Source organism: Eubalaena glacialis, chromosome 9 (genome assembly GCF_028564815.1).
Source record: "Eubalaena glacialis isolate mEubGla1 chromosome 9, mEubGla1.1.hap2.+ XY, whole genome shotgun sequence".
Taxonomy (NCBI): domain Eukaryota; kingdom Metazoa; phylum Chordata; class Mammalia; order Artiodactyla; family Balaenidae; genus Eubalaena; species Eubalaena glacialis.
The window spans coordinates 90,020,675-90,164,853 of NC_083724.1; the positions used below are offsets into that span (position 1 = coordinate 90,020,675).

Genomic DNA, 144,179 nt, shown 5'->3' on the forward strand with positions numbered 1-144,179 from the left:
ATGACAATGATAAAATGTGGTTAAGTTTTGATTAGCAAGAAAAAAGGATTAAAGTTATCAGGAAGTGCAATTTTGTGAAACAAGTTATAAAACTTTAATCTGTTGACACTTCAGAAGCTTTAATAAGTAGTATTTTCCTAGATGAAAATAATAAAATTAAAGTTCCAATCAGAATGCTAAAAAAGTTTTTTGTGTGTGTTTTTCTCTTTGACATTTGTATTTTTTTTTTGTTAAACCTAAAGGAAAAATTGTGACTTTCATCACAATAAAAATATTTAGTAATGATTAGAAAAGAATTGAAAATGCATAACAATGTGTCCATATTAACATGTATGCTACTGCTAAAATATTTAACAACTGATCCTTGTGCAATAAAAGTTCAGGTCCAGGAAGAAAAGAAAGTGAGGACGTATTGTGTATCAGAGCTGGTTTCAATAGTGGAAAAAGGACATTCAGTAACCTCGTTAGAACAATGAGGTAGGTGCCAGAACAAAGTAAGTCCATATCCATGGCATTCATATTACAATAAATAACTTTCATAGGGATTCAAGCTATAAGCACTTAAAAGACAATTTTAAAGTTGTTGGTTTTTTTAAAATTAGTTATTTATTTATTTTTTATTTGGCTGCGCCAGGTATTATTTGTGGCACGCGGGATCTACTTCCCTAACCAGGAATCAAACCCGGACCCCCTGCATTGGGAGCGTGGAGTCTTAACCACTGGACCACCAGGGAAGTCCCAATTTTGAAGTTTTAAAATTTAAATTCTAAATTTCTTAAATTCTTAAGGAATACAAACATTTAAAAAATATAAGGCCTTTCAGCTTCTTTCCTTGGAAACCCTTGCCCTTCACTCCTATCCCATGCCTAGGGCACTGCGCCAGGCTTGGGAACACAGCCTTTGTGTCCTGAGAGGGGCCACAGACACGCTCCATGCTCCACCTCTTCCAAGTCCGGTGCTACCAGTGTAGATGCGGTACCACTACAGTTACTAATAAATATTTGCAGAAGAATATTTTGAGGCTGTAAAACATTCTGTGTCTCCTTATAGTATCATCCACCAATTTAGCATTCATCCGTGGATCTTGCCTGCATCAGTGATTACTCTGGTGTTCTAATGGTGGTTTTCAATTTCTGTCTTCCTTTGAGAAAGTATAAAGCAGCCTCTGACATTAGGGAACTGGCCTGACACTTAGAGCCTGGCTGTCCATTAAAGCTGTCTTGGTGCTCAGAGCTAAACAGAGCTGTTTGCCTGTTGGACATAAACAATCTCACTGAACACCAAGTGGACAAGGTCATTTTGTGACTATGATGATGTAAGACAAGCAAGACCAGTTTATAATTTTGCATAAGTAGGGACAAAAACAAGGTTGTTCTGCTACTCTCAAAATTAGAAATATCCCTCTCTCAGCTGATATGAGTGACTGCTGCCTTTTTTTTTTAACAACACCCAATCCAGACTAAATTCAGCTGCCTTTGAACCTCTGCAAAATGAACTAACCAAAGCTCAAATCCAATAATTCCTTCCTAATACCCTTTTACTAAAACAGTTTATGGTTCCCATATGGTGTGCACTCTGCCTCATTGCAACGACTATTAAAGTCCAAATTGTTCAACTACAAGTGTGTTGCTGGTGATATTTGGCTGAAGTACATTAACGTCTTCTACTGTTATTAATTGGACTTCTGTAAGGAGGATTTGTCCCTTCTCCCAATTTATTTATTCAACCATTTGTTTTTATCTGTATAGACAGGTGAAGATTTATGTCATTCGTTGGGCTATAATCCGTTACTGTATTTTTTGCTAAATATGTTCTAGCTCTTGCCATTGGGAGATCCTTCAGCTTGCTCTGTGTCCTTTTTCCTCTTTTTTTAATAGGCTTTATTTTTTAAATTATTATTTTTTTAATTTATTTATTTTATTTATTTATTTTTGGCTGCGTTGGGTCTTCGTTGCTGCGTGCGGGCTTTCTCTAGTTGCGGCGAGTGGGGGCTACTCTTCGTTGCGGTGCGCGGGCTTCTCATTGCGGTGGCTTCTCTTGTTGCGGAGCACGGGCTCTAGGCGCACAGGCTTCAGTAATTGTGGCACACGGGCTTAGTTGCTCCGCGGCATGTGGGATCTTCCCGGACCAGGGCTTGAACCCGTGTCCCCTGCATTGGCAGGCGGATTCTTAACCACTGTGCCACCAGGGAAGCCCTAGGCTTTATTTTTTAGAGCAGTTTTAGGTTCACAGCAAAAATGAGAGGAAAGTACAGAGAGTTCCTATATACTTCCTGCCCCTTCAGACATACAGCCTTCTGCACTATGAACATCCTGCACCAGAGCCATGCATTTGTTACACTCAATGAACCTGCATTGATATATCATTATTACCCAAATCCATAGTTTGTATTAGAGTATGCTCTTGGTGTTATACATTCTGTGGGTTTTAACAATGTAGCCACCATTATAGTATCATACAGAATAGTTTCACTGCCTTAAAAATCCTTTGTGCTTCGCCTGTTCATCCGTCCCTCCCCTCTAACCTCTGGTAACCATTGATTTTTTACTGTTCCCATAGTTTTGACTTTCTCATAATGTCATTATAATTTGCATCATACAGTATGTAGCTTTTTCAGAGTGGCATTTTTGATTTAGTAATATGCATTTACTAATTCATGTCTTTTAATGGCTTGATAGCTCATTTCTTTTTGGTACTGAATAATATTCTATTGTCTGGCTGTACCCCAGTTTATTTACCCATTCACCTACTGAAGGTCATCTTGGTTATTTCCAAGCTTTGGAAATTATAAATAAAGCTGCTATAAACATCCATGTGCAAGTTTTTGTGTGGACATATGTTTTCAACTCCTTTGAGTGTTTACCAAGGAGCATGATTGCCGGATCATATGTATGAGTATGTATAGTTGTGTATGAAATTGCCAACCTAACTTCCAAGTGGCTGAACCATTTTGCATTCTTACCATCAGTGAATGAGAATTCTCTTCAGCATTTGGTGTTGTCAGTGTCTTTGATTTCGGCCATTTTAATGGGTGTATGGTTGTATCTCATTGTTTTTGTTTGCAATTCCCTAGTGACATATGATGTTGAGCATCTTTTCATATGCTTCTCTTTGGTGAGGTGTCTATTCAGATTTGCCCATTGTTTAATTGGGTTGTTTGTGTTCTTATTGTTTAGTTTTAACAGTCCTTTATCAGATATGTCTCTTGCAAATATTTTTTCCTAGGCTATGTCTTGTCTCATACTCTTGTGAATGCCTTTTGTAGAGCAGAAACTTTTAATTTTAATGAAGTGCAGCTTATCAATTATTTCTTGCATGGATCATGTCTTTGGTTTTATATCTAAAAGTCATTACCAAACCCAGGATCATCTTGATTTTTTCCTATGTTATCTTCTAGGAGTTTTATAGTTTTGCACTTTACATTTAGGTTTATGATTCATTTAAATTTAATATTTGTAAAGGATGTAATGTCCAGATAAATTTTTTTTGCATGTGGACATCCCATTATTTCAGCATCATTTATTGAAAAATCTGTCATTTCTCCATTGTGTTACTTTTGCTCCTTTGTCAAAGATTAGTTGACTGTATTTGTGTTGGTCATTGCTGGGCTCTATATCCTGGTGAATTGTCTGTTCTTTCACCAGTACCACATTGTCTTGATTACTATAGCTTTATAGTAAGTCTTGAAGTTGTGTAACATCAGCCCTCTGACCTGATTCTTCTCTTCCAATATTGTGTTGGCTAGTCTGGGCCTTTTGCCTCTCTGTAAACTTTAGAATCAGTTTGTTTATATCCACAAAATAACTTGTTGGGATTTTTTATTGGGATTGCATTGAATCTATAGATCAAATTGGGAAGAACTGACATCTTGGCAATATCTAGTCTTCCTATCCATAAACATGGAATACCTTTCCATCTATTTAGTTATTCTTTCATTTCTTTCAGTTTTGTAGTTTTCCTTATATAAATCTTGTACATATTTTGTTAGATTTGTTGCCAAAAGTTCAATTAACAATCAATTTAAGAAGAAAAAAGGGAATTTTATTTGAGCCAAACAGAATTATAACCTGGGAGACAGAATCTTGGAAAGCTCTGAGTACTTCCTGCCTGTTAGAAGTTGAAGGCACAGTCATATACATTTTTGAGACAAAGGATCATACATGACAATGACATACTGATATTTTATATACAGTTCACCAAAGATACATAGTCTAGGTAAGTACATACAAAGCAAGAAGCAAGTCACCATGACCCCTTACAGAGTTGGGAACAAAGGCTATTTTTTTCTTTTTTTCTGGCCATGCCATGTGGCTTGTGGGATCTCAGTTCCCTGACCAGGGATTGAACCCAGGCCATGGCAGTGAAAGCCCAGAATTCTAACCACTAGGCCACCAGGGAATTCCCCAAAGGCTATTTTTTTTTTTAAAAGTTCCATTGTTAGTGTCAGAAGAAAGAAAAAAAAGTTGATCTTTATGGTTGAGCAAGCTCTCCCATCTTTGAGGAGGTTTGGTTAATGTGTAATGCAGATGCACACTACACATTAGGGAGGGAGGGAGGAGGTCCAAACAGACACAGAGAATTTTATGTTTAATTTTTTCTTGTCTGGTCTTAAAATACAAACTTTATTTCACCATTTCCCCCCTTCTGATCATTAATCATTCAATAGAAAACATTAGGTGATTAAATATTTGGTCCTCCAATGCCAGGGTGGTTGCTTACCTGCCCTGAATCCATTATGTCCCCCAATGCCAGGTTTTAATAGTCTGGTTCTTTCTTTCCTTTTAAGGGGTTAGGCTAGTAGAATGCTTAGCAAGGACTGATAGTCAATTACAGGTTGTCCAATAGGATTTATGCCAATTTTACCCTGTATGTGCATTGTGCATGTCCATTATTTTATCTAGAACTATAGATATGATCAATAGTTTCAAGTCATTTAGACACCATTATTTTAGTTGGAGTTTTGAATATACATTGAGAGGCACAAGAGATTACTCTATAAATTATGCAGAACACAGTCAATATAGCCAACAGCCATAACAAAGTCATAAGCAGAGTATTTAAGCCATAAATCCCCAGAGATGAACCATCTACCCAAGATTTCACCTAGACTAGGAAGGGGATCCTTTAATACAGGAATTTTATTTTATATGTGAGTCATTAGATGAGTTATATTGGAAGATTCATTCAGTATGAAAGCACAACAGTCTGTCTGGATTATAGCACAAGTTTCTCTTTGCAAAGCAGTTTAAAAAACCAAGAGCCATTCCGTTTTGCAAATCACTTTCCTATCATAGAAACTTCAGAATTGAGTAAATTAATCTAAGGTAGTAAAATAACATGGAGGTATACGCTGATGGGGAAACATTTTATAGATTATAGGAACATCTGAAAAATGTCAATGACAGGAGTTATGAGGGACCTATATTGGCCTTGTATTGACTGAGGAATTTGATGGCAGATCCAACAATCAGTCAAATTGCCTCCAGTAGCTATATTTTGTGACAACTTTACTAAAGAATTTTTCTTCCATCTTAAACACTGAGGCAAAAGTATAGCTTGAAGTAAAACAATAAGTTTCAATTTTGGCAGAGAGACATTTGGTAATCAGTACAATTGAACTAGTAGGATAGGTCTTAAAGTTCTGGTTCAGACTCTTGGGTTAGCTCTCTGCTATTGTTGTCATCTTCTGGTCCTAGCTTGGTGATGCTTGTCTTAGTTAGTTGAAGGCAGGTGTTACAAACAGAGGCCAAAGTCCATTCAGGTCAAGGGGACTTTTTAAAATGAGAGATGTGAATCCAAGAATTTATGTCTTTCAGTTTGGCTGCACATGGATTACTTAATAATACCTGATAAGGTTATTTCCATCATGGCTGCAAAGAATCTTTTATTTGTTGTCCTTTCCAATAAACAAAATCTTTAGTTTGCAATTTATAATCCTTAAAGTTTTCATCTCTTGGGAACTTGCTGTAAATGGAGTTAGTTACCAACTTTTTATGTTCAGTGCCTCAATAAGACCCTGACAATAATATAATATATTCCTCTTGAACACCATGGGTGAAAGTTTCCAAAAATATTGTTTTCCCCATAAAACCATTTTTTCAGGTAAGAAAATGTGTTAAAGAATACACATGCTGGAGTAATGGCCACAGTGCTCCAAGAGACACTATCAGTTTCATTTTGTTTTTTAAATCAGGTCTAAACCATGTTTATGTGAAAGGTTAAAAATTCCCCCTTTTTGCTGCTGTATTTGTTTCTCTACTTTGGTGGCAATTTCTTGAGCCTGAAGAAGGAAATCTTTTACTGGGTTAGCAGAGTTAATGGAGAGCAGTGGACGTTCTTGAGGCTGGCTGCAGCATCAGCAAGCTGATTTCCTGTAGCTTCCATAATATCAGATTTGGAATGCCCTGCTGTTTTAATATTTGCTAACTGTTTAGGCAGTTGTATAACAATTAATAACTCTGTAACCTGTTTTCCATTTTTAAAATAGGTTGCCTGGAAGAGCTCATAAACCTCATTATTTTCATAGCATTCCAAAGTTGTGTGCCACTCCAAAAGCATAGTGACTGTTAGTATAAATATTTGTTACCTGGTCTTTAGCTAGCTGACAAGCTCAGGTTAAGACACTTAATTTGGCTTGTTGTCATGACTTTTTTTCTGGTAAATGAGAGCTTTCAATTATGTCTACTGTGGGAGTTATTGCAAATCCAGCTCAGTAAATCCTTACTCATCCTTTAAGGAAGACCCATCTGTAAATTAAATTAGATCAGCATTATCAATAGAAGTTTCTTATAAATCATTCCTGGGAGCAAGAACCTAATCAGGGGGAGGAGAAGATGGCAGAAGAGTAAGACACGGAGATCACCTTCCTCCCCACAGATACATCAGAAATACTTCTACACGTGGAACTGCTCCTATAGAACACCTACTGAATGCTGGCAGAAGACGTCAGACCTCCCAAAAGGCAAGAAACTCCCCCACGTACCTGGGTAGGGCAAAAGAAACAAGAAAAAACAGAGACAAAAGAATAGGGACGGGACCTGCACCAGTGGAAGGGAGCCATGAAGCAGGAAAGCTTTCTACACACTAGGAAGCCCCTTCGCGGGCGGAGACTGCGGGTGGCGGAGGGGGGAGCTTTGGAGCCACGGAGGAGAGTGCAGCAACAGGGGTGTGGAGGGCAAAGCGGAGAGATTCCCGCACCGAGGATCAGTGCCGACCTGCACTCACCAGCCCGAGAGTCTTGTCTGCTCACCTGCGGGGGCGGGCGGGGGCTGGAACCTGAGGCTTGGGCTTCGGTCAGATCCCAGGGAGAGGACTGGGGTTGGTGGCGCGAACAGAGCCTGAAGGGGGCTAGTGCACCACGGGTAGCCGGGAGGGAGTCCGGGAAAAAGTCTGGACCTGCCGAAGAGGCAAGACACTTTTTCTTCCCTCTTTGTTTCCTGGTGCGCGAGGAGAGGGGATTAAGAGCTCTGCTTAAAGGAGCTCCAGAGACGGGCACGAGCCGCGGCTATCAGCGCGGACCCCAAAGACGGGCATGAGACACTAAGGCTGCTGCTGCAGGAACGAAGAAGCCTGTGTGCAAGCACAGGTCACTATCCACACCGCCCCTCCTGGGAGCCTGTGCAGCCCGCCACTGCCAGGGTCCCGTGATCCAGGGACAACTTCCCCGGGAGAATGCACGGCGCGCATCAGGCTGCTGCAACGTCATTCCGGCCTCTGTCGCAGCAGGCTCGCCCCACATCCATACCCCTCCCTCCCCCTGGCCTGAGCAAACTAGAGCCCCTGAAGCAGCTGCTCCTTTAACCCCGTCCTGTCTGGGTGAAGAACAGACGCCCTCAGGCGACCTACATGCAGAGGTGGGGCCAAATCCAAAGCTGAACCCCAGGAGCTGTGCGAACAAAGAAGAGAAAGGGAAGTTTCTCCCAGCAGCCTCAGAAGCAGCGGATTAAAGCTCCACAATCAACTTGATGTACCCTACATCTGTGGAATACCTGAATAGACAATGAATCATCCCAAATTGAGGAGGTGGACTTTGGGAGCAAGATATATTATTTTTTCCCCTTTTCCTCTTTTTGTGAGTGTGTATGTGTATGCTTCTGTGTGAGAGTTTGTCTGTATAGCTTTGCTTTCACCATTTGTCCTAGGATTCTGTCTGTCCAATCTTGTTTTCTTTTTTTTTTTTAATTTTTAAATTTTTTTCATAATAATTATTCTTTATTTTTTATTTTAATAACTTTATTTTATTTTATCTTACTTTATTTGATTTTATTTTATGTTATCCTTTTTCATTCTTTCTTTCTATTTTTTCTCCCTTTTATTCTGAGCCGTGTAGATGAAAAGCTCTTGGTGCTCCAGCCAGGAGTCAGTACTGTGCCTCTGAGGTGGGAGAGCCAACTTCAGGACACTGGTCCACAAGAAACCTCCCAGCTCCATGTAATATCAAATGGTGAAAATCTCCCAGAGATCTCCATCTCAGCACAAAGACCCAGCTTCACTCAACGACCAGCAAGCTACAGTGTTGGATACCCTATGTCAAACAACTAGCAAGAAAGGAACACAGCCCCATCCATTAACAGAGAGGCTGCCTAAAATCATAATAAGGCCACAGACACCCCAAAACACACCACCAGACGTGGACGTGCCCACCAGAAAGACAAGATCCAGCCTCATCCACCAGAACACAGGCACTAGTCCCCTCCACCAGGAAGCCTACACAACCCACTGAACCAACCTAAGCCACTGGGGACAGACACCAAAAACAACGGGAACTACGAACCTGCAGCCTGTGAAAAGGAGACCCCAAACACAGTAAGATAAGCAAAATGAGAAGACAGAAAAACACACAGCAGATGAAGGAGCAAGGTAAAAACCCACCAGACCTAACAAATGAAGAGGAAATAGGCAGTCTAACTGAAAAAGAATTCAGAATAAGGATAGTAAAGATGATCCAAAATCTTGGAAATAGAATAGACAAAATGCAAGAAACATTTAACAAGGACCTAGAAGAACTAAAGAGGAACCAAGCAATGATGAACAACACAATAAATGAAATTAAAAATACTCTAGAAGGGGTCAATAGCAGAATAACTGAGGCAGAAGAACGGATAAGTGACCTGGAAGATAAATTAGTGGAAATAACTACCGTAGAGCAGAATAAAGAAAAAAGAATGAAAAGAACTGAGAACAGTCTCAGAGACCTCTGGGACAACATTAAATGCACGAACATTCGAATTACAGGGGTCCCAGAAGAAGAAGAGAAAAAGAAAGGGACTGAGAAAATATTTGAAGAGATTATAGTTGAAAACTTCCCTAATATGGGAAAGGAAATAGTTAATCAAGTCCAGGAAGAACAGAGAGTACCATACAGGATAAATCCAAGGAGAAACACGCCAAGACACATATTAATCAAACTATCAAAAATTAAATACAAAAAAACCCATATTAAAAGCAGCAAGGGAAAAACAACAAATAACACAAGGGAATCCCCATCAGGTTAACAGCTGATCTTTCAGCAGAAACTCTGCAAGCCAGAAGGGAGTGGCAGGACATATTTAAAGTGATGAAGGAGAAAAAACCACAACCAAGATTACTCTACCCAGCAAGGATCTCATTCAGATTTGATGGAGAAATTAAAACCTTTACAGACAAGCAAAAGCTGAGAGAGTTCAGCACCACCAAACCAGCTTTACAACAAACGATAAAGGAACTTCTCTAGGCAAGAAACACAAGAGAAGGAAAACACCTACAATAACAAACCCAAAACATTTAAGAAAATGGGAATAGGAACATACATATCGATAATTACCTTAAATGTAAATGGATTAAATGCTCCCACCAAAAGACACAGACTGGCTGAATGGATACAAAAACAAGACCCATATATATGCTGTCTACAGGAGACCCACTTCAGACCTAGGGACACATACAGACTGAAAGTGAGGGGATGGAAAAAGATATTCCAAGCAATGGAAATCAAAAGAAAGCTGGAGTAGCAATTCTCATATCAGACAAAATAGACTTTAAAACAAAGACTATTACAAGAGACAAAGAATGACACTACATAATGATCAAGGGATCAATCCAAGAAGAAGATATAACATTTGTAAATATTTATACACCCAACATAGGAGCACCTCAATACATAAGGCAAATACTAACAGCCATAAAAGGGGAAATTGACAGTAACACAATCATAGTAGGGGATTTTAACATCCCACTTTCACCAATGGACAGATCATCCAAAATGAAAATAAATAAGGAAACACAAGCTTTACATGATACATTAAACAAGATGGACTTAATTGATATTTATAGGACATTCCATCCAAAAACAACAGATTACGCATTTTTCTCAAGTGCTCATGGAACATTCTCCAGGATAAATAATATCTTGGGTCACAAATCAAGCCTTGGTAAATTTAAGTAAATTGAAATCATATCAAGTATCTTTTCTGACCACAATGCTATGAGACTAGATATGAATTACAGGAAAAGATCTGTAAAAAATACAAACACATGGAGGCTAAACAATACAGTACTTAATAACGAAGTGATCACTGAAGAAATCAAAGGGGAAATCAAAAAATACCTAGAAACAAATGACAATGGAGACACGACGACCCAAAACCTATGGGATGCAGCAAAAGCAGTTCTAAGAGGGAAGTTTATAGCAATACAATCCTACCTTAAGAAACAGGAAACATCTCAAATAACCTAACCTTGCACCTAAAGCAATTAGAGAAAGAAGAACAAAAAAACCCCAAAGTTAGCAGAAGGAAAGAAATCATAAAAATCAGATCAGAAATAAATGAAAAAGAAATGAAGGAAATGATAGCAAAGATCAATAAAACTAAAAGCTGGTTCTTTGAGAAGATAAACAAAATTGATAAACCATTAGCCAGACTCATCAAGAAAAAAAAGAGAGAAGACTCAAATCAATAGAATTAGAAATGAAAAAGGAGAAGTAACAACTGACACTGCAGAAATACAAAGGATCATGAGAGATTGATTACTACAAGCAACTCCATGCTAATAAAATGGACAACCTGGAAGAAATGGACAAATTCTTAGAAATGCACAACCTGCCGAGACTGAACCAGGAAGAAATAGAAAATATGAACAGACCAATCACAAACACTGAAATTGAAACTGTGATTAAAAATCTTCCAACAAACAAAAGCCCAGGACCAGATGGATTCCCAGGCAAATTCTATCAAACATTTAGAGAAGAGCTAACACCTATCCTTCTCAAACTCTTCCAAAATATAGCAGAGGAAGGAACACTCCCCAACTCATTCTACGAGGCCACCATCACCCTGATACCAAAACCAGACAAAGATGTCACAAAGAAAGAAAACTACAGGCCAATATCACTGATGAACATAGATGCAAAAATCCTCAACAAAATACTAGCAAGCAGAATCCAACAGCACATTAAAAGGATCATACACCATGATCAAGTGGGGTTCATCCCAGGAATGCAAGGATTCTTCAATATATGCAAATCAATCAACGTGATACACCATATTAACAAATTGAAGGAGAAAAACCATATGATCATCTCAATAGATGCAGAGAAAGCTTTTGACAAAATTCAACACCAATTTATGGTAAAAACCCTGTAGAAAGTAGGCATAGAGGGAACTTTCCTCAACATAATAGAGGCCATATATGACAAACCCACAGCCAACATCGTCCTCAATGGTGAAAAACTGAAACCATTTCCACTAAGATCAGGAACAAGACAAGGTTGCCCACTCTCACCACTATTATTCAACATAGTTTTGGAAGTTTTAGCCACAGCAATCAGAGAAGAAAGAGAAATAAAAGGAATCCAAATCGGAAAAGAAGAAGTAAAGCTGTCACTGTTTGCAGATGACATGATACTATACATACAGAATCCTGAAGATGCTACCAGAAAACTACTAGAGCTAATCAATGAATTTGATCAAGTAGCAGGATACAAAATTAATGCACAGAAATCTCTTGCATTCCTATATACTAATGATGAAAAATCTGAAAGTGAAATTAAGAAAATACTCCCATTTACCATTGCAACAAAAAGAATAAAATATCTAGGAATAAACCTACCTAAGGAGACAAAAGACCTGTATGCAGAAAATTATAAGACACTGATGAAAGAAATTAAAGGTGATAGAAATAGATGTTGAGATATACCATGTTCTTGGATTGGAAGAATCAACATTGTGAAAATGACTCTACTACCAAAGCAATCTACAGATTCAATGCAATCCCTATCCAACTACCACTGGCATTTTTCACAGAACTAGGACAAAAAATTTCACAATTTGTATGGAAACACAAAAGACCCCGAATAGCCAAAGCAATCTTGAGAAGGTCCTAATTTTAGTCAGTCTTGACCATGCATAAAACTCTTGACCATGCATAAAACTCTTTCTCTTTTAAAAATTAATTTCTAGAAATATATACCATTTCCATAGTACAATCTTTCAATAAAACACAAAATATGTTAATAGTGTCAAACATATTTAGTCTCTCTGTAATAAGAAGTCAAAAGTAGGTAAACATAGACTTCTTTAGTGATTAATGTTTCAGTACTTTATCTTATTAAAATTATCCAGACATTCAATGAATTTCCATCATTTAACTTAATTTAGCAGAACTCTAACGTTTCAAGTTACTCAAAATCTGGAGAAACTGTTTTTAGTTTCTCCATAAATGAAACATAAATTATGTTTTATGTCTGCCATAAAGGAGAGTTATTTTTAAAGTGTTCACCCAAAACATTTTATCCATTTCTCTCTATTTCATTGCTTATGAAAATATCAACATACCAAGTTAATTTTCTTGTTGACGACTTTTATAACAGAAATAACATGAGTGTATTGACTTTCAGGAAACCTAGGTATGATAAAAGTGTTATACCTAGAGTTTAGACTCTGAAGACATGTATATATTAATTAAGTGAATTTAACCTTGTTTTTATTCATTAAAGATTAATCCTAGATCACGTGATACTTTACAAATTTGGGCTAATTTAAGTTACATTTAGAGATATTTTATTTGTAAGCACTTACTTTTAAGTCAATTAAATAAAGCTCTTTTGAAATTAATTTTGATAGTATCATCCAGAGGTAGAGACATATATTTATAACATACACACAGACATACATAGCTCCAGATAGACACAGATCTCATAGTTTTCCTTCTTGAGTTTAAAAAGGCTTCCACCTCCCTCTTTTTTTTCCTTTCAAGTTTTAGATTCTTCTAATTGAGCCAATGCTGTAGTCACAGGTGACATGGGGTGTGTTTACATTTCAAGAACAAAATACAAGTTATAACTTCAGATTTTCTCCTAGAAATATTTTTGTTCTCTCAGGGTCAGAATTTTGAAAAGATGTTTTATCAAGCTGGCTTTCTCTACAGTTTGGAATGTCAGAAGATCTCCATCCTGGCCATTTAAGAGTTAAGGTCAGTACTTGCAAACATTGCCTTCTTTCCAATTGTACATGAAACCAGCTGGGGTTCCAGTGAGTAGCTGTCCATCAGGGAGCTATTTGGCCTTTGAGGTATGGTTTCCCATTATTAATTTGGTAGCCTAATTCAGATATGATCTGAGCAACTTTCTGAGGGTAGTATGATGGATTGAATGTGTGCTGCTTCTAAGTCTAGCTCCTCAAGGAATTAATCTTGGGTTGATTTGACTTTCTTATATGTCTCAATTTCTCCCTCTGACATTGTAAAACTGCCTTGGGTGCTTGGAACACTAGGTGGTCAGCCTTGTTGTCCCCTGGTGAGCAGAATTTACTTAATGGTTGTAGTGGGATCCCCTGTGGGAGCACTGCATATCATGAGAATTGATCCTCAGATACTTACACTAGGTTCTAAGTTGCCTGAGAATTCCTGTGGCCAGAAGGAGCAAATGTCCCTTTTCTTTGGAGCTGAGCAGGCTCAGTCTCTCATTTCACTAGCAAACAGTTTGTTCAGACTGTACATCAACTTGTTTTCCAATTTAAGCCAAAATTTTAGAAAAGCCCAACCAACTCCAAAGTTCCCCCTATGTCCCTGCCTAGGAAATGCACCAATACCCCCTTAGGGTTCCAAGTCCTAAGAAAAACAGCTTGACTAAAATTCAGGATGCCATTTATAGCAATTATGTCTGGATATCAGGAGAACTCACATAGCACCTGAGTAATACTGAGAAGTGGGTGGGGCTCAAAGGGCCCATGCTGGTACCAACTGCCAGTTTAGGGTAGACTCCAGGTGTCCTCTGGTGGGTGTCTCTGATATACTGCCAGTTATACCAAGGAAATGTCAACAAAAGTTCAATTAAAAATCAAGTTAAGAAAAAAAAGGGAATTTTATTTGAGCCAAACTGAGGATTATAACCTAGGAGATAGACTCTTGGAAAGCTCTGAGAACTGTTCTACCTGCTAGAAGTTGAAGGTACAGTCATATACATTTTGGAGGCAAAGGATTGTACATCAAAATGACATTCCAATATATTATATGAAGTCACCATGACCCCCTACAGAGCAGGGAAAGAATGCTATTCTTTTTTACTTTTTTACATTTATTTTTAGATCAGTTTTATTTTATTTATTTATTTTTAAATTTTTATTGGAGTATAGTTGATTTATAATGTTGTGTTAGTTTCAGGTGTACAGTAAAGTGAATCACGTACACACTCTTTTTTAGTTTCTTTTCCCATATAGGTTATTACAGAGTATTGAGTAGAGTTCCCTGTGCTATACAATAGGTCCTTATTTGTTATCTATTTTATATACAGTAGTGTATATATGTCAATCATAGTCTCTCAATTTATCCCTCCCCTCCTTCCCCCCAATAACCATAAGTTTGTTTTCCACATCTGTGACTCTGTGTTGTAAATAAGTTCATTTGTACCATTTTTTAAGATTCCATATGTAAGAGATATCATATGATATTTGTCTTTCTCTGTCTGACTTACTTCACTCAGTATGACAATCTCTAGGTGCATCAATGTTGCTGTTAATGACATTAATTCGTTCTTTTTTATGGCTGAGTAGTATTTGTTTTTTTCTTTCTGACTTCCTTCACTCTGCATGACAGTCTCTAGATCCATCCACCTCACTACAAATAACTCAGTTTCATTCCTTTTTATGGCTGAGTAATATTCCATTGTATATATGTGTCACATCTTCTTTATCCATTCATCTGTTGATGGACACTTAGGTTGCTTCCATGTCCTGGCTATTGTAAATAGAGCTGCAATGAACATTTTGGTTTGGTACACGACTCTTTTTGAATTATGGTTTTCTCAGGGCATATGCCCAGTAGTGGGATTTCTGGGTCGTATGGTAGTTCTATTTTTAGTTTTTTAAGGAACCTCCATACTGTTCTCCATAGTGGCTGTATCAACTTACATTCCCACCAACAGTGCAAGAGGGTTCGTTTTTCTCCACACCCTCTCCAGCATTTGTTTGTAGATTTTTTGATAATGGCCACTCTGACCAGTGTGAGATGATATCTCATTGTAGTTTTGATTTGCATTTCTCTAATGATTAATGATGTTGAGCATTCTTTCATGTGTTTGTTGGCAATCTGTATATCTTCTTTGGAGAAATGTTTATTTAGGTCTTCTGCCCATTTTTGGATTGGGTTGATTGTTTTTTTGATATTGAGCTGCATGAGCTGCTTGTAAATTTTGGAGATTGATCCTTTGTCAGTTGCTTCATTTGCAAATATTTTCTCCCATTTTGAGGGTTGTCTTTTGGTCTTGTTTATGGTTTCCTTTGCTGTGCAAAAGCTCTTAAGTTTCATTAGGTCCCATTTGTTTATTTGTGTTTTTATTTCCATTTCTCTAGGAGCTGGGTCAAAAAGGATCTTGCTGTGATTTATGTCATAGAGTGTTCTGCCTCTGTTTTCCTCTAAGAGTTTGATAGTGTCTGGCCTTACATTTAGGTCTTTAATCCACTTCGAGTTTATTTTTGTGTATGGTGTTAAGGAGTGTTCGAATTTCATACTTTTACATGTACCTGTCCAGTTTTCCCAGCACCACTTATTGAAGAGGCTGTCTTTTCTCCACTGTATATGCTTGCCTCCTTTATCAAAGATAAGGTGACCATATGTGTGTGGGTTTATCTCTGGGCTTTCTATCCTGTTCCATTGATCTATGTTTCTGTTTTTGTGCCAGTACCATACTGTCTTGATTACTGTACCTTAGTAGTATAGTCTGAAGTCAGGTAGCCTGATTCCTCCAGCTCCATTTTTTGTTCTCAAGATTGCTTTGGCTATTCGGGGTCTTTTGTGTTGCCATACAAATTGTGAAATTTTTTGTTCTAGTTCTGTGAAAAATACCAGTGGTAGTTGGATAGGGATTGCATTGAATCTGTAAATTGCTTTGGGAAGTAGAGTCATTTTCACAATGTTGATTCTTCCAATCCAAGAACATGGTATATCTCTCCAACTACTGGTATCATCTTTAATTTCTTTCATCAGTGTCTTATAGTTTTCTGCATACAGGTCTTTTGTCTCCTTAGGTAGGTTTATTCCTAGATATTTTATTCTTTTTGTTGCAATGGTAAATGGGAGTGTTTTCTTAATTTCACTTTCAGATTTTTCATCATTAGTGTATAGGAATGTCAGAGATTTCTGTGCATTAATTTTGTATCCTGCTACTTTACCAGGTTCATTGATTAGCTCTAGTAGTTTTCTGGTAGCATCATTAGGATTCTCTAAGTTTAATATCATGTCATCTGCAAACAGTGACAGCTTTACTTCTTTTTTTCCGATTTGGATTCTTTTTATTTCTTTTTCTTCTCTGATTGCTGTGGCTAAAACTTCCAAAACTATGTTGAGTAATAGTGGTGAGAGTGGGCAACCTGGTCTTGTTCCTGATCTTAGTGGAAGTGGTTTCAGTTTTTCACCATTGAGGACGATGTTGGCTGTGGGTTTGTCATATATGGCCTTTATTATGTTGAGGAAAGTTCCCTCTATGCCTACTGTCTGCAGGGCTTTTATCATAACTGGGTGTTGAATTTTGTCAAAAGCTTTCTCTGCATGTATTGAGATGATCATATGGTTTTTCTCCTTCAATTTGTTAAAATGGTGTATCACGTTGATTGATTTGCGTATATTGAAGAATCCTTGCATTCCTGGAATAAACCCCACTTGATCATGGTGTATGATCCTTTTAATGTGCTGTTGGATTCTGTTTGCTTGTATTTTGTTGAGGATTTTTGCATCTATGTTCATCAGTGATATTGGCCTGTAGTTTTCTTTCTTGGTGGCATCTTTGTCTGGTTTTGGTATCAGGGTGATGGTGGCCTCGTAGAATGAGTTGGAGAGCGTTCCTCCCTCTGCAATATTTTGGAAGAGTTTGAGAAGGATAGGTGTTAGCTCTTCTCTAAATGTTTGATAGAATTCGCCTGTGAAGCCATCTGGTCCTGGGCTTTTGTGTGTTGGAAGATTTTTAATCAGTTTCAATTTCAGTGCTTGTGAATGGTCTGTTCATATTTTCCATTTCTTCCTGGTTCAGTCTCGGCAGGTTGTGCATTTCTAAGAATCTGTCCATTTCTTCCAGGTTGTCCATTTTATTGGCATGGTTGCTTGCAGTAATCTCTCATGATCCTTTGTATTTCTGCGGTGTCAGTTGTTACTTCTAGTTTTTCATTTCTAATTCTATTGATTTAAGTCTTCTCCATTTTTTTCTTGATGAGTCTGCTAATGGTTTATCAATTTTCTTTATCTTCTCAAAGAACCAGCTTTAATTTTATTGATCTTTGCTATTGTTTCCTTCATTTCTTTTTCATTTATTTCTGATCTGATCTTTATGATTTATTTCCTTCTGCTAACTTTGGGGTTTTTTTTGTTCTTCTTTCTCTAATTGCTTTAGGTGCAAGGTTAGGTTTTTTATTTGAGATGTTTCCTGTTTCTTGAGGTAGGCTTGTATTGCTATAAACTTCCCTCTTAGAACTGCTTTTGCTGCATCCCATAGGTTTTGGGTCGTCGTGTCTCCATTGTCATTTGTTTCTAGGTATTTTTTGATTTCCCCTTTGATTTCCTCAGTGATCACTTCGTTATTAAGTAGTGTATTGTTTAGCCTCCATGTGTTTGTATTTTTTACAGATCTTTTCCTGTAATTGATATCTAGTCTCATAGCGTTGTGGTCAGAAAAGATATTTGATACGATTTCAATTTACTTAAATTTACCAAGGCTTGATTTGTGACCCAAGATATTATTTATCCTGGAGAATGTTCCATGAGCACTTGAGAAAAATGTGTATTCTGTTGTTTTGGGTGGAATGTCCTATAAATATCAATTAAATCCATCTTGTTTAATGTACCATTTAAAGCTTGCATTTCCTTATTTATTTTCATTTTGGATGATCTGTCCATTGGTGAAAGTGGGGTGTTAAAGTCCCCTACTATGATTGTGTTACTGTCGATTTCCCCTTTTATGGCTGGTAGTATTTGCCTTATGTATTGAGGTGCTCCTATGTTAGGTGCGTAAATATTTACAATTGTTATATCTTCTTCTTGGATTGATCCCTTGATCATTATGTAGTGTCCTTGTTTGTCTCTTGTAATCATCTTTATTTTAAAGTCTATTTTGTCTGATATGAGAATTGCTACTCCAGCTTTCTTTTGATTTCCATTTGCTTGGAATATCTTTTTCCATCCCCTCACTTTCAGTCTGTATGTGTCCCTAGGTCTGAAGTGGGTCTCTTGTAGACAGCATATATACGGGTCTTGATTTTGTATCCATTCAGCCAGTCTGTGTCTTTTGGTGGGAGCATTTAATCCATTTACATTTAAGGTAATTATCGATATGTATGTTCCTATTCCCATTTTCTTAAATGTTTTGGGTTTGTTATTGTAGGTGTTTTCCTTCTCTTGTGTTTCTTGCCTAGAGAAGTTCCTTTATCATTTGTTGTAAAGCTGGTTTGGTGGTGCTGAACTCTCTCAGCTTTTGCTTGTCTGTAAAGGTTTTAATTTCTCCATCAAATCTGAATGAGATCCTTGCTGGGTAGAGTAATCTTGGTTGTAGGTTTTTCTCCTTTGTCACTTTAAATATATCCTGCCACTCCCTTCTGGCTTGCAGAGTTTCTGCTGAAAGATCAGCTGTTAACCTGATGGGGATTCCCTTGTGTGTTATTTGTTGTTTTTCCCTTGCTGCTTTTAATATGTTTTCTTTATATTTAATTTTGGATAGTTTGATTAATATGTGTCTTGGCGTGTTTCTCCTTGGATTTATCCTGTATGGGACTCTCTGTGCTTCCAGGACTTGATTAACTATTTCCTTTCCCATATTAGGGAAGTTTTCAACTATAATCTCTTCAAATATTTTCTCAGTCCCTTTCTTTTTCTCTTCTTCTTCTGGGACCCCTATAATTCGAATGTTGGTGCGTTTAATGTTGTCCCAGAGGTCTCTGAGACTGTTCTCAGTTCTTTTCATTCTTTTCTCTTTATTCTGTTCTGCAGTAGTTATTTCCACTAATTTATCTTCCAGGTCACTTATCCGTTCTTCTGCCTCAGTTATTCTGCTATTGATCCCTTCTAGAGTGTTTTTAATTTCATTTATTGTGTTGTTCATCATTGCTTGGTTCCTCTTTAGTTCTTCTATGTCCTTGTTAAATGTTTCTTGCATTTTGTCTATTCTATTTCCAAGATTTTGGATCATCTTTACTATCCTTATTCTGAATTCTTTTTCAGTTAGACTGCCTATTTCCTCTTCATTTGTTAGGTCTGGTGGGTTTTTACCTTGCTCCTTCATCTGCTGTGTGTTTTTCTGTCTTCTCATTTTGCTTATCTTACTGTGTTTGGGGTCTCCTTTTCACAGGCTGCAGGTTCGTAGTTCCCGTTGTTTTTGGTGTCTGTCCCCAGTGGCTTAGGTTGGTTCAGTGGGTTGTGTAGGCTTCCTGGTGGAGGGGACTAGTGCCTGTGTTCTGGTGGATGAGGCTGGATCTTGTCTTTCTGGTGGGCACGTCCACGTCTGGTGGTGTGTTTTGGGGTGTCTGTGGCCTTATTATGATTTTAGGCAGCCTCTCTGCTAATGGATGGGGCTGTGTTCCTGTCTTGCTAGTTGTTTGGCATAGGTAGTCCAGCACTGTAGCTTGCTGGTTGTTGAGTGAAGCTGGGTCTTGGTGTTGAGATGGAGATCTCTGGGAGATTTTCACTGTTTGGTATTACGTGGAGCTGGGAGGTCTCTTGTGGACCAGTGTCCTGAAGTTGGCTCTCCCACCTCAGAGGCACATCCCTGATGCCTGGCTGGAGCACCAAGAGCCTTTCATCCACACGGCTCAGAATAAAAGGGAGAAAAAATAGAAAGAAAGAAAGAAAGAAAGAGGATAAAATCAAATAAAATCAAATAAAGTAAGATAAAATAAAGTTATTAAAATAAAAACTAAAAAATAATTATGAAGAAAAAAAATTTTTAAGTAAAAAAAAAAAAAAGCAAGAACAAAAAAAACGGATGGACAGAACCCTAGGACAAATGGTGAAAGCAAAGCTATACAGACAAAATCTCTCACAGAAGCATACACATACACACTCACAAAAACAGGAAAAGGGGAAAAAATAATATCTCTTGCTCCCAAAGTCCACCTCTTCAATTTGGGATGATTCGTTGTCTATTCAGGTATTCCACAGATGCAGGTACATCAAGTTGTTTGTGTAGCTTTAATCCGCTGCTTCTGAGGCTGCTGGGAGAAATTTCCCTTTCTCTTCTTTGTTCGCACAGCTCCTGGGGTACAGCTATAGATTTGGCCCCGCCTCTGCCCTCGCCTGAGGGCGTCTGTTCTTTGCTCACACAGGCCTGGGTTAAAGGAGCAGCTGCTTCGGGGGCTCTGGCTCACTCAGGCCTGGGGGAGGGAGGGTTACAGAAGCGGTGCGAGCCTACGGCGGCAGAGACCAGCATGACGTTGCAGCAGCCTGAGGTGCACTGTGCATTCTCCAGGGGAAGTTGTCCCTGGATCACGGGACCCTGGCAGTGGCGGGCTGCACAGGCTCCCGGGAGGGGCGGTGTGGATAGTGACCTGTGCTTGCACACAGGCTTCTTGGTGGTGGCAGCAGCAGCCTTAGCATCTCATGCCTGTCTCTGGGGTCTGCGCTGATAGCCGCGGCTCATGCCCGTCTTTGGTGCTCGTTTAGGCGGCGCTCTGCATCCCCTCTCCTCGCGCACCAGGAAACAAAGAGGGAAGAAAAAGTCTCTTGCCTGTTCGGCAGCTTCAGACCTTTTCCCAGACTCCCTCCTGGCTAGCTGTGGTGCACTAACCCCTTCAGGCTGTGTTCATGCCGCCAACCCCAGTCTTCTCCCGGGGATCTTACCAAAGCCCGAGCCTCAGCTCTCAGCAGCCGCCTGCCCCGGAGGGTGAGCAGACAAGCCTCTTGGGCTGCTGAGTGCTCGTCGGCACCGATCCTCTGTGCGGGAATCTCTCTGCTTTGTCCTCTGCACCCTTGTTGCCGCGCTCTCCTCCATGGCTCCAAAGCTTCCCCCCTCCGCCACCCACAGTCTCCGCCCTCGAAAGGGCTTCCTAGTGTGTGGAAACCTTTCCTCCTTCACAGCTCCCTCCCACTGGTGCAGGTTCCCTCCCTATTCTTTTGTCTCTGTTATTTCTTTTTTCTTTTGCCCTACCCAGGTACCTGGGGAGTTTCTTGCCTTTTGGGAGGTCTGACGTCTTCTGCCAGCATTCAGTGGGTGTTCTATAGGAGCAGTTCCACGTGTAAATGTATTTCTGATGTATTTGTGGGGAAGAAGGTGATCTCCACCCCTTACTCTTCTGCCATCTTCTCCTCTCTCCCCTGTATTTAATTTCAAATTCCACTTGTTCATTGGTAGTGTATAGGAAAACAATTGGTATTTATATATTAACCTTGTATACTGCAACCTTGCTATAATTGTTTGTTAGGTCCAGGAGACTTTTTTGTCAGTTCTTTCAGATTTTCTACATAGACAATCATGTCATCTATCTGTGAACAAAGATAGTTTTATTTCTTACTTCCAAATCTGTATCTTTTATTTCCTTTTCTTGTGTTATTGTATTAGTACGGCTTCCAGTATGATGTTGAAAAGATGTGGTGAGACGGGACATCCTTGCCTTGTTCCTGATCTTAAGTAGGATCTTGCTATTAGGTATGATATTATCTATAAGTTTTTTGTGGATGGTCTTTATCAAGTTGAGGAAATTCCCCTCTATTTCTAGTTTGCTGAGAGTTTTTATCATAACAGGTATTGGATTTTGTCAAATGCTTTTTCTGCATCTGTTGATATGATCATGTGACTTTTTTCTTCCTCAGCCTGCTGCTGTGATAGATTGTGTTACATTGCATTGATTTTTCAAATGTGGAATCAGCCTTGCATACTTGGGATAAACCTCACTTGGTTGTGGTGTATAATTCTTTTGATATGTTATATGATTCAATTTGCTAATATTTTGTTGAGAATTTTGGCATTTGTGTCAATGAGAGAGATTGGTCTGAAATTTTCTTGTAACGTCTTTGGTTTGGGTGTTAGGGTCATAGAACAAATTAGCAAGTATTCCCTCTGCTTCTATCTTCTGGAAGAGATTGTAGAGGATTGGTATAATCTCTTCCTTAAATGTTTGATGGAATTCATCTATGAACTCATCTGGGCCTGGTGGTTTATGTTTTGGAAGGTTAGTAATTATTATTTTTAATAAATTTATTATTTATTTATTTTTATTTTTGGCTGCATTGGGTCTTCGTTGCTATGCGCAGGCTTTCTCTTTGTTGCAGTGCGCGGGCTTCTTGTTGCCATGGCTTCTGTTGTTGCGGAGCACGGGCTCTAGGTGCATGGGCTTCAGTAGTTGGGGTTTGTGGGCTCTAGAGCACAGGCTCAGTAGTTGTGGCACGTGGGCTTAGTTGCTCTGCAGCAAGTGGGATCTTCCCGGACCAGGGGGAAACCATGTCCCCTGCATTGACAGGCGGATTCTTAACCACTGCACCACCAGGGAAGTCCCGTTTAGTAATTATTGATTTAATTTCTTTAATAGACTTAGGCCTAGTCATATTGTCTATTTCTTCTTGTGTGAGTTTTGGGCAGATTGTGTCTTTCAAGGAACTGGTCCATTTCATCTAGGTTATCACATTTGTGGGCATAGAGTTGTTCATAGTATTCCTTTATTATCCTTTTAATGTACTAGGGATCTGAAGTGATGTATCAACTTTTATTTCTGGTATTAGTAATTTGTGTCTTTTTTTTCCTTAGACTGGCTAGTGGTTAATCAATTTTATTTATCTTTTTAAGGAATCAGTTTTTGGTTTCATTGTTTTTCTCTTTTGACTTCCTATTTTTAATCTCATAGATTTCTATTTCTTTTCTTCTGCTTATTTTGTTGTTTTTTTTAATTAAAAAAATTTTATTTTGGCCGCATGGCTTGCAAGATCTTCCCCGACTAGGGATCAAACCCTGGCCCCCACAGTGAAAACACCAAATCCTAACCACTGGACTGCCAGGGAATTTGTTCTTCTGCTTACTTTGGATTTAATTTTTTCTTCTTTTTCTTGTTTCCTAAGGTGGAATCTTAGATGATTAGACTTTTTTTCCTTTCTAATGTATGCATACAAGGCTATAAATTTTCCTCTGAGCACCATTTCCACTGCATTCCATGCAGTGGAAGTTGTATTTTCAATTAGTTCAAAATATTTTAAAATTTCTCTTGAGATTTCTTCTTTAACTCAGGCATTATTTAGAAATGTATTGCTTAATCTCCAAGTATTTTCCAGCTATCTTTCTGTATTGATTTCTACTTTAATTTCATTGTGCTCTTAGAGCATACATTGTTTGATTTCTATTCTTTTAAATTTGTTAAGGTTTTTTTTATGACATAGACTATGGTCTATTTTTTCAATGTTCCATGTGAGCTTCAACGAATGTGTATTCTACTGTTGCTAGATGAAAGAGTCTATAGATGTCAATTACATCCAGCCAATTCATGGTGCCGTTGAGTTTAACTATGTCTTTACTGATTTTCTGCCTGCTAGATATGTTCATTTCTGATAGAGGGCTGTTGAAACCCGCAACTATAATAGTGGATTTATCTATTTCTCCTGGCAGCTCTATCAGTTGTTGCCTCATGAATTTTAATGCTCCATTGTTAGGCACACGCACATTAAGAATTGTTATGACTTCTTGGAGAATACACCTTTATTGTTATGTAAATCCCCATTTCATTCCTTATAATTTTCCTTGCTCTGAAGTCTGCTCTGTCTGAATTAATACAGCTACTTCAGTATACTCTTGATTAATGTTAGCATGGTATATCTTTCTCCATCTCTTTACTTTTAATCTATATGTATCTTTATATTTTATTTATTTATTTATGGCTTCTTTGGGTCTTTGTTGCTGCGTGAGGGCTCTCTAGTTGCGGTGAGTGAGGGCTACTCTTCATTGTGGTGCATAGGCTTCTCATTGTGGTGGCTTCTCTTGTTGGAAAGCACAGGCTCTAGGCATGCGGGCTTCAGTAGTTGTGGCTCACTGGCTCTAGAGCGCAGGCTTGGTAGTTGTGGTGCACGGGCTTAGTTGCTCTGCGGCATGTGGGATCTTCCAGGACCAGGGCTCAAAACCATGCCCCCTGCATTGGCAGGCAGATTCTTAACCACTGTACCACCAGGGAAGTCCGTATGTATCTTTATATTTAAATTGTTGTGAACAACATATAGTTGGATCTTATTTTTTGATGTATTCTGACAATCTCTGTCTTTAAAATGGTATATAGGCCATTGACTTTTAAATTGGTTATCAATATAGTTAGATTAATATCTACTATATTTGTTACTGTTTTCTATTTATTGCCCTTGTTCTTATTTTTGTCTTCCATTCTTTTTCTGCCTTTTGTGGTTTTAATTGAGCCTTTTATAATTCTCTCCTTGTTAACATATCAATTATACTTCCTTTATAACTTTTCTAAATGGTTGCCCTAGAGTTTGCAACTAATTGACATTTACAGCTAATTTTACTACTACATTTTACAACTAACTCACGTCCACTTTCAAGTAGTGTTGTGTAACATCATGGGTAGTTCAAGTACGTTATAATAACAAAATGTTCCCAATTTCTCCCTCCTGGCCCTTGTAACATTGCTGTCATTCTTTTCACTTATATATAAGTTATAATCATTGAGCATATTGCTGCATTATTATTTTGAACAAACTGCTGTCTGTTAGATCAAATAAGAATAAGAAAAAGAAAGGTTTTTATTTTAACATTACTTATTCCTTTTCTAATGTCCTTCCTTTCTTTATGTAGAAATGAGTTTCTAACACATATAATTTTCCTTGTCTTTGAAGAAATTTAGCATTTCTTGCAAGACAGGTTTTCTGGCAACAAATTTCCTCAATTTTTGTTTGTTTGAAAACATCTTTATTTCTCCTTCACTTTCGAAGGATAATTTTGCATGATACAGAATTCTAGGTTTCTGGGTTTTTTCTCTCAACACTTTAAATATTTCATTTCACTCTTTTCTTGCTTGCATGGTTTCTGAGAAAGCAGATGTAATTCTTATCTTTGCTCCTTTATGGGTAAGGTATTTTTCTCTCTGAATTCTCTCAAGAATTTTTATTTATCTTTTATTTTCAGCAGTTTTAGTATGGTATGCCCAGGTGTAGGTTTTTGGAATTTATCTTGCTTTGCATTCTCTGAGATTTCTGGATCTGTGGTTCGGTGTCTGACATTAATTTGAGGAAAGTTTCACTCATTATTACTTCAAATACTTCTTTTGCCCCTTTTTCTCTTTCTCCTCCTTCTGGTATTCCAATTGTTGATATATTACACCTTTTGTAATAGTCCTACACTTCTTGATATTCTATTTCATTTTTTCAGTTTTTTTTTTTATCTTGGCTGTTTAGTTCTGGACTTTTCTATTGATATGTCCTCAAGCTCAGAGATTATATCCTGAGCCATGTGTAGTCTACTAATGAGTCCATCAAAGGCATTCTTCATTTCTATTACAGTGTTTTTGACCTCTTGCATTTCTTTTTTAATTCTTTCTTAGAATTTCCACCTCTCTGCTTACATTATTCATATGAGCTTTTATGTTGCACACTTTTCCCATAAGAGCCCTTAGTATATTTATTATAGTTAAATTGCTGGTCTAATAGAAAACAAAATTATGGTTACCAAAGGCGAAAGATTGGAGGGAGGGATAAATTAGGAGTTTGGAGTGAACATGTACAGACTACTATATATAAAATAGGTAATCAACAGGACCTACTATATAGCACAAGGAATTCTACTCAATATTCTGTAATAAACTATATGGGGAAAGATTCTGAAAAAGAATGGATATGTATAATTAAATCACTTTGCTGTACACCTGAAACTAAGACAATATTGTAAATCAACTATACTCCAATATAAAATAAGAATTTTAAAAATTGCTGGTCTGATAATTCCAATAGTCCTCCTGTATGTGACTCTACTTCTGATGCTTTCTTTTTCTCTTCAAGCTGTGTTTTTTTGTTTTTTGTTTTTTTCCATTTAGTATGCCTTGTAAATTTTTGTTGAAAGCGAGACATGATGAACTGCATATAAAGAACTCTGGTACATAGGCCTTTAGTTGTGTCGTAGTGAAGTGTAGGGGAAGGGGAAGTGTTCTAAAGTCCCATGATTAGGTCACCGTCTTTCTGTGAGCCTGTACCCCTGAGCTGAGTGTTTCACAAGTTTTTATTCATTCCTTTCTCCACCTTAGGAGGGTCAGAATGACTAGAGGAGGCTGGAGTTGGGTATTTCTCTCCCCTCAAGGCACTTAGATTCTAATAGAACCTCAACAGGTGAGGCTCTGGCAAAATAGTTTCCCTTGAGGGCAGACCTTGTTAAGAAGGACAGAGTGTTCTGGCTTATTTCAAAATGGCTACTTTCTCCCTTTCACCTCCTGAAAGATGAGAGGATTTTTCTCCAATCTTCACTGTGAGGTAAAACTTACAAAAGTTTGGGCACAGTCCCCTAAAACTGAACCCCCTGACCCTGGAAGTTTTTAAACTTGCAGACTTGTCTATACTTAGCCTCTAGCAATTTATCATTTACAGTTCAGATTTTTCTACCCCAGTGTTGGTTCCCACAGAAGTTTCTGCTCATGGGTCTCTGTTCTAGTAAGTTGTGATTCTCTGTATCCATCTGTCTGTCTCGTCAATTTAGGGGGCAGTGGCTTGTTCTGTGACTTCAATTCTTTGATGTATTCAAGGAGGGTTGTTGTCTTTCAGCTTCTTCATCTTCTTACTTGTTGTTAAGATGGAGTAATAGCTTCCAAGCTCCTTACATGCCGGACTTAGACATATCTCCGTATTTTTTTCTTTCTTTTTTCTTCCTTCCTTCTTTCCTTCCTTCCTCCCTCCCACCTGCTCTCTTTCTTCCTTTCTTATTCAATTGCTCTCTGGCACTACAAGATGTTCCAGGCTAATCTTATATTTTCCCTATATTTCTAACTCTAATCTAGCACCACATGGTCCATTCTACCACTTCCCTTCTTGCCAATTTGTAACTTGTTTCTCTGACAGAGAGAAACCTCTTATAACCTACAATATATTACTTATTTGTTAAACTTTCTTATACATATAGCTTCCGAATTACTAACCTGTACTCCTGTTAAAAACAAATTTGCCAGCTAAAGTACATTGATGGAATATGGTTCATTTTGTCTTTCACCTTATCTAGACAAAACATTGTTTTCTAGAGTTATATAGATCAGCTCCTTCCTTCCATATCATGTCCATTGTGGTTATGTCATTTGTCATAGTCTACATTCTGTCCTAAGTTCCCTTGACTCCAGGTTCATTTTTAAAATTTGCAAATAGTAAAAAGTCACTCTTAACTTGTGTACAGTTTTTTTTAAATTAATTAATTTATTATTTATTTATTTATTTATTTTTGGCTGTGTTGGGTCTTCGTTTTCTATGCGAGGGCTTCCTCTAGTTGCGGTGAGCGGGGGCCACTCTTCATAGCGTGGGCCTCTCACTGTCGTGGCCTCTCTTGTGGTGGAGCACAAGCTCCAGATGCGCAGGCTCAGTAGCTGTGGCTCACGGGCCTAGTTGCTCCGCGGCATGTGGGATCCTCCCAGACCAGGGCTCGAACCCGTGTCCCCTGCATTAGCAGGCAGACTCTCAACCACTGCGCCACCAGGGTAGCCCTTGTGTACAGTTTTGTGAGTTTTCAGAGATGCATAGAGTCATGTATCACCTACCACAGTACCGTGAAGAAACGTGCCATCACACTAAAAATTCCCTTGTGTGGCACTTCTCTTGTCAATGACTCTCCATACTGCCAATCCCTGGCAACCACTAATCTATTCTTTATTTCTCTAGTTTGTTCTTTTACAGAATGTCATGTAAATGAAATCATAGAATATATAGACTGTGGTGTCTGGCTTCAATCATTCAGCAAAATTCATTTAAAATTCTCCCATGTTGATAAATCAACTATACTCCAATAAAAATTAAAAAATAAAAAATAAAATAAAATTCTTCCATGTTGGGAATTCCCTGGTAGTCCAGTGGTTAGGACTATGTGCTTTCATTGCTGAGGGCCCAGGTTCAATCCCTGGTTGGGGAACTAAGGTCCTGCAGGCTGCGCAGCCAAAAAAAAAAATCTCCCATGTTGTATCTATCTGTAACTCATTTTTATTGATGAATAGTATTTCATGGTGTAGATATACCAAAGTTCGTTTGGCTGAAGGACATTTGGTGGTTTCCAACTTTTGACAATTATGAATAAAAACACTGTACTGTAACAGTCACATACAGGTTTTTGTGTGATAATAAGTTTTCAATTCACTTATTAAAATATTTTCTTTTAGTTGCCTTATATGTCTATTCTTTTGCAGATATACTGTTTGGACTACTCTAACTTGTAGTCTTGTAGTGTGAATCTCTCAATTTTGTTCTTCTTTTGCAGAATTGTTTTGCTATTCTAGTTACTTTGCTTTTTCGTGTAAATTTTAGAATCAGCATGTTACAAAATTGATGAGATTTGGGAGAACTGGCATCTTAACATTTTAATCCATGGAAATGGTATATCTCATTTAGATCTTTGATTTCTTTCATCTGTGTTTCATAGTTTTCAACATACAGATCCTGCACATATTTAGATAGTTTTGCACATAAATATTTTCTTCCTTTCTTTCTTTTTTAATGTTATTGCAGGTAGATTTAACAAACATCAAATTCCTGTTGTTCATTGCTGGTATATAGGAATAGGATTGACTTTTGTATATTAGCCTATTATTCTGCAAACTTGCTTATGAGTTAGAGCTTTCTTTCCTTCTTTCTTTTATTTTATTATTTATTTACTTATTTTTGGATATGTTGGGTCTCTGTTGCTCGCAGGCTTTCTCTAGTTGCAGCGAGCAGGGGCTACTCTTCTTTGTGGTGCATGGGCTTCTCATTGCGGTGGCATCTCTTGTTGCGGAGCATGAGCTCTAGGCACACGGACTTCAGTAGTTGTGGCTCGTGGGCTCTAGAGTGCAGGCTCAGTAGTTGTGGTGCATGGGCTTAGTTGCTCTGTGACATGTGGGATCTTCCCAGACCAGGGATCGAACCCATGTCCCCTGCATTGGCAGGTGAATTCTTAACCACTGCGCCACCAGGGAAGTCCCTCCTTCTTTCTTTCTTGGTAGATTATTTGGCATTTTCTACTGACATTTTCTACATACACAATCATTCCATCTGCAGATAAAGACTTTGTCTCTTCCTTTCCAAACGATATTACTTTTATTTCTTTCTCTTGTCTTCATGGCTAGGACTTGGAAGATAATGTTGAATAAGGGTACTGAGAGATCATTGCCTAATCTCTGATTTTAGAAAATTTTTAATCTCTCACCATTGAGTGTGATGTAAGCTATAGGTTTCTGTAAATACCCCACATTAGAAGTTCCCTTCTATTCTTAGTTTGCTAACAGTTTTTAATCATGAACAATGTTGAATTTTATTAAATACCTGTCCTGCATCTATTGATATAATCATATAGCCATTTTTATTTAGTCTATTCATATTATGAATTACATTCATTGATTTAAAATATATTTTGTTGTGGTGGTGAGGTATACAAAACATATAACATAATTCTAATTACTCAGCCATAAAAAAGAATGAAATAATGCCATTTGCAGCAACATGGATGGACCTACAGATTATCATACTAAGTGGAGTACATCAGACAAAGACAAATATCATATGATATCACTTATATGTGGAATCTAAAATATGATACAAATGAACTTATTTCCAAAACAGAAACAGACTCACAGACATAGTAAACAAACTTATGGTTACCAAAGGGGAAGGGGTCGGGGGAGGGATAAATTAGAAGTTTGGGATTAGCAGTTACAAACTACAATATATAAAATAAACAACAAAGTCCTACTGTATAGCACAGGGAACTATATTCAATATCTTGTAGTAAACTATAATGGAAAAGAATCTATCTATCTATCTATCTATCTATCTATCTATCTATCTATCTATCTATCTATCTATCTATCTATCTATATCTGTATCTGAATCACTTTGCTGTACACCAGAAGCTAACACATTGTAAATCAACTGTACTTCAATTTAAAAAACTTGCAATTCTAACCATTTTTAAGTGTACAGTTTAGTACCAATAAATATATTTACACTGTTGTGCAACCATCAGCACTATCCATCTCCAGAACCTTTCATCACCCCAAACTGAAACTCTGTACCCATTAAACAATAACTTCCCATTCCTCTCTTTGCCTAGATTTTTGTAACCACTATTCTACTTTCTGTCAGTGTAAATTTGACCATTCTAGGACCTCATATGAGTTGAATCATACAATATTTGTCTTCTTATGTCTGGCTTACTTCACTTAGCAGAATGTCCTCCCTTTTTAAGACAGAATAATATTCCATTGTATGTATATGCCACATTTTGTTTATCCATTCATCCATCGATGTATGTTTGGGTTGTTTCCAACTTTTGGCTATTGTTAATAATGCTACTATGAACATGGGTGAACAAAAATCTGTTTGAGTCCCTTTCAATTATTTCAGGTATATATCTTGAAGTGGCATTGCTGAATCATAGAATAATTCTATGTTTAATTTTTTGAGGAACTGCCATACTGCTTTCCACAGTGGCTGCACCATTTTACATTCCTACCAGCAATGTACAAGAGTTTCAGTTTCTCCACATCCTTGCCAGTCCTTGTTATTTTTTCTTTCTTTCTTCCTCCCTCCTTCCCTCCCTTCCTTCCTCTCTCTCTTTCTTTCTTTCTTTCTTTCTTTTCTTTCTTTCCTTCTTTCTTATCTTTTCTCTTTCTTTCTTTCTTTCATCTTCTTTCTTTCTCATATCCATCCTGATGAGTGAAAAATGGTATCCCATTGTGGTTTTGATTTGTATTTCCTTAATGATTAGTGATGTTTAAAATATAGTGTATTAAGAGAAAATTTGAAGTATAGTAAGACCAACATATCACAAAACAATTGTCCTTGAAAAGATAGTTTATTACTCAAAGTTCCCAAGAGGAAGGGGCAGGTCATGCCATGGAAGGGGACACGTGGGGAAGCACCAGCGTCAGTCAGAAGGCAGAGGGAAAGGAGTGAAAGTGGGCAAGAGCATTTATTGTGGTTTCCACAGGAAGGAATGAGAAGACAAGGTAAGCAGGTTTAGGACTGGCTAGTTTGAATAATTTCAGAAAGCTTTGGGGCATAGGGGCTGCCCCTAGTTGTCTGATACCTGGCCCTGGGGTGATTAATATAGGTAGATAGTGGCTCAGAGTGTGAGAGCCTGTTTAAGGAAGTGGTTGGAGATTGGTTTTTGTTTGCAAAGTGTGCTCCTGAGCAAGTTGTTTACTATCTCAAGGAAACGGCTAACCCTGGAGGGTTAGTCCCTCCAGGGCCAGCAAAGTCCCGGATGCCAAAACATAAAAATACAGAAAATAAAAGACGTGGTTATTATAGATGTTGAGCATCTTTTCATGTGCTTATTAACTATTTGTATATCTTCTTTGGATTAATGTCTATTCATGCCCTTTGTCCATTTTTAAATTAGATTGTTTTCTATTTTGTTGTTGAGTTATAGGAGTTCTCTGTATATTTTGGATATCAATTCCTTATGTTATATATAATTTGCAAATATTTCTTTCAATTTGTGTATTGTCTTTTTACACTCTTGGTAGTGTTTGATGCACAAACATGTTTAGGTTTTATTGAAATTCAGTTTATCTATTTTTCCTTCTTTTGTCTGTGCTTTTTGCATCATATTCAGGAAATCATTGCCAAATCCAATGTCATGAAGTTTTTTTTTTTTTTATGAGAAGTTTTGAACATCCTCCTCTGAGACCTTAAGATTTTTATTTAAATAAGTTTTTTTTTTTTTTTTTTTTGGCTTCGCTACGCAGCTTGCTGGATCTTACTTCCCCTACCAGGGATTGAACCCAGGGCCCCTTCAGTGGAAGTGTGGAGTCCTAACCACTGGACCACCAGGGAATTCCCATGGAGGTTTCTCCCTATATTTTCTTCTAAGAGTTTTATAGTTTTAGCTTTATGTTTATATCTTCAATTCACTTTAATATTTGTATGTTATGTAAGGTAAGGGTCCAATTTCATTCTTTTGTATGTGGATATCCAATTTTCCCAGCAACATTGTTGAACATTAATTTTTTTAGTGTTGAACTAGATTGCATTCCTGGGATGAACTCTATGTCATCGTGAAGTATTCAGTTTGCTAATATATTGAGGATTTTGCTCATGAGAGATATTGGTCTATAGTTTCCTTTAAATGTCTTTTACCAATTTTGTTACAGGGTAATGTTGGACTCACAGAATGAATGAGAAGTATTTTCCCTCTTCTGTCTTCTGAAATAGATTGTGTAGGACTGCTTTATTTCTTCATTAAATGTCTATCAGAATTCTCCAATCTAGTCTAAAACTATTTGGGTTACCCATTTCTCCTTCAGTGATTTTTGGCAGTTTCTGTCTTCCAAGGAATTCATTCATTTTATCTAAGTTGTTGAATTTATGGGCATGGAGTTCATGGCATTCTCTTATTATCCTTTTAATGTCTGTGAGGTTAGTCATGATCCCCCTCTTTCATTTTTGATATTGTTAATTTGTGCCATTTCTCTTTAGGTTGTTTCCATGTCTTGGCTATTGTGAATAGTGCTGCTATAAACATAGGGGTGCATATATCTTTTTGAATTATAGTTTTGTCTGGATATAGTGTGCATCCAGTTTTCACTATTATAATGTGCACCAAATATATTTGTTATATGAATTTGCTCACAGAATTAGTTCTGTGTTGCAAATTCCAAAATTAGAGAATTGCTTGATTAACATGAGTACATTTAAAAATATGACAGATGTTGCCAAATGGCCTTTGAGAAAACCTGTACCAATGTATGGTCCTACTAACTTTATAGGACTTTCCAGTTTCCTCTCCCCCATTCTAACAGTCATGTTGAGGAAGGAAGATGAGCTAAAAGACTAAAAGAATTAGTCTTTCTGGAAAATATAATTTGACAGTTTTATGCTCCCAAATTGTTTTAGGAAACATCTATTTACAATTGGAAAAGCAAGACTAAATCAGCAAGGAAAATTTTTAAGAAAATTATTTTTACCATTCTAACACAATGTTTTCATGTACTTGGCTTTTCTTTAATTCTTCATTCATAAAGCTAGTTGTCAAACTGTATAATTGCTTCTATATAACTTTAAGTTAAAAAATTTTCACATTACTCTTTGGCTTACTTTGTGTAATATTTTCTGCATGTAAAATAAATTTGGATATTTATTTTTCCATCTTGCCGTATTTAAAGCCTTACACTGAATTGAAGTACAAAATTCACCCAATTGTCAGGAGTAGTTAACAAGCAAAGAAACCTGTGAAAAGTATTTCCGTTCATTACATTGTGATTTTATTTTCATAAGAGAAAAACATGCCATTATTATGAGGAAATATGAGTGATGACATATTTTGTTTTTAAAGAATGGCAAGCAGTAAGTCAGTAAGCAGTTTTCTGCTTTACGTCCTTTTCTTTTTCCTTTTTCCTACTGTGAGGCTGGTCAGATATTCCTGACCAAATCTGAATATAACAACTAAGTTTTAAAAAGAAATATATATGTGAATTTTGAGCCTAAATTTCCAATAAGATGCCCTCTTTCCATAATTGGATGTTGCTTCTCATACTTGTTTATGTAGATATTTTCCACCTCAAATATTTGAAAAACTTCAGATGTAGCTGTGGAATCTATGGTAGTGGAATAAAAGGGTAAAAACACAAAAGCTCTTGTTATCAACCAGCATAACCATTCAGTAGAACATTCTAGAAGGAGGTTTTGGCTTTTATAGACTGGGATGTCAAACAAAGTAGGAATAAAGTAGGAACACTTAAAAAAATGCTTCTCATTTTCTGAGAGTGGCCTGAGGTGACCTCTAAAAATGGTTCGCTATTCACTTGACTCAGAAAACCCCACAAAATCATGCAAGTCAAGAGGTTCAAATCTTCGTGTTCACTTTAAGAACACTCATGAAACTGCCCAGACCATTAAGGGTATACGTATCCAAAAGGCCAACAAGTATCTGAAGTATGTCACTTTATTTATTTATTTATTTATTTTTAACATCATTATTGGAGTATAATTGCTTTGCAATGGTGTGTTAGTTTCTGCTTTATAACAAAGTGAATCAGCTATACATATACATATATCCCCATATCTCATCTCTCTTGGGTCTCCTCCCACCCTTCTTATCCAACCCCTCTAGGTGGTCACAAAGCACCGAGCTGTTCTCCCTGTGCTAACGGCTGCTTCCCACTAGCTATCTATTTTACATTTGGTAGTGTATATATGTCCATGGCACTCTCTCACTTAGTCCCAGCTTACCCTTCCCCCTCCCCGTGTCCTCAAGTCCATTCTCTACAACTGCATCTTTATTCCTGTCCTGCCTCTAGGTTCATCAGAACCTTTTTTTTTTTTTTTGGTTTTTTTTTTTTAGATTCCATATATATGTGTTAGCATACGGTATTTGTTTTTTCTCTTTCTGACTTACTTCACTCTGTATGACAGACTCTAGGTCCATCCACCTCACTACAAATAACTCAATTTCGTTTCTTTTTATGGCTGAGTAATATTCCATCATATATATGTGCCACATCTTCTTTATCCATTCATCTGTCGATGGACACTTAGGTTGCTTCCATGTACTGGCTATTGGAAATACAGCTGCAATGAACATTGTGGTACATGACTCTTTTTGAATTATGGTTTTCTCAGGGTATATGCCCAGTAGTGGTATTGCTGTGTTGTATGGTAGTTCTATTTTTAGTTCTTTAAGGAACCTCCATACTGTTCTGCATAGTGGCTGTATCAATTTACATTCCCACCAACAGTGCAAGAGAGGTCCCTTTTCTCCACACCCTCTCCAGCATTTATTGTATGCACACTTTTTGATGACGGCCATCCTGACCGGTGTGAGGTGATACCTCATTGTAGTTTTGACTTGCGTTTCTCTAATGATTAGTGATGTTGAACATTCTTTCATGTGTTTGTTGGCAATCTGTATATCATCTTTGAAATGTCTATTTAGGTCTTCTGCCCATTTTTGGATTGGGTTGTTGGCTTTTTTGATATTGAGCTGCATGAGCTGCTTGTGTATTTTGGAGATTAATCCTTTGTCTGCTGTTTCATTTGCAAACATTTTCTTCCATTCGGAGGCTTGTCTTTTCATCTTGTTTATGGTTTCCTTTGCTGTGCAAAAGATTTTAAGTTTCATTAGGTCCCATTTATTTATTTTTGTTTTTATTTCAATTTCACTAGGAGGTGGGTCAAAAAGGATCTTGCTGTGATTTATGTCATAGAGTGTTCTGCCTATGATTTCCTCTAAGAGTTTGACAGTATCTGGCCTTACATTTAGGTCTTTAATCCATTTTGAGTTTATTTTTGTGTATGGTGTTAGGGAGTGTTCTAATTTCATTCTTTTACATGTAGCTGTCCAGTTTCCCCAGCACCACTTATTGAAGAGGCTGTTTGTTCTCCATTGTATATTCTAGCCTCCTTTATCAAAAGTAAGTTGACCATATGTGCGTGGGTTTATCTCTAGGATTTCAATCCTGTTCCATTGATCTATATTTCTGATTTTGTGCCAGTACCATACTGTCTTGATTACTGTAGATTTCTAGTGTAGTCTGAAGTCAGGGAACCTGATTCCTCCAGCTCTTTCTTTCACAAGATTGCTTTGGCTATGTGGGGTCTTTTGTGTTTCCATACAGATTGTGAAATTTTTTGTTCTAGTTCTGTGAAAAATGCCAGTGGTAGTTTGATAGGGATTGCATTGAATCTGTAGATTGCTTTGGGTAGTATAGTCATTTTCATAATGTTGATTCTTCCAATCCAAGAACATGGTATATCTCTCCATCTGTTTAAATCATCTTTAATTTCTTTCATCAGTGTCTTATAGTTTTCTGCATACAGGTCTTTTGTCTCCTTAGGTAGGTTTATTCCTAGGTGTTTCATTCTTTTTGTTGCAATGGTAAATGGGAGTGTTTCCTTAATTTCTCTTTCAGATTTTTCATCATTAGTGTATAGGAATGCAAGAGATTTCTGTGCATTAATTTTGTATCCTGCTACTTTACCAAATTCATTGATTAGCTCTAGTAGTGTTCTGGTAGCATCTTTAGGATTCTCTGTATAGTATCATGTTCATCTGTAAACAGTGACAGCTTTACTTCTTCTTTTCTGATTTGGATTCCTTTTATTTCGTTTTCTGCTCTGATTGCTTTGGCTAAAACTTCCAAAACTATGTTGAATAATAGTGGTGAGAGTGGACAACCTTGTCTTGTTCCTGATCTTAGAGGAGATTTTTCATCATTGAGAACTATGTTGGCTGTGGGTTTGTCATATATGGCCTTTATTATGTTGAGGTAAGTTCCCTCTATGCCACTTTCTGGAGGGCTTTTATCATAAATGGTGTTGAATTTTGTCGAAAGCTTTTTTTGCATCTATTGAGATGATCATATGGTTTTTATCCTTCAATTTGTTAATATGGTTTATCACAGTGATTGACTTGCATATATTGAAGAATCCTTGCATTGCTGGGATAAACCCCACTTTATCACGGTGTATGATCATTTTAATGTGCTGTTGGATTCTGCTTGCTAGTATTTTGTTGAGGATTTTTGCATCTATGTTCATCAGTGATATTGGCCTGTAGTTTTCTTTCTTTGTGACATCTTTGTCTGGTTTTGGTATCAGGGTGATGGTGGCCTTGTAGAATGAGTTTGGGAGTATTCCTCCCTCTGCTATATTTTGGAAGAGTTTGAGAAGGATAGGTGTTAAGTCTTCTCTAAATGTTTGATAGAATTCACCTGTGAAGCCATCTGGTCCTGGGCTTTTCTTTGTTGGAAGATTTTTAATCACAGTCTCAATTTTAGTGCTTGTGATTGGTCTGTTTATATTTTCTTTTTCTTCCTAGTTCAGCCTCGGAAGCGTTGTGCTTTTCTAAGAACTTGTCCTTTTCTTCCAGGTTGTCCATTTTATTGGCATATAGTTGCTTGTAATAATCTCTCATGATCGTTTGTATTTCTGCAGTGTCAGGTGTTACTTCTCCTTTTTCATTTCTAATTCTACTGATTTGAGGCTTCTCCCTTTTTTTCTTGATGAGTCTCGCTAATGGTTTATCAATTTTTTTTGTCTTCTCAAAGAACCAGCTATTAGTTTTATTGATGTTTGCTATTGTTTCCTTCATTCCTTTTTCATTTATTTCCGATCTTATCTTTATGATTTCTTCTCTTGTGCTAACTTTGGGGTTTTTTTTTTGTTCTTCTTTCTCTAACTGCTTTAGGTGTAAAGTTAGGTTGTTTATTTGAGATGTTTCTTGTTTTTTGAGGTAGGATTGTATTGCTATAAACTTCCCTCTTAGAACTGTTTTGCTGCATCCCATAGGTTTTTGGTCATAGTGTTTTCACTGTCATTTGTTTCTAGGTATTTTTTGATTTCCTCAGTGATCTCTTGGTTATTTAGTAGTGTATTGTTTAGCCTCTATGTGTTTGTATTTTTTACAGATTTTTTTTCCTGGAATTGATATCTAGTCTCATAGCATTGTGGTCGGAAATGATACTTGATAAGATTTCAATTTTCTTATTTACCAAGGCTTGATTTGTGACCCAAGATATGATCTACCTTGGAGAGTGTTCCATAAGTACTTGAGAAGAAAGTGTATTCTGTTGTTTTTGGATGGAATGTCCTATAAATATAACTTAAGAACATCTTCTTTAATGTGTCATTTAAAGCTTGTGTTTCCTTATTTATTTTCATTTTGGATGATCTCTCCATTGGTGAAAGTGGGGTGTTAAAGTCCCCTACTATTATTGTGCTACTGTCAATTTCCCCTTTTATGGCTGTTAGCATTTGCCTTATATATTTAGGTGCTCCTATGTTGGGTGCATAAATATTTACAGTTGTTACATCTTCTTCTTGGATCGATCCCTTGATCATTATGTAGTGTCCTTGTTTGTCTCTTGTAATCATCTTTATTTTAAAGTCTATTTTGTCTGATATGAGAATTGCTACTCCAGCTTTCTTTTGATTTCCATTTGCATGAAATATCTTTTTCCAACCCCTCACTTTCAATCTGTATGTGTCCCTAGGTCTGAAGTGGGTCTCTTGTAGACAGCATATATATGGGTCTTGTTTTTGTATCCATGCAGCCAGTCTATGTCTTTTGGTTGGAGCATTTAATTCATTTACATTTAATGGAATTATCGATATGTATGTTCCTATTCCCATTTTCTTAATTGTTTTGGGTTTGTTATTGTAGGTCTTTTCCTTCTCTTGTGTTTCCTGCCTAGAGACGTTCCTTTAACATTGATGTAAAGCTGGTTTGGTGGTGCTGAATTCTCTTAGCTTTTGCTTGTCTGTAAAGGTTTTAATTTCTCCATCAAATCTGAATGAGATCCTTCCTGGAGAGAGTAATCTTGGTTGTAGGTTTTTTGCTTTCATCACTTTAAATATGTCCTTCCACTCTCTTCTGGCTTGCAGTTTCTGCTGAAAGATCAGCTGTTAACCTTATGGGGATTCCCTTGTATGTTATTTGTTGCTTTTCCCTTGCTGCTTTTAATATTTTTCTTTGTATTTAATTTTTGATAGTTTGATTAATATGTGTCTTGGCATGCTTCTCCTTGGATTTATCCTGTATGGGACTCTCTGTGCTTCCTGGACTTGATTGACTATTTCCTTTCCCATATTAGGGAAGTTTTCAACTATAATCTCTTCAAATATTTTCTCAGTCTCTTTCTTTTTCTCTTCTTCTTCTGGGACCCCTATAATTCGAATGTTGGTGCATTTAATGTTGTCCCAGAGGTCTCTGAGACTGTCCTCAATTCTTTTCATTCTTTTTTCTTTATTCTGCTCTGCAGTAGTTATATCCACTATTTTATCTTCCAGGTCACTTATCCGTTCTTCTGCCTCAGTTATTCTGCTATGGATTTCTTGTAGAGAATTTTTAATTTAATTTATTGTGTTGTCCATTGTTGTTTGTTTGCAGTTTAGTTCTTCTAGTTCCTTGTTACATTTCTTGTATTTTCTCCATTCTATTTCCAATTTTTGGATCTTCTTTCCTATCATTACTCTGAATTCTTTTTCAGGTAGACTGCCTATGTCCTCATCCTTTGTTTATTCTGGTGGGTTTTTACCTTGCTCCTTCATCTGTCGTGTGTTTTTCTGTCTTCTCATTTTGCTTAACTTACTGTGTTTGGGGTCTCCTTTTTGCAGGCTGCAGGTTCATACTTCCCATTGTTTTTGGTGTCTGCACCCAGTGGCTAAGGTTGGTTCAGTGGGTTGTGTAGGCTTCTTAGTGGAGGGGACTGGTGCCTGTGTTCTGGTGGATGAAGCTGGACCTTGTCTGTTTGGTGGGCAGGACCACGTCCGGTGGTGTTTTGGGGTGTGACCTTATTATGATTTTAGGCAGCCTCTCTGCTAATGGGTGGGGTTGTGTTCCTGTCTTGCTAGTTGTTTGGCATAGGGTGTCCAGCACTGTAGCTTGCTGCTCATTGAGTGGAGCTGGGTTTTAACGTTGAGATGGAGATTTATGGGAGAGCTTTCAGCTTTTGATATTACGTGGAACTGGAAGGTCTCTGGTGGACCAGTGTCCTGAAGTTGGCTCTCCCACCTCTGACGCTCAGGCCTGACACCTGGCCAGAGCACCAAGAAGACCCTGTCAGCCACACTGCTCAGAAGAAACGTGAGGAAAAAAAACAGAAGGAAAAAATAATAAAATAAAATAATTAAAATAAAAAGTTATTAAAAATAAAAAATTAAAAGTAATGAAAAAAAGAAAGAAAGAAGAGAGCAACCAAACCAAAAAACAGGTCCACCAGTGATAACAAGCACTAAAAACTATGCAAAATGAAAGAAAAAACAGACAGACACAACCCTAGGACAAATGGTAAAAGCAAAATTATGCAGACAAAATCACACACGTACACCTACACACTCACAAAAAAAGAGGAAAAAAATAAATATATCTATATATTAAAAAAAAAGGAAAAGAGCAACCAAATCAATAAACAAATCTACCAATGATAATAAACTCTAAATACTAAACTAAGATAAACATAAAACCAGAAACAAATTAGATGCAGAAAGCAAACCCCAACTCTACAGTTGCTCCCAAAGTCCACCACCTTAATTTTGGGATGATTCTCTGTCAGATCAGGTATTCGAGAGATGCAGGGTACTTCAAGTTAATTGTGGAGATTTAATCTGCTGCTCCTGAGGCTGCTGGGAGAAATTTCCCTTTCTCTTCTTTGTTCACTCAGCTCCTGGGGTTCAGCTTTGGATTAGGCCTCACCTCTGCGTGTAGGTCGCCTGAGGGCATCTGTTCTTCACTCAGACAGGACGGGGTTAAAGTAGCAGCTGATTAGGGGGCTCTGGCTCACTTAGTCTGGGGGGGAGGGTGGGGTACGGCATGCAGGGCGAGCCTGTGGCAGCAAAGGCTGGCGTGACATTGCACCAGCCTGAGGCACGCCATGTGTTCTCCTGGGGAAGTTGTCCCTGGATCATGGGACCCTGGTCATGGTGGGCTGCACAGGTTCCCAGGAAGGGAGGTGTGGATGGTGCCCTGTGCTTGCACACAGGCTTCTTGGTGGCTGCAGCAGCAGCATTAGCATTTCTTGCCCATCTCTGGTGTCCACACTGATAGCCGTGGCTTGCGCCCGGCTCTGGAGCTCGTTTAGGTGATGCTCTGAATCCCCTCTCCTTGCGCTCTCTGAAACAATGGTCTCTTGCCTCTTAGGCAGGTCCAGACTTTTTCCTGGACTCCCTCTTAGCTAGGTATGTTGCACTAGCCACCTTCAGGCTGTGTTCACACAGCCAACCCCAGTTCTCTCCCTGGGATCTGACCTCTGAAGCCGGAGCCTCAACTCCCAGCCCCCACGCCCCCAGTGGCTGAGCAGACAAGCCTCTCAGGCTGGTGAGTGCTGGTCGGCACCAATCCTCTGTGCGGGAATCTCTCCGCTTTGCCCTCTACACCCGTATTGCTGTGCTGTCCTCCGTGGCTCCAAAGCTTCCCCCTGCCACCCCCCATCTCTGCCAGTGAAGGGGCTTCCTAGTTTGTGGAAAGTTTTCCTCCTTCACAGCTCCCTCCCAGAGGTGCAGGTCCTGTCCGTGTTCTTTTGTCTCTGTTTTTTTCTTTTTTCTTTTGCCCTACCCAGCTACGTGGGGAGTTTTTTGCCTTTTGGGAAGTCTGAGGTCTTCTGTCAGCATTCAGTAGGTGTTCTGTAGGAGTATTTCCACATGTAGATGTATTTCTAATGTATTTGTGGGGAGGAAAGTGATCTCCACGTCTTACTCCGCCATCTTGCAGGTCTCCTCTGATGTCACTTTAAGGAAACAATGTGTGCCAGTCCGTTGTTACCGTGGTTGAGTTGGTAGGTGTGCCCAGGCCAAACAGTGGGGCTGGATGCAGGGTCAGTGGCCCAAAAAAGGAGTGCTGAATTTCTACTGCACATGCTCAAAAATGCAGAGAGTAATGCTGAACTTAAGGGCTTAGATGTAGAGTCTCTGATCATTGAGCACATCCAGGTGAACAAAGCCCCCAAGATGTGGTGCAGGTCTTACAGAGCTCATGGTCAGATCAACCCATACATGAGCTCTCCCTGCCACATTGAGGTGATCCTTACTGAAAAAGAACAGATTGTTCCTAAACCATAAGAGGAGGTTGAACAGAAGAAAAAGATATCCCAGGAGAAACTGAAGAAACAAAAACTTAATGGCTCGGGAATAAATGCTCAAAAAATAAATGCAAATAAAAGTAAAAAAAAAATTATCATATAAGATTATTGTCTGATAAAATGATAAAAAGAATGCACACATATAACAAAAATATTTGAAAATATGGAAAGATCTTAATTCAAACACCTAGAAGTAATTACTGATAAGATCTAGGTGTATTTCTCCCTAGATCATGGTCTATGTATAGGGTACACACTAACATTTAAAAATGATAATAAATTTATATTTCATTATAATTTTAATAGCTATATAGTTTTCTATTGATATACATGCAACCCAAATTCTGATGGTATGAAATCTGGTATATTTAACTGTTTGCCTGCTTTGCAATTTTTTAGCTGTTTAAAACTGCAAATCCTTTTTGTTTACTGCTTGGCATTTATTTTAATTATACAACTAATTTATACATACAAAATCTATAAATTTCTCTTTGTATTAACATTTAAATCAGTTTTAAGTGATGGATCTTTAGGTATAGGTGACATGAGGAGTGTGTCCCACCTTTTCCCAACCATGAGAACTATCCGCTCAGGGTCAACATTAAAGAGGTTTGGAAAGCTTGGAGTTAGAAAAAACCCTTTATTCTGAGGACAGGACTTGATGTATGTATATGGAGATTGGCCCAGCATAGGGAGTCAGGGGCTCAGAAGAGGTGTTCTTCTGTCCCTAAGTCCTAGAACACTCATGAACAGCTAAGAGGAAGTGCGTGTGGTTAGAACAGGGACCTCATGCCCATTCCTGGGTGGAGAATAATGTGCAGAGTCAAAAATGGTCCCAATCCAAGGATGGGGTGATGTAGAGGAGGCAGTAGGAAGTCCCTTCTATGACTGTTGGCACTGCCCCATGGATGTATGACCTTACATCAGTCTTTCTACTTTTTTTTTAATTATTATAATTAGCACAATCCAGAGACTGAGTGGACAGGTAACTTCATCTCATCAAAATGCCTAGGAGTGAAAAATAGGGCTCCTAATCATGGAAAAGGAAATCAACCTTTTCTGGGCAAATGCAGAGGAACTCTCAGTACAGATTCCAGAGATGTGAGTATGAATAGATGTGGTGAGATGGAGCCAGAGGCTGGATCCCCCTTCTTGTTCAGACCCCTTGGGGAAGAGTGAAGGGAGAGAAGGGTCTTCCAAGCCTTTGGAAAGTTCCAAGGTTTGTTCTTGGGATGCCTGAATGAGGAGTTGAGTGAAATTTTCACATGTCTATTTTCCATTCCACTCTCAGTCCGTGACATGACCATGAATTGGGTTAGAGAGAGGGCAGTGACTTTTCCCAGGGGCCATCAGGGCTGTGGGGTGAAAAAGCAGTTGTTGGCTCTTCATCTGCCCCCACCACCAGTACCAGGGTTACGTTCAAGCACAAGGTTCCTCAGAAGGTGCTCTCAGCCTGCACCTGGGGCTTGGGCACTCCATCTTACCCTTGCTCTCAGCCCAGTCTTCCTTCTGAGGGTGTGCAGAATACCTGCCCACGGAGGAAAGAGAGGCCTCTAACCCCACTACAGGGACATTTCAGGGACTCCTGTGAAGAAACAGAATTCTGAAACTGGTTCCTGTAACTTCCATTCCTTCCAGCAAACCTCTAAGCAGATACCTCAGGAAAGCACCTAAGGGGTTCTTGCTATTGAACAAAAATAGGTAGCCAACATTATCTTTTATTGACACTCATTCGTTAGTGATGAATTGATTCTCTCCCAAGGCACTGTCTCAGATGTTGAGGGAGAAACAGAATACACAGGCTTTGGCTTCTTTGAAGTTCCTCTAGGCCGAAAATGGTGATTAGTTTTGTAGTTTCAAATAAGGTGAGGAAAACACAAGATAAAAAGATTGATTTATTTGAATATATACAAATTTACATATTATATATCCAAAGCATAAATTCTAATTTTTAAAAAAATGATGACCTTGGAAAAAGTTTCAAAACATTTGTCTGAAAACAGTTTAATATATTTGATATATGAAGACCTCACACAAATTTGATTTTCTGGTTTTACTGGTAGTCTGTTGAATTTGACCTGATGACAATCCCCTCAGTTAGAAAAATTCCTTTCTTGACATCTGTGATACTAACTTTCCTAGTTTTCCATAGATATTTCTGGGAGTTCTGCCAACAAATGTCTCCTGCGTGCCTACTCTGTATCAAATACTGTTCTAGGTCCTGAGGAGATAGCAGTGAGCATAGCTAAGTCTGTTTTTGTGGACAGCACAGTTCAGCAGGAAATAGTTCTTATTGGACTTTCTTGTATACCCTTCTCTGCATCTCCCTTTATTCTTAGATTTGTGACTTTCTGACCTTGACTATTTTTCACCTACTCTCTTTGGGCAAGCGCAGCCACTCTAAATGTGTTATCCAGTGTCTGTATGAAGCTCACTGCAAAACTTGTCTCCAGCCTCAACCATTCTGGAACTAAAGACACAGCTTCAATGTTTTGTTCAGTTGATGTCCAAAGAAAGTGAAGGCCAATTAATTGGTGTCAAATGGGATAAAAGAAATGGAGTTCTGCAGCTTACAGCAGCTAAGAACTTTGGGGAATCACTACTTGGGATGTGGCGGTGAGATATTGGGTGATCTGAGGAACTGTGTAATTGCGTGCAAGGGACCGACAATGATCATAGTCTCTGCTGAATATTGATCAGTGGCCTGTAGGTATAGTGCTGGGACAAATGGGTATTGGAGAGTGCCACAAGGTTCAGTGATATGTGAACAATATGGTCCATTATAGAGGGATATAATGTTGTTTGATGACTCAGACAAATAAAATCTGTGATGGTTAGAGATTCAAGTGAGTGGTCAGAAATTAGTATTTGAAGATCAGGGATATGCGGGTTATGGGAGGCATTATTCAGGGGCTCCCTATGTCAGTGACTGAAATAGTAGGGGAATCTGAGAATTGATAATTGTAGCCTGTGATCAAGAGTACCTAATTGGCTTTAAAATTCAGTGATAGTACAGTGAGGGGAAGGTCAGTTACTGTCAAGAGACAGTTAGGAGCCATTAAGATAAATGACTAAGTGCCTGAAGAACAATGATTGAAAAATAGAATACGTTGCTTCCAGTTAGTTGGAAATACGGCCAAATAAATTATCACATTAAATGTTACTTGATTACGTTTGGATTGTAAAGACATAGGCATCCATTTGCCCAGGTAAACCTGACCAAACTTAATGGTTGAGCATAAATCTAGTGCTGCCCACATGTCCACAGGTTGGATGGAGATCATGGCTTATCATGTTTATAAATGTCCAAAAGAAGTAGAATGCCACAAAACAGAGGGTTTATAGCACATCATCATAAAATGAATTAATAGAATAAAATGAACATAGTTAAAGAAGTTTCCATTTGTTATTTATATAGCTTTGTTTTTCAACATTTTCTTGACAAACAACATCAAAAGATTAGTAAATAATTATACACTCTTACTTGTCTGTATCACCAAAATAAATGAACAAAAACAACAACAAAAGACTTTGGCAAAATAAAGAAGGCATCATTAATGTTTGTTTGTGAAAAGTTTACCAATGCAAAGATGTGCTTGATTGATGTGGTGATACTTAGCTATCTCTTCCACCTGACAAGGGCAGGGGAGAGAAAGTGCATAAATAAACTGAAAGGATAAGTCTTTCATTTCCATTTACACTGAACACACAATGGGTTATTTATTAGGTTTATATATGGGGCAAATTAACTTAATACATCTTTGTAGGGTGAAGGTTCTGAATAAGAAAAGCACAGAAGGTGTCAGTATGGTATGGTTTAATACCACTGTGGTCAGAAAAGATACTTGATATGATTTCTATCTTCCTTAATTTGTTGAGACTTGTTTTGTTGCCTTAACATATGATCTATCCTGGAGAATGTTCCATGTGCACTTTAGAAGAATGTATTCTGCCGTTGTTGGATGGAATGTTCTGTTAGGTCCATTTGGTTTATAGTGTTGTTCAATGAACCCGAGTTCACAAGTGTTGTTGAATGATCTATCCATTGTTGCAGGTGGGGGTATTAAGGCCCCTAATATTATTGTAGTGCTGTTTATCTCTCCTTTTAGTTCTGTTAGTACGAGCTTTACATATTTCGTTGCTCCAATGTAAGGTACATAAATATTAAACAATTGTTATATCTTCTTGAATTGATTCCTTTATCATTATATAATGACCTTCTTTGTCTCTTGTGACCAGTTTCAGCTTAAAGTTTATTTTGTCTGACATAAATATAACTACCCCTGCTCTCTTTTGATTACCATTTGCTTGGAATATCTTTTTTTCTATTTCTCCATTTTCAGCCTGTGTTTTTAAATTTCAAGTGAGTCTAATGTAGGCAGAATATTGTGGGATTTTTTGTTTTTCTAATCCATTCAACCATTCTGTATTTTCATGGAAGACTTTAACCCATTTATGTTTAAAGTAATTATTAATAGGTAAGGACTTACTATTGCCATTTTGTTAATTGTTTTCTGCCTGTTTTGTTGTACCTTTGTTCGTTTCTCCCTCTCTTCCTGTCTACCTTTGTGATTTGGTGACTTTTTATGGTTGTATGCTTTGATTCCTTTAATCTTAATCTTCTGTGTATTTACTATAGAATTTTCCTTTGTGGTTACCATGAATCTTACATAAATTATCTTATAGTTATAAGATGTCCTATTTTAAAATCCTACCTTAAGTTGATAATTTTGGTAACATACAGAAACTGTACTTTTAATTCTCCCTTCTCCCTCACATTTTATTATTTTTTAATTTATTTTTTGGCCACACCTTGCAGCATATGGTATCTTAGTTCCCCAACCAGGGATTGAACCTGTGCCCCCTGCATTGGAAGTGCAGAGTCTAAACCACTGCACTGCCAGGGAAGTCCCTTCCCTCACGTTTTAGGTTATTGATGTTTCACGACTTACATCTTTTAAAATATTGTGTATCCAATAAGAAATTATTATAGTCATGGTTATATTTATTATGTTTCTTTTCACTCTAAATCTGGAGTTGAAAGTGATTTATGCACCACCACTATTAAAGTACTAGAGAATCCGACTTTGACTATATATTTACTTTTATTGATGAGTTTTACACATTCATATGCTTTTACATTGTTAATTAGCATTCTTTCATTTTAGCTTGAAGAACTCCCTGTAGCTTTTTTTTTTTTAATTTTTAATTTTTATTTTTTTTTTAATGCTATTCTTGTCTGCTTACATTCTTTTTATGTATGTTTGTATGTATGGCTGTGTTGGGTCTTTGTTTCTGTGCGAGGGCTTTCTCTAGTTGTGGCAAGCGGGGGCCACTCTTCATCGCGGTGCGCGGGCCTCTCACTATCGCGGCCTCTCGTTGCCGAGCACAGGCTCCAGACGCGCAGGCTCAGTAATTGTGGCTCACGGGCCGAGTTGCTCTGCGGCATGTGGGATCTTCCCAGACCAGGGCTCGAACCCGCGTACCCTGCATTGGCAGGCAGATTCTCAACCACTGCGCCACCAGGGAAGCCCCCTGTAGCATTTTTTGTAAGGCAGATCTGATGGTGGTTTAGCCTTTGTTAAAGCTAAAGTCTTTATCTCATTTCTCAAGGACAGCTTTGCTGGGTATAGCATTCTTGGTTGACAGCCTTTCTTTTTCCCCAGCATTTTGAATATATCATCCCACTCTCTCCTGGCCTGAGTGGTTTTTGCTTTGAAACCCATTGATAATTTTAGAGGGGTTCCCTTGTATGTTGCTTTAAAATTTTTTTGTCTTTGACTTTTGACAATAATTATAGTGTTTCTTGGTGTAGCTCTTTTGGGTCTTGAATATGGATGACCAGTTCTCTCCCCAAGTTTGGAAAGTTTTCAGCCATTATTTCTTTAAATAGACTTTTTTTTCCTCTCTGTCTTCTCTTTCTTGGATTCCTATTATGCATATATTATTTCTTTTGATGGTGTCCTACAAGTTCTGTAGGTTTTCTTCATTCTTTTTAATTCCTTTTCCTCTTTCTTCTATGATTGGATAATTTCAAATTATCTGCATTTGAGTTCACTGATTATTTTTTCTGCTTGGTCAAGTCTGCTGTTGAAACTCTCTGTTGAGTTCTTCAGTCACTGTATTCTGAAGCCCTGGGATTTTACTGTGTGTGTGTGTGTGTGTGTGTGTGTGTGTTGGTTTCTATTTCTTTGTTGAACTTTTCATTTTGTTCATGTATTGTTTTTCTAATTCTATTTAGTTATTTATCCGTGTGTTCTTATAGTTTGATGAACTTCTTTAAGAGGTTTATTCTGAATTCTTTGTCAGAACGTTCATAGATCTTTAGGGTCTGTTCTTGGAGCTTTAGTAGTTTCCTTCGGTGATGTCATGTTTACATGATTCTTTGTGATCCTTGTATCTTGGTTTGGTTTCTATGCAATCGAGGAAGTGGTTTCCTTTTCCAGATTTTACAGGTTTGTTTTGGCAGGGAAAGAACTTCAGTTATCTCAGCTTTGGGTTCTGGCCAGGTCATCTGGTAACACCTGTGGGAAAGTGGGGTTTGTTCTCTAGTTTAAAGTTCCTGCCCATACTCTGAAGCTGGGGGGAGGTGCTGGCTGGACACCCTGGTTACGTGGGGTTGTTAGCTGTGCTCTATGGTCAGGCAGTGCCAGTAGCTGGGCTCCATATTCACCTCTGGTTGGGCAGGGTCAGTCTGTGTTCCCTTGTAGAACATTGCTGCTTATTGGACTCTGTGACTGGACAGGGCTGCAGGTACTTTGCAATGCCCCTTAGTCATGTGGGGCTTCAGACTGTGCTCCCCTTCTGCATAGTGCCACTGGCTGAATTCTGTATTCAGGCAGCTGCAGGATGGGACTTCAGGCTGTGCTCTGTAATCAGGTAGGGCTGCAGGCTGTGCCCTTAAATTGGTCAGGGCCACAGGCTGGTTCTGTGATTGGATGCTGCAGGCTGTGTGCCACTGTTGAAAAAATTTTCTGGCTGGGCTCCTTCACCTGGTGGGGCATTCAACTGTACCCTACAGTTGAGTGGGGTGGAGGCTGTGCTCCACAGTTGGGCAGGGTTGCTCTCTGGGCTTCCTGGTCAGGACAGGGCCACAGGCTATGCTCAGGCTATGCTCTGTGATTGGGTGGGGTAACTGGCTGGATGAGGTCGCAGGCTGTGCTCTGCAGCCAGGCAGTTTTGTATGTTGGGCTTCAAGGCTGCCTGGGGTCACTGTTTGGGTTCTGTGTTTATGTGGGGCTGGAGGCTATGCTCTTGAGTTGAGAGGGGCTGCTGGCTTGCCTTCCTACCCCAGTGAGGCTATAGGATGGACTCCATAGTTTCCCATGTTTTCTGTCTAGGCTTCCCAGCTGGCTGGGACTAGAGGTTATGCCCAGGAATTGGAGGGACTGCTGTCTTACTTCTCTGAGTGGCCCCACGAATGGGCTTTATAGCCAGTGTAGATGGTTGGCTGGGGACCCAAACCTGACATAACTGACAACTGAGCTCCCTGGACAGATGAAGCCAATGGCTTGGCTCTGCAAATGGGCAGAGGCACTGGCTGAGATCTCTGCTCAGGTACAACCAGCAGCAGGAATGTGGTTTGCCAAGATATTTGTGCTGGTTTCTGTAAACTCTGCCACCTTCTCCATCTCTGTCTAATCCCTAGTGGTCCAGTTCCACCAATTTCTGTGAGATAAGACCCAAGTGGGCCTCCTGAGAAGCATCTGCAGTGCTAAGGAACCTGCATGCCCACCTTGGGCTATTTCCCACTAGAGAAACTATAGGCCCAGAGATGTCTCTTGATGCAGTGCTGTGTCAGCCTTGGGGAGGGGTGATGTGATCAAAGTGAAACTGCTCCTCTTACCCTTCTAATGTGATCCTTCTTTTTCTCTTTGGTCCAAGGAGAATGCTTCAGGGGTTCTGGGTTCTGGAATTTTCACAAGGTATCTCGTCTCTGGATAGTTGCTAGTCAGTCTTCCTGTAAGGAGGACTGAGGTCAGGGACCACCTACTCTGCCATCTTGCTGATGTCACTCAAAATTATGTTGTGTTTTTTTTTTTGGCTGTACCGTGTGGCCTGAGGGATCTCAGTTCCCCACCAAGGATTGAACCCAGGCCACGGCAGTGAAAACCTGGAATCCCAACCACTAGGCCACCAGGGAACTCCCAAAAGTACATCTTTAATGTAACTAGCCCCTTACTGAAACTTATCTATTCCTTCAATTATGAATGTGGGCAACAAACAGCGGTAGTGCCAGAGTATCCATGATTGTCACCAATAGAAATCCGAATATTCTCATGTATCACATACCAGTTGTTGTAAGGATTTAGAAATAGTGCTTGGCTCATCTCTACTTTGAAATTATGACAGTTTATATATTGACACTAGATTTGGATATTTGATGCATTAATAAAGTATCACATTTATTTATATACCACAAATTATTTTTTAAAATGTTTGATTATTTTCTTTTAGTACATTTGGTTTTCATTGTAATCCTATTATACATTATGCATTAAAAAACGTCATCAAGAAGGATCATGGTCTTTGCCAAACTGCCAGAGTTATCCACTGCACCAAACACATTCAGAAGCTAAGACACAAAGACTTGAATGCTATTGCAATAAGCATATTAAATTTGAATGACATTACTTAATAATATGCTCTTCACATTTCCCTACTTTTTTAGTTTAAAATACAACATGCTTATTTAATGCAGTGGGTTAATTTTGATGGCCACATGCCAATAAAAAACCTGAAGGAACCAACCAATGCTAATTAGCTGTGGCGGTTTTCGAAAAAATAAAAGGTACTAACTTTTCATGATGAATTTGTCTGCCCAATGATCAACAGGCATTCAGGGGGCCTTTGGTTTACTAGCACTATACAGTCCTTCCACAGAAATAAAGGCCACCTGAAAGCCATGTCCGATTAGGGAAATAAAAGATGCCAGGTCTTCCATAATTAAGTTTCACAAATAGTCTTAATGAGACTCACCAGATGGAGTGAAATTAATGTTAATTGACAGCAAGACTGCCAGATAATTGGGTAGGGAGGTTTAACTCTCAGAAAACTAACCCCCAAATTAAAAATCTTTCCCATGGGCTTAAAGAATAATCCTGTAGATAAAATAAAACATAAATCATACATCAAACACCTGACCAAACCATTTAGCTTCCTAGAAACAATATACTTGGCTTTCCAGTGATTGAGGATAGAGACTTTAGCTCTGAGAACTTCCAAGCCACAAACTGGAGAACATTCAGAAGTAAGCAATAGAACTTAATATGGCTAAAAATGCTGTTATAGATATAAAACAAAACACTGTCCCTTAAGTAAATAATTAACCATTGTAAATTTAAATAATATGAAAAGGAGGTGGAGTTAGAGGGAAGATGGTGGGATTAGGAAGGACCAGGAATCTCTCTCCCTACCCAGACAATAATTATGCTGGCAGAATCTGTCTGATGTAACTGTTTGGGAACTCTGGAGTTATTGAAGATTTGCAATTCCCGGAGAAGGGCTGGTCCTATAAATTGAACTTAATTTTTATCAATTTCAGCTTTTAGCACCATAGCAGTTACTCATCTCACACACCTTTAACCCCGTTGCAGACAACCATGGATGTGTTCTGGAGCAGTTTTCATGCAGCTTGTGGATCCAGGGTGAGCAATAAGGACTCTGATCCCCCAAATACTGGGGATCTGTTTTTACTGCTGACTGCTGCTTCTGAACACACAGGTGCAGACACAGAGGCAGGCAGCCGTTCTTGCAAACCTCTCCTTATCTGGCTGAAGCAACTTCTAGAGGACGTATAGGTCCAGCACCTTTTTTCTCCCTTAATTTTTCTTTTTTTTTTTCATTTTTAGGAGCCAGACATTTAAGGAGTAGGACATTCAAAAGCACTCACATATGTAAGGGAATTTAGAAAGTCATCATAAATATCCAGGGAGATAAGCAGACTCCAAAAACAGAATTGAAGAGAAACAAACATTTATACAGTAATAGGGAGACTTTAGTACCTCACTATAAATAATGCATAGTACAACCAGACAGAAGATAAATAAGGAAATAGAGAACTTGACCCACGCAATAAACCTCTTAGATCTGACATATACAGAACACTGTATCCAACTCACAACGGGACATTTTCCAGAGAGACCATGAGTTAGGCCACAGATTAAGTCTCAGCAGATTTAAAGAGATAGATATCATACAAAATCTCTTCAATGACCACAACAGGATGAATTTATACCAAAATCATGGGATGCAATGAAAACAGTGCTAAGGGGGGGAATTTACAGCTAAATAATATGAAAAGATTGAAACATTCACCAAAGAGGCTAAGCCAGACTTATTTTAAAAAATTGTATTCATTCTTTTTTCCAAGAAAAAAGTATTATAATATGAAAACAAATTACCAGTGTGTTGGTTAGAAATATCATTCATGCACTCCTTCCTTTGGTAAACTTTTATTAAGTAGGTGTGATGTGCCAAGAAGTCCACACTTAGGGACTTCCCTGGTGGCGCAGTGGATAAGACTCCATGCTCCCAATGCAGGGGGCCTGGGTTCGATCCCTGGTCAGGGAACTAGATCCCACATGCATGCCACAACTAAGAGTTTGCATGCCACAACTAAGGAGCTGGCAAGCCACAACTAAAGAGCCTGCAAGTCGCAACTAAGGAGCTCACCTGCTGCAACTAAGGAGCCCACCTGCCGCAACTAAAACCCAGTGCAACCAAATAAATTAAAAAAATAGTTTTACCTGGAAAAGTCTGGTATCATATAGAGTATTACTGTCTTTAAAAAAAAAAGTCCACACTCAGGTATGGTTCAGAGCTAAAGTATTGCTATGTGTCAGCAGCTGCCTTGCACTCTTTCAGGCACATAGGCTACTCTTGCTCTTGAAGACTGCGCAGAAAAGGCAGATGGATGGGAAACGTTGCTTGACAGCCTCAAGTGGTGTACCAAGAAGACCAGCAAAAACACCTGTAATGATCCCCAGGATCCTGAAAGCCCCTGGCACCACAGTGGCAAGACAGTAACCCCCATCAGCATCACATTGTTACTACAATGGATTGTTGCTCTCTGTGAAATCAGGCAGAATCAGAAATCTCAGGGGCTTCTGATCCTCAATAGCCATTACAGATACTGCTCTGGGAAGTTGCTCAAAGCTTGCAGCCTGCCTGTGTTTCCAGTGTGGGACTAGCAGGGCTTTACAGGAGGCCCTGAGGTCTACCAGGTTCACCTGTTTGGAGATATCAACCTCTGTGCTATCTGTGCCAGGAGGGTCACCTTCCTGTCCAGGACCTGCCAGCTGCAAAGGGGCTTCCATGGGACAGACACTTGGCTTGTGGGCTCAGGATAAGACATTGCTCATCCTCTTATGGAGATCAGACATTGGATTTTGCTTTTTCCAAGGATAAAAGTCACCAAAACATGTGAAGCAAATTGAAAAATAAAGACCTGAAACCCTCAGTTCCATGTTAAATATGTGGATATAAAGCATTAATGCAGGGAATAAAGTTTCACAATTAAAATCGATGGCAACTTAATGGTTTCTGTTGCATACTTATGTACAATGTATTGCATACTTTCACTATAATCTTCTATACCTATTTTCCTATATCTTGTGACTATTGTCTGCTTCTGCACTGTTCCAATACTTTTGATATGAAAATAAGTTATACTACCAAATAAAAGACTGCTTTTGTCTCATCACTCCATTTGATTTCATCTCACCTACTGCTGAAGCATTTACAGGTATAGTCATGCCCACACCACTGATGACCGGAAGTTTCCCTTAGGAATATGGAGGGGCCTCTGAGAATTGAGCTCAATCTTATCTCAAGGTCCTTGTCAAAATTCTCCACTGACCCAGAAGATGGGTTCTCAAACTCTGGCCCAAGTCATGCCCCCACAAACCCTGTACACTGGCAGGAGACCGCCTACTACTTGACATGGTGTCTTTTTAATGTCCTGACGCACCTGTGGTGAAGAATGCAGAATTTCATGCCTTTTGCCCATGATTAGGGCCAAATCATCTGCTGATCTCTAAGTCCTCTTTTCTCATAGAGGTCACCAAATGAAGTGATTCCATTACACGAGAATTCAGGATGCAGTTCCTGTGTTAAAAGGCATTAATGAAATCACCTCAAGTATAGCAGGGAAACAGAACTCAGGGCAGCAGTGGCCATGAAAGGATGTACGTGTGTGTGCGTGTGCGCATGCGCGAATGCATGTGTGTTGTTAGTACTATCTTATAGTGTGACTTCTCTCTAGAATATTTATACATCTGGTATGTAACTCCTACCCTGGATGGAAGAATCTGTAACAGAGAGCTCCAGTTTAGTTCAGACTTCCATCAGAGAGAAGCTGTGGGGGGAGGGAGGAGAGATAGAGTCACAGGGGGTGCTTTTCCTGCCTTTGTGGAAAAGCAATTTCCAGGGGACTGGACACTCAGAAAATGCTTGGGGCTGAGGCATGTAAGCAGTACACAGGCCTGAGGCTTCCAAAATTTCAGGAAGGGTGTCATCAGATAAAAAGTAATGCCTTGAGAGTGTAAGGAACTCCCACCTACCCATCACATCAAGGCTGAATCTCCTTTCAGCCTAATTTATTATTTTGCTTTATTATCAGCTATAATCTTGCTTTAAGCTTTTTCAAGGAACACAGACTTTTATTTTGATTTTTAATAGTAGTAAAATAGATAATGGTTGGTTATTACTTATTGCTCATTTACTCTGTGCCAGGCGTTGTTTTAAGTGTCTGACTTATTGATAGATTAACTCAGAAAATGCCTTCAACAAGGATTGTAGGTAATTACCATCATTATGCACTCCTCACAAATGAGGAAACTGAGAGACATAAAGGAGAACTGACTTGCCCAAGGTCGTACAGCCATACGGGAGGGACAAGGGAATAAATACACAAGTATTGATAGTAAAGCCAATGAGCCATGTGGCAAATTCAGAATCTGGGTCTCATAATATGCTGGGGATCCAAAATTCACTTTTATAATTTAAAAAATCAACTATATTGATGTGTAATTTATATAAGTATATGCATTTTTGATACCTTTTGATGAGTTTTGAAAATTTATACACCTTTGTAAACACCACCACAATCTATATAGAACTTTCCATCATACTAAAACATTCCCTTGTCCCCCTACCCAATTAATTTTCACCCCCACCCTCTAGATTAGATGTCTTTCCTAGAATTTTGTATAAATAGAATCATACAGCTCTACTTTCTTGTGCCTGGCTTCTTTTGCCCAGCCTAATTTTATTATTAATGTTGTTATATGCGTTAGTAGTTCCTTCCTTTTCATTGCTGAGTGATATTCCATTGTCAGGCAACATCACTGTTTATACATTTATCTGCTGAAGGACATTTTGGTTCTTTCTAATTTGGGGCGATTATGAATAAAGATTCTATGAACATTTTTATACAATTCTTTTTTAAAAATTTATTTTTTGATTTTGTTTTTGTATAATTATTTAAGTTTTCCTGGGGGTAAATACCTAGAATTGAAATTGTTGGTTTTAGGTAAGGTGTCATTACCTTTACAAGGAACTATCAAATGGATTTTTAATGCTATCACATTATAGTTTTAATTTGCACTTCCCTGATGACTAAAGCTTTGTATATCTTTTCTAGTACTTACTGGCTATCTATATATCTTCTACTGTGAAATGCTCGTTTTAATCTTATCCTTTTTTTTCCCATTTAAACTGAGTTGTTTGTATTATTATTGCATTATGAACATTCTTTATATATTGTGGATTCAAGTCCTTTGACAGACATATCTATTAGAGACATTTTCTCCCAATGTGTGATTTTTTTTGTTTTCATAATAAAATCTTGAAAAGCAGACACTTTAAATTTTAATAAACTCCAATTTATCTTTTTTGCTTTTATGTCTCACACAATTCTTTGCATTACATATTAAAAATCTGTGTGCTTCAAATTAGTTTCCATGTTTCCCAACAGAAATTTTGTACTATTAGCTGTTTTGTTTAGGTTTATAATTTATTTTGAATAAATCTTTAATTATGGTATAAACATCAAGGTGCATTTAAAATATATAATTATCCAATTATTTTATCACCATTTTTGAAAAAAGTCACCTTTTTCACATCAAATAACCCTGGAACATATGTCAAAAATCAACTAACAACTTTCAGTTACATTTCAGATCATTAGAGAGCAGGAAAAAGCACTGCTCCTATTCTTAAACAAGAAGACAGCTGGGAAGAGTTTAAATTAACAACTTTTCTTGAATACATCAGATATCTGAGATTGCAGGGCAAAAAACAAGCCCAAAGTCTGGAGAGCTAGGTGGCTGCAGAGAGAAACAAGAACCCAAGCAGTTGCTTAACTGAGACAGAGAATGCCAAACACCATATAAAATGATTGTAAAGAAGCTAAACAACATGCAAGATCAGATAGGTTATTTCAGCAGAGAGATATAAACTATAGTAAAATTTGAATGCTGGAAATAAAAAACACATACAATATATGAAGAATGCCTTCAAAGGGCTTATCAGTATACTTGATACCACTGAGGAAGGACTCAGTGACATTGAAGAGAGAGATAGAATATATACATACTTTTATATATATTTGTAGAATATATACACATACTTTTATATATATTTGTATGTGTGTATGCTTCAATACAGTATTTGTATTAGTGAACCAGAGATGATACAAAAGTACACAGAAAACATGGTTTGGCTTTGTTGAAAAAAGACAGCTTAGTAACAATGGCCTTTCCTATATGCGCATGTCAGGAGGTAGCAGGAGAAAAGGAATGAGGTATAGGATTCTGAATTTTCAGATACTTCCTGTAAAAGGTTTACTTGTTATTAATATACGTGTGGCAAATCATAGCTGATATCAGAATAGTTACTAAGTAAGGGGTACATAATTCTATTACAGTGCAGTTGACTTCCAATATACATACAAAACAAACATCTAAGTGGCATGCACACTCACATAGACACACAATAGAGAACTCAAAAAATATTCACATACATTCAACACTGTGCAGCTTATGCAATTTATTTTAAAAAAATCTTCTTATTCTAGTGAATGCCTATGAACTAATATTGTTATATTTCATTAACTGTCTTAATATTACATATGAAATAGTTTTTATATAACATAAAGGCTATTATTTACCTTTCTCAAATTGATAAATTTTTCCCTTATAACAAACTCTGAGAGATACTAAACTTTGATGACTCACTGAAAGCATTCACACATTCACAGCTCGATTATCAGATATTTAATGAGATATCATTTTTTGGGTAAAGGATTACCTATATATATTGTAATGTTAGATATCTTCCCCTGATATCTACCTGACTGAGGAGGAAGAATTGTGGGTAAAAACTATGGTCATTCAGGATGTTGTCAGGGGTTTTTCCTGTGTGATATTTCTGATACACTACACTGAGTTCACATGTCCACAGAAATCACATTCATAGGCTTTGTTAACTGAGGGTTGGTGAGTAAATATCAGTATTAAGCATACCCAAACTGTAGAAGCCCAGCAGAGAACAAGTTTATTTCATCACAGCAAAATGTCTGTGTACATGCAGAAGAAAATTTCATTCAACAGTCACTCTTTGGCCCTGTTTCTTTCTACTTTGTACTCTTTCATCTTCCATGCACGAGCCCCTTTGGTTTTGCTGGGGGTAATCTCCACTCCATTCTGACAAGGGACAGGAGAAAACATTAAGAATTTGAGAGGTGTATTTAGTAAGACTTGTCATTGACCTCTAAATTTCACTATCCAGAGGTTAAAAATATGATCTCATTTGGATGACAGAGTAGTTGAGAAATTTAGATGAGGTGTGGCATGAGAAAAAAGGAAATGGTTATTGGTGAACAATTAATAGTCATTACATGTCATATAGTTATTACCTTGTGTTAGTCAAATTGAGGTTTGACTTATAGTAGAAGGATTCCCCACATCCATTACCCTGATTTCTTGTCTGTTCTGATATACTGTGAGGTCTCTATGTATTTTCTGCTTTACTGAGAAAGCTGGCTTTTGGCTAAAGGTTATCTCACATTTATTACATTCTCAATTTTCTGTTTGATTTCTCTGATGATGAATGAATTTTGATTGCTGGGACAAAGTTTTGACATTTTCATTACATTCCCAGGGTTCTTCTGCAGTGTGAGTTTTCCGAGGATTGAATGCACAGGGTATTTCTTATATTCATTATGTTTACAGAGTTTCTTTGCTGGATTGAATTCTCTGATCTACAATGAGGACTGCACTCAAGATGAGACTGCCCGTGTAAAATATATTCCAAGAATTTCTCTCTTGTGTAAGTTCTCTGATGTTTAGTGAAAGCTGGTATCTTGCAGAGAAACTTCCAAGTGTTCATTATATTCATAGGGGTTCTCTCCTATATGTTTTATTTTGTATTGCGAGACTTGATTTCCAGCTCAGAGCTTTTCCATATTCATTACATTTATATGTTTAGTTCCCTGTGTGGGCTTTCTGATGTTCTCTAAGGCTTGATTTCTGGCTGAAAGTTTTCCCACATTTATCACATTTATAGGGTTTCTCCCCCGTGTGAGTTCTCTGATGTACTCTGAGGTTTGATTTCTGGCTGAAAGCTTCTCCACAGTGATTACAATTATAGGGTTTCTCTCCTGTGTGAGTTCTCTGATGTTTTCTTAGGACTGACTTCTCACTGAAAGCTTTGGCACATTCACTACATTCATAGGGTTTCTCCCCTGTGTGAGTTCTCTGATGTCCTCTGAGATTTGATTTCTGCCTGAAAGTTTTTCCACACTCATCACATTTATAGGGTTTCTCCCCCGTGTGAGTTCTGTGATGTACTCTGAGGTTTGATTTCTGGCTAAAGGCTTCCCCACAATGATTACATGTATAGGGTTTCTCCCCTGTGTGAATTCTATGATGTCCTCTGAGTTGTGATTTCTGACCGAATGCTCTCCCACATTGATTACATTTATAGGGCTTCTCCCCTGTATGAGTTCTATGATGTTTTCTTAGACCTGACTTCAGTTTGAAAGCTTTCCCACATTCATCACATTTATATGGTCTTTCTCCTGTGTGAGTTCTCCGATGATTCCTTAGGCCTGACATATGGCTGAAAGATTTTCCACATTCATTACATTCAAAGGGTTTCTCACCCGTGTGAGTTCTCTGATGTACTATGAGGATTGATTTATAGTTGAAAGATTTCCCACATTCATTACATTCAAAAGGTTTCTCTCCTGTGTGAATTCTCTGATGTATTCTTAGGCCTGACTTTGCACTGAAAGCTTTCTCACATCCATCACATTTATAGGGTTTCTCTCCTGTGTGAGTTCTCTGATGTTTTCTTAGGCGTGACTTCTCACTGAAAGCTTTCCCACATTCATGACATTCATAGGGTTTCTCCTCTGTGTGACTTTTCTGAGGCTGAATCAGGCATGAAGTCATAGTGCAGGATTTTCCACATTCATTACACTCATAGGGTTTCACTGTTATTTGAGTTCTCTTACGTACATTGAAAGTTGACTGGTAAGCCAATGATTCTGTACATGTGCCATAGTCAGAGGACTGGTCTATTGTGTGAATTCTCTGATGCACTGGGAGGGTTGAATTATGGCTGAAATTCTTTCCATATTCAAAGGGTTTCACCCCTATATGAATTTTTTGCTGTTCTCTAATGTGTAATTTTTGGCTAAAAGATTTCCCTTCTGTGTCAGTTCTTTGAGTGATCCTACTGAAATTATTTCTGTTTTTATCAATAGTATATTCATATTTATTAAACTCGTAGTGACTCTTCTCCTCTGGATGATTGCTCTGAGAGATTATCAAGGTTGATTTATCATATTGGTTTTCCCCAAATTTATTGAATTTATAAGATTTCACTTTTGGGTGGGTATTCTTAGATGTAACAAGGGCAGTCTTTTCAAGAAAATCTTTTCCACATTTATTATATTCAAAAGTTTGCTGTAAAGTCTGAATTGTCTGATGCTGAATAACTTTGTCTTTATGTCCAAAGGCTTTCACACTTTTACTATAGACAAAAGATTTCTCTCCAGTATTAGTTCTGCGATCCTTAATACTGAGGAGCCAGTTCTCACATACATTAAGCTCATAAGCCTTCTTTCTTGAATATTGACAGTGTGGGGTCAATGAGCTAAGAAGCAAGTAAGTAGACCCTGTAGTGTCAAATTTACAAGGCATTGTTTCTGCAGGGAAAATGTTTATGTCCAGAGTACATAGTTTTCTTGAAATTTCTTGCTCTGTAGTCAATGATTTGTTGACGAATAAAACTTGCCTCAAATGTTTGCCTTGGTTTTCCAGGCTCTCCTGTAAGAGTTCATCAGGTTGGGATTCTTCTAAAAGTGAGAAAATTAAAAATATTTAATGATATTTAACACACTTATTGTGGAGTGAAATTTATATACATATCCCCCATTATGTATTTGACTCCTTGGTGTCTGGCTCAGTTTCCCAAAAATAAAGTAATTTCAAGTGTATATTCTCTCTTATTTTGTTGTTAAAAAAACTTTTTCTAGTGGAAAGATAGAGAGGAATCTAGAAATGAAATTACATCTATATTTGATATCTTAAAGTATAATTTTCAAAACCAGGTAGAGAAGAGGATATAAAGGAAAGGAACAATTAAAAAAGAAGAATATATTTGAGAGAGTTGAATCCTGGGAACAGATAAAACAAAGACTGAAATGAATTCAACAAGGATTTTGCACTAAGTAGATAACAAAAAGTATCAATGGAGAATTGCTTTCAGTGGCTTTATTGAGATAGAGTTTGCATTAGGGAAGAACACCAGAGACTACATTCACAAACACAGATTACATTGATAACCATCGGTCTATATGATTCCAACTGGAGCTTCATTTTTCCATTCTACACATCAACACTAAAATAAACTTATCATGGGGAATTCCCTGGCAGTCCAGTGGTTAGGACTCAGCAATTTCACTGCCATGGGCCCAGGTTCAATCCCTGGTCGGGGAACTAAGATCCCACAAGCCACGTAGTGTGGCAAAAAAAAAAAATTATCATGGCACCAACTTTCTCATGTTGAAAGAAATAATCAGAAACAGAAACATAAATGTATTGGTGGAAGTGAAAAAACTGATGAGAGTTAAAGTAATTTTTCCACCTATATTGGAGTCACCTCTCTTTCCTGGTTCTGGTGCCTTGGTATTATATCAGGGTTGTTCAATAGTGAGTTCCTCTTAATCATCAAATCTTAACTTTCCTCTTTTCAATTTGTTTACTCATTTCCCCCAAACCAGTCGTGCCCTGTCCAATCCTTAATACTATTTTCCATTTATTTTTCCACATATCTAGTTTTTATTCACTGTAAGAATCTTAAGGATCATGTTTCAAACTGGCCCTAGAAACCCTACAAGTATCCTTTATATTTATTTACCATAAATTTCCTGTGCATATTTGACTGCTATTGTTCTCCTGCTACCCACGCTCCATGCAAAAATGTCTGTGACTCACAATTTTTAAAGTAAATAACCATCACCGAAATCAGGAGGCATCATAAAATTGACGGCAAATCCATAGTTAAATGAGCAGCATCTTCTCTCTTGGTTGTACCTAAAATAATGGCTCACCATTTAATCAATAGCACCTTACATAATATAAAATATGTTTATGCAGCTTTGCTCACCTTTCCAAAATAAAACCCTCACTGTGATATTCTTTGCATCCCTCTGTAATATAAATTTAGTGGTCCATAAAAAGCTCCGTGCATAGGAATTACCTAGAGAGTTCTTTTACTAATATAAGGGTTCAGATCCAGCAATACCTACATTGGATGATTCAAAAGTCCCAGAAATTTGACTTGGGCATTTACATTTGTGGATTGTGTTTTCTGAGTGAGTCAGTATGAAATGCCTCTCTCCACCTGACTTCAGAATCAGCCTACAATGTTATTAAAAAATATGTATCATGTGACAAATACCCAGAAAGGAAGAGTGAAACAGAGACCATTCTTTTTGGGAGATTATAATCCAGGTGAGGAAAGGAGCTCATTCAGTAACCATATGCTATCTGGCACAGAATCTCATTTTCTTTTGACACATCCATCAAATGGGCTAAGAGTTTACAAAAGTAAGAGAAAAAGCATAGGCTAAAGTATTCCAAGATTATATTATAGAAGTAGGAATCTAAGCCCAAACTTAAAATGAGTAATAGTGCTTTCTTCTCTTTTTCTAGCTGAGGTTAGCTATTTTATTTGCTTTTATTCCAAGAACCACCTTTGGCTTTATAATTATAATGTTTTATAACTATAATGTTTTATCTTTATTACATTTCTTGCTTTGCTTAGTTTTCTTTTAAAACTTTATTGCTTTTAGAAATAAGTATATGAGGGTAAAATAGTTTCCTCTAAGCACTGTTTCATCTATAGTGCAAAGAGTCTAATAAACATGTTTTTCATTAAAAAATAATTTCTGGATATTGTACAGTTTTAACTTACTCTTTTATAAAATAGGTTTTTAAAGATATATATTCATTATTAATTTTAAGATACAGGGATTTAAAATTTTCTCATATTGTTTGTAATTTATAGTGTTATTTAACAATAATATCTTTACTTCGTAGAATTTGCCTAAAATACTTTTACATTTTGTCAATGTTCCAAGATCATTTAAAAGGAGGTTTATTCTTTGTTTTCAGAATAGTTATGTAGTGTGTTTGCATAGCTTTGTTTTCAGAACATAATAGATTCATTTTATAAAATATGCTATTTATAATGTCTAGACCAGAGGTTGGTAAACTTCTTCTGTAAGAGGCCAGAGAGTAAATGTTTTAGGCTTTGCTGGTTATTCACTCTCTATTGCAACAATTCAACTCTGCCTTGTAGCTTGAATATGTAAACAAATGGATATTGCTGTGTTCCAATAAATGTTTCTTTACCAAAACAAGCAGTAGGCAGGATTTGACCTGAGGGCCATAGTTTGCCAAGCACTATTCTAGAGTCCACAGGCTACGGAATGAAATCAGAGAGGCATATTAAGGTTGACTATATCTAATGTGTTCCTATTTCTCCTTATAACTCTTGCAGTTTTTTGTTTTATGAATCCTGATGATAATTTATTTGGTGTACTAATATTTTAAACTTTTATGTATCCTTTAAAAATTATCTTCTTTAGCATTATCAAAATGTCCTTTTTCTCACCTGTTTTTGACCTGAATTGAACTTTGAGATAAATAAACATTGAGTTGTTTTTATGTTTATAGTCTTAACAATTCATGACTGTATTTTCAAACTTTCTAAATTATTTTCTAGGTATATCTCTGATATAATATGATAGCATTTTCTCTTAATAGGTGTATTAAGATTCATTTACATTGGTAGTTGATATGTCAGATATGTTTGTCTTACTTTATGTGTGTTTGCATAGCTTTTGTGCAGAAAATGTTTAACACAGCAGGCCTGAGACTGCTACCCTTAGAAAGGCCTGTTTACAAGATTAGCCCTTAGCTGGCGTCTGGGAACTTAGATTTTGAGATGGTTCGCAAGATTCCCAGAACTGCTAAGAGGGACTCAATGAGCCTAAACTGTTTGTACAAACAATATATTTATGCTGAACACCTAGTTTCCATCTGAAAGCCTACAATTTTGATACATGCTAGACAGAGGGTGCTTACGTGAGCAGCCCCCAGTGAAAACTCTGGGCACCTCATCTCAAATGAACTTTCCAGGTACATATTTCACATGTGTTGTCACACCTGGTTTTCTCTCGACTTTGCCCCATGCACCTTTTCTCTTTGTTGATTTTAATTTGTATGATTTCACTGTATAAATCTTAGTTATGAGTATGCCTATATGCTGAGTCCTCCAAGGTGAGTTAATGAACCTGATGATGATCCTGGGGACCCTTGATACAGCTTTATAAGAAACTTTTCTAGTAACAGATCTGTTTTCTTTGCTCTGTCAAATGTAAACAATAAGGACAGTTGCCGTTTGCTCTAGTTTTTATGCTTTCTAATTATACTATGTAATCATCTATTTCGATTGTATATAGTAATTTATTATTATATAATGATAAAATTTATTGTTTATTTCTCTCTTCTGATCTGTTTACTCCCAATTTTAGTTGTTTTCTTAACTTTTCTTTGTTTTTATCTTTTTACTGTTACATATACAATCATTACTTAATTTTTCAGCTTCAAAGGGTACACTTAGCTCCCATTTTTTTAAAGATGAGAATACCAACATGCTTACATTCCATTCCTTTCTTTAGTTGTCCCCCTTCTACTTTTTATTAGATTATTTCTAATGTTTCAAATGTGAAGGCCTCTAATAGGAGAGTGCTGAAAAACATTTCAAACTGCTCACTTCTAGCTGATCACTTTGGATCTAATTTTCTTGGATGCCTTCTGCCAGTATTCAATAACTCACCTGGGGAACTTCTGTTTACAAATTCTTTCTCTAATAACCACAGATCTTCTCCTTGTTCCAACATGAAGATCAGTTCTGGTTTTGTAAAGCAGTACCCTGTAAAAGGGAAATACTTTAGCACTTGAGTTAGCTGCATAGGTTTCACTGTTTCTGAATGTGAAGAAAGGTATAGCTTCAGAAGTGGTACATTGAGGGTGCTTGCTAGAATTTTTTTGGGGGAGCAGAAATGACAGCAAAAAACATTTTCTTACACTCATAACGGATCACTCTTCTTAAACCCTTAAGTCACAAGCCTAAATAACATTAAGTTCTAAAATAGTCAATGTCTGTGCTTCAAATGAGATTTCATAAGGACCAATTTCATATCTGGCCATAATGGAGTAAAAGGAACTGATTTACCCTTCATATCAGACATCTAAAAAAAAAACATACAAACTATATGAAATGGGTTTTAGACTTTAGAAAACAGGCAGTACAGACAGGGATACTTGAGAATAGAGAAACAAATGAGGTGAGTCCTGTGATTATCACAGCTTATTGCTTGGAGAGTTTTCAACCCATAATGCAAAAAGAGACCACCAAAACAGAGCCTAGCTGATTCAGTAAGTTAAGGCAAGAGAACTGGATTTTAAGGAAGTCATGAAAACTAGGATTTGTAAAATAAAATACAAGAGAAGAAAGATACAGCATCTTTCTCTATCTGATATGCAGAAGGATCTCCTGAGTACTAATTTTTGAAAGTGTAAGGAAAACACTTGAGGTTGGGGGGAAGACCAGTGAAAAAAGAGTAGCCTGAAGTATCACCAAAGCACACAGAGAGGTAGGAACTTCTGTTTCTGTTAGTCAGGGTAGAAAAACTTCCTAATCCATGGCCAACTGGGTAGAATAACCAGAAGGGTATTTATTGACTTGGTAGAGGAGCCAAATTAGTCCAAGAGTAAAGTGAGCTCTGAATCCAATATAACAAAGCTTAAAGCAAACCTTGAAGGGATCAAATTAATTCCAAGTAATTTAACTACATCCCAGAAAAGGCCCCAAAAGATTTAAAATAATACAACAAAACTAGCACCTAACAATATAAAATCCACAACATTTAGCCCTCAATAAGAAATTACTAGGTATGAATAAAAGGGATATATGACTGTACTCAAGGAGAAAAATCAATCAGTAAGCCACAGAATAAGAAATGACACATATAAAATTAATAATCAAGGCCATTAAAACAGTAAATATACTCCATGATGAGAATAGAAAGGGAATTCATAAAAAAAAAAGAAGTTCCTAACTGAAATTCTAAATATGAAAAATATCTGAAATGAGAAAACAAACCAACCAAACAACAAACAAAAAAACACTGGATAGGATTAATAATAGTATATATACCACATAAGGAAGGCTAAATGACATAAGGTAGATAGATTACTTTAAGGTATAGAAATAAAAACTATGAAAGAAGAAACCCACAGTGAATAAAGACTGGAAAATAATAAAGAGTTATCTCTGTGACCTGTGGGATAAAGTTATGTAACACATGTAATTAGCATTTCAGAAGGAAAAAAGGAGGATGGAAAAAATAAGGGGCAAAGGTTCAATTTTTGGTTGAAGAAGTGTATAAACCACGGATCCAAGATGCTAAATGAATGCCAAGGAGAAGAAACATGAAGAAAACAACACCAAGACACATTAAAATTAAATTGCTAAAACCAGTGATAAAGAGAAAGTGTTCAATAGATAGTGAAAGACATAATATGTACAGAGAAAAAAAAAGAATGTCTACTTCTTGTCAGAAATTATACAAGCCAGAAGACTACGAAGTGACAATTTTAAAGTACTGAAAGCAAAAAAGTCAACCTAGAATTTTATGCTTGGCAAATATGTCATTTTCAAACAAACAAAAATTGAAAGAATTTATCACCAACTGACATGTGTTACAGGAAAGTTAATTCTCTAAAAGAAATTCTTCAGACAGAAGAAAAATGCTATCGGGTGGAAATTTGGATTAATACATAGAAAAAAGAGCACCATAATCTGGAAACAAGAGGATAAAAATAAAATAAACTTATCTCATTTCAGAACTCTCTTAAAAAATAATAAATTGGTTTTTTTTTTTTTGGTTTTTTGTTTTTAAATTGTTGAAGCCTTCCATGTCATGATGACTTTTTACTTTTTAAAAAAAATTTATTTATTTATTTTTGACTGTGTTGGGTCTTCGTTTCTGTGCGAGGGCTTTCTCTAGTTGCGGCAAGCGGGGGCCACTCTTCATCGCAGTGCGTGGGCCTTTCCCTATCGCGGCCTCTTTTGTTGCGGAGCACAGGCTCCAGACGCACAGGCTCAGTAGTTGTGGCTCACGGGCCTAGTTGCTCCGCGGCATGTGGGATCTTCCCAGACCAGGGCTCGAACCCGTGTCCCCTGCATTAGCAGGCAGATTCTCAACCACTGTGCCACCAGGGAAGCCCATAAATTGTGTTTTAAAACAGTAATGTACTGTAGGAAATGGGAACTAGCGAGAGCTGGGAATGTTAGGGATTTTAAAACTTATGTAGATAAGGCATGCAGAGCTGCTGAGGAATTTGTCAATATTTACCATGAGACAATGGACAAAAGAAGATGGGCACTAACCAGGCTGCATCTGGACAAGGCTACTTTAATATGTAATGGAAATGTTGTTACAGGACTGGAAGCCCTAATTTTTTTGAGATATTGCCTTCTAGAGAGTTCCAGGTCAATATGTTAGATTGCCAGCCAGTTCATGAGCAAGCTACTCAGGCCCAGACTACAGTTCTTGTTGTGACCAGTGGAACTGTGAAGTTTGATGGAAACAAACACTACTTCAACCAGAACTTCCTGCTGACTGCTTAGTCTACTCCTAACAATACCGTGTGGAAGACTGCAAGTGACTGCTTCCATTTTCAAGATTGGGCTAGTAGTGAAAGGGGGCAAAAGTCCATTGACTTGTGGTCCATTAGTTCCAGCAATAGAAATTTATGTGAATTAATTCATTTCATTGTAGAAGCACTAAAAACTAGTATTGCTGAAACTAAATTTCTTTAATATTTTTTTATTCCTAGCAGCACCTTTTCTAGCAGCTGCCAGTTTGAATTGTTGCCCTTAAGAGCTTTAATGCTAGTTTTCTACATTCCTTATATGTTTCACTAATGACATTCTTACAGTAACATTAAAGCTATGATCTCTGTACTAACATACTCACTGTGAGCCCAGCATATCGCAAAAATGAAATCCTTTTATTGTACTGTCTATGGGATATCAGCACAATGTAACCTCTCTGGGAGGAAGTGGAGGTTTTTTTTGTTATTTAGTTAATTTTGTAGTACAACATGTACCTATTTTTGGTAAACAGTGGTGATGCAGTTTTAGTATAAGGCTTTTTCAATCAGTTCAATGAACACTTTACTAATTTAGGTTTACATAACTACTCTGACATATTAGAATCTCACGTAGAGATGTTCAATAGTCTTTTTATGTTAAGAAATGTGGGTTTTTTAAATGTCGGCTTGTCTTCCTATGAAGTGAATTGATCTACTAGAGAGGTGTAAAATGTTCTGGATTGACACCTGAGTGCTGAATACACTCAGTGGCTTAAAAGCAAACTTCTTAAAAACATTTTTCTTGGCAGCTCCAGGTCTGTAACTTTAGGTAGTGAATGGTAGGTAGTAGGACTAATAGCTCTAACGGGAGAATGTGGAGTGAGAACTGTAGAGATCCGAGGTTGGCCAAAAGTAAGACAGGGTATCAAATGGTATACTTTTGGTACTTGTTTTCTACCTCCTAAAAATGTAGCCTAATTTTAGGATTTAAGTCATTAAGGTAATAAGTATCCTTACCAAATGGCCTTGAATGTCACTTTTGTTCTAAGAATTATTTTTAAAGGCTTTTCCAATTCACCTCATACTTATCACCAATAAATGTCTCAATTTATTCAAGAACTTATGGGGGTAAAATGTCAGCAATAAGCCTGACCCTGCAGCAGGGTCTGACAGGAAAGTTGGAAACAAAGCCATCGCTCTCTCTTTGGGGCCCTTCTAAGTCTTCCACATGAACTTCAGGCCAAAAGTCTCCTATGTACTACCCACCCCCAAAGTGAGTGATTTGTTACCTGTGTTTACACTGTCAACTGCACAATCTTTTTACTAAAGTTAAAATTATCTAATCTCATGATTTCTTCTTCCATATGGCATTGAGCAAGTAAATCTGTTATAAAACATGTTCCTGTTATGTGGCTAACACTTTGTCTTTTTAGAGAAAATAAAGAACAGCAGATCTTCATAAGCCCACATACTTCAAAAGAACCAACTGATTGATTTTACGTCTCAACATCTAAAGAAAAATAAATCTAGCTTTGTTTTTGGTTAAACTTTAAGTGTCTTTCCATTTTTGAATTTACTGTTTTCACGTTTTTACACTAGATGTGCCAGCTTTGTTTCTACACTGCAACTCAAAGTTAATGTTTCTTGTCACTTAATTTGAAAATCAGTGATTCATTTACTCTTGTCCCAAACTACACATTACATTTCTGATGTATTAACAAAATAGAATTAAGTAGGAGAAGGGGATGGAACTGATTTTAGACCACACCTTCTTGTAGTACTGACTAAAACTTACACGTTATATTCTACACAAAGTGAGTTTATTCTAATTTTAGATTGGCTTTTTAAAACCACAGCTTTAGCAGCAACAATCAGATTGCCCAAACACTGCCCCTTCCCTTAAGGAGAACAGTCTCAGGTAAAAGCTGCATATAACTAGCAATAACGGAATTGAGTGGTTGTATACTGTTCATGAATTGAATGTTTTAAGACTTGTATATGAACTGCTTTTTCCAAATCTGGAAAAATTTCAGCCATAATTTTTTTGAAAAATTTTTTAGCCTTTCCTTCTGTGACTCCAAAGACACAAATGTTAAGAGATTTTGTTGTAGACCCATAGTTCCCTGATGTTCTGTTCATCTGTATTGTATTTTGTTTTTCCTCTGTAATGATTGAGCCATTTCTATTGTTCCGTTATAAAGTTCAGGGATGTTTTCCCCCTCTTTCCTCTCCATTCTGCTGTGCACATGCACTGAGGTGTTTTTTTTTTTTTTAAATAAATGTTTTATTTTAGATAAGCTTTAAATTCACAGAAAAGTTGCAAAGAGAGAAACGAGAATTCCTGCATAACCTGCACCCAATTTACCCTACTGTTAACATCTTACATTACTAGCAGATTTGTCATACTTATTAATATAATATTGATACATTATTAAATAGAATCTATACTTTATTCAGATTTCCTCGGGTTTTTTTAACCTAATCATTTTTTTTTCCTGTTCCACAATTCCATCCAGGATACCACATTACATTTAGTTATCATGCCTCTTTAGCCTCCTCTAGACTGTAAGTGAAAATCTTTTTTGGTAATCTTGACAGTTTAGAAGACACTGTAAAAAGGTCCTTCAGTTTGGGTTTGTCTGATGTTTTTCTCACAGTTAAAAATGGGGCTGTATTTTTGGGAGAAAGACCACAGAGGTAAAATGACTGTCATTCTTACCCCACCTTATCAAGGGTACATGCTATCAATATGACTTATCATTGATGAGAACCTGGTTGAGGTAGTGTGTGCCAGGATTCTCCAATGTAAAGTTACTCCCCACCCCCACACCTACCCCCATGCATACTGTACTCTTTATTTTTTTAAATTTTTTAATTTTTGGCCATGCGGCATGCAGGATCTTAGTTCCCCGACCAGGGATTGAACTCATGCCCCCTGCAGTGGAAGTGCGGAGTCTTAACCACTGGATCGCCAGGTAAGTCCCCATATTGTACTCTTTAGAAGGAAGTCACTAGGCACAGCCCACTAAACGGGCGGGGAATTCTCCACCTCCTTGAAGGTGGAGCAATTACATAAATTATTAGTAATTCTGTGACAGAGATGTTTCTGTTCTCTCCCATTTATTTATTTACTTAATCACATATCAGTATGGACTCATAAGTAATTTATACTTTGTGTTATAAACCAACACTATATTATTTTATTGCTCAAATTGTTGCAGCTTTGGCTATTGGGAGCTCTTTCAGTTTGGCTCCTATGTTCTTTGACATACCCCCATCATTCTGTTTTTTGAGTATTTCCTTAAGTTCCTACATATTCATCTTCTATGTTCCATGCCCCTAGAACCAGCCACTTCTCCATAGTTGCCTCCTTTTATTGGAGAGTTGTACTAGAAACTACTTATAGATCTATTTCATTTTCTATTTCTTTATAATTTTGTTTTGGAAAACAATGGGTTTCTAGGAATTTGACCATTTCATCTAGGTTGTCCAATCTGCTGGCATATAATTACTCATAGTATTTCCATAATTATTTTATTTATGTGGAATTGGTAATACTGTCTCACTTTCATTTCTGATTTTAGTAATTTAAGCCTTCTTTTTTTCTTATTCAATCTAGCTAAGGTTTGTGCATTTCATTACTTTGTCAAAGAACCAACTTTTGGTTTCACTGATTTTCTCTACTGTTTTTCTATTATTTATCTCTTTTCTAATTTATATTATCTTTTTCCTTCTGCTGGCTTTAGGTTTAGTTTGCTCTTCTGTCTCTCAGTTCCTTAAAGTGTAAAGTTAGGTTATAGATTTGAGATCTTTTTTTCTTGTTCAGTATGTGTGTTTACAACTACAAATTCCCACCTTAAGTGTTACTTTCACCATATCCCATGAGTTTTGGTATACTGTGTTAACATTTTTACTCTCTCAAGGTATTTTCTAATTTCCCTTATGATTTCTTCTTTGACTCATTGGTTTTTAAGAGCATCTTATTTTCTATATATTTATGACATTTCGTTTTCTGTCTGTTAATGATTTCTTGGTTTCATTAATTTTGATTGGAACAGATACTACATATGATTTCAGTCTTTTAAAATGTGTTAAAACTTGTTTTGTGGTCTATTCTAGAGAATGATTCATGTGCACATAAGAAAAAAATGTGTAGTCTACTGACCTTGGGCGGAGTCTTCTATATATCTATTAGGTTCAGTTGGTTTATGATGTTGTTCAAGTCCTTTACTTAATTTTCATCTGGTTGTTTATTCCATTATTGAAAGTGGAATACTGAAGTGTTTACTACTGTAGAATTGTATGCTTTTCTCTTCAATTCTGTCAATGTTTGCTTCATATATTTTGAGACTCTGATGTTTGGTACATATATGCTTATACATTCTTTTTGGTGGATTGACCCTTTTATCAATATATAATGTCCTTTTCTTTTTTCCCCTTGCTGCTTTCAATAATTTTTCTTTGTCTTTAATTTTTGCCAGTTTGATTACTATGTGTCTCAGCGTGTTTCTCCTTGGGTTTATCCTGTATGGGACTCTCTGTGCTTCCTGGACTTGGGTGGCTATTTCCTTTCCCATGTTAGGGAAGTTTTTGACTATAATCTCTTCAAATATTTTCTTGGGTCCTTTCTCTCTCTCTTCTCCTTCTGGGACCCCTATAACGCAAATGTTGTTGCGTTTAATGTTGTCCCAGAGGTCTCTTAGGCTGTCTTCATTTCTTTTCATTTTTTTTCTTTATTCTGTTCCTCAGCAGTGAATTCCGCCATTCTGTCTTCCAGGTCACTTATCCGTTCTTCTGCCTCAGTTATTCTGTTATTGATTCCTTCTAGTGTAGTTTTCATTTCAGTTATTGTATTGTTCATCTCTGTTTGTTTGTTCTTTAATTCTCTAGGTCTTTGTTAAACATTTCTTCCATCTTCTCGATCTTTGCCTCCATTCTTTTTCCAAGGTCCTGGATCATCTTCACTATCATTATTCTGAATTTTTTTTCTGGAAGGTTGCCTATCTCCACTTCATTTAGTTGTTTTTCTGGGGTTTTATCTTGTTCCTTCATCTGGTACCTAGCCCTCTGCCTTTTCATCTTGCCTATCTTTCTGTGAATGTGGTTTTTGTTCCACAGGCTGCAGGATTGTAGTTCTTCTTGCTTCTGCTGTCTGCCCTCTGGTGGATGAGGCTATCTAAGAGGCTTGTGCAAGTTTCCTGATGGGAAGGACTGGTTCTCTCCTTTCTTTTGGTTACCATTTCTGTGGAATAGCTTTTTCTATCCCTTCACTTTTGGCCTATATTTGTCTTTAAATTTAAAATGAGTCTCTTGTAGATAGCATATCTCTGAATCTTGTTTTTTATCCATTCAGGTAATCTATGCCTTTGATTTGGGCATTTAATATATTTACATTTAAAGTCATTATTGATAAGTGAGGACATACTGTTGCCATATTGTTCATTGTTTTCTGTGTCTCTTGTAATTGTTTTGTCCCTCTCTTCCTGTCTTGCTGTCTTCCTTTATTTAATAATTTTTGTTGATTTGCTTTGATTCTTTTTCTCAGTATCTTTTGTGTATCTATTGTAGTTATTTTTTCTTTGTTTTTAGTTAGCTTGACTTTTGCAAAAATATTTTGTAGTTATAACCATCTATTTTAAGTTGATAACGTCAGCTGCACACAAAAACGCCACACTTTATGTTCTTGTAGTCAGAGTTTGCTTCTTTTTATATTACGGACCTATTATATAATCTTTATCTAATTTTTATCTTTTAATTTTTATATTATCATTAAAAGTAATTTAACTATTACAGTGCTACATTATTCTGTATTTATTTATTTGCCTTCGTCAGTGAGACTATTTTGTGTTGCTCTTTAATATATTTTCATTTCATTTTGAAGAACTCCCATAATTAAGCATTTCTTATAAGGCAGGTCTAATGGTTACAAATGCCACTGGTTTTTCTTTGTCTGGAAAAGACTTTATTTTTCTTCATTTGTAAAGGATACTTTTGCCAAGTATAGTATTCTAGGTTAGCAGGTTTTTTCTTTTAGTGTTTTGAATGTAACACCCCACTCTGTCCCAGCCTGCAAGGTTTGTGCTGAGAAATCTACTAACAGTCTTATGGGAGTTCCCTTCTATGTGCTGAGTCACTTTTCTCTTGCTGCTTTCAAAATTCTCCTTGTCCATGACTTTTGACAATTTGATGATGAGTCTCAATGTATTTTATGTTAATCTTATTTGGGGCCCTTGAGTTTCATGAATCTGGATGTCCATTTCCCTCCCAAGATTTGAGAACTTTTTGCCATAATTCCTTTTTTATTCTTTTTACTTTTTAATTGAAATATATTTCACATGTAACATTGTATAAATTTAAGGTATTCAACTTGTTAATTTGATACATTTATACATGGTAATATGTTTGCTATTGTAATGATAATTAGCACCTCTATCACACTATATAATTATCCTTTCTTTTTTGTAGTTGGAGTAATTAAGTTATAGTCTCTTAGCTAATTTGTTGATTATAATACAACATTGTTTCCTATTTTTTCTATTGTTTCCTATTTGTGCTGTGCATTATACCTCTAGGGCTTATTTACTACTCGTTGCAAGTTTGTACCCTTAAACAACATCTGTCCTGCCCCCTACCCTGCCATCTCCTGGAAACTATGATATTATTCTCTGTTTTTATAAGTTTGACATTTAAAAATTCCACATATAGGTAACATCATACAGTATTTGTCTTTCTCTGACTTATCTTACTTAGCATAATGCATAATGTGCTAAAGGTCCATCCATGTTGTCATAAATCAAATGGCAGGATGTCCTCCTTTCTAATGGCTGAATATTCTATTGTATACATGTACCACACGTTCTTTATCCATTCATCTATCAGTGGTCATTTAGGTTGCTTCCATATCTTGACTACTGTAAATAATGCAGCAATGAACATGGGGGTGCACATATCTTTTTGAGTTAGTTTTTGTTTCCTTGAGATAAATGCCCAGAAATGGAATTGCTGGATCATATGGTAGTTCTATTTTTTAATTTTTTGAGGAGCCTCCATACTCTTCTCCACAATGGCTGCACCAATTTATATTCCCACCAACAGTGCACCAAGTGTTCCTTTTTCTCCACATCCTCACCAGCAATTGTTATCTCTTGTCTTTTGATAATAGCTATTCTAACAGGTGTGATGTGATACCTCATTGTGGTTTTGATTTGCATTTCCTTCATGATTTATGACATAGAGCATCTTTTCATGCATCTGTTAGCCATCTATATGTCTTAGTTAGAAAAATATCTATTCAGGTATTCTGCCCATTTTTTAATTGGATTGTTCTTTTGTTATTGAGTTGTATGAGTTCTTTATATATTTTGGATATTATCAGATATATGTTTTACAAAATTTTTCTTCCATTCTGTATGTTGTCTTTTCATTTTGTTAATTGTTTCTTTTGCTGTTCAAAAGCTTTTAAGTTTAATGTAGTCCCATTTGTTGATTTTTACAGTTGTTTGTGGTTTTGGTGTGCTATTCAAAAAAGTATTGCCAGGACCAATGTCGAGGACCTTCTTCCTTGTGTTTTCTTTTTCTTTTTAAAAATTTATTTATTTTACTTATTTATTTTTGGCTACATTGCATCTTCGTTGCTGCATGCAGGCTTTCTCTAGTTGCGGCAAGCAGGGGCTACTCTTTGTTGCAGTGCTCAGGCTTCTCATTGCAGTGGCTTCTCTTGTTGCAGAGCATGGGCTCTAGGCGCACGGGCTTCAGTAGTTGTGGTGCGCAGGGTTCAGTAGTTGCGGCGTGCGGGCTCTAGAGCGCAGGCTCAGGAGTTGTGGCGCATGGGCTTAGTTGCTCCATGACATGTGGGATCTTCCCGGACCAGGGCTCGAACCTGTGTCCCCTGCATTGGCAGGCGGATTCTTAACCACTGTACCACCAGGGAAGCCCTTCCTTGTGTTTTCTTTTAGGAGTATTATAGTATCAGGTCTCATGTTTAAATGTTTGATCCATTTCAAGTTAATTTTTGTGAGTGGTGTAAGTCAGGGCTCCAGTTTTATTGCTTTGCATGTGTTTATCCAGTTTTCCTAGCACCATTTATTGAAAGGACTATCTTTTTCCCATTGGGTGCTCTTGGCTACCTTGTCAAATATTAGTTGACCATATAAGCAGGGGTTTAATTCTGGGATCTCTGTTCTGTTCCATTGGTCTGTCAATTTTTGTGCCAGTACCATACTGTCTTTACTACTGTAGCATTTTAGTATAGCTTGAAATCAGGAAGTGTGATACCTCCAGTTTTGTTCTTTTTCCTCAAGATTGCTATGGCTATTCCGGGCCGTTTGCCAGTCAATACAGATTTTAGGATTTTTTTCTATTTCTGCAAAGAATGCCTTTGGCATTATGATGGGGATTGCGTTGAATCTGTAGATGGCTTCGGGTGGTATGGACATTTTAACAATATTAATTCTTTTTTAAAATTTATTTTATTGAAGTATAGGTGATTTACAATGTTGTGTTAATTTCTGCTGTACAGCAAAGTGGTTCAGTTATACATATATATACATTCTTTATCATATTCTTTTCCATTATAGTTTATCATAGGGATATTGAATATAGTTTCCTGTGCTATACAGTAGGACCTTGTTGTTTATCCATTCTATATATAATAGTTTGCATCTACTAATCCCAAACTCCCAATCCATCCCTCTCCCTCCTGTCCTCACCCTTGGCAACCACAAGTCTGTTCTCTTATGATCCATGAACACAGATCCATTTGTTTGTGTCTTCTTCGATTTCTGTCAAAAAAGTCTTGTAGTTTTCATTGCAGAGATTTTTTACTTCCTTTGGTTAAATTTATTCCTACGTGTTTTATTGTTTTTGGTGCTATGGTGAATAGAATAGTTTTATTTCTTTTTCAGATGTTTCATTCATTCTTAGTGTAGAGAAATACAATTGATTGCTGTATGTTGATTTTGTACCCTGAAACTTTACTGAAATTGTTGATTAGTTCCAACAGTTTTTTGGTTGAGTCTTCAAGATTTTCTAAATGTAGAATTATATCATCTGCAAATAGTGAAAGTTTTGCTTCTTCCTTCCCAATTTGGATGCCTTTTACTTCTTTGTCTTGCCTAATTGCTGTAGCTAGAACTTCCAATACTATATTGAATAATAGTGGTGAGAGTGGGCATCCTTGTATTGCTCCTGATATTAGACGAAAAGCTTTTCAGTTTGTTGTATATGGCCTTTGTTATGTTGAGGTATGTTCCTTCTATACCCAATCTGCCAAAGGTTGTTATTATGACAGGATGTGGTATTTTGTCAGATTCTTTTTCAGCATCTATTGAGATGATCCTCTGATTTTTATCTTTCATTTTATTAATGTGATATACTACATTTATTAATTTGCATATGTTGAACCATCCTTGTATCTCAGGTATAAATCCCACTTGATCATGGTGTATAATCTTTCTTATGTGTTCTTGAATTTGGTTTACTAATATTTTCTTGAGAATTTTTGCATCTATATTTGTCAGGGATACTGGTGTATAGTTTTCTTCTGGTGTCCATCTCTGGCTTTGGTATCAGGGTAATGCTGGCCTCATAGAATGAGTTTGAAAGTATTCCCTTTTCCTCAATTTTTGGGAACAGTTGGAGAAGAATTGGTATTAATTCTTCTTTAATATTTGGTAGAATTTGTCAAGTGAAGCCACCTGGTCCTGGGATTGTCTGTATAGGGAGGTTTTTGATTACTGATTCAATCTCTTTGCTCATTATTGTTCTGTTCAGATTTTGTTTCTTCCTGATTCAGTCTTGGTAGGTTGTATGTTTCTAGAATTAGCCATAATTTCTTTAAATAAACTTTTAAAAATTTTTAATGATTTCTATGTCTTTAACTTCTCATTTTGTTCATGTAATGTTTTCCTGATTTCTTTGAGTTGTCTATCTGTGTTCTCTTCTAGCTTGTTGATCTTCCTTAAAACATTTTAAATTCTTTGTCAGACATTTTGTAGATTTCCATATCTTTGGAGTTTGCTACTGGAAATACATTGTTTTCCTTTGGTCGTGTCATGTTTCCTTTATTTCTCACGTTCCTTGTAACTTTGCATTGATGTTTTTGCATGTGAAGGAATAGTTACCTCTTCCAGACTTTACGGACTAAATTCAGTAGGGAAAGACCTTCCCTGTGGATGATATGAAGGGGGCAGCTGGGTTGGGTGCCAGTTGTGGACTTCAGACAGCTCTATAAACTGAGGTCAGCATTTGCAAAGACTATGGGGGTCCTGGACAGTGAATGCTGCAGTTATCTGCAGCAAGGGAAAGGACTGCTAGGGTTCTTGCTGGCAAAGGTTGCTTGATCCCTCTTGCTCTCCTTTTTTCTTGCAGAGGGATGTCTCAGCAAAGGGGATCACTTTTGGTGTCAGAGTACAGGCATACACAGTGGCAACACTAGAGTCCAGAGCTCAAGCATGTGCATGGTGCTGCCAGGGTGGGGTGGGGAGTTGTAGTGGCTCTAGCCGCAAAGGGAGCACAATAGAATCTCCTGCTCTAGAGCATTGTAGCAGCATGGGCTCCAGGCAGCCCCATCAGCTGAGCTAACCATAGGCAAAGACCATAGGTGTCCTCAGTGAAGAAACTTGCAAGTGTCTGTTGCAACAGTGAGATCTCTTGGGGTCCTTGGTGGTAAAGGATGCAAAGGGGTAACTTGTTTTTTCATGCTCTTCATAAGATCTTCAGCAGAGCCTAAATTTTTAATTTTGACGAAGTCCAATTTATCAGGATTTTGTATGTGCGTGTGTACCTAAGAACACTTCACCAAGTCCTTGGTCCAGTGGTTTTCTCCAAATTTTAAAAATTACATCATTTTAAATTATATTTAAATCTGTGGTACATTTTGAGTTAATTTTTTATAGGGAGTGAAGTTTAAGTGGAGATCATTTTAAAAAATATTTATTTACTTATTTATTTATTTGGCTGCGCTGGGGATCTTCGTTGCCGTGTGTGGGATCTTTGTTGCAGCATACGGGATCTTTAGTTGCAGCTTGCAAACTCTTAGTTGTGGCATACGAACTCTTAGTTGCGGCATGTGGGATCTAGTTCCCTGAGCAGGGATTGAACCCAGGCCCCCTGCATTGGGAGCGTGGAGTCTTAGCCACTGTACCACCAGGGAAGTCCCTAAGTTGAGATCATTTTTTAACCTATCCATTTGTTCATGTACCATTATCTTTCTTTCATTGAGTTTCTTTTTCAACTTTGTCAAAAAATCATTTTGGTGTCCTTGGGTGGATCTATTTCTGGGTTCTCTAAATCAGGTAGAGTACTGCTTCCCATGTTATACTTATTTTTCAGTATTGTTTTAGCTATTCTAGTTATTTTGCCTTCACATATAAATTTTGGAATAATGTCATTACGTTTTTTAAATGCTTGCTTGGTTTTTGATAGGAATTATATTAAAAATGTATAAATTATCAATTTTGTAAGCTACCATCTTTGCTGTGTTGCCATTCAAAGTTCCTAATATATTTATTTAAATCTTTGATTTTTTTCATCTGTGTTTTTTAGTGTTCAGCGTAAAAGTCCTATACATGTTTTGTCAGATTTATACCTCAATATTTTATTTTGAGTAATTGTAAATGTTACTGTATTTTAAATTTCTGTCTCCTTATCACTTGCTAGTTTATAGGAACATTTTTATATGTTGTTCTTTTATGCTGAGACCTTGCTGAACTTAGATTAGAACTTAGAACTTAGATTAGAGACCTAAATGTAAGACCAGACACTATAAAACTCTCAGAGGAAAACATAGGAAGAACACTCTTTGACATAAATCACAGCAAGATCTTTTTTGATCCACCTCCTAGAGTAATGGAAATAAAAACAAAAATAAACAAATGGGACCTAATGAAACATCAAAGCTTTTGCACAGCAAAGGAAACCATTAACAAGACGAAAAGACAACTCTCAGAATGGGAGAAAATATTTGCAAACGACTCAACGGACAAAGGATTAATCTCCAAAATATATAAACAGCTCATGCAGCTCAATATTAAAGAAACAAACAACCCAATCCAAAAATGGGCAGAAGACCTAAATAGACATTTCTCCAAAGATGACATACAGATGGCCAAGAAGCACATGAAAAGATGCTCAACATCACTAATTATTAGAGAAATGCAAATCAAAACTACAATGAGGTATCACCTCACACCAGTTAGAGTGGGCATCATCAGAAAATCTACAAACAACAAATGCTGGAGAGGGTGTGGAGAAAAGGGAACCCTCTTGCACTGTTGGTGGGAATGTAAATTGATACAGCCACTATGGAGAACAGTATGGAGGTTCCTTAAAAAACTAAAAATAGAATTACCATATGATCCAGTAATCCCACTCCAGGGCGTATACCCAGAGAAAACCATAATTCAAAAAGACACATGCACCCCAATGTTCATTGCAGCAATATTTACAATAGCCAGGTCATGGAAGCAACCTAAATGCCCATCGACAGACGAATGGATAAAGAAGCTGTGGTACATATATACAATAGAATATTACTCAGCCATAAAAAGGAACGACATTGAGTCATTTGTTGAGACGTGGATGGATCTAGAGACTATCATACAGAGTGAAGTAAGTCAGAAAGAGAAAAACAAATATCGTATATTAACGCATGTATGTGGAACCTAGAAAAATGGTACAGATGAGCCGGTTTGCAGGGCAGAAGTTGAGACACAGATGTAGAGAACAGACATATGGACACCAAGGGGGGAAAACTGCGGTGGGGTGGGGATGGTGGTGTGCTGACTTGGGCGACTGGGATTGACATGTATACACTGATGTGTATAAAACTGATGACTAATAAGAACCTGGAGTATAAAAAAACAAACAAAACAACTAATACTAAAGTTGCATTGGGTTATTCGTATGGAAATATGTTAATTTAAGCGTTTCAGACATTACATGAAATTTCTAAAAATCTTATATGTTCTGATATAATGTTATAAGTCATAATTCTAGTTATTACTTTAAAATGTGTATCTCAGAAATAACTAAATTTCCTTGTCAATTGCATTATTATGAAATTTCATCAAATCTTTAACCGTGGTCATTTTTAAGTCTTTTGTCATTTACAAACAGTTCTGGGTGTACTCTGATGCTTTTGCAAATATGTTCCTATAAAAGGGTTTCATCTTAAAAAAAAAAAAAAAATGACAAATGACATACAAGGGAATTCCCATAAGGTTAACAGCTGATTTCTCAGCAGAAACTCTACAAGCCAGAAGAGAGTGGCATGATATACTTAAAGTGATGAAAGGGAAGAACCTACAACCAAGATTACTCTACCCGGCAAGGATCTCTTTCAGATTCAATGGAGAAATCAAAAGCTTTACAGACAAGCAAAAGCTAAGAGAATTCAGCACCACCAAACCAGCTCTACAACAAATGATAAAGGAACTTCTCTAAGTGGGAAACACAAGAGAAGAAAAGGACCTACAAAAACAAACCGAAGACAATTAAGAAAATGGTCATAGAAACATACATATCGATAATTACCTTAAACGTGAATGGATTAAATGCTCGAACCAAAAGACACAGGCTTGCTGAATGGATACAAAAACAAGACCCATATATATGCTGTCTACAAGAGACCCATTTCAGACCTAGGGACACATACAGACTGAAAGTGAGGGAATGGAAAAAGATATTCCATGCAAATGGAAATCAAAAGAAAGCTGGAGTAAAAATACTCATAACAGATAAAATAGACTTAGAAATAAAGAATGTTACAAGAGACAAGGAAGGACACTACATAATGATCAAGGGATCAATCCAAGAAGAAAATATAACAATTATAAATATATATGCATCCAACATGGGAGCACCTCAATACATAAGGCAACTGCTAACAGCTATAAAAGAGGAAATTGACAGTAACACAATAATAGTGGGGGACTTTAACACCTCACTTACACCAATGGACAGATCATCCAAAATGAGAATAAATAAGGAAACAGAAGCTTTAAATGACACAATAGACCAGACAGATTTAATTGATATTTATAGGACATTCCATCCAAAAACAGCAGATTACACTTTCTTCTCAAGTGTGCATGGAACATTCTACAGGATAGATCACATCTTGGGTCACAAATCAAGCCTCAGTAAATTTACGAAAATTGAAATCATATCAAGCATCTTTTCTGACCACAACGCTATGAGATTAGAAATGAATTACAGGGAAAAAAACGTAAAAAACACAAACACATGGAGGCTAAACGTTACTAAATAACCAAGAGATCACTGAAGAAATCAAAGAGGAAATCAAAAATACCTAGAGACAAATGACAATGAAAACACGATGATCCAAAACCTATGGGATGCAGCAAAACAGTTCTAAGAGGGAAGTTTATAGCTATACAAGCCTACCTCAAAAAACAAGAAAAATCTGAAATAAACAATCTAACCTTACACCTAAAGGAACTAGAGAAAGACGAACAAACAAAACCCAAAGTTAGCAGAAGGAAAGAAATCATAAAGATCAGAGCAGAAATAAATGAAATAGAAACAAAGAAAACAATAGCAAAGATCAATAAAACTAAAAGCTGGTTCTTTTTTTTTTTAAATTAACTTGTAAGTCTGTCTTTGCCTTTGCCCCTGTTAGCTTTGTTTTGTTTTTTTTTTAGCAGATATTCATTTTTAATTATTATTTATTTATTTATTTATTTTTGGCTGTGTTGGGTCTTCGTTTCTGTGCAAGGGCTTTCTCCAGTTGTGGCAAGTGGGGGCCACTCTTCATCGCGGTGCGCGGGCCTCTCACTATCGTGGCCTCTCTTGTTGCGGAGCACGGGCTCCAGACACGCAGGCTCAGTAGTTGTGGCTCACGGGCCTAGTTGCTCCGCGGCACGTGGGATCCTCCCAGACCAGGGCTCGAACCCGTGTCCCCTGCATCGGCAGGCAGATTCTCAACCACTGCGCCACCAGGGAAGCCCTAAAAGCTGGTTCTTTGAGAAGATAAACAAAATTGATAAACCATTAGCCAGACTCTTTAAGAAGAAGAGGGAGAGGACTCAAATCAATAAAATTAGAAATGAAAAAGGAGAAGTTACAACAGACACCGCAGAAATACAAAGCATCCTAAGAGACTACTACAAGCAACTCTATGCCAATAAAATGGACAACCTGGAAGAAATGGACAAATTTTTAGAAAGGTATAACCTTCCAAGACTGAACCAGGAAGAAATAGAAAATATGAACATACCAATCACAAGTAATGAAATTGAAACTGTGATTAAAAATCTTCCAACAAACAAAAGTCCAGGACCAGATGGCTTCACAGGTGAATTCTATCAAACATTTAGAGAAGAGCTAACACCCATCCTTCTCAAACTCTTCCAAAAAATTGCAGAGGAAGGCACACTCCCAAACTCATTCTATGAGGCCACCATCACCCTGATACCAAAACCAGACAAAGATACTACAAAAAAAGAAAATTACAGACCAATATCACCGAGGAATACAGATGCAAAAATCCTCAAGAAAACACTAGCAAACAGAATCCAACAACACATTAAAAAAAAAAAAAAGAGAAGTGGCTATACCTACAGCAGACAAAACAGACTGTCTCTAGAGACAAACGAGATCATCATATAATGATAAAAAGGTAAATTCCACAGAAGATATAACAATTATAAACATATGCACACCCACTCTAGAGTGTGCATGCGTGTGTGTGTGTGTGTGTGTGTGTGTGTATATATATATATATATATATATATATAGAACATCTCACACGTGGGTCATTCTGCAAGATAGATGGATAGATATTAGGTCTCAAAACAAGTCTTAACAAATTTAAGAAGACTGAAATCATTCTAAGTATCTTTTCTGAACTAGAAATCAATGACAGCAAGAAAATTCACAAATATGTGGAAACTAAATAACATACTCTTGCACAAATATTGGGTCAAAAAGGAAATGAAAAGGGAATTTTAAAAGTATCTTAAGAAAAACAAAAACATAACATACTAAAATGTATGCGATCCAGCAAAAGCAGTATAAGAAGAAAGTTTATAGTGATAAATATCTACATTAAAAAAGAAGCATATCACAGAAACAATTAACTTTAAATCTCAAGGAACTAGAAAAAAGAACTAAGCCCAAAGTTAGTGGGAAAAAGAAAATAATAAAGATTAGATCAGAAATAGAGAACAGAACAATATAAACTAAGAGTTGTTTTTCTGAGAAAGTAAACAAAATCAACAAACCCTTAGGCTAGACTAAGGGTAAAAAAGAGAAATTCAAATAAACAAAATAAAAAATGAAAAGAGGAGATATTACAACAGATGCCTCAGAAATAAAAAGGATCATATAGGACTATTATGAACAACTATGCCAACAGATTTTTTTTTTAACATCTTTATTGGAGTATAATTGCTTTACAATGGTGTGTTAGTTTCTGCTTTATAACAAAGTGAATCAGTTATACATATACATATATCTCCATATCTCTTCCTTCTTGCATCTCCCTCCCTCCCACCCTCCCTATCCCACCCCTCTAGGTGGTCACAAAGCACCAAGCTGATCTCCCTGTGCTAAGCGGCTGCTTCCCACTAGCAGTCTATTTTACATTTGGTAGTGTATATATGTCCATGCCACTCTCTCACTTTGTCTCAGCTTACCCTTCCCCCTCCCCATATCCTCAAGTCCATTCTCTAGTAGGTCTGTGTCTTTATTCCCATCTTGTCCCTAGGCCAACAAATTAGATAAATGAGGTGAAATGGATAAATGCCTAGAAACATACAACCTGTGAAAACTGAATCATGAAGAAATAGAAAGCCTGAACAGACCTATAAAAAAATAAGAAGACTTAATCAGTAATCAAAAACCTCCTGAGAAAGAAAAGTCCAGGGCCAGATGGCTTCATGGTGGAATTCTACCAAACACTCAAAGCATTAATACCAATCCTTCTTAAACTCTTTTAAAAAATGGAATAGGGCAAGGACCTACTGTATAGCACAGGGAACTCTACTCAATATTCTGTAACAACCTATCTGGGTAAAGAATCTGACAAAGAATGAGTATATGTATATGTATAACTGAATCACTTTGTTGTACATCTGAAACTAACACAACATTGTAAATCAACTACAGTCCATATATTTGGAGATAGAGTCTTTAAAGAGATGATTACATTAAATGAGGCCATCAGGGTGGGCCCTAATCCAATCTGACTGGTATCCTTAAAACAAGAGAAAATGTGGACACAAAAAAGACACCAAGACCATGTGAGGACACAGCAAGAAGAGGCCCTCTACAAGCCCAGGAGAGAAGCCTCAAAAGAAACCAAACCTGCCAACACCTTGATCTTGGACTTCTAGGCTCCAGACTGTGAGAAAATAAATGTCTGTCATTTAAAAAAAAAAAATCAACTATAGTCCAATAAAATTTTTTTAAAAAAGGAACAGGGAACATTTCCAAACTCATTTTATGAAGTCAACATCACCCTGATTCTAAAACCAGAAAAAGACACAGCAAGAAAACTATACACCAATATCCCTAATGAATAGAGATTCAAAAATGCTTAACAAAAGACTAGCAAACTAAATTTAACAGCACACTGAAAAGAACTTAAACCACGAACAAGTGGGATTTATCCTTGGGACACAAGGATGGTTAACTATATGCAAATCAGTCCATGCGTTTCATCACATTAAATAAATGAAAGAAAAAAGATCTCAAAAGATGTAGAAAAAGCATTTGGCAAAGTTCAACACCCATTCACGATTAAAATTCTCAACAAAATAGGTATAGAAGACAATCTCCTCAACCTAGTAAAGGCTACATATGAAAAGCCCACACAGCCAGTGGGGGAAAACGAAAAGTTTTCCTCTAAGATCTAATACAAGGCAAGAATGCCCACTCTCACTTGTATTCAACACAGCATTAGAACTCCTACCCAGGGCAATTAGACAAGAAAAAGAAATAAAAGACATCTAAATAAAAAAATAAGAAGTAAAACTATCTGTTTACAGATGACAAAATTCTATATGTAGAAAACCCAAAAGACTCAACTAAAAAAAAAGGTTAGAACTAATAAATAAATTTAGTAAAGTTAGAGGATACAAAAATCAACCTACAAAAAACAGTTGTGTTTCTATACCAACAATGAATTATCCAAAAAGGAAATTAAAAAATACTTGGGAAATAACTTAACCAAAGAGGTCAGAGACTTGTACACTGAATATTATAAAATGTTGAAGAAGGAAATTAAAGAAGATAAATGGAAATGGAAAGACACCCCATGTTTACAAATTGAAGAAATAAATACTGTTAAAATGTCCATATGACGCAAAGTAATCTATAGATTCAATGCAATCCCTATCAAAATCCCAGTGGCATTCTTTATAGAAATAGAGAAAACTATTCTAAAATTCATATAGAACACGAAAGACCCTAGATAACCAAAGCAATCTTTTTTTTTCTTTTGTTTTTTGAATTTTATTTTATTTATTTTTTATACAGCTGGTTCTTATTAGTCATCAGTTTTATCCACATCAGTGTATACATGTCAATCCCAATCGCCCAATTCATCACACCACTACCCCCAACCCCTGCTACTTTACCCCCTTAGTGTCCATACATTTGTTCTATATGTCTGTGTCTCAATTTCTGCCCTGCAAACCGGTTCATCTGTACCATTTTTCTAGGTTCCACACATATGCGTTAATATATGATATTTGTTTTACTCTTTCTAACCTACTTCACTCTGTATGACAGTCTCTAGATCCATCCACGTCTCAACAAATGACCCAGTCTCGTTCCTTTTTATGGCTGAGTAATATTCCATTGTATATATGTACCACAGCTTCTTTATCCATTCGTCTGTCGATGGGCATTTAGGTTGCTTCCATGACCTGGCTATTGTAAATAGTGCTGCAATGAACACTGGGATGCATGTGTCTTTTTGAATTATGGTTTTCTCTGGGTATATGGCCAGGAGTAGGATTACTGGATCATATGGTAATTCTATTTTTAGTTTTTTAAGGAACCGCCATACTGTTCTCCATAGTGGCTGTATCAATTTACATTCCCACCAACAGTGCAAGAGGGTTCCCCTTTCTCCACACCCTCTCCAGCATTTGTTGTTTGTAGATTTTCTGATGATGCCCATTCTAACTGGTGTGAGGTGATACCTCATTGTAGTTTTGATTTGCATTTCTCTAATAATTAGTGATGTTGAGCACCTTTTCATGTGCTTCTTGGCCATCTGTGTGTCTTCTCTGGAGAAATGTCTATTTAGGTCTTCTGCCCATTTTTGGGTTGGGTGGTTTGTTTTTTTAATATTGAGCTGCATGAGCTGTTTATATATTTTGGAGATTAATCCTTTGTCCGTTGATTTGTTTGCAAATATTTTCTCCCATTCTGAGGGTTGTCTTTCGCCTTGTTTATGGTTTCCTTTGCTGTGCAAAAGCTTTGAAGTTTCATTAGGTCCCATTTGTTTATTTTTGTTTTTATTTCCATTACTCTAGGAGGTGGATCAAAAAAGATCTTGCTGTGATTTATGTCAAAGAGTGCTCTTCCTATGTTTTTCTCTGAGAGTTTTATAGTGTCTGGTCTTACATTTAGGTCTCGAATCCATTTGGAGTTTATTTTTGTGTATGATGTTAGGGAGTGTTCTAATTTCATTCTTTCACATGTAGCTGTCTAGTTTTCCCAGCACCACTTATTGAAGAGACTGTCTTTTCTCCACTGTATATCCTTGCATCCTTTGTCATAGATTAGTTGACCATAGGTGTGTGCCTTTATCTCTGGGCTTTCTATCTTGTTTCATTGATCTATGTTTCTGTTTTTGTGCCACTACCATGTTGTTTTGATTACTGTAGCTATGTAGTATAGTCTGAAGTCAGGGAGTCTTATTCCTCCAGCTCCGTTTTTTCCCTCAAGACTGCTTAGCCAAAGCAATCTTAAGAAAGAAGAACACAGAGAGGAGAAGATGGTGGAAGAGTAAGATGTGGAGACCACCTTCCTCCCCACAGATACATCAGAAATACATCTACACGTGGAACTGCTCCTATAGAACAACCACTGAACGCTGGCAGAACACCTCAGACCTCCTAAAAGGCAAGAAACTCCCCACGTACCTGGGTAGGGCAAAAGAAAAAAGAAAAAAACACAGACAAAAGAAGAGGGACGGGACATTCCCCTCTGGGAGGGAGCTGGGAAGGAGGAAAGGTTTCCACACACTAGGAAGCCCCTTCGCGGGCGGAGACTGCGGGTGGCAGAGGGGGGAAGCTTCAGAGCCACGGAGGAGAGCGTAGCAACAGGGGTGCGGAGGGCAGAGTGGAGAGGTTCCCTCACCAAGGATCGGCGCCGACCAGCACTCACCAGCCCGAGAGGCTTGTCTGCTCACCTGCCGGGACAGGCGGGGGCTGGGAGCTGAGGCTCGGGCTTCAGAGGTCGGATCGCAGGGAGAGGACTGGGGTTGGCAGCGTGAACAGCCTGAAGGGGTTAGTGCACCACAGCTAGCCGGGAGGGAGTCCGGGAAAAAGTCTGGACCTGCCGAAGAGGCAAGAGACTTTTTCTTTCCACTTTGTTTCCTGGTGCGCGAGGAGAGGGGATTAACAGCTCCGCTTAAAGGAGCTCCAGAGACGGGTGCGAGCAGCAGCTATCAGCGCATGAGACACTAAGGCTGCTGCTCCAGCCACCAAGAAGCCAGTGTGCAAGCACAGGTCACTATCCACACCGCCCCTCCCGGGAGCCTGTGCAGCTCGCCACTGCCAGGGTCCCGTGATCCAGGGACAACTTCCCCGGGAGAACGCACGGCGCGCATCAGGCTGCTGCAACGTCATGCTGGCCTTTGTCGCTGCAGGCTCACCCTGCATCCGTAGTCCTCCCTCCCCCGGCCTGAGTGAGCCAGAGCCCCCGAATCAGCTGCTCCTTTAACCCCGTCCTGTCTGACTGAACAACAGACGCCCTCAGGCGACCTACACGCAGAGGCGGGGCCAAACCCAAACCTGAACCCCAGGAGCTGTGCGAACAAAGAAGAGAAAGGGAAATTTCTCCCAGCAGCCTCAGAAGCAGCGGATTAAAGCTCCACAATCAACTTGATATACCCTGCATCTGTGGAATACCTGAATACACAACGAATCATCCCAAATTGAGGAGGTGGACTTTGGGAGCAAGATATATTATTTTTTCCCCTTTTCCTCTTTTTGTGAGTGTGTATGTGTATGCTCCTCTGTGAGATTTTGTCTGTATAGCTTTCCTTTCACCATTTGTCCTAGGGTTCTGTCTGTCCGTTTTATTGGTGTTTCTTTTGTTTTTTTTTAACTTAAATATTTTTTCTTAATAATTATTTTTTATTTTAATAAGTTTATTTCATTTTATCTTACTTTTTTATTTTATTTTATTTTATCCTCTTTCTTTCTTCCTTTCTATTTTTTCTCCCTTTTATTCTGAGCCGTGTGGATGAAAGACTCTTGGTGCTCCAGCCAGGCATCAGGGCTGTGCCTCTGAGGTGGGAGAGCCAACTTCAGGACACTGGTCCACAAGAGACCTCCCAGCTCCAAGTAATACCAAACGGCAAAAACCTCCCAGAGATCTCCATCTCAACACCAAGACCCAGCTTCACTCAACGACCAGCAAGCTACAGTGCTGGACAACCTATGCCAAACAACTAGCAAGACAGGGACAGAGCCCCATCCATTAACAGAGAGGCTGCCTAAAATTATAAGGCCACAGACAACCCAAAACACACCACCAGATGTGGACCTGCTCGCCAAAAAGACAAGATCCAGCCTCATCCACCAGAACACAGGCACTAGTCCCCTCACCAGGAAGCCTACACAACCCACTGAACCAACCTTAGCCACTGGGGACAGACACCAAAAACAATGGGAACTATGAACCTGCAGCCTGCGAAAAGGAGACCCCAAACACAGTAAGATAAGCAAAATGAGAAGACAGAAAAACACACAGCAGATGAAGAAGCAAGGTGAAAACACACCAGACCTAACAAATGAAGAGGAAATAGGCAGTTTACCTGGAAAAGAATTCAGAATAATGATAGTAAAGATGATCCAAAATCTTGGAAATAGAATAGACAAAACGCAAGAAACATTTAACAAGAACCTAGAACAACTAAAGAGGAAACAAGCAACGATGAACAACACAATAAATGAAATTAAAAATACTCTAGAAGGGATCAATAGCAGAATAACTGAGGCAGAAGAACGGATAAGTGACCTGGAAGATAAAATAGTGGAAATGACTACTGCAGAGCAGAATAAAGAAAGAAGAATGAAAAGAACTGAGGACAGTCTCAGAGACCTCTGGGACAACATTAAACGCACGAACATTCGAATTACAGGGGTCCCAGAAGAAGAAGAGAAAAAGAAAGGGACTGAGAAAATATTTGAAGAGATTATAGTTGAAAACTTCCCTAATATGGGAAAGGAAATAGTTACTCAAGTCCTGGAAGCACAGAGATCCCATACAGCATAAATCCAAGGAGAAACACGCCAAGACACATATTAATCAAACTATCAAAAATTAAATATAAAGAAAACACATTAAAAGCAGCAAGGGAAAAACAACAAATAACACACAAGGGAATCCCCATCAGGTTAACAGCTGATCTTTCAGCAGAAACTCTGCAAGCCAGAAGGGAGTGGCAGGACATATTTAAAGTGATGAAGGAGAAACCAAGATTACTCTACCCAGCAAGGATCTCATTCAGACTTGATGGAGAAATTAAAACCTTTACAGACAAGCAAAAGCTGAGAGAGTTCAGCACCACCAAACCAGCTTTACAACAAATGCTAAAGGAACTTCTCTAGGCAAGAAACACAAGAGAAGGAAAACACCTACAATAACAAACCCAAAACATTTAAGAAAATGGGAATAGGAACATACATATCGATAATTACCTTAAATGTAAATGGATTAAATGCTCCCACCAAAAGACACAGACTGGCTGAATGGATACAAAAACAAGACCCGTATATATGCTGTCTACAAGAGACCCACTTCAGACCTAGGGGCACATACAGACTGAAAGTGAGGGGATGGAAAAATGATATTCCATGCAAATGGAAATCAAAAGAAAGCTGGAGTAGAAATTCTCATATCAGAAAAAATAACTTTAAAATAAAGACTATTACAAGAGACAAACAAGGACACTACATAATGATCAAGGGATCAATCCAAGAAGAAGATATAACAATTGTAAATATTTATGCACCCAACATAGGAGCACCTCAATACATGAGGCAAATACTAACAGCCATAAAAGGGGAAATCGACAGTAACACAATCATAGTAGGGGACTTTAACACCCCACTTTCATCAATGGACAGATCATCCAAAATGAAAATAAATAAGGAAACGCAAGCTTTAAATGATACATTAAACAAGATGGACTTAATTGATATTTATAGGACATTCCATCCAAAAACAACAGAATACACATTTTTCTGAAGTGCTCATGGGACATTCTCCAGGATACATCATATCTTGGGTCACAAATCAAGCCTTGGTAAATTTAAGAAAATTGAAACCGTATCAAGTATGTTTTCCGACCACAACGCTATGAGACTAGGTATCAATTACAGGAAAAGAGCTGTAAAAAATACAAACACATGGAGGCTAAACAATACAGTACTCAATAACGAAGTGATCACTGAGGAAATCAAAGGGGAAACCAAAAATTAACTAGAAACAAATGACAATGGAGACACAACGACCCAAAACCTATGGGATGCAGCAAAAGCAGTTCTAAGAGGGAAGTTTATAGCAATACAATCCTACCTTAAGAAACAGGAAACATTCAAATAAACAACCTAACCTTGCACCTAAAGCAATTAGAGAAAGAAGAACAAAAAAAACCCGAAGTTAGCAGAAGGAAAGAAATCATAAAGATCAGATCAGAAATAAATGAAATAAAATGAAGGAAACAATAGCAAAGATCAATAAAACTAAAAGCTGGTTCTTTGAGAAGAAGGAGGAAAGGGAACCCTCTTGCACTGTTGGTGGGAATGTAAATTGATACAACCACTATGGAGAACAGTATGGAGGTTCCTTAAAAAACTAAAAATAGAACTACCATACGACCCAGCAATCCCACTACTGGGCATATACCCTGAGAAAACCATAATTCAAAAAGAGTCATGTACCAAAATGTTCATTGCAGCTCTATTTACAGTGGCCAGGACATGGAAGCAACCTAAGTGTCCATCAACAGATGAATGGATAAAGAAGATGTGGCACATATATACAATGGAATATTACTCAGCCATAAAAAGAAATGAAATGGAGGTATTTGTAGTGAGGTGGATGGAGTTAGAGTCTGTCATACAGAGTGAAGTAAGTCAGAAAGAGAAAAACAAATACAGTATGCTAACACATATATATGGAATCTAAGGGAAAAAAAAAAAGGTCATGAAGAACCTAGTGGTAGAATGGTAATAAAGACACAGACCTACTAGAGAGTGGACCTGAGGATATGGGGAGGGGGAGGGGTAGGCTGTGACGGAGTGGGAGAGTGGCATGGACATATATACACTGCCAAACGTGAAGTGGATAGCTATTGGGCAGCAGCCGCATAGCACAGGGAGATCAGCTCGGTGCTTTGTGATCACCTAGGTGGGTAGGATAGGGAGGGTGGGAGGGAGGGAGAGGGAATAGATATGGGAACATATGTATATGTATAGAGGGAATAGATATGGGAACATATGTATATGTATAACATATGTATAACTGAATCACTTTGTTATAAAGCAGAAACTAACACACCATTATAAAGCAATTATACTCCAATAAAGATGTTAAAAAAAAAAAAAGAAAGAAGAACAATCCTGGAGGCACCACACTTCCTTACTTCAGTATATATACTATAAGGCTACAGTAATGACAACAGTATGGCACTGGCATAAAGACAGACTTACAGACCAATGGAACAGTACAGAGAGCCCAGAAACATATCCAAACATCTACAGTCAACTGGTCTTCAACAAGAGTGCTAAGAACACAAAATGGGGGAACAGTCTCTTCAATAAATCGTGCTGGGAAAACTGGACATCCACATGTAAAAGTCTAATCTGGACTCTTATCTAACACTGTACATAAAAATCAACTCAAAATGGATTAAAGACATAAATGGAAGACCTAAAATCATAAAACTCCTAGAAGAAAACATAGGTAAAAAGCTCCTTGACGTCAGTCTTGGCAATGGTTGTTATATGACAACAAAATCACAGACAACAAAGGCAAAAATATACAAGTGAGACTGCATCAAACAGAAAAGCTTCTGGACAGAGAAGGAAATAATCAGCAGAATGAAAAAGGTAACTCAAAGAATGGGTGAAAATATTTGCAAATCATAATAATAATTATAAGAAGTAGATATTCAAAATATATAAGGAAATCATATAACTCAATAGCAAAAAAGCAAATAAAAATGGGCAAAGGACCTGAGTTGACATTTCTCAAAAGAAGCCATACAAATGGCCAACAGGATATGAAAATGTGCTCAACATCACTAATCATCAGGAAAATGCAAATCAAAACCACAATGAGGTATCATCTCACAGCTGTTAGAGAATGGTGATTATCAAAAAGACAAAAGATAAGTGTTGCTGTGGATGTGGAGAAAACAGAACACTTGTACACTGTTGGTGGCAATGTAAATTGGTACAGCCATTATGCAAAACAATAGAGTTTCTTCAAAAAACTATAAACAGAACTACCTTATGAGCCAGCAATTCCACTTCTGGGTATATATCCAAAGTCAGTGAAATCAGAATCTTGAAGAGATATCTGCACTCCGTTTTTTACTGCAGCATTATTCAAAATACCCAAGATATGGAAACAATCTAAAAATGTCTACTGGCAGATAAATGATTAAAGAAGATGTGGTATATCAACACACAATAGAATATTTTTTAGCCACATAAGGAAGGAAATCCTGACATTTGCCCCAACATGAATAAAACTAGAAGACATTATGCTAAGTGAAATAAGCCAGAAACAGAAAGACAAATATTGCATGATCTCAGTGGAATTCAAAACAGTCAAACTCATAGAAACAGAGAGAAGAATGTTAGTTTAAATGGGTTGGGGAGCTAGGGAACGGGAAGATGTTGGTCAAGGGGTACAAAGGCCAATTAACCAGAGATGAATAAGCTATGGAGATCTAATATACAAATGTGACTGTAGTTAACAATACTATACTGCATACTTGAAATTTGCCGAGAGAGTTGATCCTAAGTGTACTCACAGCCCTACCCCCCACCTCCAAAAAAAGTGAGCTCTGTCAAATGATGGGTATGTCAATTAGTTTGATTGTGGCCATTATTTCACAATGTACATATATAAAAAAAAGTCTTATACCTTAGATATATACAATTTTTGTTTGTCATTATACCTCAATAAAGATAGAAAAAAATATGCAAAAGCCATGAACATTTACTATTTAAGAATATATAGATGGCATGTGAACACATGAAAAAATATTTAACATCACTAGCCATTAAGGAAATGCAAGTTAAGACCAAGATGAGATATTACTATACACCTATTACAACCACTAATACAAAAAATAGTAACAATACCAAGTACTAGGAAGGATAGAAAGTATCAATAACTGGACTTCTCACAAACTGTTGGTGGAAATGCAAAATGGTACGGCCATTCTGGGCAGTTTCTGTTTTTTTTTAAATTGAGGTATAGTTGATTTACAGATTACGTAAGTTTCAGGTGTACAACATAGTGATTCACAATTTTTAAAGGTTACACTCCATTTATAGTCATTATAAAATATCGGTTATATTCCCTGTGTTGTACAATATATCCTTGTAGCTTATTTTATACACAGTAGTTTGTACCTCTTAATCCCCTACCCCTATCTTACCCCTCTCCCCACTGGTGACCACTAGTTCATTCCCTCTATCTGTGAGTCTGTTTCTTTTTTGTTATCTTCACTAGTTTGTCTTATTTTTTAGATTCCACATATAAGTGATATCATACAGTATTTGTCTTTCTCTGTCTGACTTATTTCACTAAGCATAATACCCTCCAAGTCCATCTATGTTGTTGCAAATAGAAAAATTTCATTCTTTTTTTACAGCTGAGTAAATATTCCGTTGTGTATCTATACCACATCTTTATCCATTCATCTGTTGATGGACACTTAGGTAGCTTCCATATCTTGGCTGTTGTAAATAATGCTGCTGTGAACATTGGGGTGCATGTATCTTTTTGAATTAAAGTGTTTTAATTTCCTTTGGACATATACCCAGGAGTGGAATTGCTGGATCATATAGTAGTTCTATCTTAAGCTTTTTGAGGAGCCTCCATACTGTTTTCTAGTATGCAGCTGCACCAATTTATATTCCCACCAATAGCATACAAAGGTTCCCTTTTCTCCACATGCTTGCCAACATTTGTTATTCATGGTCTTTTTGATAATAGAGTTTGACAGTCTCTTAAAGAACAAAACACATACTTACCATACAACTCCAATCACACTCCTGGGCATTTATCCCAGAGAAATAATAATTTATTTTACACAAAAATCTGAACACGAATGTTCATAGCATCTTTATTTATAATAGCCAAAAATTAACAACCAAAATGTCCTTTAATAGGTGAATGACTAAACAAATTATAATACATTCATTTATAGACTGGAATACCATTGTAGTAAAACAAGATAAACTATCAACACACTACAACTTGGGCGGATCTCAATCTCAATACATCAAATACTGTATGATTCCATTTATATAATGTTCTGGAAATTACAAAACTATAGAGATGAATAACAGATTAATATTTGGCAGAGATTAGGCATAGTGTGGGAGAGGGGATGGGTATGAAAATAAAGAGGTAGCATGAGAGAAATCCTTGTGATGATGGAATAGTTAGTTCTGTATCTGGATTGTGGTGGTGGTTACACGAATCTCCACATATGATAAAATGGCACAGCACACCAAAATCACAACTAACTGCTGAATAACCATTGATAAAAAAGACTGGAATCTACAAGAAAAAGATATTCTACATCCAAAGACAAAGAAAAAACCATGAGATGGTAGCAGGGGCACGCTCACAATATAATCGAATCCCATATCACCCAGGTGGGTAACTCACAAACGAGAATAATTATATAGCAGAAGTTCTCCCACAGGAGTGAGAGCTCTGAGCCCCATTTCAGGCTCCCCAGCCTAGGGGTCCGGCATCGGGAGAAGGAGCCCACAGAGCATTTGGCTATGAAGGCCAGTGGGGCTTGACTGCAAGAGCACCATAGGATTGGGGGAAACAGAGACTCCACTCTTGGAGGGCACACACAAGGTCCTGTGCACACCAGGTCCTTAGGCAAAAGTAGTGACTCCATAGGAACCTGGGCCAGACATATCTGCTGGTCTTGGAGGGTCTCTTAGGAAGGCTGTGGCTCTCTCTGGGGTCATAAAAGCTGGTGGCAGACATAGCGGGGACATACATGAACTCTGGCTGGAGGCAGACATTTTGGGTCCTTAGCATCAAGACCTGGCTCTTCCCAACAGCCTGTAAGCTCCAGTGCTGGGACGCCTCAGGCCAAACAACCAACAAGGAGGAAATAAGCCTCATCCATCAGCAGATAGGCTGCCTAAAGAGTTCTGGAGCCCACAGCCACCTCTAGACACAGCCCTTGACATGGCCCTGTCCACCAGAGGGCCAAGACCCAGCTCCACTCACCAGTGGGCAGGCACCAGACACTCCTGCCAGGAAGCCCACACAAGATTCTAGACAAACCTCACCTTCCAGGGAGCAGACACCAGAAGCAAGGAAGTTATGACCCTGCAGCCTGCAGAACTGAGTCCACAAACACAGGTCAGAACCTACCATGGGACCAGCTGGTGCCAGCCTTTGGGTGATGAGAGGGGAGTGTACTGCTGGGACACATAGGACATCCCCTACAGAGGCCCACTTATCCAAGGTCGAAAACGTAACTAAGCTACTACATTCATAAAAATACAAGTACTAATTTAAACAAAATGAGATGGCAAAGGAATATTTCCCATATGAAGGAACAAGATAAAACCCCAGAAGAACAACTAAGTGAAGTGGAGATAGCCAATTTACCTGCGTAAGTGTTCAGAAAAATGATCATAAAGATGATCCCAGAAGGTAGGAAAAGAATGGACACACAGAGTGAGAAGTTACAAGAAGTTTTTAGCAAACAGTTAGAAAATACAAAGAACAAAGATAGTAGAAGAATATAGTAACAAATAAAAAATACACAATTAGGAATTAATAGAATAAATGAGGCAGAAGAATGAATCAGTGAGCTAGAAGACAGAGTGGTGGAAATCACTGCTGCGGAGCATAAAAAGGAAAAAAGAATGAAAAACAATGAGTTTAAGAGATCTCTGGGACAACGTCAAACACACCAGCATTCACATTATAGGGGTCCAAGATGGAGAAGAGGGAAAGGAAGGGACTAAGAAAATATTTGAAGAGATAATAGGTGAAAACTTCCCTAACATGGGAAAGGAAATAATCACCCATGTCCAGGAAGCGCAGAGTCCCATACAAGATAAAACCAAGGAGGAAAATGCCAAAACACACAGTAATCAAACTGACAGAAATTAAAGACAAAGAGAAAATATTAAAAACAACAAGGGAAAAGCAACAAATAACATACAAGGGAATCCCCATAAGACTAGCAGCTGATTTTTCAGCAGAAACTCTGCAGGCCAGAAGGGACTGGAATGATATATAGTGCTGAAAGGGAAAAACCCATAACCAAGAATACTCTACCCAGCAAGTATCTCGTTCAGATTTGATGGAGAAATCAAAAGCTTTACACACAAGTGAAAGCTAAGAGAATTCAGCACCACCAAACCAGCTTTACAACAAATGCTAAGGAACTTCTCTAGGCAGAAAAGGCCACAACTAGAAACAAGAAAATTACAAAATGGGCAAACATACAGTAAGGTAGGAAAGCATCCATGGCACAAATATGATATCAAAACCAGTAATCGTGAGAGACAGAGAGTAGAAGTGCAGGATATTTGAAATGCACTTGAAATTAAGAGATCAGCAACTTAAAACAATCATACATATATATATAGACTGCTGTATAAAAACATCATGGTAACTGCAAATGAAAAATTTATAATAGATATACACACGAAAAAGAAAGAGGAATCCAAACCACAAGAGAGAAAAGAAAAGAGGAAAGGAAGAAGAAAGACCTATAAAAACAAATCCGAAACAATTAACGAAATGGCAAAAAGAACGTACATATTGATAATTACATTAAATGTAAACAGATTAAATGCTCTGACCAAAAGACACAGGCTGGCTTAATAGATACAAAAACAAGACCCGTACATATATTGTCTACAAGAGAAAACTTCAGATCTTGAAACACATACAAACTGAAAATGAGGGGATGGAAACAGGTATTCTATGCAAATGGAAATCAAAAGAAAACTGGAATAGCAATACTCATATCAGACAAAATAGACATTAAAATAAAGACTGTTACAGGAGACAAAGAAGGACACCACATAATGATCAAGGGATCAATCCAAGAAGAAGATATAACAAGTGTAAATATACATGCACCCAACAAAGAAGCAGCTCAATATATAAGGCAAACATTAACAGCCATAAAAGGAGAAATCGACAGTAACACAATAATAGTGGGGGACCTTAACGCCCCACTTACATCAATGGACAGATCATCCAGACAGAAAATCAATAAGCAAACACAGGCCTTAAATGACACATTAGACCAGATGGACTTAATTGATATTTATAGAGTGTTCCATACGAAAGTAGCAAAATACATATTCTTTTCAAGTGCACATGGAACATTCTCCAGGATAGATCACATGCTGGGCCACAAAGCAAGCCTCAGTAAATTTAAGAAAACTGAAATCACATCAAGCATTTTTTCTGACCACAATGCTATGAGATTCGAAATTAACCACAAGAAAAAAAACTGCAAAAAACACAAAAACATGGAGGTTAAACAATATGCTACTAAACAACCAATGGATTACCAAAGAAATCAAAGAGGAAATTGATTTCCTCAGAGACAAATGAAAATGAAAACATGACAATCCAAAACCCATGGCATGCAGCAAAAGCAGTTCCAAGAGGAAGTTTATAGCGATATAAGCTTACCTCAGGAAAGAAGAAAAATCTCAAATAAACAGCCTAACCTTATATCTAAAACAACTGGAAAAATAAGAACAAACAAAACCCAAAGTTAATAGATGGAAAGAAATCATAAAGATCAGAGCAGAAATAAATGAAAGAGAGACTCAGAAAACAATAGAAAAGATCAATGAAACTAAAAGCTGGTTCTTTGGAAAGATAAACAAAATTGATAAACCTTCACCCAGACTTATCAAGAAAAAAGAGGAGGGCCCAACTCAATAAAGTTAGAAATGAAAAAGGAGAATTTACAACTGACACCACAGAAATACAAAGGACCATAAGAGCCTACTACAGGCCAACAACATGGACAATAAAATATACCAATAAAATGGACAACCTAGAAGAAATGGACAAATTCTTTAAAAAGTACAATTTCCCGAGACTGAACCAGGAGGAAATAGAAAATATGAACAGACCAAAATATGAACAAACAAGTACTGAAATTGAATCTGTGATTTAAAAACTCCCAACAAAAGTCCAGGACCAGATGGCTTCACAGGTGAATTCTATCAAACATTTAGAGAAGAGTTAACACCTATCTTTCTGAAACTATTCCAAAAAATTGCAGAGGGAGGAACACTTCCGAACTCATTCTATGAGGCCACCACCACCCTGATACCAAACACCAGACAAAAACACCACAAGAAAAGAAAATTACAAGCCAATATCACTGATGAACATAGATGCAAAAATTCTCAACATAGTCTAGCAAACCAAATCCAACAATACATTAAAAGAATCATACATAATGATCAAGTGGGCTTTATCCCAGGGATGCAAGGGTTTTCAATATCAATAAATCAATCAGTGTGATACACCACATCAACAAACTGAAGAATAAAAAACATATGATCATCACAATAGATGCATAAAGAGCTTTTTATAAAATTCAACATCCATTTATGATAAAAACTCTCCAGAAAGTAGGCACAGAGGGAACCTACCTCAACATAATAAAGGCCATATATGACAAGCCCAGAGCTAATGTCATACTCAATGGTGAAAATCTGAAAGCATTTCCTCTTAGATCAGGAACAAGACAAGGATGTCCACTCTCACCACTTTTATTCAACACAGTTTTGGAAGTCCTAGCCACAGCAATCAGAGAAGAAAACGAAATAAAAGGAATCCAAATTGGAAAAGAAGAACTAAGACTGTCACTGTTTGCAGATGACATGATACTTATCCATAGAAAATCCTAAAGGTGCTACCAGAAAACTACTAGAGCTCATCAATGAATTCAGTATAGCTGCAGGATACAAAATTAATACACAGAAATCTACTGCATTTCCATACACTAACAAGGAAAGATCAGAAGAAATTAAGGAAACTATCCCGTTTATCATCGCATCAAAAAGAATAAAGTACCTAGGAAGGAATAAACTAACCTTAGGAGGCAAAAGACCTGTACTCTGATAACTCTAAGATGCTGAGGAAAGAAACTGAAGATGACGTAAACAGATGGAAAGACATACCATGTTCTTCAATTGGAAGAATTAATATTTTCAAAATGATGATACTACCCAATGCATTTTTCACAGAACTAGAACAAAAAATATTTTAATTTGTATGGAAACACAAAAGACCCCGAATCTTGAGAAAGCAATCTTGAGAAAGAAAAACAGAGCTGAGGAAATCAGGCTCCCTGACTTCAGACTATACTACAAAGCTACAGTCATCAAAACAGTATGGTACTGGCCCAAAACAGACATACAGATTAATGGAACAGGATAGAAAGCCCAGAAATAAACCCACATACCTAGGGTCAACTAAACTATGACAAAGGAGGCAAGAATAGACAATGGAGAAAGACAGTCCCTTTAACAAGTGGTGCTGGGAAAAGTGGACAGCTACATGTAAAATAATGAAATTAGAACATTCTCTAACACCATATACAAAAATAAAATGAATTAAAGATCTAAATGTAAGACCAGATACTATAAAACTCCTAGAGGAAAACACAGGCAGAACACTCTTTGACATAAATCACAGCAATATTTTTCTGGATCTGTCTCCTACAGTAATGGAAATAAAAACAAAAATAAACAAATGGGACCTAACTAAACTTAAGAGCTTTTGCACAGCATAGGAAGCCATAAACAAAATGAAAAGACAACCTACAGACTGGGAGAAAATATTTGCAAATGATGCTACTGACAAGGGATTAATTTCCAAAATATACAAACAGCTCATACAACTCAATAACAAAAAAAACCCAAACAACCTAATCAAAAAATGGGCAGAAGACCTAAACAGACATTTCGCCAAAGAAGACATACAGATGGCTAACAGGCATATGAAAAGATGCTCAATATCACTAATTATTAGAGAAATGCAAATCAAAACTACAATGAGGTATCATCAAAACATCTACAAATCACAAATGCTGGAGAGGGTGTGGAGAAAAGGGAACCCTCTTGCACTGTTGGTGGGCATGTAAATTGGTGCAGCCACTATGGAGAACAGTATGGACGTTCCTTAAAAAACTAAAAATAGTGCTACCATATGATCTTGCAATCCCAATCCTGGGCATATATCCAGAGAAAACCATACTTTAAAAAGATACATGCACCCCAGTGTTCACTGCAGCAGATGAATGGATAAAGAAGTTGTGGTATATATATATACCACACACACACACACACACACACACACACACAACACACATACACCCCTAATGGAATATTACTGAGTCATAAAAAAGAATGAAATCATGCCTTTGCAGCTACATGGATGGGCCTAGAGATTATCATGCTAAGTGAAGCCAGACAGAGAAAAAAAAATCATATGATATTGCTTATATGTGGAATCAAAAAATAAAAGATACAAATGAACGTATTTCAAAACAGAAACAGACTCAAAGACATAGAAAACAAATATATGGTTACCAAAGGGGAGAGGGATAAATTAGGAGTTTGGGATTAACATATACACACCCCTATGTATAAAACAGATAACCAGCAAGGACCTACTCTATAGCACTGAGAACTGTACTTGATATTTTGTAATAACCTATCAGGGAAAAGAATCTGAAAAAGAATATATATATATATATATGTATATATATATATATACATATATATATATATACATATATACATAAACATATATATATATACATATACATATACACACATACTTTGCTGTATACCTGAAACTAACATGATATTCTAAATCAACTATACTTCCATAAAAAAATAAGGTAAAGAAAATGGCACAGAGCTATTCACATACATTGTACCAATGCCTATTTCCTTGTGTTGAGATTATAGTTACATAAGATATAACCATTAGGGGAAACTTGTGAAGAATACAATTATGCTAAATCCTGTGAATCTTAATTATGTTATATAAAAAGTTTTTTAAGTATATATTCAAACCAAAAACAACCTGAAAACATTTTCTTCTTAAAAAGGCAAGCCAGAGCTGGAGAATACAACATTTGCAAAACATATATCTGATAAAGATCTAAACTCCTTCAACTCAACAATAAGACCCAAACCAAAAAACTATACAAAAAAATGGGCAAAAGATTTCATGAGACACTTCATTAAAGGAGATTATGAATGGTTAAAAAGCACATGAAAAGAAGTTCAACACTGTTAATTACCAGAGAAATGCAAATTAAAATCCAGTAAGATGCAACTAGAAATGCTGGTAATCCAAGAGCAATGATAACTCTCAGACATTGCTTACAGGCATGAAAAACAGTAGATCGAACTTGGGAACATTTGGCACTTTCTGAATAAGTTACATATAAACTTACCAGAAGACCCAGTAATCCCACTCCTAGGTATTTACACAAGAAATGAAAACATATTGACACAAAAACTTATATGTGAATGTTCATAGAAGCTTTTTCATAACAGGCCCAAACTGGAAAAACACCCATGTGTCTATGAACTGAAAAGGATAACAAACTGGGGTATATGCACACAAAGGAATTCTACTAAGGATAAAAAGAATAAACCTGTGATACACACACACACACACACGAGTCTCAAAAGCATCATGCTAAATGAAAGAAGCCAAACAAAACACAGTATATACTTAACGAATTCATTTATATAAAATTCGAAAAAAGGAAAAGCTATTGAAATAGAAAACAGATCAGTGATTGCTTGGGGTCTGAGAAGTAGGAATGAAAGGAGGGGACTCACTGCAAAGGGGTACAAGGAATTTTGGGGGGATGATGAAAATATTCCAAATCATGACTTTGATGATGGTAATCTAATCTTTTAAAACCTATTGGCTTGTACACTGAAAAGTGCTAAATTTTCCATTTAATATTCCTCAACAAAAGTGATTAACATTTCAAAAGAGAAAAAACTGAATTTGCATTCCCAAGGAAGTCACATGGTAAGGTCTGCTCACCCACTGAGACGAGGTGGCTGTAGTTCTCCAACATCACATCTCTGTACAGGGTCCTCTGAGCAGAGTCCATCTGCCACCACTCCTCCTGGGTGAACTCCACAGTCACGTCCTTGAATGACACTGATGCCTGTTAACAACATATTTCTAATCAATCTGAGGGTTCAGAATCAGGACATGGAAAATATTTTTGAAAACTAACTCCTACTATGTTTACTGTTTATTTAATTTTTATTTTTTTAATTTTTATTTTATAGTGGACTATAGTTGATTTACAATGCTGTGTTAGTTTCAGGTGTACAGCAAAGTGATTCAGTTATGCATATACATATATCTATTCTTTTTCAAATTCCTTTCCCATATATGTTATTACAGAATATTGAGCAGAGTTCCCTGTGCTACACAGTAGGTTCTTGTTGGTTATCTATTTTAAATATACTAGTGTGTATATGTCAATCCCAAACTCCCAATTTATCCCTCCCTCCCCACCTTTCCATCCATGTTGCTGCAAATGGCATTATTTCATTCTTTTTAATGGCTGAGTAGTATTCCATTGTATATATATACCACATCTTCTTTATCAGTTCATCTGTTGATGGACATTTAGGTTGCTTCCAGGCCTTGGCTATTGTAAACAGTGCTGCAATGAACACTGGGGTGCATGTATACTTTCGAATCATGGTTTTCTCCAGATATATTTTTACTGTTTAGAGTTTAAAACAAAATGCTATAAAAGATGACTAACTCTGCCTTTGCTCTATAGCAGGGTTTCTTCAATTTGGCACTACTGACACTCTGGACCAGATAATGCTATTTTTGTGGAAGACTGTCCTGTGTATTTTAGGATATTTACCAGTATCCCTGTTTTCTACTGATTAGATATCAATAGTATTCCCAGTCATGACAATCAAAAATATCTCCAAATACTTCCAAATGCCTCCTGGGAAGCAAAATCACCCCTAGTTAGGAACCATCGCTCTATATGAATAGTGGACAATATCTTCAGCAACAAAACAAAATACCCAGTTTAAGAGATGATCTATACTAAGGCAAAGCAACAGAGATAAAGAATGGGAAATTAATACACAGAGATGCTGCACAAGCAAGTGGGTAGATGCTGATGCCATACACAGAGACTGGAAGAATAAGTAAGAATCAGAGGCTGGGTCACAGTGAGCAGATGTTGTTCAACTGCACTCAAAACACCCGTGGAACATACAGATGGAATTATTTATTTCCTCGTTGGCTGCAAGATTCTGGAACGGAGAAGGAAAATCTAAAATGAAAATAAGGATCTAGGAGACAGTCATTAAGATGGTAACTTAAGTCATCAGGGAAAAAGGGCTGGTTCAGAAAGGATGTAGAAACTTTAGGAAAGAAAAGGACCAAGTACAAAATTCAAGGGAATAGCAAAATTTAAAAGGCAGGTAGAAAGATAGGCCACGAAGGCTGAGAAAGAATTTCTAAGGGGTAGAAAGAGAAAACAGAAAGATTAGAGTACCAGAAATTAAGAGACGAGAGAATTACAAGCAAAAAGTATTTCTCTAGTTCAAGGGAATAAACTGAACACACACATTTACATCCCCTGCCTCCAAAAACACATTCAGGTAAAATAAAAAGCTTTTATAGCTATAAAAGTATGACAAAAGAGGAATTCAGAGAAACGTCCCAGCACAAGGCCTGAATTTTGAACAAATTCTGGAAGACAGAGGGTAAGGTAGTATTGATTAAAAAAAATAGAACAATATTGCCCACAATCTAATATAAATGTAGAAGTGGGCAAAAGGAGCAGGGCACTGGTGAGAGCCCAAAAAGACGTCCAAGCTTAAACTGAAGAAACTGGAGTAGGAAAAATGATAAACAGAGTCAATTTCCTATTTGAATACAGGTGACATCATTTAAATGAGTGAGAAATGGCTAGATACAAATGTCATCGGAATAACTAGATGGCCATCTGGGAAAAGACTGATCTATATCTCACACCACAGAGCAGGATAAAATTAAAATGTATTCGAGATCTAACTGTAAAAAATAAAATCATACTCTAAAAGACTACACAGAGCAATTCTTTTATAAGGTCAGAGTGGGAAATGACCAACTATGACTAAAAATCCAGGAAGCATAAAAGAAAAAACTGCTAAACTTGACAACATAAAAAACAAATGCCTTCAAAAGACCCTGAATAGCCAAAGCAATTCTGAGAAAGAAGAACTGAGCTGGAGGTATCATGCTCCCTGACTTCAAACTATACTACAAAACTACAGTCGTCAAAACACTATGATACTGGCACAAAAACAGACATACAGATCAATGGAACAGGATAGAAAGTCCAGAAATAAACCCACACACCTATGGTCAACTAATCTATGACAAAGGAGGCAAGAATAGACAAGGGAGAAAAGACAGTCTCTTTAACAAGTGGTGCTGGGAAAACTGGACAGCTACATGTAAAATAATGAAATTAGAACATTCTCTAACACCATACAAAAATAAAATGAATTAAAGATCTAAATGTAAGACCAGATACTATAAAACTCCTAAAGGAAAACACAGGCAGAACACTCTTTGACATAAATCACAGCAATATTTTTCTGGATCTGTCTCCTACAGTAATGGAAATAAAAACAAAAATAAACAAATGGGACCTAACTAAACTTAAGAGCTTTTGCACAGCATAGGAAACCATAAACAAAATGAAAAGACAACCTACAGACTGGGAGAAAATATTTGCAAATGATGCTACTGACAAGGGATTAATTTCCAAAATATACAAACAGCTCAAACCAAACAACCTAACCAAAAAATGGGCAGAAGACCTAAACAGACATTTCTCCAAAGAAGATATACAGATGGCTAACAGGCATATGAAAAGATGCTCAATATCACTAATTATTAGAGAAATGCAAATCAAAACTACAATGAGGTATCACCTCACACCAGTCAGAATGGCTATCATCAAAATATCTACAAATAACAAATGCTGGAGAGGATGTGGAGAAAAGGGAACCCTCCTACACTGTTGGTGGGAATGTAAATTGGTGCAGCCACTATGAAGAACTGTATGGAGGTTCCTTAAAAAACTAAAAATAGAGCTCCCATATGATCTTGCAATCCCAATCCTGGGCATATATCTGGAGAAAACCATACTTCGAAAAGATACATGCACCCCAATGTTCACTGCAGCATTTTACAATAGCCAAGACATGGAAGCAACCTAAATTTCCATCAACCGATGAATGGATAAAGATGTGGTGTGTATATATCTATATATATGCAATGGAATATTACTCAGCCACAAAAAAGAATGAAATCATGCCATTTGCAGCAACATTGATGGACCTAGAGATTATCATATTAAGAAAGAGAAAGACAAATATTATATGATATCACTTATATGTGTAATCTAAAAAGATGATACAAATGAACTTACTTACAGAAGAGATATAAACTCAAAGACGTAGAAAACAACTTATGGTTATCAAAGGGCAAAGGGGGGGAGGGATAAATTAGGAATTTGGGATTAACATATACACACCACAATATATAAAACAGATAAACAACAAGGACCTACTGTATAGTACAGGGAGCTATACTCAATATCATGTAATAACCTATAATGGAAAAGAATCTGATAAAGAATATATATACCGTATATATATGTATATGTATATATATGTATATACATTTGTATAACTGAATCACTTTGCTGTATACCTGAAACTAACACAACATTGAAAATCAACTATATTTCAATACATTTTTTTTAAATGCCAAAAAAAGTTCACCACAGTTAAAAACAAAAACAAATGCCTTTATGGCAAAAATAAAAAAAACATGAGCAAGGCAAAAATATGAAAAACTAGGAAAATTGTGCAATTTATATCACTGAAAAATAGCTATAAAGATATACTGGATATATTAATTAAAATCAGCACATCAACAGGAAAACAGTAAGAAATAAACAGTTCAATAAAAAAGAAATATAGATGAATTACAAACAAAAAAGATGTTCCACCTCACTCATGAGAAGAGGCAAGTTTGTAAAACTAAACTTGAGTTATCATTTTTAATCACATTAGTAAAAATTCAAAAAGTTTGATGGCACCCTCTATTTGTAAGGTTGTGGAGAAGAAACACACACTCCTAGACTGTTGGCTCTACCTTAAAATACCTCCAGAATCCGACCACTTGAAAGCAACTAACACCCTTAAATGATCATCATTTATTGCTAGGATTACAGAAATAGCCTCCTATATTGTTCCTACTTTCACTACTACCCCACTAGAGTTTATCTTCAAAATGTAGAGTTATTCTTTTAGACTGTAAGTCAAAACTATCCTTTTGACTCAAAAGAATAAAAATGAAAACCCTCAAAACCCCCATTGCGAGAGATAATGTGTTAATGTATTGGAAGACATTTTGATCAAGATGTTAATTCTCCCCAAATTGATCTATATTACAGATTCTATAGAGTCAGTGCAGTCAAAATCAAAATCTCAGCAGGCTTTCCTGAGATAGACAAGCCAATTTTCAAAACTTTCTATAGAGAAGCAAAGTACCTAGAATCTCCAAAACACTCCTAAAAAGGAACCAAGTTGGAAGACACATATTATCTGATTTCAAGAGTTACTATAAAGAGACACTCATCAAGGCAACGTGGTATTAGCAAAAGGATTAAGGTCATCAGATGTGAACAGAGTCCACATAGATATAGAGAATAGACTTGTGGTTGCCAAGGGGGAGGAGGGGTGGAGGGCGGAAGGACTGGGAGTTTGAGATTAGCAGATGCAAGCTTTATATATAGGATGGATAAATAACAAGGTCCTACTGTATAGCACAGGGTACTATATTCAATATCCTGTGATAAACCATAATGAAAATACAAAAAAGAATGTATATATATGTTTAACTCTGTCACTTTGCTGTACAGCAGAAATTAATGCAACATTGTAAATCAACTATACTTCAATAAAATTTTTTAAAAAATAAAAAAAAGTGAGCAGAATCCAGAAACAGAACCAAACATAGGTTGCTAGTTGATTTCCCTCAGAGGTGCCAATGCAATTCAATGGAGAAAGGATATTCTTGTCAACAAATGGTGCTGACAGGTGGGTATGCAAAGGTAGAAAGCACAAACATGGCAAGTGCACGTTCCTCTACTCCCAATTCCTCTACTCTATTCTGCCAGCACAGAATACTAAGACCCTCAGATACAGAAATTCTTAGTTTTAGATTGGGCCAACGAGAACATACTTTGTCCTTTTCTGATTGGCAAGCTTTATACTGAAATAAAATTTTAAAGTTGATCAAAAAAGGAAATTATTGATATAACAAAGATTTTGAAATCCTAAGAGAATACTATCAACAAGCTCATGAAAATACATTTAAAAACATAAATAGGGACTTCATTGGTGGTCTAGTGGGTAAGACTCTGCGCTCCCAATGCAAGGGGCCCAGGTTCAATCCCTGGTTGGGGAACTAGATCCCGCATGCATGCCACAACTAAGAGTCTGCATGCCACAACTAAAGATCCTGCATGCCACAACAAAGATCCAGCGTGTCACAACTAAGACCCTTCGCAGCCAAAATTAAAAAATAAATAAATAAAAATGAATAATTTTCTATGAAAACGTAATGAGGAAAGTTACACTAAAAAGAAAAATACAAATCCATCATAGACTTATGACCAATAAATTAATCAAAATCTTCATGCAAAAAGTCTTCATAAGGCCCTAATTTAAGGTGAGTTTCACAAAATCTACATGTAACACAATTTTCTCATCTAAATTATTATTAAAGAAAAGGAGCAGGAAAATGTCCCATTTCCTTTTATGAGACTATGACCATGATACTATAATTGGACACAGAAACAAGAAAGTATAGTCTAATCCAACTTGTGGATACAAAAATAAAAATCCTAAATACAGTATTAGTAAAAAGTCCTAGGAAGATATGTAAGAAGCAACTTACCACACTTATTAGCAATTAGGGTCTACACAGGGATTTAAGTTAACATTAGAAAATCCATTACATTGTTTACAGTATTTATAGATTAACGGAAATAAGCTATAGCTTTGCTCCGATACACAAAATGTAATCAATGTAATTTAATGCACATTCATGACTAATGTGAAATCTTAGCAAACTGATACCTTAGCAAACTGATACCTGATACCTTCTTACCCTGAGAAAGGTAACCTACCAAAAGCTGAGAGCAAACATCACAATTAATAGTAAAACAGTGTATATTATCCCTCAAGATTGACTTGATCTATTTTTATTTCTCCTTTTCCATTTAATGCATGGATGCTTCTTAACCTTGTAAATCCATAAAAATGCAAAATGGGTAAAGAATAAAGAGCTCACCTGAGGTATGTTCATTTTCTGCTCTTGGGAGAGTAGAGAACTGTGGTTCAGCTGAGGGGACAGAAAGATGGGTGTTATGAGACATAACCTGTCTTATAGCTCCTAGATTCACCCCCCAAAATCTCAGCACCCTAGTTGGGGATCATCTTCCTTATAGGCACAGGGCCCTCTCGGCCTAGAAAAGGCACTAGAGTGATCATGTACAGGTGGCACCACCTGTCTTTGTGTGACTCTGAGATGACCATGAGGACTAAATCTGCAGTTTTTAACTGAGTGAATGTAAACTTTTCTCAATCGTTTTAAAAATAATGCATGTGTCCTAACACAAGTAAATAAAAACAACAGAAGATTAGCTGAATTAAATACACCAAAGGATAAGACACTATACTTTCATTAAAATTAACTTAGCAGAACAATACTCAGTATGCATCATTTATCTATTTTTCTTATTAATATTATTTACCCGCTGGTATAAACAATCTACAGAAAGCCTAATAAAAGAGATGGGATGCCTTAACGCAGGAAATTTTAATTGTTTCAGCCGTGATATATTTGTCAAAAGGCCCTTTTGATAAGATGCTTTTGGTGACCTACCTGTGAGAGGGCGAAGTGCACTGTTTTCCTCCTGATTCTGTCACAAACAAACTGGGTTTCCCTGGACAAGTCACTGAACTTTTCAGGCCCGATGTCTTTAAAGATTTCAAGAGAGTTAGAAACAGATGACCTTGGAAAACCCTTCACATATCATCATTCTGGGATCCTGTGAGGTCAGCATATCACTAGTGTCACATGTGGTGATAGACACATGTGACAGCAACACAGCATCTTCGGGGGGGGCATTTAAGGGGAGTGGAGACAGCATTTCCTCCCTCTGCCTAGTTATCCCTTACCCCCAGACCTCACCCTCACAAGCTCTCCAACAAAATGGCCTTTCCTGAACAGCCTGCCCCTGGACCAGTTCAGCTCACCTTGCTCTTCTCAAGGCTGGCCCAAACCCCCCACTGTCACATAGTCTGGTGGCTTCTGGAGGTGGGGTCATCACCAAGACTGGCTCATTCTGAGCAGGGAGATTAAGAACAGCTTCTGAAAAAAAAAAAAAAAAAAAAAAAGAACAGCTTCTGATCTTGCAAATCTAGGATCTGCTCCTTTCTGGGCTCTTCTGTCTCTGCTCTGAGGCTCTGGAACGAGGTCTAAGGTCATAGAGGCGCTCTCTTCCAGGTAAGACTCCTGTTAACAGAGACTCCCTGTTAACACAGACTCCCTGCTTCCTACTTCACAAGGGTCACTTTGTTTCAAGGTAACTGGGACGTGGATCCAAGAATTCATTTTAGGAGCAAAAGCCTAATTCTTGGAATTCATTATAATACCAGACTTAAAAGACAGACAGCCTGACAATGCAGAAGGGGCCAGGGACCTCTGTCTGCCCCAAGTGACCTTAAGAGACACTAGAAATCCCAGAATACATTTTGACACATGGTAGGATTCCATCTACATTCACTTTCCCTTATACTTCTGGGAACCAGGGACAGGCCTCTTCGCTAAGTGCCGTGAAGGCTACAATGACGGTATTAGGTAGGTGTGATATTTAGACAAAGCCTGAGGCTGTAAGTAAAGCACAGCTGCCCTTGAATCTAAACTCCCTCACTACTAGCTTGTGACCTGACCACACCGTTCCACCAACCTGAGCCTCGGTTTTTGTTAAAGTGGTTGTGAGATAACATAAAGCCGTCCAAGGAAAAGAATAAAGTGTCTTCCAACTATAATAGCAGTTGTCACTTACTCAGTGCTCAGTATCTAGTACTTGTCTAAATGCTTTACAAGTGATGACTTAGATCTAAGTTTCAAAACAACGCCATGAAACAGTCATCATTAGTATCATTTTCATATGAAATACCTCTTACCCAGGTTCCTTCTGTAACCCTGCTTACAGGTGACAGACCTGTAATTTACCCGGGCCCTTCTGCTCCAGAGCTGGGGCGCTCATCGCAGACCCCGGGCCACCGTCAGCACTATAAATTCACTTTCCCCCCTGCCGCCGACATGGGCTTTTTTTCCCCTGTCGGGCTGCAGGCGGGGCCGAGCACACGGTCCCCACACACCCAGGCCTACACTGAGCACCTGCTCTTAACCGGACCAGCCCGACCTGCACCCCGGGAGCCCGAGGGCCGGGGTCACCCCCTACCGGCCTTCCCTAGGCTGAGGGCCCGCCCGGGCGCATACACCGGCGTTGGTGGGAGGGAGTCCCAAAGATTTTCCGCTTCCATCCCTAGGCACAAATGCACCCCTCTCAGCTGGTCCCCCCGCACTCTCACCCCAGGTGCGCACCCTTCACTTTCCGAGCCGACTCTCAGGCTCCCAAACCTCTTCCCTGAGTTCCACAGAAGACGAGGGAGGAGGCGGGGATACAGCCGCACACGCGCAGAAGCAGCCCAGAAGCCCCTTCCCAGAGTGCCGCGCGGTAAAACAGAAGGAGTCAAGACTACATTTCCCATAGACCTCCGCGTCCACGGCTGCGGTCACTCTTTAGGCATTTACGCATTTTAGAAAGCTGAAGGGCGATGTCTTAAAAGTATCTTGCCGAGCCTCTCAAGGATCCTGAAGAGAACGGGTTAAATATCAACTTAAATGCCAGATGCAAAGGGTGGTCCTCTATTGGCTCCCAATTGAAATAGCAGTTTTTTCATAAGTCATTTGGAGACAGTTGGGGAAACTTGAATATGGACTGGATATTGAAAATGTTAAAATTACCATTACGTAGTTAAAGTGTGAAAAAATTTTGAGTTACGTAAGAAAATTGGTTTTGTAAAAAAAAAAAAAGGCAGGACGATTGAGGTATTTAGGATTGAAATTATATAGCTGTAAAATTATAATTTTGTAATTTTTCAATTGGGACCTCTACACTGTTTCTACACAGCCAACAGACCCATTAACCCCTAAGCCCCGTGCTGGCACCCCTGGAGCCCAGTGTGGAGGTTCTACTGGAGGTCAAGGCAGTGCTGCAGGTATAGATGTATTGATATATAAGGAAGCTGTTAGTTTTTATGAATCAACATTGTTTTCAGATGAATTCTATTATTGTTTCAACAAATTTTATTAATTAAATTACGTTGATCTTGGATTTCTGTGCACATAACAAGTTTGCTTGCTTTTTGCTGACATACGTAATTCTTTGTCATTCTTTAATGAATTACAAATAACAGCATAAAAATGCTGGTCAAACTGTATTAAATCAATATTACATTAAATCAATCATAATAGACTTTAACATAAATTTCACTAACGGAAAGTGGTCACTACATATGTTCATGGAACAAATATTTATTGAAAACTTGCTGTGCGATAGACATCATTCTAGATGCTGGGATAACAACATCAGGTAAAAGATATTAAATTCCCTATCCCCATGGAGTTTATGATCAGGGTTGTTGTCAGGGTCACCTAAAAAAACACGTGTCAGTTGTCAAAAAACAAAAGGACACTTGAGTTTAATAAACGGGGGCTCCAAAAACATGGGTAGGGTTGGTGAAGCATCCTGTAACTGATGATGGTAGGGAACCATTATCACCACCAGGCTTATAGTGAGGGTAAGTAATATTACCAGAGCCTGGCAGAAAAGGCTACACTTATGAGAGCTGTGGCCTTAGGAAGAGAAACATTGTAATGGCCATTACATGGCTCTGCACAGCCAGCCAAAGTTATAAATACACAAACCTCACTTGTTTTCTTCCCTTTAATGTCCTATCCTCTCTTAAGCATTTGTAAACCCTATTCAGTACCTATTCCTAGAACTTCATCCACATCTGTCTCCTCCAGACATCTTATTCCAGTCTTATTCTTGTCCAGCCCCCTTCTACCCATCAACTCATTGAGCTTTGGACATGAATCAGTATAAATCTAAACTCAGGACACAGCTCTTCTTCACAAAGTGAACTACTAAATATACCTCCTTAAAATTTGTCCCTGGGAAGATTTCTTATCACCACACTTTTGAGAACCACTCTTAAGTGAGACTGTAATTGCAGTAGCCATAACTTCCAATGATGCTACCATACATTGTAGATCCAGTTTGAAGGAGATTCAACTGGTAGATGGCACAGGTCTCCCTTAGGGACTTTTGGGGAATGATTAATTGTATATACTTGTGACTAAGTTACGAGAAATTTTGCCAAAAAGACCCAGTCTCTCCTTTACTTGAAGCCTCCTGTCTATAAAGTAGGATATATCAAGGACTGAGAAAGAGGATCTGAATCCCTGTTATGATGACTTGTGTTTTCTGCCCACAAGGCACAGAATTTCATATATTATAGGTATATATGTCAAGAAGTATCTTTGTAGGGTGCCCATCTATTCTATTTTACAAACTTCATTATTGAAGAGCCACCACCACAGATGTCTTCAGGTTACCTCAAAAGATGGCTGCACGTCAAAAAAACTCAGAGAGTTTTAAAAAATATTTATCAGGATCTCATTAGAGAAATACATATTTCATTGGTATGAAATGCAGCATGGGCTGCTCCTGAGTCCATCGTGGGTATACTCATATTGATAAATTTGCCCCATCTAAACATAATTCATCCCTCCTGGTTTAATACGCTAAGGATCCACCCAAATATATGCGACCAAGTTTCTGCTTGTACTACTGAGCAAGATCATTTTTTAAAAATTGAAGTATAGTTGATTTACAATATTATATTAGTTTCAAGTATACAACATAGTGATTTGATATTTTTATAGATTATACTCCATTTAAAGTTATAAAATATTGGCTATATTCCCTGTGCTATACATTACAACCTTGTATCTTATTTATTTTATACCTAGTAGTTTGTACGTCTTAATCCCCGTCTCCTACATTGCCCCTCTGCTACACCTCTCCCATTAGTAACCACTAGTTAGTTCTCTGTATCTGTGAGTCTGTTTCTGTTTTGTTATATTCATTCATTTACTTTTTAAAATTCCACATATGAGTGAAAACACACAGTATTTGTCTTTCTCTGTATGACTTATTTCACTAAGCATAATACCCTCCAGGTCCATTCATGTTGTTGCAAATGGCAAAATTTCATTCTTTTTTATGGCTGAGTAGTATTCCATTGTATATATACCACATCTTCTTTATCCATTCATCTGTTGGTGGACACTTAGGTTGCTTCCATATCTTGGCTATTGTAAATAACACTGCTATGAACATGGGGGTGCACATATCTTTTCAAATTAGTGTTTTCATTTTTTTTCAGACACATATCCAGGAGCAGAATTGTTGGATCATACAGTAGCTCTGTTTTTATTTTTTTGAGGAACAGCCATACTGTTTTCCATAGTTACCGTACCAATTTACATTCTCATCAACAGTGTATGAGGGTTCCCTTATCTCCATATCCTTGCCAACATTTATTATATGTTATCTTTTTGATGATAGTTATTTAGACAGGTGTGAGGTAATATCTCATGGTGATTGATTTGCATTTATTAATGATGCTGAGCATCTTTTCATGTGCCTGTTGGCCATCTGTGTCTTCTTTGGAAAAATGTCTATTCAGGTCTTCTGCCCATTTTAAAATAGGGCTTTTCTTTTTATGTTGAGTTGTATGAACTCTATATTAACCCTTTACTAGAAATATAATTTTCAAATACCTTCTCTCATTCAGTAGGTTGCCTTTTTGTTCTGTTGATGGTTTCTTTCTCTGTTCAAAAGCCTTTAACTTTGATTAGGTCCCATTTTTGCTTTTGTTTCCTTTGCTTTAGGAGACAGATCAAAAAAATATATTGCTAAGACTTATCTTAAAGAGTGTACTGCTGACGTTTTCTTCTAGGAGTGTTATGATTTCCAGTCCTATGTTTAGGTCTTTAATCAATTTTGAGTTTATTTTTGTATATGGTGTGAGAAAATGTTCTAATTTCAATATTTACATGTAGCTGTCCAGTTTTCCCAGCACCACTTATTGAAGAGACTGTCTTTTCCCCATTGTATATTTTTGCCTCCTTTGTCATAGAATAATTGACCATAAGTGCGTGGGTTTATTTCTGAACACTCCATTTTGTTGCATTGATCTATGTGTCTGTTTTGTGCCAGTACCGTACTGTTTTGATGACTGTAGCTTGGTAGTAAAGTCTGAAGTCAGGGAGCATTATTCCTTCAGTTCTGTTCTTCTTTCTCAAGATTGTTTTGGCCATTCGAGGTCTTTTGTGGTTCCACACAAATTTTAGGATTATTTGTTCTACTTCTATGAAAAATTTCATGGATATTTTATCTGTAGATTGTTTTAGGTAGTATGGACATTTTAACAATATTAATTCTTCTGATCCACAAATATTGGATATCTTTCCATTTATTTGCTTCCTATTCAGTTTCCTTCATTAATGTCTTATAGTTTCCAGAGTTAGGTCTTTGACCTCCTTGGTTAAGTTTATGCCTAAAAGATATGTTATTCATTTTGATGAAATTGTTAATGGGAATGCTTTTTTGCTTTCTCTTTCTGATAGTTCATTATTAGTGTACAGAAAGCAACAGATTTCTGTACATTGATCTTGTATCCTGCAACTTTTCTAAATTTATTTATTAGTTCTAGTAGTTTTTTTGGTAGAAACTTTAGGGTTTTCTAAATATAGTATCATGTCATCTGCAAATAGTGATCGTTTTCTTCCCTTCTAATTTGGATGCCTTTTATTTCCTTTTCTTGCCTGATTGCTGTGGCTAGGACTTCCAACACTCTGTTAAATAGAAGTGTCGAGTGGGCATTCCTTCTTATTCCTGATTTTAGAAGAAAAGTTTTCAGTTTTTCACCACTGAGTATTATGCTAGCTGTGAGCTTGTCATATATGGCCTTTATTATGTTGAGATATGTTCCCTCTATACCAATTTGTTTAGAGTTTATCATGAATGAGTGTTGAATTTCATCAAATGATTTTTTTCCATCTATTGAGATGATCATGTGATTTATATCCTTTTTTTTTAAATATAGTGTATCACATTGGTTGATTTGCAGATATTGAACCATCTTTGTATCCCTGGAATAAATTCCTCTTGATCATGGTGTATGATCCTTTTAATGTATTGTCGAATTTGGTTTGCTAATATTTCATTTTGCATCTATGTTCATCAATGATATTGACCTGTAATTTTCTTTTTTGTCTGGTTTTTGTATCAGAGTAATTGTGGCCTCATAGAATGAGTTTGGGAATGTTCCTTCCTCTTCAACTTTTTGGAATAGTTTGAGAAGGATAGGTATTCACTCTTATTTTTATGTTTGGTAGAAGTCCCCTGTGAAGCTGTTCTGTCCTGGGATTTTGTTTTGGGGGGAGTTTTTTGATTACTGATTTAATTTCAATACTAGTAATCAGTCTGATCAGATTATCTGCTTCTTCCTGATTCAGTCTTGGAAGATTGTATGTTTCTACGAATTTATCCATTTCTTCCAGGTTGTCCAATTTGTTGGCATATAACTGTTTGTAGTATTCTTAGGATTTTTTTTGTATTTTTGTGATATTCGTTTCATTTCTTATTTTGTTTATTTGGGTCCTCTCTCTTATTTTCTTAATGAGACTGGATAAAGGCTTATTTTTTTTTAGCTTTTTAAAAAACCAAAAACCAACACTTGGTTTCATTGATCTTTTCTGTTGTTGTTGTTGTTATTTTTTTTGTCTCTGTTTTATTTATTTCTGCTATGATCGTTATTATTTCCTTCCTTCTCCTGACTTTGGGCTTTGTTCTTCTTCTTCTAATTCATTTAGATGGTAGCTTAGGTTGTTTATTTGATATTTTTCTTATTTCTTGAGGTAGGCCTGTATTGCTATGAACTTCCCTCTTAGAATTGCTTCTGGAAAGTTGCATTTAATTTTCATTTGTCTCAAGATATTTTCTGATTTGCTCTTTGTTTGTTGACCCATTGGTTTTTTAATAGCATGTTGTCTAATCTCCATGTGTTTGTGTTTTTTCCACTTTTCTTCCTGTAATTGATTTCTAGTTTCATACTGTTGTAGTCAGAAATGATGTTTGGTAAAATTTCTATCTTCTTTAATTTGTTGAGACTTGTTTTGCGGCCTATCATGTGATCTATCCTGGAGAATGTTCCACATGCATTTGAAAATATTGTGTATTATGTTTTTATTGGGGATGGAATGTCCTGTAGATATCTATTAATTCCAACTGGTCTAATATGTCATTTAAGGCCACTGTTTCTGTATTGACTTTCTGTCTGGATGATCTGTTCAATGATGTAAGTTGGTGTTAAATTCCCCTACTATTATCGTATTATTGTAAATTTCTCCCTTTTATGTCTGTTAATATTTGCCTTATATATTTAGGTGTTCCTATATTAGGTGCACATATGTTTACAAATATTATATGCTCTTCTTGTATTGATCCCTGTATCATTAAACATGCCTTTCTGGGCTTCCCTGGTGGTGCAGTGGTTGGGAATCCACCTGCCAATGCAGGGGACATGGGTTTGATCCCTGGCCCAGGAAGATCCCACATGCCGTGGAGCAACTAAGCCCGGGTGCCACAACTACTGAGCCTGCGCTCTAGAGCCCGTGTGTCACAACAACTGAAGCCCACGTGCCTAGAGCCCATGCTCTGCAACAGGAGAAACCATGACAATGAGAAGCCTGCGCACCGCTCGCTGCAACTAGAGAAAGCCCGCACACAGCAACGAAGACCCAACACAGCCAAAAATAAAAACAAATATATAAATAAATTTATTTAAAAAATAATGCCCTTCTTTGTCTTTTGTAATAGACTTTGTTTTAAAGTCTACTTTATCTGATATGAGTATTGCTACTCCTGCTTTCTTGTCATTTCCATTTGCATGAGATAGCTTTTTCCATCCCCTCACTTCCAATCTTTGTGTGTCTTTAGCTCTGAAGTGAGTCTCTTATAGGCAGCATGTAGATGGATTTTGTTTTTTTCATCCAATCAGCCACCCTGTGTATTTTGATTGCAGCATTTAGTATTGAGAAAGATCTTGAGTTCCTTTTGTGTTTTTTTTTTTTTTCTGGATTAGACCTTGCAATTTTCCCTCCAAGCATAGTTGGTTTTTAAATTCCCACTATGCGCCTGGAGTCAGTAAGGGAGATTGTACAGGCAGTGCACTCCCCTAAAAGAGGGATGCGTTATATTAGGATCACTCCTTAGTATTAGGTGAGAAAGAAATGAGAGTGCCACTGTTAGAAGTCAGTTAATCACTTCTTTTTCATATCTGCTCACAAACAGTAACTTTTAGTCAACCTTAGAGGCCTTAAAATTTCAGCGAGCATTTCAGGTACAACAAACCTGAACTGCCTCACAAGCTTCAGGTGTCTAATTTGCCAGGTAAGGTGTACAGAGAGAGAATATCTGCTCTGACCAAATAGTAGCAGATGCTTGGCCATATCCTTCTCCTCTGATAATAACATTAGGCTTCCTGGATGCTTGGTAAATCCGCCTAAGTGAAGATCTTCACCTTGATCTTGACCTCACATTGAGTCCATCCTAGTAGGGTTTGGGGGAGAAGGTGTATTTATTTGGCATCCATCCTCCTATGCGCAGAATTTTATAAAAGATTCAGAAGTATAATGTCCCTCTTGAAGATATTCTTGTATTCAAGCCTTATCAGAATGAATACTTAAAATAATTTCCATCTATTGAGAGCCCAAATATATTGGATCACTTTTTAAACTGTTCAGTCAATTCCATCTAGGAATTGTCCCCCTCCATTTTGGTCACTATAGGTTAGCTTTGTCTTCTGTAGTGTTTCATGCAAAAGGAATCATATGGTGCATACTCTTCTGTATGTCTTTTTTTTTTTCCACTCAGGATAATGATTTTGAGATTCATCTAATAGTTGCGTACCAGCAATGTAGAAACTGTCTCACATGGGGAGAAACAACTGCTTATGAGATCAAGATGTACTCATCATGCTCAATGTATTCAGGCTATGTCTGAAACCAAAGACATGTACTCATTCCAATTTCAAGGTCCCTAGACTTTTGCACTAAATGTATCAAGTTTCATCTAATATACTTCCTCAAATTGTGAATCCAATAGTTATTGTTATTTTTTGAAGAATAATGGCCCAAACTTCCTAACTTTGATGAAAAATGTTAATTTACTCATCCAAGAAGCTTAATGAATCCTAAGTAGAATAAATACAAAGATATGTGTACTCAGACACACTGTAGTCAAAATGTTGAAAGCCACACACAAAGAGAAAAATCTTAAAAGTAGCAAGAGAAAAACAACTTAATACATACTGAAGAGCATCACTATAAAAAAAGCCTAGCTTATCACCAGAGAAAATGGACCCAAGAAGGCAGTGGAATAACATATTTAAAATACTGAAAGAAAAACTGCTAATGAAGAATTTTTTATCCAGCAAAACTATCCACCAGGTATAAAGGTGAAATAAGGATATTTCTGAATTTTAAAAGGCTGGGAGAATTCCTTGCTATCAGAACTGATTTATGAGAAATACTAAAGTAAATTCTTTGGGCTAGAAGAAAATGACATTAGACACTAGCACAAATCAACTGGAAGAAATGAAAAGTACCAGGAGTAATAAATATCTAGATTAAGAATAAAAGAATTTATAAATATATTTTCTCATTTCTTCTATTAAATTCTTTAAAATGCATAAGATTGTATAAAGAAATAATTATAACACTGTATTGTTGGTTTGTAAGGCATATAGATGTAATATATATTAAAACAATTACTCAAGAAGGGAAAAGAATAGAGTTATATTGTAGAAAACATTCTATGTTTCATGGGAATTCAGTTAACATTAATTTGAAATAGACTGCAATAAGTTAAGATGTATATTGGAATACGAAGTTCAGACACTAGGAAAATAATTCAAAAATGTAGTAAAAATCAATAAAAGAATTAAAATAATGTACTAAAATATTTTACACAAAAGAAGTCATTAAAGGACGAACAGAGGAACAAAGAAGACTGAAAAGAGAAGACAAATAGCAAAATGGCAAATGTAACTCTGACCCTATCAATAAATGCACTAAATGTAAATAGTCTAAACAACTCAATTAGAAAACAGAGATTGACATAATGGATAATATAGCAAGATCCAACTATACACAAGCTACAAAAGACATATCTTAGATTTAAAGACACATATTCATTGAAAGTAGAAGTTTGGAAAAGATACGTTATGCAAGTAGTAACCTGCTGAAGTGGTTGTATTAATACTAGACAAGGCAGATTTTAAAACAAGAAATATTACTAGAGATAAAGAGGGACAAATCCAAATGATAAAATGTCAATAAAATTATAAATGTATACAAATATAATAACAGAACTTCAAAATACATGAAGCAATATCTGATAGAAATGAAAGGAGAAATAGACAATACAAAAATAATAGTTGGGAATTTCAATTTCCTAATGTCCACAAATAATAGAAAAAAAAATGAAACAAAATCAGCAAAGTTATAGAAGAAAGGCCTGAAAAACACTATCAACCAAAGTAATTTAAGTGGCATATATAAAATGCTCCATTCAATAAATACAGAATACACATTCTTTTCAACAGCACATGGAACATTCTCTAGGATAGACCATGTATTCAGCCATAAACAAATATCAATAAATTAAACAGGAATGAAATAATATAAATATGTTCTCCAACCACAGTGGAATGTGAAATATCAAGAACAGAGTATATCTGGGATATCCACAAATATTTGGAAATTAAATGACACATATCTGAATAACACATAAGTCAAAAGATAAATTGGAAGGAAAATTAGAAAGTATTTTGAAGTAAATGAAAATTTTAAATAGTATATCAAAATGTATGGGATGTGCCTAAAGCAGTGCTTAGAAAGAAATTTATACTGTTAAACACCTGTAGTGGAAGAGAAGTCTCATATCAATAACCTAGGTTTCTACCCCAAGACACTAAAAAAGAAGAAACCACGCAAAAGAAAGGAAATAATAAAGGTTAGAACACATGTCAACAAAATACAAAACACAAAAATCAATAAAACCAGAATTTTGTCAATCTGGCTCTTTAAAAGATCAAAAAAATTGACAATCCTTTAGCTAGCATTCCAAGCAAGAATTTACCAAAACAAGAAATTTAAATACAGAAATTAAAGCAGTATGAGAGAATATTATGAACAACTTTATGCCACAAATTAGATGTTTTATAAGATACAGACAAATTCTTAGATCCAAATTTCCAAAACTGACTCAAAAAGAAATAGAAAATCTCAATAGATCTATAACAAATAATAAAATTAAATTAGTAATTAAAATCCTTTCAGGAAATAAAAGTCCAGATTCAGATGACTCAACTGGTGAATTCCACTGAATATTAAAGGAAGAAATAATCTCAATCCCTCACCATCTATTCCAGAAAATGTAGAAAAGAGAGAGCATGTCTCACATCATTCTATTAGGCCAGTCTCATCTTGATATCAAAGGCAAATGAAGACATCACATGCAAAGAAAAGACTGATATCCCTCATGAATATAGATGAAAAAATCCTTAACAATATACTATTAAGCCAGAGTAATGTCACCAAGATGGTGGAGTAGGAGACTTCAGCCTCCATCCCCCAACAAAGATCAACAATTAGACATCTCTCCATGAACAAAAAGAGTGCTGGAGTCCACTTAAGAAACTTCAGCAACACAGTGGAACAAAGCAATTGAAAATAACTGCACAAAAAGGGAAAGAAGAACAGCTTCATTTTGCCTACACCACCCTGTCTTCCAAGCTGGCACTGCTCAGTGCCAAGAGAAAACTCCCCAGCTAGAAACCATTCTCCTTGGAGGGAAAGGGAGAGTGGAGTGAGTGACCAGCTTCCCAGCCTTTCAGGACACACAAAAAGCATTTGATTCAGTTTCACCTTCCCAGAGACTGGCAAAGCTGAGATGTACAGAGATGGCTAGGAGCAAGGAAGAAAAGTAAGGTTTACTAATATCAACATATATTGAGAGCAACCTCAGTTCTTTGACCTTGGCAGCTTCCATCATAGAAGAAACAGCCACTTCAAACCCCCCAGATTTCACTGATTTTTGCCTCACAGGTATTCACTTTAGTAGATGCCAGCCACCTGAGTCCCTCCTTGCTCCCCATCCCCATTTCCACTGGAACCTGGGACCCACGCTGGCAACCAGTCCAGGCCTCTGCATCTGCGTGAGTACGAAATGCCAGTATAGACCCTGGTGGCTGACCCCTACCACTTCAGTCTTTGTACTTGCACACCACTGGTCTCCATTGCTGTGTGTGCACCCATAGGAGGATCTTACAGCCAAGGAAGTATGCTCCAATAGCCAAGGGCCCCACAACTACTTGTGGGCCTGGACCCAGCCCTGTCTCCTGTCACTGGCCTACACCACTGGGCTCCTCTGCAGCTAGCCACTTCAGCTGTGCATCTGCATGTCCCCAGTCTGACCCCTGACCCTGGCCTCCACTGCCATGTGTATGCCTGTGAGGAGACTGTGCAGCCACAGGAGTGCATGCCAGAGCCCCTGTAGCTTCTTGTGGGCCTGCATCTGTCCCTCTCTTCTATAATTGACCAGCACCACTCAGCTCACCTGCAGTTAACCCCTTGGGCTGTATATTTGTATGCCCTTGGCCTGACTCCCAACACTGGCCTCCACTGCCATGCACCTGTAGTGAGAACCAGCAGCCATGGTGGTGCATGCCAACAGCCATGGCCCCCAGAGCTTCCAGGGTGCCTGCAGTTGGCCTTGACCCTTACCCTGGCCCCCACTACTATAAGTGTGTTTGTAACTGACTCTGACACTATGCAGGCACCCACAGCTACCCCTGCAGCTGAGCATGTATACACCACTGGCTCTGGCTACCACCATTGCCTGCCCTGGTCCCTAGCTGCTGGAACTGGAGGTGCCTGTGAGGACCCTAATAGCCTTAGAAGCCTCTGTGGACTCCCTGCAGTGCTCACCAAGGATCACACAGTTGTTGATCATGCCAAGGACTTGGTGGCCTGAAAAATGAGTCAGCACGCCCTGCCAAAACCGGAACCACCACATGCCCTTGCACTTGGCACTCTGCATCACTAGATCCAGGGTCACTACAAGCTCCAGCATATCCCCATCCCTAGGTAAAGGTCTTTTCTTACCAAAGTCAGTCCATAAAGTCAGGAAGAAGTGACTGTTTCTTCAAATGCACAGATACCTACACAAGGCTAGAGGGATCATGAAGAATGAAGGAAACACAACTCCACCAAAAGAACACAGTAAACTTCCATTAACTGACTCCAAAGAAATGGAGATACAGGAATTGCTTGACAAAGGATTCAAAATAATTCTTTTAAAGATACTCAGAGCTACAAGAGAACATAGATAGGCGATTTTAAAAAATCATGAAAACATTATCAGAACAAAAAGATGTTCAACAAAGAGAGAGAAACAAAAAAGAACAAAACAGAAATTTTGGAACTGAGGAATACAATGTCTGAACTGAAGAGTTCAATAGAAATCTTCAACAGCAGACTGGAGTAAGTAGAAGAAGAAATTAGTCAGCTTGAAGACAGATCAATTGAAATTATCCAATCAGAGGAGCAAAACAAAAAAAGAATAAAAAGGAATGAAGAAAGCCTACAAGATTTATGAGACACAAGAGAAGCAATCTACACATCATTGGAGTCCCAGAAAGAAAAGAGAGGGAGAAAAGGGTAAAAACCTTTTCTAAAGAAAAATGGCTATAAAATAAAATAAAATAAACAAACAAAAGAAATAATGGCTGAGAACTTCCCAAACCTTGGGGAGAGAGTTGGACATCCTAGTTCATGGAGTTAATAAGTCATCTCAAATTTTCAATCCAAAATGAACTTCTTTAAGATGTATTATAATTAAACTGTCTAGAATCAAAGACAAGGAGAGAATTTTGAAAACAGCAAGAGAAAAGAAATCTCTGTCATACAAGATAACCCCCATAAGGCTATCAGCAAATTTCTCAGCAGATACCTGGTAGGCAAGCAGAGAATGAGATGATATACTCAAAGAGCTGAAAGAAAAAAAAAAAAAAAACGCCAACCAAGAATACTTTACCCAGCAAAGTTGTCCTTCAGGAATAAAGAAATAAAGAGAAACTGAGGGAGTTCATCACAACTAGAACTGCCTTACAAGAAATGGTGAAAGAAGTTCTCCAAGCTGAAACAAAAGGTTAACTACTAACATAAAAACATATGAAAAATACATAATACACTGGTAAATGTGAGTATATAGTCATATTCAGAATACTCTAATACTGTCATATGGCAGTGGTAACTACTTAACACTAATATAAAGAGTAAAGGACAAAAAGTATTAAAAATAGCTAAAGCTACAAAAATTTGTTAATGTATACACAATATAAAAAGATATAAATTGTGACATTAAAAACATAAAATGTAAAAGGGGAGGGGAATAAAAGTGTAGACTTTTTGTATGTGATCAAAATTAAGTTGTTAACAGCTAAAAATAAGCTGTTTATCTAGAAGATGTTTCAAGTAAGCAACAGAATAACTACAAAACCAAAATCTATAGTAGATACACACAAGATAAAGAGAAAGGAATCAAGTGTACCTCTATGAAATATCAATTCACAAATGAAGAGGAGAAGAGAGGAAAAAAGGAACTTTAAAACAGCCAGAAAACAATAAACAGATGGCAAGAATAAGTCATTACCTATAAATAATTACTTTAAATGTAAATGGATTAAATTGTCAAATATAAAGGCATACAGTAGATGAAAGATAAAAAAATTAGATCCAATTATATACTGCCTACAAGAGACTCACTTTGACTTCATGACACACACAGGCTCAAGTGAAGACATAGGAAAAGATTCCATGCAAATGCAAACTAAAAAGAGCTGTACTTGTGTCAGACAAAATAGACTTTTTTCAAAAACTGTCACAAGATATAAAGAAGGTCATTATATAATTTTAAAGAGGTCAATTCATCAAGAGGATATAATAATTATAAATATGATGCATGCATAATTGGAGCACCTAACTATTTTAGGCAAATACTAACAGATAAAAAGTGAGTAATAGACAGCAACACAATAATAGTAGGAGACTTCATTACCCCACTTTCCATAATGGATAGATCACACAGAAAGAAAATAAATAAGCACACATTTGAGTTGGACTACATCTTAGATCAAATGAACCTAACAGACATATAGAGAACATTCCATCTAACAGCAATGGGATGAATACATATTCTTCTCAAGCACAAATAAAACATTCTCCAAAAGAGATTATATATTAGGTCACAAAACAAATCTCAGCAAATTTATAAAGATTGAAATCCTACCAAGTATTTTTTTCTGACCACAATGGTATGAAACTAGAAATCAATAACATGAAGAAAACTGGAAATTTCACAAATATATGGAAGTCAAATGACACACTCCTGAACACCCAGTGGGTCAAAGATGAAATTAAGGTAAATCAAAAAACATCTTGAGACAAATGAAAATGGAAAAAGTTATATCAAGACTTATGGGATGCAGCAAAAGCAGTGTTAAGAGGAAAGTTTATAGTGATAAATGACTACACTAAAAAACAAAAAAAAAAGTCTCAAATAAGTCACCTAACTTTACACCTCAAGGAACTATAAAAATACTAACTATATCTCAAATTAGCAGATGGAAGAAGATAACAAAGATCAGAGCAGATATAAATAAAATAGAGAATAAAAAATCAATAGAAAAGATCAATAAAACTGAGTTGGTTTTTTAAAAAGATGAACAGTATTGCCAACAAATTGGACAACCTACAAGAAATGAATAAATTCCTCAAAACATAAAACCTACCATATCCACATCACAAAGAAATAGAAAATCTGAACAGACCAGTAATGAGTAAGGAGATTGATTCAGTAATCTAAAACCACCAAACAAAGAAAAGCCCAGGACCACATGGCTTCCCCATTGAATTCTACCAAACATTTAAATAATTAATGCCAATACTTCACAAACTCTTCCAGAAAAATTGAAAAAAAGGGAACAGTCCCAAATTTGTTTTATGAGGCCAGTGTTACCCTGATACCAAAGCCACATAAGGATAATGCAAGAAAAGAAAAGTGTAGGCCAATATTCTTGATGAATATTGATGCAAAAATTCTCAACAAAATACTGGCAAACTGAATTCAACAGCACATTAAAAAGATCATACACCATGATCAAGTGTCATTTACTTCTGGAAAGCAAAGATGGTTCAATATATGCAAATTGATAAATTAATAGAATAAAAGACAAAAATCATATAATGATCTCAATAAATGCAGAAAACACATTTGACAAAATTCAATATCCTTTCATGATAAAAACTTTCAACAAATTGGGTAAAGAAGAATCAAATCTCAACATAATAAAGGCCAAGCCCACAGCTAACATTATACTCAATAGTAAAAGGTTGAAAGCTTTCTCTCTAATATCAGGAACAAAACAAGGGTGCCCACTATCACCAGTCCTATTCAACATAGTAATAGAAGTCCTAACAAGAGCAATTAGGCAAGACAAAGAAATAAAAGTCATCCAAATCAGAAACATAGAAGTAAAATCGGCTCTGTTTGCTGATGACATGGTCTTGTATATATAAAATCCTAAAGACTCCACCAAAAAATTGTTAGAACTAATAAATGAATTCAATAAAGTTACAGTATACAAATCAGCATACAAAATGAGTTGCATTTCTATATGCTAATAATGAACTATCTGAAAAAGAAATTTAAAAATTCTGTTTACAATAGTATCAAAAATAACAAAACACTTAGGAATCAATTAATCCAAGGAAATAAATGATCTAGTCTGAAAACTATAAGAAATTGATGAAAAATTGAAGGCACAAATAAAAGTAATGACATCCTGTGTTCATGGATCAGCAGAGTTAATATTGTTAAAATTGTCCATATAACCCAAAGCCATCTATAGATGGCCTTACCAAATTCCAGTGGTATTTTCCACAGAAATAGAAAAAACAATCCTACAATTTGTATAGAACCACAAAATTCCTCAAGTAGCTGAGAAATCTTGAGAAAGAACAAAGCTGGAGGTATCACATTCCCTGATTTCAAATTCTATGACAAAGCTATAGTAATTGGTACAGTATGGTACTGACATAAAAGCAGACACATGGATCAATGGAACAGAGCTGAGAATCCAGAAATAAACCCATGTGTATGTGGTTAACTAATCTTTGACAAGGGATCCATGAATAAGTGGGGGAAAGGATAGTCTCTTTGATAAATGGTGCTGGGAAAACTGGATATTCACATGCAATCCATATTAACACAAAATGGATTAAGCATTTAAATGTAAGACCTAGAACCATGAAAATCCTACAAGAAAACATTGGGGAAAGCACCTTGTCATCAGTGTTGGTTGTGATTTTTTGGGTATGACACCAAAAGCATAAGCAACAAAAGCAAAAATCAAGTGGGACTACCTCAAACTAGAAAGCTTCTGCACAAAGAAAGAAACTACCAACAGAGTAAAAAGGCAACGTATGGAGTGGGGAAAAATAGTTGCAAACCATATATCTGATAAGGGGTTACTATTCAAAATATATAAGGAACCCATACAACCCAATAGCAAAAAACCAATCAGATTGAAAAATGTGCAAAGGACTGGAACAGATATTTTTCCAAAGAAGACATACAACTAGCCAACAAGTGCATGAAAAGGTGCTCAATATCATTTATTATCAGGGAAATGAAAATCAAAACCACAATGAAATATCACCTCACACCTGTTAGACCAGCCATTATCAAAAAGGAATAGATAACAAATGCTGGCAAGGATGTGGAGAAAAGGGAACACTGGTGCACTGTTGGGAATATAAATTGGTGCAGCCACTATGGAAAACAGTACGGAAATTCCTCAAAAAATTAAAAATAGAACTAACATATAATCCAATAACCCTATTACTGTGTATATATCCAAAGGAGATGAAATCACTATCTCGAAGAGATATCTGCCCTCCCATGGTCATTGAAGGATTATTCAAAAAAGTCAACACATGGAAACAACCTAAGTGTCTATCAACGGATGAATGGATTAAAGTGAGAGAGTGGCAGGGACATATATACACTACCAAATGTAAAATAGATAGCTAGTGGGAAGCAGCCGCATAGCACAGGGAGATCAGCTCGGTGCTCTGTGAGCACCTAGAGCGGTGGGATAGGGAGAGTGCGAGGGAGACGCAAGTGGGAGGAGATATGGGGATATTTGTGTATGTATAGCTGATTCACTTTGTTATAAAGCAGAAACTAACACACAATTGTAAAGCAATTACACTCCAATGAAGATGTTAAAAAATTGTATAAAATTCTATACAAATTCTGTATAAAATAGAATATTATTCAGTCATAAAAAGAAGGAAATTCTGCCATTTGTGACAACGTGGGTTGTTCTTGAGGGCATTATGCCAAGTGTAATGTCATACATGAAAGATAAATGCTGTATGATCCACTTATATGTGGAAGTTAAAAACATTGAACTCACAGAAACAGAAAGTAGAATGATGTTTGCCAGGTACAGAGAGTTGGGGGAAATGGGAAGGTGTTGGTCAAAGGGTACAAACTTTCAGTTATGAGATGAACAAGTTCCAGAGATCTAATGTGCACATGGTGACTATAGTTAACAATACTGTATCGTGTATTTGAAAGTTGCTATGAGAGTAGAGCTTTAATGTTCTCACCACCACCACTACAACAACAACAACAACAACGACAACATGGTAATCATTTGAGGTGAAATGTGTTAACTCACCTTATTATGGCAAACATTTGTAATACATACATTTATCAAGTCACCACACTGTACACGCTAAACGTACACATTGTCGTATGTCATTAGATCTCAGTAAAGCTGAAAAAATGAAATCTTCCAATTTTTGTTAAATACCTTGAATGTAAAATTTGAAAATAAATAAAAAATGTGTAAAATGTTCACAAGTTTTCTGTAGTTTGAAATTAATCAAAATAAAACATTAACCCCAAAAAGTAAATAAATAAATAATATTAGCAAACCAATTCCAGCAACCTATGGAAATTATTATATAATATAAACAAATGAGAATTAGCCCCCAAATGCAAGTTTTGTTAATCATCGGAAAGTCAACTTGTATAATGTTTTATATTCATAGAAGAAAGTATAAATATCATAACATCATCTCAGTAGTTGCAGGGAAAAGCATTTGATAAAATGCAACACCAATTCATGATAAAAACTCTTAAAAAACTAAAGGACATCTATGGAAAATCCACAGCTAACATCATACTTAATGATAAAAGACTTAATGCTTTCCCCTAAGAGAGGAGGCAAGGCAAGAATGTTTGCTCTCACCACTTCTATTTAACTTTGTACTGAAGTTTCTAGGCAGTACATAAGTCAGTAAAAAGAAACTGAAGGCATCCTTATTGGTAAGGAAGCAGTGCAACTGTCTGTATTCACAGATGGACATAATCTTATATGTAGAAAATCTCAAGGAACACACACACACACACACACACACACACACAAACACTAGACCTAATAAACAAGTTTACAGAGGTCACAGGATGTAGGATCAATATCCAAAATCAACTACATTTCAACACACTGGCAAAGAAAAATCAGAAAATGGACTAAGAAAATAATTCCATTAATAATAGTATCTAAAAAATATTTAGGAATAAATTTAACCAATAGTGTAAGACTTGTACACTTAAAAATACAAAAAACTGCTGAGAGAAGTTAAAGCAAAACTAAATAAATACAGAGACATTTCATGTTCATGAATTGGAATCTCAATATTGTCAAGATAGAAATTTTGCCAAGTTGATCTATAAATGCAAAGCAATCTCTATCAAAATAACAGTAGGATTTTTTCTTGGTAAAAATTGACAAGCTAATCTTAAACTATAGATGAAACACAAAGAACTTAGAATAGACAGGATAATTTTATAAAAGAACAAAGTTGAGTAACTTACCTCTCCAATTTCCAAACTTACTATGAAGCCATAGTCATCACTATCATGCTGTATTGGCACAAGGATAGGCATGTAGATCAATGGAATACAAATAAACTTTTCATTTATGGTCGAATGATTGTTGTCTAAGGTGCCAAGACCATTCAATGGGGTAAATATAGTATTTTCAGCAATTGGTGCAGGGACAATGGACTATCCACATGCAACCTTCTTGCATCTCCCTGGCACCCCAAGAAACCCCAAACCAACCAAACAAAAACCTTTATATCATAACCAAAAAGCAATACAAAATGGATCATAGACCTAAATATAGAAGCTAAACCTACAAGCTTTTTAAGAAGAAAACATAGGAGAAAATTTTCATGACCTTGGGCTAGGCAAAGAATTCATTGATATCATACCAAATACATAATTTATAAAACAAAAATTGATAAATTGAACTTTATCAAAGTTAAGAGTGTGTGCCCTTCAAAAACATCAGTAAGAAAACAATTAACAAGCCACAGACTAGGAGAAAATATTTGCAAATCCCATATCTGATAAAGAATTTGAATCCAGGATATAAAAAGAACTCCCACAATGCAATAAGAAGGAAAGCAACTCAAATTTTGAAGGACAAAAGGACTTTCAGCTCTGGCCAAGATGGAGTAGCCCCATTCCTCCCAGTCATCCCTCTTAGAACTAAGTGCCCTGGACATAATACAACAAATAAATAAAAGAAGATTCTGAATGGTAGAAAGGAGGAGGACGGGCTAGGGACTTGAGACATGATGCAGTGGTGAGTACCCTGGGTTTTCTTTTTGCCTCTCATATATATTAGATGGGGAGCCGAAGAAGTCTGCAGTAGAAGCCTCTTTCAAAAAAAGTCTGCAATAGAAACCTTTTTCAAAAAAAGCCTTCTTCCTCTAGCTAAACACCTGGGAAAAGGGTGATCTAACAGAACAGAATACTTACCCTACTCCAATCAAATGTAAACAGAAAAACTCCCCCATGTGGTGTCAGTAAGGCCAAATGGGAGTTGCACTTCCATCCCCGCCCAGCAACAGCTAGGGTTATCTACTTTCTTGCAGCTGGTGTGAATGAGGCCAAGCAGGGAGCTTAAGTTCCAACCCTCCCCTTACCCCACATAGCAGCAAGGTAAAACTAGGTTGTCCTTGTTGGCCCTCAAATATCTCTACTGAAGTATGGTCACTGGGGCCAGTGGGGAGCTAAACATCCTCTCCCATGTAGGTGGCAAGGAGGAGGTATGAGTTACCCCTCTGCTTTCCTACCTCCCTTGAGACCAGCTGGGTCCAGCAGGAAGTTGAACCTTTATTCCACTCAACAGCAGCAAAGTGGAATGAGGCAATATGAGGAGGTGCTAGTTGGCACTCCACTTCCCTTCCCCCAGTGAGGGCTTAATGGGTTCAGAAGGGCTCAAAGGGGAATTGCCACTCACATCTGGTAGCAACAAGGCAAAACACCAATTTCCCAAATTTGGCAAAGAGCATAAACCTAACAGATTACCGAAGCTAGTGATCCTCAAACACGATCAAAGGAAAGAAAATTGTGCCAAAGCACATCATAACCAAAGTTCTGAGAACTAAAGAACTTATGTTCGGGATTCCCTGGTGGTGCAGTGGTTAAGAATCCGCCTGTCAAGGCAGGGGACACGGGTTCGAGCCCTGGTCTGGGAAGATCCCACATGCCGCGGAGCAACTAAGCACATGTGCCACAACTACTGAGCCTGCGCTCTAGAGCCTGCGAGACACAACTACTGAGCCCACGTGCCACAACTACTGAAGCCCGCATGCCTAGAGCCCGTGCTCCACAACAAGAGAAGCCACTGCGACGAGAAGCCTGTGCACAGCAACGAAGGGTTGTCCCAACTCGCCACAACTAGAGAAAGCCCGTGCACAGCAATGAAGACCAAAGGCAGCCAAAAATAAATAAATTTATTTTAAAAAATAAATAAATAAAGAACTTATGTTCATACAGACACATACACACACACACATATTTTACACACATATCTTTGCATCAAAATACTGCACAAATCCCCAGCGTCCCTCAATGGGTGACTGGTTAAACAAACTGTGGCACATTCATACAATGGAAATACTACTAGCCCACAAAAAAAACAAACTAGTGATACACTTGTATCTTAAGTGCATTATGCTGAGAAACAAAGCAAGCCAATCTCAAAGAGTTACTGTATGACTACTTTATACAATATTCTCCAAATGACAAAATTACACAGATAAAGAAGAGATAGATAGTTGCAAGGGGGTTACGGGTGGGCAGCAAAGGAGTGACTATAGTAGGAAGCAAGAGTTCTTTAGTGATAACAGCTCTGCATCTTGATTGTGGTGGTGGTCACATCAATCATATGAATCTGTACTTGTGATAAAAACATCACAGGCCTATACACAAAACATATTTTAAAATGAGTGTATGAAAAAAACTTGTGAGGTCTGTAGTCTAGTTAATTGTGTTGGCCAATGTCAGTTTCAAGGTTTGATAATATAATATTACATAAAATGTTACCATTGAGGGAAGCTGGGTGATGTGTTCACAAGGCCTTCTGTACAATTTTTGTAACTTCTTATGAGTCTGTAGTTACAGGAAGTTCTTGCTTTGCAAAGAAGTGCAGAATCATAAAAATTATTGTGCAAGTTGAATCTGTGCAAAGCAATCTTAATAATCAATGGGAAAAATTACAATTGTTCTGTGATCTTTAAAATTTCTTGACAAAACACTGAAACTCTTCCTATCAGTTATACATGCATAGGGAAATGTGAAAACAGTAAAATCAATATTTATGTAGCACATGGTAATTTAAAACATTAGAAACATGGAGACTTAAAGTGTTCCATTAACTTGTAAAAATCTTATCAAGAGTAGTTCCAACAGTGCTTGCTTTCCTCTTGTTATATAACTTAGGACATGGAGTGAGTATCTTTTCTATCCTTGGCAAATTGTCATATGGATCAACTTCCAACATATTGCCCTTTGCACTTTCAATGTCCTGAAATATCTCCCAGAGTACCTTTAACAAGAAGTTTTTGCTGACATCACTACCTCTAGGATATCTTCACATCCTTTTTGTCGAAGTCATTTCGTTCTTTTATGTTGATAAGTTCTCCTTCACTAAGTTCCTCTGGCTGCGTGTCTAGAGTCTAGAACAATGGCAGTGCCAATATTCCCACTGGCAGCTAGTTCTTCTATAATTTCACTTACACTGGATTCAGATTTCAGTTGCAGCATACTTACTTTTCATCTCTGTTGCTACACTTTCATATTTGTGGGTCATTTCTCCATTTTTATAAACTGTCCTGTGGGATTATCACTGGGAAAGTAGGTAACACAACCATACACTTCACTGTCTGTGAGTGAATGATAAATCTGTTGTGACAAATCACTGTCAGACTTTGAAAAAAGTGGCAATAGGTCACAGATCAAGGTATCTATCCATTACTTATGTGGTGATTTGTGGACTGATGAGCCAGCAGCTAAGTTGGTACCTCATGTAACCATTCCCAGTCAAAATACCATGATAGGTGAAATTCAGACTGTGTTGTTGGGAGACTGGAATTATTTAACTAAATCTTGGTGAATGAAACACATGCATATGGGAATCATGTAAAATGAGGGCTGCTTGTATTTCAAAATTAAACAGAAAAAAACATTAAAAAATAAAAGTTAAATATAGACTTTTCCAAACAGAGAAACCCCAATTGCTAACAGACCTGCTCTACAAGAAATAATAAAGGAAGCTCTTTAGGCAAAAGGAAAGGAATAATAGACAGAAATTTGAATACATACAAAGAAATGAAGAGTAATGTAATGGTCAATAGCTTCAATTTATCATATTTGCTACCCATTCTTAAGTCATAGCTTTGACTGGTCTTTGCTTTCAAATCTTCCATGACTCCATTCTTTACAACTCTGGATCCAGAATCAAGCAAACCACCTATATAAAGAGATCTTTAAACAATCAGAGAAATTTGAGTATGGATTGGCTATAGATGACATTAAGAAATTATGATTAACTTCATTAAGTGTGAAAATGACATGGTTATTATGTAAAAAATTCCTTTTTAAAGTTTACAGCAGTGTTTATGGGTGAAATAACACAATGACTGGTATTTGCTTTAAAATATTACCATAAAAATAAAAATGAAAATGAATAGTTGAAGATATAAATGAAATAGCATTTAAAAAATTGATTATTATTGAAACTAGGTTATGGGTATATCAAAGTTCTTTATACTATTCTTTCTACATTTGTGGTTTTTGAAAATTTTCATAATAGATTATTTATTAAACAATAGTCAAACTGACTAGGTTCATATCTAGACTCCATTATTCATACACTGTGTGACTTTAAGGGATAATCTTAATCATTTGAGTTTAATTGTTTTTTATCTTGAAAGGGGGATTATAATTATACCTATGAGAATTGATATACTAGTATAGATAAAGTGCTTAAAACTGTCGCTGGCTCTGAACAAGATGTTAGCTAATATATCATCATCATCAACAATAACAACAAAATAACAGCACTATATATACCATTATAATTCATTAGAACATGCCCTTATTTCATGTGTTTTCTATTATTTTCATCAAAATTAGTGTTATAGTAAAAAATATTTAAAGTAATTATTTGTGCTCATGATCACTTCTTGGAATGTTTTTCTAGAAATCAACTTTTGGGATCAATGAGTATAAAGCACTTTAAGAATATTACAGTGGGAGGTTAGAAGACTTTTAACAACTCCAGGTTCGGCAGAAAAGGCTGCACAAACTTTACTTAATATTTCTAAGTTTCAGTTAGAAACTTCATCTGTAAATGTTGTGTTGGGAAAAAATAATCTCCCAGGCCCCATTTGGAGCCAATAGAGCTTAATGGTTAAGAGACTGATCCCACAAGACACTGAATAGATGGTAGCATTTTGTCTTTAAGGTTACTTCAGATAATTCAGAAAAAGAACTTGAGAGTTATTGAAATGGCTGTAATTGTTGTGAACCTGTCAGGCGGGTACTCCCTTTGAGACTGCAACTGAGGTGATAATCACAGCTGTCTTGGAGATGTTTTTTTCCAGAGTTCCTTCCCTATAACTGGCGGACACCCCTATCACTCCCCTCCAGCCTCCTGCTCTCAAATGCTCCCGTGTTTGTGACTGATAGCAGAAGAATTACATTTGGTAAGTGCCTCATATTTTCACATCTCTGTGAATGAGGGGAGTGAAACAAGTGCCCTTGACAACTTAGGTGGAGCTCTTACAACTACATGGATGTTGGGGAAAGGGTTACTTAGTGCACTAAATTGGGCTGATATCCCTCAGGCTAAAGCATTCAGGTTTGGGTGTCCATGGCTGTCATTAGTGGACTCTGGACTCTGGCTGCATTTGTGATGCTTACTTTACTTCTCTTTTCTACAAAGATATAAATCACAAATGTGTTCACATGCCACCCTTGGAGATTCTCTCTGTCCAGTATACAGCAAAAATACAGCATGGGGATTCTTATTTCCATGATAAGAGGTAAAATGTTGCCTAAAGTTGCAGGTTTCACCCAATTTAACTTTCTTTTTTTTTTTTTTACAAAGAGTATAATACACTTTTATTTAAACCTTATGATATTCTCTTAAAGAATATATATATATCCCATCAACCTTAAGGCAATAAAATAATAGGTACAGATTTAAGGTAACAATCTGGGGCAGTGAAGGCAGGGGATTGGAATGAAGAAGGCATCACAAGTATTTTAAGTTATTATCAAGGTTATATTTTTTGTGTGTTGGGTGACAGGTGGAAGAAATAAGAGGGATAAGGAAAGGATGGGCAAAGAATGGGAGAGAGAAGGAAGGGGGACGGAAAAAAGGAAGGGAGGGTGGGAAGGAGAGAGGAAGGGGAAAAAAGAGGAAGTAATTCATGAGCCAATAATGAGAGTATGTCATAAATCAAGAGTTATTAACTCAGGTCCATGAAATGAGTCCAGATTAAAAGAGAGGATCTACATGGATTAAAACCATTAAGTGATGGAAATTCTGATACGAAGAAGGTCCTGATTTTGTGTAATTCTCTAGGAGATTGAAATTTGAGAAGCATAGCTCTGTAATTCTAACACTATGTGTTATAGTGAAAAAAAGTCCAAATAAAGAGCAATTTTGGATAAAATGTTGTAACCTCTAGCTTGTGTGTGTGTGTGCATAGATTCAATTCCTAGGTCCTTTTTTTCCTGGTACTGTATATTATCACATTGATATCACATATACACACTTGTAGAATCAATGGATGGTATACTTACTATTTTAGTCTGACTTGAAAAATTAGTTAAAATTCTCCAAACTCAATTCATTGCAACTATGTGTGTGTTTCATATTTTTAAACTTTCTCATCTTACACTTTGTTTATGCATATAGAAATGATTTAATTCATGTCATAATTTATCTGTGTATAAGCTTTCCAATTAAACACAGAACTGCTTTAAAGTTTTGTTATTAGGTGCCTCTGTTGCACATTTGGACTGAACGTATTTTAAACATAAAGCAGGTACTTAATATTTGTTAGTATTTTATGATACCTCAATTTGAAAATATACATGCACCCCAATGTTCATAGCAGCATTATTTACAATAGCCAAGATATGGAAGCAAATACTAAAAGTATATTTTTTTATGTTAATGCCATCATGGAATTCTTGAGGAGATATTAAAATAAATTTCTCTTTGGATGCATGTTGTCAATGTTGGTAATCACAATTAATGCCAGTATAAATAGTTTAACTAGCCCCATGCAAGGCTCCGTGTTCTATTTTGAGAGATCTGATGGACAAGTTGGTAATTGCATTGGACATGGGCTTTCAATCAACTGGCCTGCAAGCGGTGCTTCAATGATTCACTGAGACCATGATAACTAATCACCGACTTTCCTATAAAATAGTACTCTGACAGCCCCAGGAGACACCTAAGTACACATCCACCCCTTCCAGGGAAGGGTTAGTTACTCTGAGAGCATAAACCCGTGATTGTATCTTCCTGAATGTTACAAGTGTGCCCTGTCAAAGGCTTCCCCCAAGGTAACTTTTCTTTTCCCCTAGGAGGAGTCAGATTAATTACTTCTCATCACCTCCCTGCTGGGTCCCATCCCTACCATGTAGGGAGAATCCGTCAGTGGAATCCTAGTCACACATTTTAAGCCAGACTCAATTTGCCCAGAATCATTTTTAGCATTCACCTTATTACAAATTCTCCAGAACAAATTAAAAATATTAGTTAAGCCTACTCTTAGCGTGGAGATGATAGAGAAAAATATTTTTAAAATATTTTTAATGATAACTGCTCCAGATTCCACACTGTCATGGACCAGGATGATCTGGGGATAAGAGCACTTGACCAGCTAAATCTGGAAGATGAATAAGAAGCAGGATAAGGAAGGACATCAAAATTACAGTATTTCCCAGTAAAAGGTACTATCAATTGAGGCAGAGGGAAACCGGGATGCAAATCTCACCAGGAAACACATACTTCTGAAGAAATCCTTAAGATGGAGAAGGTTGTTTGCAAATGGATACCAAAGACAGGATATGGGTTGAATCAGTTCCTCTTTGGTGAGCATTAATCTAATCTGCAGGTTTATGCATCATGCATCTCCTTGAAGGGAGGTCTTTTGATTTTGTGGATGCAGCCTCTCCCTGCAGGCTTTGATGTCGTCTGTGTATATCAGGTTCATTGAAGGATGATGCTCCCTGTTAAAGCATTTACTGTTTGTCAGGGTTTGTGGTGAGCACTTTGTATTTACCAACCATTGGGAAAGTTTGAAATTATTTATGGCATCCTGCAAGTTTAACTTCCACAGAACCCAATGAGGTGGGGATATATTACCCTCACTCTATAGGTAAGGGAGATAAGTGTAGTTACTTTTTAAATTTAAATTTAAATTTTATATTGGAGTATAGTTGATTTACAATGTTGTGTTAGTTTCAGGTGTACAGCAAAGTGATTCAGTTATATATATACATATAGCCATTTTTTTCAATTATTTTCACATAAAGGATATTACCGAACACTGAGTAGAGTTCCCTGTTCCATACAGCGGGTCCTTGTTGATTATCTATTTTATAGTAGTAGTGCGTATATAGTAGTATGTATATGTGAATCCCAAACTCCTAATTTACCCCTCTCCCTCCACCTTTCCCATTTGGTAACCATAAGTTTTTTATTGAAGTCTGTGAGTCTGTTTCTATTTTGTAAATAAGTTCATTTGTATCATCTTTTTAGATTCCACCAATAAGTGATATCATATAATATTTGTCTTTGTCTGACTTACTTCACTTAGTATGATAATCCCTAGGTCCATCCATGTTGCTGCAAATGGCATGATTTCATTTTATTTTATGGCTGAGTAATATTCCATTGTATATATGTACCACATCTTCCTTATCCAATCCTCTGTCAATGGACATTTAGGTTGCTTCCATGTCTTGGCTATTGTAAGCAGTGCTGCAATAAACCTTGGGGTGCATGTATCTTTTTGAATTATGGTTTTCTCTGGATATATGCCCAGGAGTGGGATTGCTGGATCATATAGCAGTTCTATTTCTAGTTTTTAAAGGAACTTCCATACTGTTCTCCATAGTGGTTGTACAAATTTACATTCCCACCGAAAGTGTAGGAGAGTTCCCTTTTCTCCGCACCCTCTCCAGCATTTGTTGTTTATAGATTTTTGGTAGTCACTCTGACTGGTATGAAGTGGTACCTCACTGTAGTTTAGATTTGTATTTCTCTAATAATTAGCATAGTTGAGCATCTTTTCATGTGCTTTTTGGCCATCTGTATGTCTTCTTTGGAGAAATGTCTATTTAGATCTTCTGCCCATTTTTTGATTAGATTGTTTGTTTTTTTGATATTGAGATGCATGAGCTGTTTGTATATTTTGGAGATTAATCCATGTCAGTTGTTTCGTTTGCACATAATTTCTCCCATTCTGTGGGTTGTCTTTTCATTTTGTGTATGGTTTCCTTTGCTGTGCAAAAGCTTATAAGTTTGGTTAGGTCCCATTTGTTTACTGTTGTTTTTATTTCCATTACTCAAGGGGACATATCCAAAAATATATTGCTGCAATTTATATCAAAGTGGGTTCTGCCTATGTTTTCCTCTAACAGTTTTATACTATTTGGTCTTACATGTAAACCTTTAATTCATTTTGAGTTTATTTTTGTCATGGTGTTCATTCTTTTACATGTAGCTGTCCGGTTTTCCCAGCACCACTTACTGAAGAGATTGTCTTTTCTCCATTGTATATTCTTGCCTCCTTTGTCATAGATTAATTGACCATAGGTGCGTGGGTTTATATCTGGGCTTTCTATCTTGTTCATGTCTGTTTTTGTGCCAGTACCATACTGTCTTGATGACTGTAGCTTTGTGGTATAGTCTGAAGCCAGGGAGCCTGATTCCTCCAGCTCTGTTTTTCTTTCTTAGGATTGCTTTGGCTATCCGGGGTCTTTTGTGTTTTTATACAATTTTTAAAATTCTTCATTCTAGTTCTGTGAAAAATGCCTTTAGTAATTTGATAGGGATTGCATTGAATCTGTAGATTGCTCTGGGTAGTATAGTCATTTTTAAAAATTTTTATTTATTTATTTATTATTTTGGCTGTGCTGCGTCTTCGTTGCAGCACGCAGGCTTCTCTAGTTGAGGTGTGTGGGCTCTAGAGTGTGTGGGATCAGTAGTTGTGGCGCGCGGGCTCTAGAGCAGGTGAGCTCAGTAGTTGCGGCACATAGGCTTAGTTGCAGTATGAGGGATCTTAGTTCCCAGACCAGGGTTTGAACCTGGGCCCCTTACATTGGGAGAATGGAGTCTTAACCACTGGACCACCAGGGAAGTTCGAGTATAGTCATTTTGACAATATTGATTCTTCCAGTCCAAGAACATGGTATATCTTTCCATCTGTTTGTGTCAACTTCAGTTTCCTTCATCAGCATCTTACAGTTTTCAGAGTACAGGTCTTTGGCCTCCTTAGGTAGGTTTATTCCTAGGTATTTTATTCTTTTGGATGTGATGGTAAATTGGGTTGTTTCCTTCATTTCTCCTTCTGATCTTCCATTGTTAGTGTCTAGAAATGGAAAATATTTCTGTGTATTAATTTTGTATCCTGCAAACTTACTGAATTCATTGATGAGATCTAGTAGTTTTCTGGTAGCATCCTTATGATTTTCTATGTATAGTAACATGCTATCTGCAAACATTGACAGTCTTACTTCTTCTTTTCCAATCTGGAATCCTTTTCTTTTTCTTCTCTGATTGCTGTGGCTAGGACTTCCAAAACTATGTTGAATAATAGTGGTGAGAGTAGACACCCTTGTCTTGTTCCTGATCTTAGAGGAAATGCTTTCAGCTTTTCACCATTGAACATGATGTAGCTGTGAGCTTGTCATATATGGTCTTTATAATGTTGAGGTAGGTTCCTTCTCTGCCTACTTTCTGGAGACTTTTTATCATAAATGGGCGTTGAATTTTATCAAAAGCTTTTTCTGCATGTTCTGAGATGATCATATGGTTTTTATTCTTCAGTTTGTTAATGTGGTGTATCACACTGATTGACTTGTAAATATTGAAAAATTCTTGCATCCCTGAGATAGATCCCACTTGACCATGGTGTATGATCCTTTTAATGTATTGTTGGATTCAATTTGCTAGTATTTTGTTGAGGATTTTTGTGTCTATGTTCATCAGCTATATTGGCCTATAGTTTTCTTTTTATGTGGTATCTTTGCCTGATTTTGGCATCAGGGTGATGGTGGCCTCTTAGAATGAGCTTGGGAGTGTTCCTTCCACTGCAAATTTTTGGAGTAGTTTCAGGAGGATAAGTGTTAACTATTCGTTAAATGTTTGATAGAATTTGCCTGTGAAGCCATCTGGTCCTGGACTTCTGTTTGTTGGGAGTTTTAAAATCACAGTTTCAAATTCAGTACTTGTGATTGGTCTCTTCGTATTATCTATTTCTTCCTGGTTCAGTCTTGGAAGATTGTACCTTTCTAAGAATTTATCCATTTCTTCTAGGTTGTCCATTTTATTGGCATATAGTTCCTTGTAGTAGTCTCTTATGATTCTTTGTATTTCTGTGATGTCCTTTGTAACTTCTCCTTTTTCATTTCTAATTTTATTGATTTCAGCCCTCTCCCTTTTATTCTTGATGAGTCTGGCTAAAGGTTTACTAATTTTGTTTATCTCTTCAAAGAACCAGCTTTTAGTGTCATTGGTCTTTTCTATTGTTTTCTTCATCTCTATTTCATTTATTTCTGCTCTGATCTTTATGATTTCTTTCCTTCTACTAACTTTGGTTTTGTTTGTGCTTCTTTCTCTAGTTGCTTTAGGTGTAAGGTTAGGTTGCTTATTTGAAATTTTTTCTTGTTTCCTGAGGTAAGATTGTATTGCTATAAACTTCCCTCTTAGAGCTGCTTTTGCTGCATGCCATAGGTTTTGGATGGTTATGTTTTTGTTTTTATTTGTCTCAGGGTATTTTTTGAGTTCCTCTTTGATTTCTTTGGTGATCCATTGGTTGTTCAGTAGCCTATTGTTTAGCCTCCATGTGTTTGTGTTTTTTTTACAGTTTTTGTTCTTGTAGTTGATTTCTAATCTCATAGTGTTGTGGACAGAAAAGATGCTTGATATGATTTCAATTTTCTTAAATTTACTGAGGCTCACTTTGTGGCCCAGCATGTGGTCAATCCTGGAGAATGTTCCACCTGCACTTGAGAAGAATGTGTATTCTGCTGCTTTCGGATGGAATGCTCTATAAATATCAATTAAGTTCCTCTGGTCTAATGTGTCATTTAAGGCCTGTGTTTCCTTATTGATTTTCTGTCTGGATGATCTGTCCATTGATGAAAGGGGGGAGTTGAAGTTTCCCACTATTATTATTATTTTTAGTCCCCCACAATTATTGTGTTACTGTCGATTTCTCATTTTATGGCTGTTAATGTTTGCCTTATATGTTGAGGTGCTTCTGTGTTGGGTGCATATATATTTACAATTGTTATATCTTCTTCTTGGATTGATCCCTTGATCATTATGTAGTGTCCTTCTTTGTCTCCTGTAACAGTCTTTATTTTAAAGTCTATTTTGTCTGATATGAGTATTGCTACTCCAGCTTTCTTTTGATTTCCATATGTATGGAATACCTTTTTCCATCCCTTCACTTTCAGTCTGTATGTGTCTCTAGATCTGAAGTTGTTCTCTTGTAGACAACATATGTACAGGTCTTGTTTTTGTATCCACTAAGCCAGTCTGTGTCTTTTGGTCAGAGCATTTAATCTGTTTACATTTAAGGTAATTATTGATATGTATGTTCTTACTGCTATTTCATTAATTGTTTTGGATTTGTTTTTATAGGTCTTTTTTCTTCCTTTCCTCTTTTGATTTCTCTCTTGTTGTTTGGATTCCTTTTTCTTTTTCGTGTGCATACCTATTATAGATTTCTTTTTCTGTTCTCTTCTCTTGTGTTTCCTGCCTAGAGAAGTTCCTTTTGCATTTGTTGTAATGTTGGTTTGGTGATGCTGAATTCTCTTAGCTTTTGCCTGTCTGTAAAGCTTTTGATTTCTTCGTTGAACCTGAATGAGAACCTTGCTGGGTAGAGGATTCTTGGTTGTAGATTTTTCCCTTTCATCACTTTAAATATATCATGCCACTGCTTTCTGGCTTGCAGAGTTTCTGCTGAAAAATCAGCGGATAACCTTATGGGGATTCCCTTGTATGTTATTTGTTGCTTTTCCCTTGTTGCTTTTAATATTTTTTCTTTGTATTTAATTTTTGTTAGTCTGATTAATATGTGTCTCAGTGTGTTCCTCCTTGGGTTTTTCCTGTATGGGGCTCTCTGTGCTTCCTGGACTTGGGTGGCTATTTCCTTTCCCATGTTAGGGAAGTTTTCGACTATAATCTCTTCAAATATTTTCTCAGGCCCTTTCTCTTTTTCTTCTTCTGGAACCCCTATAATTCAAATGTTGGTACATTTAATGTGGTCCCAGACGTCTCTGAGACTGTCTAATTTCTTTCCATTCTTTTTTCTTTATTCTTTTCCATGGCAGAGATTTTCACCATTCTGTCTTCCAGGTCACTTATCCGTTCTTCTGCCTCAGTTATTCTGCTATTGATTCTTCTAGTGCATATTTCATTTCAGTTATTGTCTTGTTCATCTCTGTTCTTTTGTTCTTCTAGGTCTTTGTTAAAATTTTCTTATATCTTCTTGATCTGTGCCTCCATTCTTTTTTCAAGATCTTGCAAGGGTCATCTTTACTATCATTACTCCGAATTCTTTTTCAGGTAGATTGCCTATCTCCTCTTCATTTAATTGTTCTTGTAGGTTTTTATCTTGCTCCTTCATCTGCAACATATTTCTTTGTCATCTCATTTTGTCAGACTTACTGTGTTTGTGGTCTCCTTTCTGCAGGCTGCAGGATCTAGATTCCTCTTGCTTCTGGTTTCTGCCCCTAGTGGGTGAGGTTGGTCCAGAGGTTTGTGCTGTTATCCCCTTGATAGGGGGTTTTATTGGTGTTGTGACCAGAGCTTGCCCTAGATCTTAAGTGGGCCTCCCCTTTGCTCTGTGGTTGTCACTGCCTTATCAGGGGTGGGGTCTGCTCCCTAGTTGTTGGAGTAGAGGTCCCCAGATCTGTTTCTTTGTTGTGATTCTGATCTGCAATGTGAGGTAAGTGGGATTGGAGCACTCCCACTAGGAGAAGCCACTAAGTATTCCTCCTCTGGAGTTGTTCATCTGTGAATGTGTTCTGTTGTGTCCCCTTTTGCCCATTTTGCAGGCTCAGAAAGTACACTTTTGTTGACACTGCTCTCTGTCCTGCCTTAACTGTGGGTATGCCGGCAATTGGCTCTGGTGACTCTCAGGTGTTGTTTTCACCAGGCCACTGGTGCAG

General features: G+C 37.1%; 1 protein-coding gene and 1 pseudogene across 1 annotated transcript; one reads left to right on the forward strand and one right to left on the reverse strand.

The window, feature by feature from the left end:
* Positions 1-57,369: 57,369 nt before the first annotated feature.
* ZNF782 (zinc finger protein 782) lies at positions 57,370-111,736 on the reverse strand. The gene is made up of 7 exons (XM_061200592.1): positions 111,646-111,736; positions 110,302-110,416; positions 109,928-110,022; positions 109,334-109,384; positions 102,971-103,097; positions 64,581-64,676; positions 57,370-60,528 (listed from the first exon to the last, which is right to left on the reverse strand). Exons 4-7 carry the CDS (start codon positions 109,346-109,348, stop codon positions 58,649-58,651), a joined length of 2,118 nt encoding a protein of 705 aa, XP_061056575.1. The 5' UTR covers positions 109,349-109,384; positions 109,928-110,022; positions 110,302-110,416; positions 111,646-111,736; the 3' UTR covers positions 57,370-58,648.
* Positions 67,060-67,631, forward strand: LOC133098110 (NTF2-related export protein 2-like; annotated as a pseudogene).
* Positions 111,737-144,179: the final 32,443 nt, after the last annotated feature.

Coding starts and splice junctions, on each gene's coding strand:
- ZNF782 (XM_061200592.1), bottom strand. Junction 64,677..102,970: donor CAGCCACCTCGTCTCAGTGG/GTGAGCAGACCT, acceptor TCCCTTTTACAG/GGTACTGCTTTACAAAACCA. Junction 60,529..64,580: donor TGTAAACAGAAGTTCCCCAG/GTGAGTTATTGA, acceptor TCTCACTTTTAG/AAGAATCCCAACCTGATGAA.